Below are 114,073 nucleotides of genomic sequence, written 5' to 3'. Positions count from 1 at the left end.
CGGCGCTCACACCAGCCGCTCAGCCTCAGGCCCAGCCCGGAGCCCCACATGTTACCTGCGTGGGTGCACAGAGGTGCAGGAGGCCACGGAGCAGGCGCAGGGGAGGGGGGTGGGCAGCGGGAATGCCAGGGAGGTAGCATCTCTGATGCCAGCGCACTTCCCATCTGCCCAGGTGCCAGGCTCTGTAGGCTGGAATGGAACAATTAGATCTGGTCCAAACAGATAATCTGAAAAGTACAGACATCCCCCGTTTTCTGAAAGTTCAATTTATGCCCCTTTGCTTTTACAAGAGACCTACATTAGTACCTGTTTTCTTAACTGAAAGAAATTCGAAGAGGATTTTTACTTCTATTAAAAAAAGATGAAAGGGCTTCCCTGGTGGCGCAGTGGATAGGAGTCTGCCTGCCAGTGCAGGGGACACAGGTTCGATCCCTGGTCTGGGAAGATCCCACATGCCGCGGAGCAACTAAGCCCGTGTGCCACAACTACTGAGCCCGCGCGCCACAACTACTGAAGCCCATGCGCTCTAGAGCCCGTGCTCCTCAGCAAGAGAAGCCACCGCAATGAGAAGCCCACGCACCGCAAGAGTAGCCCCCACTCGCCGCAACTAGAGAAAGCCCACGCGCAGCAACGAAGACCCAACGCAGCCAAAAATAAATAAATAAAATTAAAAAAAAAAAAAGATGAAAGGTGAAAGTAGCGTTCAGCATGTTTGCAACAGCCCTTATAGAGGCCTCGAGCACCCCAAGCTCCTTCCCCAGGGACCACACTCAGCACCAAGCTGCCGACGCACTGTGAGCATTGGTGCTTTATCTTGATTTATTTCGTGCATTCGTTAGCGAGATGTGTCCTAAGGTAATTGCTTCTTTGCTGTACTCCATTTTGGCTTATGAAAGTTCTCCTAGGAACGCTCTGCTTTCAGATAGTGGGGGAAACCTGTACTTACTTGGGTTTCAGAACATGTCAGGCAGTTCTGGCAGAGTGGTGCCTAAAAAGTGTGACGTGGAACCAGAAATTAAACTTACTGTGAAGACCACCTATTGCAGAACTTCCCTGGCGGTCCAGTGGTTAAGACTCTGCACTTTCACTGCTGGGGGTGCAGATTCCATCCCTGGTCGGGGAACTAAGATCCTGCATGCCTAACGGTGCAGCCAAAAATTTTTTAAAAAGACCACCTACTGCAAGGAATTCCCAGGTATCTGATTTTTCAAAAGTAGATAAAATCACTGTCCCAGACTGTCTCTGAGTCTCACTCCCTAAACCAGCACCCACCTGTTGAAGATTTCTGGGTGAATCATGGGTGCGGATTTCAATTCCCAGTTCTATTTGTTCAGGCTAACGTGCGGGTACCCTTGGTGCCCTCATGAGTTGGAGGTGGCCGGGATGGAGAGCTGGGGACGTTAGCACCTTGAATTTGCTCAGAGCTTACCCGTGGAGTTGAAGAAATGATTACAAATTCATTCTGGCTCATCCCAGTGTCCAACAGAATTGAATGCAGCCCACAGAAACAAGCTATGTATGTATTTTAAAATTTTCTAGTAGCCCCATTAAAGAAAGAAACAGGCAAAGTTAATATTAATACATTTTACTAAATCCAATATATCCCAAATAATCTCAATTCAACATGTAATCAACAAAATCATTGAGATGTTATATTGGGTTTGAGGGTTTTTTGGGGGGTTCATTTGTTTTTTGCCCTCTGCCTTTGAAATCAGGAATGGATTTTTACTTAAAGCACATCTTAGTTTGGACCAGCGGTGTTTCAAGTGCTCAACTGCCACCTGTGTCCAGTGGCTCCCAGAGTGGACAGCACAGGTTCAGAAAATAACTAACATTACTAAGTTGCAATATCTAAACCCAGGCAACTTGGAAATCAGGCAAGGACAGAAGAGAGGAAACAAATTACAGCAAGAAAGACTTGGATCAGCTGCAGTGGACAAGATCTCGTGAAAGAGGTCAGAGGGATCCTGTGTGTACCTTTCTAGAAGGCGAGAGAGAGGCTAGGATGACTTTGGCAGGATTGGGGAATTTTTTTTTTTCTTATAAATTTATTTATTTTGTCTTCGTTGCAGTGCGTGGGCTTCTCATTGTGGTGGCTTCTCTTGTTGCAGAGCACAGGCTCTAGGCGCACAGGCTTCAGTAGCTGTGGCTCGCGGGCTCTAGAGCACAGTCTCAGTAGTTGTGGCACACGGGCTTAGTTGCTCCGCGGCATGTGGGATCTTCCCGGACCAGGGATCGAACCCGTGTCCCCTGCACTGTCAGGCAGCTTCTTAACCACTGCACCACCAGGGAAGTCCCAGGATTGGGGAATTTTAACTTAACCTAGACTGAGAGATCTAGATGTGTCCTGCCCTCAGAGCGGCTCTGGCCCCCGGGCACTTGCTGTAGGTACAGTCAGATTTCTATCAACCTGTTCAGAAGGTCAGCGGGAGACAGGCAGCCCCGGCCCCGAGGCTTGGTGCTGAGGACGACTCTTCTTGCCGAAAGGACTTCAAGGGCTGTCAGTAATGGCTTCAGCTTCAACATTTGGCCTTTGAAGATGGAGATTAATCCTCATTTCTTGAGATGCTACAGATACATTTAAGGGAGTGAGATCTCTGCACCCCAGGCTCACACAGGCCCCCAGGAGCTCCCGCCAAGCCCAGGAACCCTCCGCACCCCAACCTTAGCTCCACATTCACAGGGGCTCTTCAGGCCTCCTGGTGTTGAAAGCAAGGTGGGAAATAAACGTCGATCGGTGCTGTGACTCAAACTATCACTGTTCTTTTATGACCTTACGACCTGGACACCATCCCTGGTGACAGTTCCTGAAAGGTGCGGCGACAGCCCTTGGGGCAGGAGTCCTCAGGGGGACTTGCTGTCGCCTGAACTTGGGAGAAGTATCTCCCTATTTCCTGAGCTTGATGAGGCTGTGAAGCCCTGGATCCCATCCCCCACGCAGTGCTGCATTCCAGCTCAGCTGTAAGGGGACGAGGCACACTTGGTCCCCCAGAATGCCAACAGAGCATCCCTGATGCTGGACTGCCCTTTGCTCTTGCACAGAGCTCTTCACGTGGTCCATCTGACCACGAATTGAGACCCAGCCTGACCCACCCCCCGGGGAAGGGACGCCGGCCGTGTTTGGTACACTCACGGCCCCAGGGCAGCCCGGACCACTGGGCTCAGGCCTCCAGCCCCCACTGCCATCTTGGGCTCCGAAGTGTTAACCGCTGTTCCCTGCAGTCCCCACCCCGACCCCTCAGGCACAGTCCTGGCCTTCAGCCACCTGAACCCCTGCCCACTTGGCAGCCTACATGCTTCCTGACAAGCGTCTGACCAACTGCCAGCCTCTATTCTCCCCAAGAGCTGTCTGCTCCTCCCTGGCAGCTGGAGTGCCCACTTGGGTTTAAAAATAAACTCACGCTCTGCCTTTCTTCAGCCTGACCCCTGTAACTTCCTCCAGGTTAAGCCTGATCCTGGCAGCTGCTTAAAGTAAGGGGCCGCCATCACTCCAGAGGCCACCGCAGGAACGTGTTCCAGTGTCTCCACTGGGGACAGACCGTATGAAGTTTGTCCCAGAAAACTCTGTTTTGTCATGAGATGATTGTCACTTTTCTGGGGGTCATTCCCAGGTTGAGGTGTGGTTGAGGGCACAGGGGTAGGGTGGTGGGAAGCAGGGCTGATCTTAGGGGGAGAGTGACTCCCACGTTGACATCATTACAAAACCGTAGTCTCGAAACAACCTAAATGTCCATGGACAGATGAATGGATAAAGAAGATGTGGTACATATATACAATGGAACACTACTCAGCCATAAAAAAGAATAAAATAATGCCATTTGCAGCAACATGGATGCAACTAGAGATCATCATACTAAGTGAAGTAAGTCAGAAAGAGAAAGACGAATACCATATGACATCACTTATATGTGAGATCTAAAATATGACGCAAATGAGCCTATCTACGAAACAGAAACAGACTCACAGACATAGAGAACAGACTTGGGGAAGCGATGGAGTGGGAGATTGGGGTGAGCAGACGTAAGCTATTATGTATGGAATGGATAAACAATAAGGTCCTCCTGTATAGCACACAGAACTATATTCAGTATCCTATGATAAACCATAATGGAAAAGAATTTTAAAAAAGAATATATATATGTATAATTGAATCACTCTGCTGTACAGCAGAAATTAACACAACATTGTAAATCAACTATACTTCAATTAAAGAAATAAGTAAGTAAAATTAAAAAAACCAAAAACCAAAAAAAAAACAGTAATCTCCCACCTCAGCTGGGTGCTCGCAGGAACGGCACAGGCACACCTGCATTTGCCTGGCTGATGCTCTTCCCTCTCCCCATCATTTAATCCCACCTCCTTTGCTCCCTACAAACTCACCCCATCCCACCCCTTCTCACCCAGATAACCACTCGCCTCCTACTTCACACTCAAACTGAAACCCCACTCTTAAGCCCTGCCAGGGTCCCACTTGCATTCTTACCAGTGCTCTTGAGTCCTTCCCCCCAAAGGTCAATCCCTCTTTACCTTGAACCCCAACCCCTCCTACCGTCTCAGGACATCATTCTGCCATTAATTTTTTTTAAGTTTTACTTATTTATTTATTTAGGCTTAGTTGCGGCACATGGGATCTTCATTGCAGCACGTGAACTCTTAGTTGCGGCATGCATGTGGGATCTAGTTCTCCAACCAGGGATCGAACCTGGGCCCCCTGCATTGGGAGCACAGAGTCCTACCCACTGGACCACCAGGGAAGTCCCCATTCTGTCATTTACTAATCCTCTCCCCTGATAGCTTCTACTTCTTTCCAAACTCAAGACCTTTCCATCTTTAAAAACAAAACCACCACCACCAGAACACCCCTGGCTACCAGCCCCGAATCTTCACAGCCACACTTCTTTTTTTTTTTTTTTTTTATGGCTGTGTTGGGTCTTCGTTTCTGTGCGAGGGCTTTCTCTAGTTGCTGCAAGTGGGGGCCACTCTTCATCGCGGTGCGCAGGCCTCTCATTATCGCGGCCTCTCTTGTTGCGGAGCACAGGTTCCAGACGCGCAGGCTCAGTAGTTGTGGCTCACGGGTCTAGTTGCTCCGCGGCATGTGGGATCTTCCCAGACCAGGGATCGAACCCGTGTCCCCTGCATTGGCAGGCAGATTCTCAACCACTGCACCACCAGGGAAGCCCAGCCACACTTCTTGATGGAATTGGCTGCTCCTACCATCACATTTCCTCATCAATCATCCAGTCCTTGGAGCAAACACTGGAGGTTGTCAACTCCAAATCCATCTCCTTCTCTATCCCATCATCCAGATCCTGGCAACGGCCAGCTCCACTCCTCCAGCCACGCCCTCTCCAGTCGCTCCTCAACGCGGAGCTCTGGCTCACCTGCCTGTTCCCTACCTGCCTTTCCAGCTCACTTCAGGTCCACCTTTCCCCTAGACTCCAACCTTAGGAATCTCTTTCAGTTTCTTGACGTTTTTCATCCTGGGACCTTCTTCCCATTTATGACGTGACGCTCATTTTATCCAGCTAACTCCTATTCATCATTTAGGTCTGAATGGATGTGGCTTGCTCCAGAAAGACACCTGGGTTGGGTGTCTCCCCCACATGTTCTTGGAACACTTGTTCTCCTTCCTAGATCAGAGCACTCAGCACACTCTATCACACTAGCCTGTCCGCGCACGCTTCCCACCCTCCAGACAGCATCAGCTCCATGACGGGTGGGCAGAGCCTGCCTTTCACAGTATCATATTCCCAGCATGTAATCTGGTGCCTGCAATATTCATGGTGCTTAATGTTTGTCAAGTAAAAAAAAAAGCAGTGCCATCCAAAGACTAAATTGGACTGGATTGGATGGTTGTGCACTGGGTTAGGGGAAAAAAATAGGAAACATTAAACTGGACCTGAAAATCCAGACTGGCTCACAACTGTCCTGTTTTTTGTTTTTTAGTTTGTTTTTTTCGGCCACACCGTGGAGTCTTAACCACTGGCCCGCCAGGGAAGCCCCTGTCGTGTTGAACTGGGGTTTAATCTGGAATGTGAATGATCTTTGGGGTGTGGAAGCAAAACAGTTTCATTTGAGACATACCCCACAGCAGGTGTTCACTCTGGAAATTTCTTTCCCAATGCACAACAGAAAGAATAACTGACTTGTTACTGTAAAAAAGAATTGGGATTATATTCCCAATCCCACACCCTCTCCCTCAACCATATTTCCTCTGAGCCTTTCCAGGTTTATTGGTGGAAACACCATTCTTCCCACCAAGTACCCTCATGTATGAAACCTTAGAACTCACAGCCCCTAGTTAGTAAGGGCTTACTGTGGGCCGGGCACTGGCACAGCATCTCAGGTGACGCTCACACTCACCAAATGCAGGCCTATTTTAGCCCCGCTTGACAGATAAGGAAACCCAGCCTTAGATGACACGCCCCCTTGAACCCACTATGTTGCTTGTAACGTTCATCTGACCCTGTTAACTTTGATGTAAAGGTCCTATTTTCTACAGCTCTGTAAAGGCACTCAGGGAGTCTCGTTTTCCATCTTTTTGCAACTTTTGCAGAGTTTTTTTTTTGGTTTTGTTTTTTAAGAGTATTTTTTTTTTAACTTGCTTTTTTAAAATAATTAATTAATTAATTAATTAATTTTTGACTGTGTTGGGTCTTCGTTTCTGTGCGAGGGCTTCCTCTAGTTGTGGCAAGCGGGGGCCACTCTTCATCGCGGTGCGCGGGCCTCTCACTATCGCGGCCTCTCTTGTTGCGGAGCACAGGCTCCAGACGCGCAGGCTCAGCAATTGTGGCTCACGGGCCTAGTTGCTCCGCGGCATGTGGGATCTTCCCAAACCAGGGCTCGAACCCGTGTCCCCTGCATTGGCAGGCAGATTCTCAACCACTGTGACACGAGGGAAGCCCTGCAGTTTTTTTTATGTGGGGCTACCTAACATCCTTGTTGGGGAGGACGCTAATACATGACACCCTGTGCAGTGGCCGTGGCCCAGAGCGGAGACGGTGGAGCTAGGAGGTAGAACAGGCCTGCTGCTCCAACACAAGAGCCGGCCACTAGCTTCAAAGGACCTCCATGGGTTCTTCCCTTTTCTGAGTAATTCATAAACTTCAAAGATTTATAGTGTTTACTTACTAAAATACTTGCCCAGCCTCTCCAGGAGCTTCAGAGGAAAGAATAAAAGAAAAAAAATCCTAATAGTCAGTGTTGTTGAAAGGGGAATGGAGACTAAAATCCTGTTTATTCAGACAGAACTGCAGAATCGGAAAATGAGAGGGACTTGAGAAAGTATCTGTCCAATTTCCCGCTTGATTCCTGCTGCAAAACCCCCAGTTTAGCCTTTGTGTGAATTACAATGATGGGAAACACACCACCTCAAAACCCTAGAGATTCTTTACCAGAAAGCTTAAATTGTAACCACGTTCTTCCTCCCTCCTCCGATTCCTCCTTCCTAGTGTCCTCTTATCTTCCTAGGACTGTCCTTTTTTTTTTTTTTTTTTTTCGCTCCGCTGCATGCAGGATCTTAGTTCCCTGACCAGGGATCGATCCGGTGCCCCCTGCAGTGGAATCCTGGAGTCCTAACCACTGGACCACCAGGGAATTCCTAGGCGAGTCCTTTAACTGCGAGGACTGCTCCTATTTCCCCAGTGCAAGTCTTCTCTCCCTCAAGCTAAAGATCCTTTCGAATTCCTTAAGTGCCCTTCACGGGCTAGGGACCCAGGTCTTGCCCTGTCCTGTTATTCTCCTCTGGACATGCCCCAACCTACCCATGTTCCTCCTAAAGCACGTTGCCCAGAAAAAGAGAATACTCCAGTGTGTCACGACCAATAGAGCCAGAGCAGCGGGCCCATTACCATCCTTGATGAGGAAACCTCACTTCTACAGAAGCAGTAACTGTGCTCTGATCAGACCACATCAGAAATGTGTATTTACTGGCCTTCATCTTACCATGATTTGGCCTAAATCTGTAGATGTTAAATCTGAGAAAGTTATGGGGGCTAAATTTAATAATAGCTTTTTGTTTTTAGGAAGGAGCCAAAACTACATGTCAATCCTTGTTCAGAGGATGTATTATATGAAGACACTAGAAATTACGAAATTACGCTCGGAGAGACAGCTGAAGACCCCCCATCAAGCACCTGCACAGTCTTCGTTTTTGGTAAGCACTTGCAAATTCACTTCTGGGAAGCTCTCTCTCCTGTTCTCTTTAGAACACGGTGTTGAGGGTTGCTAGGAGCATAAAGTATAAAACTGAAGGCATCCAGCGAAGCAGGTCTACAAATGCTGGTGTGAAAAGTGCTCCAAGATGTAGGAAGTGAAAAAATAAGACATGGAGGTGTCTATAGGATGACACCTCATACGTAGACTGACATATGCACAGGAGAAACCTGTGTAGAATTCACAAAAACAGACCAGCATTTTACACTTGGGGAGAAAAACTGTTGGGAAAGGGATATTTACTCTTCACCCACTTAACACATTTTGGTACTTTGAATTTTTAAGACATGTGCACGTATATTACTTTTTTTTTAAATATAAATGTATTTATTTATTTATTTTTGGCTGCGTCGGGTCTCTGTTGCTATGCGCGGGCTTTCTCCAGTTGCAGCGAGCGGGAGCTACTCTTCGTTGTGGTGCCCGGGCTTCTCATTGCGGTGGCTTCTCTTGCTGTGGACCACGGGCTCTAGGCGCGTGGGCTCAATAGTTGTGGCTCGCGGGCTCTAGAGCGCAGGCTCAGTCATTGTGGCACACGGGCTTAGTTGCCCTGCAGCATGTGGGATCTTAGTTCCCTGATCAAATGCATGTCCCCTGCACTGGAAGGCGGATTCTTAACCACTGGACCCAGAGAAGTCCTTACTCTTCCTTCTTCTAGCTATTTCCTGGGATCATAGCCGACAACTCAAAGAGCTGGCTTGAGTGGCTGCTCACTGCCTAGGGTCAATTAAGATAAAGGAAAAGCAGTTCCTACCCCACACTATGTGTCTTCTAGGTCAACAAGCCCCCCAAAGCAAACCACTGGAACTAAACACCATAATCACAAGCTGGTCTATAATCACAACTGGTTCAAAAGCTGTAGCTCAGGCTTCCCTGGTGGCGCAGTAGTTAAGAATCCGCCTGCCAATGCAGGGGACACGGGTTTGAGCCCTGATCCAGGAAGATCCCACATGCTGTGGAGCAACTAAGCCCGTGTGCCACAACTACTGAGCCCGCGCTCTAGAGCCCGCGAGCCACAGCTACTGAGCCCGCGCTCTAGAGCCCATGCTCCACAAGAGAAGCCACCGCAATGAGAAGCCCGCGCACCACAACGAAGAGTAACCCCCGCTCGCTGCAACTAGAGAAAGCCCATGCGCAGCAACAAAGACCCAACACAGCCAACAATAAATAAATTTATATATAAAAAAAAAGCTGTAGCTCCTTTGTCTGTGATCATTTCCCCATCTGAATGTGAAGTAAACAATCCACTGACAATTCTCACTCACTCTGTTTCCAGGGCTTTTGGCATTATGTGTCTTAAGGAGCCCAAATCCTTATGCAGACCACTCTGCCGTCAGAAGTTGAGGCCTGTCATTGCTCTCAACAGCACCTGGGTACAGGATCGAACATCAGTCTCTGCCTGCTGGGCAGAAGCCACAGCTGCAACACGCTTTCAGGAAAATGGGCCAGGCTGAAGGAGCTCCCTGTCAGTGTTTTTCAATGTTTCCAGAGCAAAGATAAAATTTCACTTTCACGGGACTGACTATACAAACTAAAAATAAAATTGAAAAAAGCTATCTAGTTCTGTATCATTTTTCCCCATGGTCAGGTCCCATTCAGGTCACTGGCTATGCACCGAAATCGGTTATGAACAGTTGCTTGGTTCTGCCTTGCCTGGAGTTTAAGGCTGTCAGCCAGCCCATACCCTGTGTGATGGCCCCGCAGAGCAGAGCAGGCAAGGATACTTGTGGGAGGTTCGGCAGAGGGTAAAGAGGGAATCCGGTCAGCTTTTCCTTGAGGCACTAGCAGTGGGCTTCCATAGGTTTTCTTTCACAATCCCTGAATCTCGTTTAAAGTAGGCATAGCATGTCAAGGGCAGGGCAAGGAAGGAAATGCTGTGCCATTTCCTCAGGATTGAGAGGGCAGGAGAGAAAATCAACTGACAGCGGATGCTTGTTACCATGTCATCATCTTTTTCCTTGTTTTCCAACCCTGAGTCACTTCCTATTTCTAATTTCCTCAAAGATGTTATAAAATGTAGGGTGGAGAAACTCTGAAGTAAAGACACCAACTCGTTCATATACAAGGTGGGATGGTTCTTGGTCTAGTCATAGTCAGAAGCCAGAAGTCCTGAGTGCATATTGGAGGATGTTTTGAAAATTTATGCTTGGGGGGGGGGAGGGATAAATTGGGAGATTGGGATTGACATATACACACTACTATATATAAAATAGATAACTAATAAGAACCTAGTGTATAGCACAAGGAACTCTTCTCAATACTCTGTAATGACCTATATGGGAAAAGAATCTAAAAAAGAGTGGATATATGTGAATGTATAACTGATTCGCTTTGCTGTACAGCAGAAACACAACATTTTAAATCAACTATACTCCTATAAAAAAAAACTTATGTTTAAACATCTAGTTGGAGACAGCATTCTTCCCAGCGGCCCCCGCCCCTCCCCCAAATCACTTATGGACTATCCCACTGATTCCAGATGAGTGTCTGAATCATCTGCAGTCCTCCACTCCACAGACAGCCATCAATCTGAGCTGACACATGAGATGACACTCACTTGCTATGTCAGGTTTAAACCTCCTTGAACAGAGATCATTCAAAACAATCTCCCTCTCGCTTTTATTCTGGCCCACATTTCACGTTTTTATTTTTTTCTAAGTGGTTCTCAAACCTTAATATACATAAGAATTACCTAGAGAGAATTTTTGGGTGATGTCACTATTCTGTATCTTCCGGTGGTAGTTGCTCAATGCATGCATTTGTAACTATACACTAAAAAGGGTGAATTTTACATCATGTAAATTACACCTTAATAAAAGATTTTTTAAAAAGTCACCTGGAGAACTTATTAGTTCTTATTATAGGCCTCAGATGGGTCCAAAGAACCAACATCTTAATAGGAATTCCCTGTTACTTCTTCATAGGTGGTCCAAGGGTCACATATGGAAAAAATGCTGTAAACACAGCAAGGTCCACCCAGCTGGATCCACCCCCTGCCACAGTGAGAGCCCCACTAATACCTGCTTCTGCACTTCGCTAGGAAAAGAGCATAGGATGCTGGATTAAGCCACTGGGCAATCAATGTGCAGACCTGGATTCTGTTCTCAGCTCCGCCTCAACCCCTCTATCCTTTATGCCCCTGTGTAACATGCTTCCAACTTGAAATAACTAAAGGAGGCAAACCCTAAAAAACTACATGTTAAGATTGGTATAAGCCCTTAAACCCTTAGAAATATTGTTTTAATCTCTATGTAGTAAACAGACTTTAACTTTGATGCAACACCTTTTCCAGGTACTAATATCTGTTCTGATGGCAAATCTGCCAAAGAATCCACTTTCCAAACTAGCAGTGACTTAACAGCTCCAACAGCTTTCAAACGGCTCACAAGTTTATTACCAAATATGGTTTGGCTGACCAGTTTACAATCTGTGCCGCTGAGGGTGGGCTTGACGCATGAACTATTCTGTCACTCAGTCAGCTATTCTGTGTCTGGGGTAACAGAGGGCATTGTTGGAATAAATGCTACCCTCTCCTCAGCCCTCTCCCACATCCTCTATTCTCACAAAGTGGATTAGTCATACCAAGACTGGTCTACGTCTGTGAGGAGCATCTTTCTCAGAGGGCACTCCTCTTCTCCAGGCCTTGAGAACCAAAGGGAGCCAGAGATCGGGTATGTTCCTGGTTTCTGTGCTTAGACCTTAGCCTCCACCCTTAAGGTCACCTACCCCTCCAGACTGTGATGCCACAAACACGCCAAATCCTTTTAGCCACAGCCATCCCAGAGGAGTTCTAACCCAGCTATGAAAAAGGGCATCTTTTGAGCCCAAACCTCTACTTGGAAAATTTCCTGCTCATGTATTTCCACTGAGATCAACTTACAGGTGAATGTATGGGAAGAGATTTTCATATCAGGTTTTCTGTGTAAACCATTAAGCTCTTGGGCACTATTTGATACAAAGAATGGGGTAAAAATCTTCAATATGACATTTCCTGGCAGTTGAGTTTTCACATTTGGAAAAAGATGCACAGACCACAAATGAATCTTCTAAACTGTATTTGGAACTGACAAAAACATCTGGAACTAACAAAAAATCTTCCTAGAGACAAGGCCCTCAGCAGAGTCTGTCCCCACCATAAAATTTTACATCAACTGTACAGAACAAAATTAGCAACGAGTGATCTTTGGCACTAGAATGGGTGACTCCTTAGCTGTTCATACAATATCCAAACTGCACATCACATGACATTAAATTGCTGGTTAACTGTTGAATTTTACATTTAAATTATCTTAAAAAGTTGGAAGTCCTAGCTAAGTTTTTTGGTATCAATATGCTAATCATATCTAACACTTAGTGCCTGAGGTAGAGACTTCTGTAAGAGATTTATTGAAGAGAACACAATTGAGAGTACAAAAAAGAAAAACACTTCCAATCTTGGAATCATACAGCCAAATGTCTTTGCTGGTTCAGCAAGCCAACCCTGAAATGCAGAACTCTTACTTCTTTTATTTCTGTAGAGATTTTGCACGGGAGTAGGGCTTTCTTTTGTTTGGACTCCTGAATTTTGGAATACATGGATTGCTTCTTTCAAAAGTATGATTATTAACATGGAATGTGCATGAACCAAACTCACTTAACATCATTATTAAAAACAACAAAAGCAACACAACTGCACATTAGGGACAACAAATAAAATCTTTTAAACTCTCCATGATATGTGGCCAGAATGAGTGACAAGTATGCAAGTCAACCTAATGATTCTAACCTTTGATGGTAACTGTGGATTACTACAGATCTATGATATATAGGTGAGTTGAAATTTTATTTCCAAACTCTGCACTGTATAGGTGCAGGGGCTTTATTTTCAGGTGGTAAGACTCTTCGTGAAATTACATTATTTTATAAAGATAAAATTAATCTAACAACTGGAACCTTCCAATCAAAATGACCAGCAGCTCTGTATCTCTGACTTCAGGTACTTTTCTTCACAGTTGGGAAAGACCTTTCCTTTATAAAAAGGCATTTGTGAAGTAGGTTCAAGTATAACATAAACTTGCCTTTTATAAAAAACTGGCTGGCCAAAAATTTATCCTAAACTATAGGTATTATTTTTAGAAGTGTACTGTCTCTTAAATGAGACAGAAAACGTAAAGCCTAGACGTTTATAAGCGTAAAGGGTAAAGCACAGGTATGACTAATAGGAATAACATTTAAGTCCATTCTTGGTATAAACTGCTTAGAGCAAGTTTAGTGTTTTAAACAATCACTGATTCCTGTGATAAAGAGCACTGAAGGACTTCTTACTACATCACATAGTTCTTTCACCTATTTTTTTTTTGAAGCTCCAAGGTCAGACAAATGATCAATAATAATAGTTGGTTTTTTAATACTTTTTTTACCAGACGCTTTTTCTAACTACTTCATAACACTTCTGAGAGGTAAGTGGCTCCTGGAACTTGGAAAAGTAAAGTGAACCGCCTAGTCTCATACCATGAAGAAATGACAGTTAAGGTACCTAATGATGACGTTTTTCTTTTTAAAGATATAGGTGTCCTTCTAAAAGACAGATATGTGGGAGCCCTAACCTGTGAGAACCATTTTAGATGGCAAAGTTCCTTTTTATCAAAAGTCTATAGACGTCAGTCAAGGAAAATCCCCAAACTGACTTCAATGAAGTAACACGCTTGTGGTTTTAAATGAACAAATATAGAAACAGGCGAAACTAAGGCATAAAGCAAAGAGGAAGCCACAAAATGAACAGTAACATTTCTTTAGGGGAAAATGTTATATAATTCTTTCCTCAAATTTGAACTAAGAAAAAAAGCCTATTTGTTTTACAAATCTCTTCTGAATAATAGACTGTAACAAAGATGAACAAAGGACACACCACATCTGAATAAATCCAACTGTACGTTAAGGAATATAACATGTTGTTGACCATATCCTGATTGTAGTCTGTGAAGGACTAAGCACTCAACTTCTATTTACAGAAGCAAATGTCATACAACAGAGCATGTCTTACACAGCAATTCAAAGGAATGATTTTGATAGGGAAAAAAAAAACCCTGCTGACAGGTGTTTTATACAAATACCTGCAAGTTCCAGAACAGTAACTGGAACAATATTTTTATAGATTCAATGTAGACCCAATTAATGCGTTAATAAGCTAGACACTGATAGGGCCGTTTTCTTAATGTAGGTCCATGACATGTTGTTAGGGGAGAGTGGCCTTGGCAAACTCAAATGTTCAAAGGCTGAAAGAAATGGACTAAGAAAGCAGTGAGAGTTGGGAAATCTATGTCATAATTAGAACTTTAGTGAGAGAATAAAAATAGACTTTAACACATGTGAAGTGACCCAGAATATCTTTCTATGTACTCGAGGAAGTTGAAGAATTATCCAGACACAAAAGATAACATTCTCATCAGAACAAGCCCAGATGAAACACCAGGGGCCCTGTTTGTAGAAACTAAGTGGATGCTTCTGGCGCCGAATGTCTGCCTGGCATTTCTGCTTGACTCCTTCCCTCTCTCTCACTCAGATCCCCAACCCTCCCACTGGCAAAGCCACTCTGTTCTCCTTCAGGCTCTGAATAGATGGATGTGAATGTATGTGTATTTTTTCTGTCCTTCAATTAAGAAATATACATGAAGTTCTACTGACATAAGAATTATTGGTAGTTCTTTATCTTAGCTGGCCTGAAGTATTTAAAATCTTCCCTGTTTTAGAATAATTATTTGAAATTCCTTATTAAACACTTGGTTTCAAGGAAACTGCGCAGGTCTATTAATTATCAAGGATACATACATGTATAAATCATTTTCTGAAATTTCCCCTTCAGTCTCACTGGAGTTTACCTTTTGCTTAAGTGTTTAGAGATCCTGAGGAACTTCGCTAGGCTAAAATTTACAGATTAAAAAAAGCAAAATAAAGGTAAATTCATGGTTAGAAGATAAGCTTAGATTTTCAACTGAGTGTCTTTTGCAGGGGGTGGGGGAGAAATGCAATGGAGAACAACAAAGAAAAAAAGAACTGCATACAGGACGCTGTTCTAAGAATAGAGAACTGACATTTAAAAATTAAGACAAAAAAATAACACTCTTGGAATTCCAAAGTTGGAGGTGGCTTGCAATAACTTTCTGTTAGAAGAGAGTGAGATACCCAAAATGAAATGCTCCCTGGTGAAGCAAACACCCCTTCCTTTAAATCTTTACCAAGCTCTTACTCAGAAGCTCGTAAACTGTAAGACAAATGATGTGAACATGACAGGAGAGCAAAGTTCTCTGACATAATAGAAGGTTGAAAATGGCAATAAAATACTACTGCAAATTACGAGTGTTACGTGAACATTAATGCTTGTCATTAACAAATAGATATGCCTATAGCAAATAAATACTGAAATTCTCTTTCGGTCTATTTACAGATAGAATCCCAGGTCTGACTGGTCTTCCAGGCAGAAACCTACACTGGCAAAAATATGTAAATTATAAAAGTTCCATGGTGAATTATAAAAAATAAGGAATTTGAATTTAGGCCTTCTGCCATATGCAGTTTAAGGTAGCTTTAATTTTTAGCCTAGAAGGGAATTTTTGTATTTTTACTGTTAACATACAAAAAAAATATCCATCACTGGCTTCTTAAGAAACCAGAGTGGCAGGTTTTTGGATACAGATTTAAGGCAAATCAAACAGGTCCACAACTAAACGTCTTATCAGGGCTTATTTTCCAGGTGTGCCTTTGTTTTGTGACAGAGGAATCTTAGAACAGTTCTAGCCAGGGTCTCCACACTGCTACTGGATGAGGACACCTTTGTGCATCAGCCTTTTGAAAGAACTGACATTATATATATACCATCAAAGCATATACTGGCAAGGCTTGATATTTAAAGGACTTCTGCAGTGAATCACTTTATCTTCTTTGAAAACACAAATAGGTTTTCAAAGACTAGATACAACTCTGGACACATGAATGAGATTCAAAGATTTCTCAAGTCAAAGAGAGATCTCAACCTCGCTCTACTATGGACTTTCTTTCCAAGACTGAGAACTGATTCATCCTCCTCCGGCTCCTTACATATCTGAAATCTTCCCTGCAACACGAGAGGCACTTTTATTAGGTATGTAGCATCTATTAAAACTTTAAATCCAGGGTAGAATTTGCTGAACAAAGTAATAACACTAGCCTAATAGGCATTACCTTAAGGATTATTTTCCCTTTAATATAAAAGTATAACTACAGTGGTCCAATATACAAATACAAAAAAAAAAGTACCATAATACTGTACATACAAAAACTGTTCAACAAGAATGATTTAAATATATCTGTTCTTTTCCAGATCTGGAAGACACAAATGTAAAGTTCTGCAACTGTATTATTGCTGGAACATGTGTCCAGGAACAGTGTTTCCCGTTCTTTCCCCTTTGTCCCAGCCCCACCTTCAGGGTCCCCTGAGCTTGCATCATGAGCCAACAGCATCCCTGAAAATAACCAGAGCCAAATGTTTACTCAATGGAAGTCATTATTCAGTGAGCCGCTGCTTACCATGAACTATGAAAAGCACAAGTTTTAAGCCCAGCCAAGATTAAATCCAGACGGAGGTCTTCCCATCCCCTGATTTGCTACTAGCACTGCTTTTGTTGGACCCAGCTTTGGACCCCACTTTGGCTTTTTTTTCCCGGGGACCATGGTGGTTGTTTTGGTGATTGTAGGTCTGGATTGCCAGATCCAGGCGTTCCTGAGCCATTTTGATTTCCCTCTGCAGAGTCTCCAGGTCAGCTGGGAGGTTGTCCTCATGGCTGCCATACTGTTGTTCCTGGGCGATGTTGGCCTTGTTTTGCTTGTAGGCAATCTTAGCGTTGGACAGTTCGGTGTACTGGATTTGATCTGGTTTGACGGCAATGTTATAGCCAGGGGGAGCAGATGGTGTGTTCCAAGTGAAAGGATAATTATAAGCACCCGGATCTTCCAGTTCCCTCCTTTTACTGTTTAGTGAGTCTCGAATTGTCCCAAATCCTAAATGAAGCATCTCCCAAACGTTAAGCAATAGGCAAAGGCCTGTAACACCATACATTATCAGAAGAAAGATGGTCTTTTCAGTGGGTCTAGAAATAAAGCAGTCTATCTTATGAGGGCAAGGAAGCCTGCTGCACACATAAAATGGGTGGACTTGGAAGCCATACAGAAAGTACTGCCCTATCAGAAAACCCACCTCAAACACGGTCCTTGCCAGCAGCTGCAGCACGTAGATTTTCATGAGCCCATCCTCCTGAATCCGGTGTCGGCCATCATGCTTAGGTTTAGATTGGTTCTGATCTTTATTTTCTTTTTCACTTTCTAATTCCATTTCTGGATACATCATGGGATCCTCTTCATGGTCCTCTTCTGTTTCTTCCAGTGCCCGGTGTTGTTTCCAACGCATTGCATAGGGTTTGCTCCGAGTGGCCTTCTTGTCTGCTTCACCGTGCTCCATTTTGGCAATCTTATGAATGGCATAGCCCAGGTACATCACTGAGGGGGTGGCCACCAGGATGATCTGGAACACCCAGAAGCGCACGTGGGAGAGGGGTGCAAAGGCATCATAGCAGACGTTCTCGCAGCCTGGCTGCTCTGTGTTGCACACAAACTTGCTTTGCTCGTCGTAATAGATGGACTCTCCTCCTACAGCTGTAAGGACGATCCGGAAGACGATCAATACAGTAAGCCAGATCTTCCCCACAAACGTGGAGTGGTTGTGGATCTCCTCTAGCAGGCGAGTGAGGAAGCTCCAACTCATGGTGACTGAACTGGTTCGCCCTGATAAAAATGAAAATTACCAAAGGAAAATCAGCAAATATTAAAATCTTAATTTTTTAATTGATGCTATCTCTAGGAACTACTTCTCTACATACTTGAAATTTATCTTCAAGGCTCATACTAGAATGACTGTTAGAATAAATAGCATCTCACTCTCTACACTACCATCAGGTAGGACCATTCACCTCAGTCTAAGAGCACTGGTTTGGGCCTACAGGGTCCTAGGAAGTCTGATTAGTTTTCGTGTCTTCCTTAGCTTAAAAGGTAAAATTACAGCTATCATTTGAGATATATTTCTCAAAGTATACTGGATTTTTTACATACAGTATTATTTCATAAGACCTTCGAACTTTGTGGAATATAGATAAGAAAATAGCACAGAAGTATAGCTATTCGGTCACAGTAAGACTGCCACTGAGAACATAATGGGGACACCTGGGCTGGATGGACTCCATTGTGAAGAGGTACCTTATCAGGAAAGTTAAATTTTGGACCTGGTGACAAGTATTAAAAAAGAATTAAGGAGATAGTACAGCTGCAAATAACTGGCAAAGATCAAGAACTAAAATAAAAGACAGAAAGAAACAAGGAAGACACTCCTGAGCTAGGCTGCATCACAGAGATTCTAGCATTCTGTATTATATTTCTGTATTTTGTTTATGGTAGAAGTTAAAAAATGCCTGTAGATTGAATTGTGAGGACGTTAAAAATCCAATCAATAAACAAATCCACTTAAAACAGCATTTTGAAGGATAGTTTTATTCTGAGATTCTTAGATCTATGTCCAGAATCCAGGTAAAAACCATCAAATGAGATAATGTATGTAAAATCCCTAATACAACCCCTGACACATAGTACACCTAGCTTTTCTCTTCTATCTTCCCTCTCTTGGTTTACTTCTGCAGGTAACAGTTGATTATCAGCATCACCAAAGAAATTTAAATATACTTTTTACCTGTTATCCAGAATTTCTGTTATCCAAAATTTTCTTAGAGAAATGATGTTTTGCTCACAAGTTTTCCAGATTCCCTCTGGAAGGGAAAAAGAAAAGAGAAGGTCATAAGTTTCCTCCCACAGAAAACAATAAATCACTAGAACGCCATTTTCAGGGAGAAACAGTTTTCTACGTACCATAGGAATCAATCAGCATAAGATGGAAACAGGCTTGAGTTTGAATATCACTGTTCTCTCCTCCTATACGTGGTAGGAGAAACTACCTTACAGTGACTCAAAGAGTCTTAGGTCACTGTAGTCTAAGAAAATATGACAGGAAGATGAGTCATTGGTGAAAATCTGAAGATGAACTCTGGCACCTATAGGAAAAAGCCAAAGTAGAAAATCTCACCAAATTTAAACTGGGTCACTAAAGGCCTTGCAAAAATCTTCACCCTGTGTGCTCTATTCCTGTTCTGTTCTCTGGAGCAGCCAATACCTCTCTCAATGGGATTTGAGCAGCCAACTAGGAGCAAGCTGTTTAGTTAAAACACCCAACAGCTGGCTCTCAGTCACTGGGACACCCATATCCACAGAAGGTGATTTACAGACTCAACTGCTCACAGAAGGAAAACACCTGCATCTGTATTGTGATTAAAAAATATATATATAGGACAAATTATTGCTCATTATCAAGTTCTGCAAACTATGGAATAACTATGGCCAAGAATCATCCGCACTTACTATCATTTAATTTAATAAATGAATGTAAAACAATCCCTGAGTGTTCCAAGTTATTATGTGTTCAAAATAACTTAATAAAAAAGATACATGAAAAAAACCCAGAACAATTCCCAAAAGGTCAATGAAGAAGAAGAAAAAAAGTTCAGGCATCTGCATAACATGCAAGTACGAAGATTTACATACAGAATCCAACCACACAAAGATCTCACCATAGGACTTCAAGTACAACTCTCATTTCCAGCCCTGATGTCCAACTGAGTTCACCACTTCTCTCACTGCATATACAAGTTATAAAACCACAACACAAGAAGTAAATAATACGCAGTCTTTAAATGGTGATGTAAGCCAGATTTCCAACACAGAACTCCATAATGATTCACATCCACAAGTCCAGATTCACATTTTCCCCAAACACCATATCTAAAGCATTTATCTTAAAGCCTGAAATTCTATTTGTTCCAATAAGCCAAAATCATGAAAGTGCAATTGTTAATTAGTTAGGAAGCTCATCCTCTACACTGCCATCCATACCGAAAACAAATGGGTACCTTTATAAATAATTATTGCTATAAAATAATTTCTCAACAGTTCAGCATCTCATACAATAATCTTTTTTTGGGGGGGGGGGGAATTAGTGACAAACCCTTCAAAGCTTATAAGTTATAAACCAGCCACTTAAACACATCCAGAAATACACATTGCATACTGGTTAAGCTGTAGGCCTAGACAATGATGAACCCTTAGAGCCTGGTTTTCCGTGGGCACTTGTAAGTGCCATAGCACCCTATACCCAAACCTTGAGTAAAAATGATGTGTAAAGTAATGTAGTTTCAGCATCTCCTACAATGGATGATGGGTAATTTTCTTTCTAAAATAACCATGGGCTTCCTAATCAAATGGCAGCATCACCACTGTGGATCTACTGAGCTGTCAGTAGGTTTTTCGTTGATACTCTTCCCTTTCCAAATCCCTTTCTTCTCCTTGTAAGCATTAAGAGAAAGGCTTAAGTATCAGAGTAGCCTCCTCCAATTTGGGGGGTGGGGTGGAAAGGAGAAGAGGGAGGGAGGGTGTGAGAGAGGAGAAAAAACTGAATGAGTAGAATGGTGGGTTCTGGAATTGACGTTTCTAAGCAAAAACGTGTCACTGCCAAGTGTGGTCTTGCTGTGTTCTTGCGCCACTAAAATTCCCTTTTCTCAGAACCATTTTTTCGCTCTCCTACCAGAAGCCTAAGATTCAGAACACAGTCTTCTCTGACCTCCCTGTTTCAGCAAACAGACTTGGTTATAGAGTAGGGAGTGAGAGCATGTAATTAACCTGTGAACAGCTCTCATGAAAAAATAAAAATCATTTCCATACTCTATTTATGAATGGAAAATATGGGAGCATGTGATGAGTGGCGGTGAGAGGTGGGGGGATGCCAAACACCTAAATATTTTTTGCCAATTAGGAAAGCCAACTGATTTAAATGTATCTTGACACTTAATGTCTTTTTGAATATATCCTTTATGCTGTGGCTGAATTTATCTATAGACAAATTCTAGGAAGTGGTATTATCAGGACACAAGAAATGTAAGTCTGCGTGGTTTTTGCTCTGTACTGTCATTTGATTTTCTGAAAAGGTCCTAGCAGTTTACAATGCCTGGCAATGAATGAGTACAATTTTACCTCAACCTCATCAGCACTATCTGTTATGCTACTTTGCTAGGTGTAAAATGGTATTTCAAAATTATGTCAATTTGTATGTTTTTAATACAGCAGGATACCCTTCCCTTATATTCCTCCTTCTTTGTGAACTATTTCTGTCCTTTTGCCCATTTATCTGCAGAATGTATTCTTAATACAGTACAGACATCAATCATTTGACATTTAATATAAATACCTCAGTTTATTGTTTTCCTTAAAATTTTAGTATTTTATATAGTCACACCAATTTCTTGAATAAATTAAAAGGTGGAAAAGTTATTCTTCCTAGGATGGTTTTTTACATACAGAATTTGCAAAATTAATGGTAGCTCATAATTCAAAAGGATTCTCAATTCTCTCTCCACCCCCCAACACATACTGAAGAAAATCATATTTGCTTTTATAACATTTACTGGACAGAAATCAAATGTGCTATTTTTAGTCTGTTTTCCAAATAACTTTCAAATCTACCTTGTCTTACACTAGAAAATAGAATTTTAAAAGTTACTTGGGGGCTTCCCTGTTGGCGCAGTGGTTGAGAATCTGCCTGCCAATGCAGGGGACACGGGTTCGAGCCCTGGTCTGGGAAGATCCCACATGCCGCGGAGCAACTAGGCCCGTGAGCCACAATTACTGAGCCTGCGCGTCTGGAGCCTGTGCTCCGCAACAAGAGAGGCCGCGACAGTGAGAGGCCCGTGCACCGCGATGAAGAGTGGCCCCCACTTGCCGCAACTAGAGAAAGCCCTCGCACAGAAACGAAGACCCAACACAGCCATAAATAAATAAATAAATAAAAATTAAAAAAAAAAATCTTAAAAAAAAAAATTACTTGGTATCAACACGGTAATAAATTAAGTAATCTCCTCCCAAATTATTTATATTTGAAGAGTTTTCTATCAGCTACATCCTAACAGGATCAAGTCAAAGTTTACTGCATGTCTAAAACTCAGGATCTTTGAAGATTAAATATAAAAGCTCATTATTTGGATTATCTCTGGAGGTGGATTATATGATTAGATCTATTTTAAAGATGAAGAAATGAGGTCCAGAAAGTTTATAAAATTTGCCCGAGATCATCCAGTTATTAAGAGGTGAAGCTAGAATCTAAAGTCAGCCAGTCTTGCTCCAGTCTCAGCTTTTAACTACTAGTGAAGAACTGCATTCCAGATGAGGTGGAACTATGTACAGGCCCCATGTGAATACAGAGGAGGGCACCTCACCCCAATCTTTGGAATCGGAATTAAACTAAATAATAAACTCACAGAGATCAAAGGGGGGGGGGTAGTTCTGCTGCCAAAAGAAATTGGAAAAAAAAAAATCAAAGGGGGAAATTTCAGGGTTTAAGATCTTACACATAGAATGAATTGAAAGTTAAAACAAAACAAAACAAACAACAACAAAACATAAAACCCAAAAAGAACTCCAAGGTTGTTTCTTGGCAGTTGGAAGGGAAGAATAAACTAGAAAAATGGTATCTTCAACAAAAATGTTTTTTTTTTCACTAAGAAGGATAACTTCTTTGGGCATTGAGAACAGTGACAGAGAAGGTGGTAAATTTAGTTCAGGGGTGAAAATGCTTGTTAAAGGGTAGATACAAAGATGGTATACATATGAAGTGCTCAGAGCTGTGCCTGGTCTCAAGGCAAGCACCATTATTACCATTACTACCAGTGCTGCTGCAACTTTTTGTCTTATCACCTCAACTGTACTAGGAGCCCCTAGATGTTAGACACCACATCTTTTATCTCTGCTTCCCTAGCGTCTAGTCCGATAATTGGCCATTTTTTTTTAAATTAATTACCTTATTTATTTATTTTTGGCTGCGTTGGGTCTTCACTGCTGCACGCAGGCTTTCTCTAGTTGCGGTGAGCCGGGGCTACTCTTCGTTGCGGTGCACGGGCTTCTCATTGCGGTGGCTTCTCTTCTGCGGAGCACGGGCTCTAGGCACATGGGCTCAGTAGTTGTGGCACACAGGCTCAGTAGTTGTGGCTCACGGGCTTAGTTGCTCTGCGGCATGTGGGATCTTCTCAGACCAGGGCTTGAACCCGTGTCCCCTGCATTGGCAGGTGGATTCTTAACCACTGTGCCACCAGAGAAGTTCCTGATTGGCCATTTTAAGTGCTAAATAAACATTTGACAAACAAATGAATAAATGCATTCCTATGGGACCTGCCTTACATTTTTCACTGCAATCTCTTCTTTCTCTATATATATTTTTTCTCCTAGATTCCCACTGCATCAGTCTGTCCAAAAATGGAATAAGCAGCCTCATGAAGCAGTGAATCCTGGTATAAATGCAGCAGGGAGGGTAAAGGGATATAAAGGGAGGTGTCTGTACTTCACTGAAATCTATAAAATGTGACACCAATGATGGCAATACATTATGTATGTACAGTGTAATACCTAAAACAACCACTAAAAAAGCACACAGAGGGACTTCCCTGGTGTCGCAGTGGTTAAGAATCTGCTTGTCAATGCAGGGGATATGGGTTCGAGCCCTGGTTGGGGAAGACCCCACATGCCACAGAGCAACTAAGCCCATGCACCACAACTACTGAGCGTGCGCTCTAGAGCCCACGAGCCACAACTACTGAAGCCCGCGCGCCTAGACCCCGTGCCCTGCAACCAGAGAAGCCACCGCACCACAACGAAGAGTAGCCCCTGCTTGCCACAACTAGAGAAAGCCCGCGCGCAGCAACAAAGACCCAATGCAGCCAAAAATAAATAAATAAATAAAATAAATTTAAAAAGAAAAGAAAAAGAAAAAAGAATGACCATACCTAGTGTTGGTGAGGATGTGGAGAAACTGGTACTCTCATACAAGTAGGAATGTAAAATAGTATAATCACTTTGGAAAATAGTCTGGCAGTTTCTTAGAAGTTAAACAACATATACCAACTATATGATCCAGCCATTCTGCTCCTAGGCAAGAAGTAAAACCGTATGTCTATAAAATGACTTGCACATAAATGTTCACAGCAATTTTATCTGTAATAGCCAAAACCTGGAAACAACACAAATGCCCATCAGCAGGTTGATGAGTAAACAAATTGTGGTACACTCATACAGTGGTATACTGCTCAGCAATAAACTATTGATATGCACAGCATGGATGAATCTCAAAATAATTAGACCAAATGAAAGAAGTCAGGCAAAAAAAAAAAAAAAAAAAAAAGGCACACACTGTATGATTCCATTTATATAAAATTCTAGAAAATGCAAACTAACCTATAATGACATAAAGCATGTCAGTGGTTGCCTATGGATGAGTTGGGGGTGGGAGGCAATGAGGGATTGGCCAGCCTGATATCAAACTCTCATGGCTATTATTTTTCAGTTTCTACTTCTGTCTTACTTTTCCTTTTCCAAACTTCTAAATACATATCCTGATTTTTGTCCTATCTTATTAGCCCATCCTTTTCAGTGCTCTTTGCTGGTTCTTCCACCAGAATCCAAGCTGTAAATGATGTCCCACTTTGCTCCAACATCTCCCTGAAACTTCAGACTTGAAATTCAACTGCTACTCTACATCTTCTCTTGGATGTCTAATAGGCACCTGAAATTTAACATAACCCAAACCAATCCTCCCATCCTCCAAAGACCTACTCTTACTCTGTCTGCAGTTTTCCCAAACTCAGTAAGTAGTTTCGCCATTCATGCAGTTTTTTAGGCCAAAACCTTCAAGGCAACCTCACTCCTTTTTCTCACTCCATAAGCAAACTATATCAGCAAATCCTGTCAGTTCTATCTTCAAAATATATCCACAATCCAACCACTTCTTTCCACCTCCACTGCCATCACTCTGATCCAAGCCCCCTTCAACTCTAACCAAGATTATTGTAAAAGCAAGAGTCTTCTAATTGGCCCCCTAGCTTATGCTCTTATGCCTCTCAAATCTCTTCTCCAAAAAGCAACCAGAGTAAAGCTTTTAGAAAGTAAGTCAGATCATGTCCCTCTTCTGCTCAAAATCTCTCAGAACAAAACCCAAAATCTTTACTATAGTCTACAACGCCCTTTATCATATAGCTACTAGTACACTTTTGGTCTCATCACCTTCCATTCTCTCTCTTGCTCATTCTGATTTAGGAATATCTACATCCTCACTATTCCTCTGATCATACCAATCATGCCATACTTTTGCCTCAAGATTTCTGTACTTGATATTTTCACTGCTTTGAACTTTTTTATTTCATAGATATTAACAGAAAACTCTCTCATTTCATTCAAGTCTGCTCAAAAGTCATCTCCTTAATGACTTTCCTCAGACCACTTTCCTAAAATAACATCTGTCATTCTCTAGCCCCTTTAATTTCCTTTATAGCACTTAACCCTCCCATAATTTTTATTTTACAATTTTATTGTTTATAGAATATAAGCTCCCTGAAGGCAGGATTTTGTTCTTTTATCCCCAATATCTAAAACCCCACAGCCTGACAAATGGTAGTAGGTTCTCAATAAATATCTGTTCAATAAATTAATTCAAACATTTAGAAAAATGCTCCTGATGTATTAACTGAAAAATATAGGATACGGAACAGAATTATCCCAATTTTGGAAAATGAATAAAATTTATGCATTAAAAAATCCTAGAAGAAAAACAAAAATGTAAAAAAAAAAACCCACCAAAACCTTGAAAGGTTATAAACAAATACCCACTACTTTCTCCTTTCTTTAGCCTGTTTCCTGCATCTCTACTAGAATTCTCTCTCTAAAATGGATCTGTGTTACTCCTTTGCTGAAAAACCACTAATGGAGGTGGTTCCTCAAACCAGTGGGGCAAAGATGGACTTTTTAAAGTATTAGAATAAAACATAGTTGATATCTGTTATAACTCTGGATATGAGAAGAAAAGATGAATCTGAGTACAAAAAATAAAAAGTGTCTCCGTGGTTAAAAGAAAAAACAACCTAAACAATACTGGAAAACAATGGGAACTTCCCTGGTGGCGCAGTGGTTAAGAATCTGCCTGCCAATGCAGGGGACACAGGTTCGATCCCTGGTCCAGGAAGATCCCACATGCCACAGAGCAACTAAGCCCGCAAGCCAGAACTACTGAAGCCTGTGTGCCTAGAGACTGTGCTCCGCAACGAAGAGTAGCCCCCGCTCACCGCAACTAGAGACAGCCCATGCACAGCAATGAAGACCCAACGCAGCAAAAACTAAATAAAAATTTTAAAAAAAGAAAAAGAAAAACAATGAACTGGGGAAAAAGGTTTCAGTAACTCTTTTATAAGCAAAGAGCTAATTTCTAATATATAAAGAGTTCAAAACATACATTCCACAGAAAGAAAAACACAAATTCCCTTTAAAAAAAATGCACAACGTGGATGAACCTTGAAAACATAATGCTAAGTGAAAGAAGTCAGACACAAAAGCCACCTATTGTATGATTCCATTGATATGAAATCTCCAGAATAGGCAAATCAGTAGAGACAGATTAGTGGTTGTCAGGGGCTATGGGAAATGGATTGTGACTGTTAGTTAATGGGTACCGGGTATCTTTTGGGGATAATGAAAATGTTTGGAATTAGACAGTGGTGGTGGTTACACAACCTTGTGAGTATACTAAAACCACTGAACTATACACTTTAAAAGGACAAATTTTAGGGGCTTCCCTGGTGGCGCAGTGGTTAAGAATCCGCCTGCCAATGCAGGGGACTCGGGTTCGAGTCCTGGTCCAGGAAGATCCCACATGCCACGGAGCAACTAAGCCCGTGCGCCACAACTACTGAGCCTGCGCACCACAACTACTGAAACCCACGCGCCTAGAGCCCGTGCTCCGCAACCAGAGAAGCCACTGCAATGAGAAGCCCACGCACCGCAACGAAGAGTAGCCCCCGCTCGCCACAACTAGAGAAAGCCCGTGCGCAGCAACGAAGACCCAACGCAGCCAAAAATAAATTAATTTTTAAAAGATATTCAAAACATTTAATTAGTGAAATCAAGACTTTGATTATATATCTACTTAATTTATTTGGCTGCGCCAGGTCTTAGTTGTGGCACTCGGGATCTAGTTCCCTGACCAGGCACCGAACCTGGGTCCCCTGCACTGGGAGCGCAAGTCTTAACCAATGGACCACCAGGGAAGTCCCTGATTATATATCTTTTTACATTGTCTTATTTTTTTTTAACCCAATGAATAAGTTGCCTTTTTAAAGAAAACACCGCTAAAAGCATTCCATGGCCTACAGAATAAAGTCTGCTTGAGATTTTAAAGAAATCCTTTTGCAAACTTTTTAAAGTTAAAAAAAACTTACATATTTTTCAGAAATTAAATGTTTTATAAAAAGATCATCTTGGTAATGAATTCCTTGGAGGTCCAGTGGTTAGGACTCAGAGCTTTCACTGCCAAGGGTGCAGGTTCAGTCCCCGGTCGGTAGGGGAACTAAGATCCTGCAAGCTGCGCTGCACGGCCAAATTAAAAAAAAAAAAAAAAAAGAGTTCATCTTAATTTCTGTTTAACCCCAAATTTAAATACCACCTGTACATTTTTCATCAACTTACACTGTACATTTTCACATATGCATTTGTTGTTTCCCTCCGTTAAACCCACTTCCCTTGGACATCCTCAGTTTACTCCCTCACTTCAATTTATGCTTCTCTTCAGATGTCACCTCCTGTGGTGAGGACTTCCCTGACCACTTACCTAGGATAACATTCTTCCATCACTCTCTACACCCTTACCCTGCCTTTTTCCTTCAGAGCACTCAACACTACCTAGAACACTTTTTATTTGTTAAGTTGTTCATTATCTGTCACCCCAATAGAATTTAAACAAGGACTTTGCTCTTGTATCCCTGGCACTTAGAACAACTATTAACTGAGTGATTTAATAAATTTGAATCTCTGCTCATTGATTTTCCTCTGCTTTATATGGTCTTTCCACAATTTCCTACTTGGAAAAATTTTTATCCTTTAGGTTCTAGCTCAAAGGTCACTTCAAGTTTTCTTGACCTCCTCACTTAATCTCCTCAGAAAGTCCATAATAATTTTTCATTCCACAAATAACAGGACTTAATCTATTAAACTGAGATTAGTAGTATCAGTTTCTTCTGCTGGAATATGAGTTCCTTGAGGGGAAAGTCCATGTTTTTTAAAATTCTCTGAGCCCTCAGGATACAAAAATAACTCAATAAATGTATGCTATATTTAACAGAAGATCTAAATGAATTTATAGGAGGTAGAAAATATAAAATATGTTCACTAATACAATCATTTCAGGGCAGAATACATGAATGGTATAGAAGTACAAAATGTGAAAATACTCAGAGAAGGAAAAGAGACAATTCCTATAAACTAAGAAGTATAAGCTGTCAATTATACCTCAATGAAGCCAGAAAAAAAAAGTATAAGCTTACTGCAGAAGACAAGTGGGTCTCTGAAGAATGGGTATGGTTTCACCAGGCAGAGCTGGGGTGGGAAGTAGAGGCAAGGCAGATGGAGAAAATGGTGTGAGTGAAAAGTTGCACAAGAAGGCTCTTAGACTGGAACATGATGGAGGATGTTTGGGAAGTAGTTGTAGAGAAGGCTGAACAGGGAAGTCAAAGACCAGTTTGCAGAGGGCCTTAGCACACCATGGAACCTGAAATTAAAGCATGTAAGTAATGATGAGTAAATATTCCTCAAATGTGGTCCACAGACCACCTTCAAAATTATCCAGAGTACACGTCTAAAATGCTGATTCCTAGGTCCTACTTATTCAACTCCCACTCTCAGGCCTACTGAATCAGAATTTAACAAATCTTCTATGGTTAGACATTTAAGTTGTTTACAATGATTTAGTCCAATACTTATAACTTTGTACACATCCCCAATTATAGATTTAGGATAAATTTTTCTAAAAGAATTGCTGGGTCAATAGTTGTACAAAATGTGAAAAAATTGTGTGTGTTATTAAGAAAAGATCAGCTTCTTTATGCACTATCTCTCCAAAAATTCTAAGGCTTTTAATATGTATTACCAAATTACCCCTGCAAAAAGCCGGTACCTATTTATATTTCCACTACTGAGAGTATGAGAATACTGGTTTCCTCACTCCCTCACCAATGATTTTAATGCATTTTTCAAGAAACAAGGCTTGGGTCAATCTGTGTTTAAACTATAAGAAGTTTTAGATGATCATTAATCATTAGGGAAATGCAAATGAGACAAATAATGCACAGTGAGATACCATTTCATACTCAAAAGGATGACTACTACTAAAAGAAAAGAAACAAAAAAGAAAAGAAACAAGTGCTAAAAAAGTTATGGAGAAACTGGAATCATTGTTGTGCATTGCTGGTGGGAATGTAAAATGATGCACCTGCTGCAGAAAATGGTATGCTTATGATTTTCTCAAAATATTAACTATAGAATTATCATATGATCCAGCAATTCTACTTCAGGATGTATACCTAAAAGAAATGAAAGCAGGGACACAAACAGATATTTGTACACCCATCTTCATAGCACATTATTTACAACAGCCAAAAGGTGGAAGCAATCCAAGTGTCCACTGACAGATAAATAAACAAAATATGGTATATATCCACAATGTTATTCAGCCTTAAAAGGAACGAAATTCTGACACATTCTACAATGTTGATGAACCTTGGAGACAGTATGGTAAGTGAAAGAAGTCAGTCACAAAAGGACAAATATTACGTTTCCACTTATATGAGGGCCCTAGAATAGAATTCATACAGAGAGAAAGAAGAATGGTGATTGCCAGGGGCTGGGAGGAATGGGGAGTTAGCGTTTAATGGGTAAAGAGTTTCAGTTGGGAAGATAAAAGTTCTGGAGATAGATGGTGATGATGTTTGCACAACAATGTAAATGTACTTAATGCCACAGACCTTTACACTTAAAAAATGGTTAAAATGGTAAATTTTATGTTATGCATATTTTACCACAATGAAAAAGTAAAAAAAATTTTAGACTAACTTCATTCATGCAATTAGTATTCACCTACCATCAAGAAGCTTGCAATACAGTAGGTTATAGGAAATTACAAACACTTAAAAAAAAAAATACAGTTGTATTCAAGAAGTATTTAATGTTATATATGCTATGCAACAGAAGACGAGGAAATAACTGGAATCATCTGTTAAAGTTTAAACATATTTTACAGCATAGTGACTCTACAGGGAAATGCTTTATTTTCCAGTTTATCTGATTCATTTTTTCCATTACAATCTCTTTACTATAATGTTGGCCACAAAAACACCGTTAATCCAAAAATATCTCTTTCATATATATCTTTGGAAAAGTTTCTCATAGACTCATGTTTTTAAAAAAAAGCTCCCAAGGGTTTCAGATCAACAACTAAAAAAGCGTGTAACTTGTCCCTTGTCAATTTTTTAATGCTCACTAAACTAAAATAACCAGGAAATTTAAAAATTTTAAATAAGTAGTGCTATTCTAAATGTTTTACAAATTCAACCGAGTCCAAATGGGTCAGAGCCAAGTTTTAATCTGCTTCTAATTAAAAAAAATTTTTTAAACCCCAAAATCTATAATAGGTAGACCATATTTAAAAGCCTTAATTTCTAAACAAAAAATCCAGGATGAACTAATATTCTAGAAAAGTGATTCTAACTTTGAATTTTGTGAAACTGAGAGCAAGCACTTAACTAGGAGCCAAGAGATTCTAACAGGCACTTCAGGAATAAACATTTCTTTCCACTTTTTCATTTGTGAGATAAGTGAAGAATACCAGATTAGATTATTATTAAGGTCCCTTCTATTAACAGTTGATGAAAATCAACTCAGGCAGAGTACTATTCATAAAACAACCAACAAATTATGTGGAATTCAGAACTCTAGGGACAGGAAAGAAGCAAAGTAAGAGCAGTGAAATTAAACAATAATAAGATGTCAAATTTTCAAAAAGGCACTTCCCAAACAGTCATCCCAGAAAATCTGTGGTTGGACTAAAATTAAAAATTTCAATATTGACTCACCATGATTCTACAGTATTAACTATCTGGGCATCCCAGATTATGAGTTGAGTGATCCACTAAGAATCGTGCTAGTGACTCACATTCCTGAATGACACTGCTTTATGTGCAGAGACAAGGAATCAATTAAAGGGTTTACAATGAAGTTTTGTTTAACTGGAACGTTTTAAGTGGAAGTTAATTCTGCATGAGTGATAATAGATGTTTAATAACTAGCTAGTGACAATTTCTAAGCAAACGCACTATGGCAGCCTTAATCTATGTATTACAAACAGTAATCTATGTATTATAAACATGAAAACAACTTGTTTTTCAGAAGAGCTCTTGGCTATGGACAATATTTGAGAAACACAAAATTTGTTGTAAATCAAATTATAAAATAAAGGAGAGAAAGTAGTTTGAAATCTTGGCTCCATTAACTAACAAGGAAACAAAATACACCACTGTGGGTTGAAGCGTCAGTCTATGCTGGCAAAAAGCCATTCTATTTGAATGTAAGAACCTTCAGGAACCAGCTGGAGAAGTATGGGGAACCTGGGATAATGTGTTCATTCACAGTGCATAGTAAGTGGTACTGTCTTCATGTAAAAAAGGACAGTATTGGTACACTTGTCCAAAACAGCTTAAGCCAAATCAAAAGGACGACATCAGTCTAGGAAAATGACATGTCTAAGAAAAATTTAAAAAATAAACATATAACATTACCAATATGAATAGGGTCACAACATAAAATTTGCAAAAAACATTATCATACACTGATGGTGAGGGTGGTCTGATACAATCTTTCTGGAAGGCATTATGGTAATATTTACCAGAAACTTTAAAATGTTTTATGTCCTTTGATCAGTAACACCACATCTAGTAATTTATCTTAAATGAATGCCCAATAAAATATAAATATATTTATTTATAAAATAAATCTTAAATGAATGCCCAATTAAAGAAAAATTTTACATAATTTATGATATAATCTCTATGAGGAAATATTGTACAACCACTGTAAATCTTGTCTTAGAACAGAGATCACAAAATCCAAATGTCTACAACTATATAGAGACAAAAAGTAGATTAGTGGTTGCCTAGGACTGAGAAGAATGGGGAAGAGTAGGGAATGACTGATAATAGGTATGGGGTTTCTTTTGGGGGGAATGAAAAAATTCTAAAATTAAACTGAGGTGATGGCTACACAACCGGGTGGATACACTAAAAACACTGAATTGTACATTTTAAACAGGTGAACTGTACAGTGTGTGAATCATACATCAAAAAAGCCATTTAAGACATTTTCTAAATGTCTAGGCACCAGTAAGTGATACAAGGAACTGAAACAGAAAAATGGGGCCTGGACAACACAGGCACCAACTAAAGAGGGGCTACTGATTATTAGCTACAGCTGTTGTTGTTATCAGACTGTCATATCTTTCAAAATAAGTCTTCAACCTGGATTTTTATGTGAAGCCTGATTTGAGGGTAATTTTTTTCTTTTTTCTTTTTTTTCTTTTTTTCTGTGTTGGGTCTTCGTTGCTGCAGGCGGACTTTCTCTTGTTGCGGTGCACGGGCTTCTCATTGCAGTGGCTTCTCTTGTTGCGGAGCACGGGCTCTAGGCGCGTGGGCTTCAGTAGTTCTGGCTCGTGGGCTCTAGGCGCGTGGGCTTCAGTAGTTGTGGCGCATGGGCTTAGCTGCTCTGCGGCATGTGGGATCTTCCCGGACCAGAGCTCGAACCCATGTCTCCTGCATTGGCAGGCGGATTCTTAACCACTGCGCCACCAGGGAAGTCCCTGGGGGTAACTTTTTGATTGAAGTATAAAATACCTACAGAAAGGTGCACAAATATAAGTGTGCAGCTCAATGAATTTTCACATATCCATGTAACTAGCACTGAAATCAAGAGCAAAGCATTACCAGCCACCCAGAGCCACAGTTATGCCCCTTCCTACCCAAGGGAAACCGTCACTATTGACATCTTGGATAATTCTTTGTTGTGGGAGACTGTCCTATGCATTGTAGAATGTTTTGCAGCATCCCTGGCCTCTTCCAGTTGTGACAACCAAAGATGTCTCCAGACACTGCCAAATACCCCTTGGAGAACAATATTATACCACATTGAGATCCATTAGTTTAAACTGTCCTTGAACTTCACATAAATGGAATCACAGAACGGACTCTCTTGTATCAGATTCATAAGGAATACACTTCTAAAAACAATTTAAAAATAAAAGAATACACTCTTGTGTCTGATTTTTGTTCAGCATCTGCTAAGTCACCAATCTTATTGCATTTAGCTCTAGTCTGTTCATTCTCTTTGCTTTATTATATTGCCAGTGTGTATATATCACAATTTATCCATTCTACTGCTGATGGGCATTTGAGCAGTTTCCAGTTTGGAGCTATTATGAATAATGCTATTGTGAACACACCAAATATGCCTTCTGGTGAATATATGTACATTTCTGTTGAATACCTAGACCCAGAATTGCTAGTGGTAGGGTATGCATATGTCAGGTTTAGTAGATCAGTACTTTTCCTAAGGGAGTTGTATCCATTTACACTTCTACCTGTCTCCTTTTTTTTTTCATGTTGACAACTAATAGAAAAAAAATTTTAAATAATATTGAGCCAGATATTTTATTGGCTGAGTAAAGCCTGCCAATTTGTGATCTGTTTTAAAAAAATGTTTCACTATGTGAGAAAATGCTCATATGTAGTAAAGAGACAAAAAACAAACAAAATAACTCCCAATAACATAATATGCCTGAATGGAAATATACCAACATTAACAATGGCCTATGAATGTTTTCTCTTCTATTTGCTTTTCAGTATCTTCTACAATAAACATGCAATAATGAAGTTGGCAAAGCCTTCCTATGCAACAAAAGCCCCAAGAGAAATTTAAAAAGTAGGTCGGGTACAAATTTCATAATATTTGCATACATACATATTTTACATTCAAGAAGACCTAATTAAGTAATGAATATATCACAGAAAAGTTAACTATCTCATAGAATCTTTGGTACAATTACTACACAGCCCCTCCATAAGGGGGTCCACGACAGAACTTATACAAAATTTCACCCTAGAGTAAAATATAGGATGGTGAGGGTACAGGGTAATCCTTAATTTGTAAGGATATATCAAAAGATAGTAGTCCTCTGACATATCTTATATAGCAGTTAGTATAATAATGCTGCTCTTCTCATTTCTTTAGAGACTCACTTTAAATTGCTCCAGAAGCAACACAGAAAATTAACATACTCAATACTCCCTTGAAATGCATAGTTGTTGCCATTGCTACCTGCTGGTTATTGAGTGTCTGATATTGAATATTTGGAAAGAGTTACCTCTATTTGAGAAAATGATTATTAAAACAGCCACCAAAAACTTTCCAGTGTCCCTTATGAGTTCTATTAAAATGTTTACTTGACATGCGAAAATGTTACAAAACTCATACTTCCTGTCCTAATCACTCCATTTCATATCAAGGATTCTGCTGTTGGGATAAGACTGTGCCCATGAGATTCACTACAAACCCAAAAGATATATCTCCTGAGTCAAGATACTAAATGCTAATATACTGCTTTAAATGGAGTTTTTTAAACCAAAATAACCTGTTACTTTAAGGCTTTGCTAAAGGGCACTATTCTGAGCACTGCTCCCATCTGCATTTTCCTATCAAGAAACTACACCGACATGTATGTAATTATAAAACCAAAAGGCAAAAAACAGTTTTCTGAGGCAAAATAAATAAAAAGCAGTAGAAAATAAAGCTTTTAACTACTAAGAGCATTCTAGCTGGGGTTCAAAATGCTAAGGTTGCTTTAAATTTCTCATTGAACTAGTAACCGTAATTAACTGGTAACCAAAATAAATCTATTCAAGCTATGTATACATAATTTTCCTCCCAGGATATATCACAAATCATAAACACATTTTCCCATCCTCTTTTCTTTTCAGAGTTCAAGTATGATAGGAGACAATGGTTTCAGATACACAATTCAATAACAACTGAGATACTCCCCCAACTCCCAGTAATTTTTCCAAGCTCAAAAAAGAAAGCTTTCCTTTCCAAGTGAATCTGAGAAGTGCACATCTGCTTGAACTGCTCAACCTATAATAAATATAAAGCTTTCACTCTGAATAACATGAACATCTAGTACTGAACTGGAATGTGAGATCAAAGCAAGCTATTTGAGTTAGACAAGCAAACAAATTCCCTTTCAGAAAGTACTATATGGTTTCTCTCACTAAATCATTTTCTGTACAAATCCAGATAGGCTAGTCAATCAGGTCTTTTAAAAATAGAATAATTAACATTTCTGACATTATAAGCTTAAAAATTATTATCTTAAGAAAACAAACAAATGAAGCAAGCACCTTTATCACCCAAATCTTCCACAAACACACTTACGGTTTCATAGGTTCACACACTATATCAGTGGTAAAAGAAATATTAAGAGATTGGCTAGGCTAGTAGTAGTCTCCAATTTCTAGAGTCTGAGGACCTTTATGTAACTGCAAAAGACTTTCCACTACGTAATAGTGGTTATACATTTATTATCTATCTTTGGAGAAAACACATACACTGGTAAAGTTTAAAAATAAATCTGTAGTTTATGTATCACAATATCACTCACATATACATTTGAAAAGGTTATACGTATCTGTAAGACATTACTTATACACTTCACAGATAATACTTGCATGGATTCTGAGGTCATCTTTCAACTATTCTGCAGTGGCCCATTGTCTGACACCATAGTATGAGATTAATATCCTTATTTTACTGAAGAGAATACTAAAGATCATGATGACTTGCTTAAGATCACACAACTAATTCGCTGTAAAGCCTAGAATACAACTCAAGACCTACTGATCGTTTTCCTATACCATGTAGATTTAGTATTTAATTTTATTTTAAGACCAAACAGAAGGTCACTGAAAAAACTGACAGTGATATACAAGTAATATAACTAAAGAAAAGATTCCATTTAAAATAGCAACAAATAGATGAAAAAAAACTTAGGAATAAGCCTCACAAGAAACATACTACCCAGGAACACAAAAGACTTAAATGCGTAAAATACGTTAAAGACTTAAAGCATTCTATGTTCTTGGATACAATAGCCATCATAAAAATATTAATTATTCCTAAATTAATCTAAATTGAATGCAATCTTGATTTCTAAAAATGCCAATAGGATTTCTTTGGAACCAGACAAACTAATTCTAAATTTAATGTGTAAAATTAAATAGTAAGAATGGTTGGGAAATTTCAGAAAGAGAAATGAGGGCACACAAGCTTCTCTCGATATATATTATAAAGTTGTAATAATTTTATAATGTGGAACTGGAAAAACGATTAACAAATTGGAACAGAATAGAAAGTCCAGAAGATCCAAATACATCTGAGAATTTAATGTATGATAAAGGTGGCATTTCAAACTAATGGAAAAAAGATGCAATATTCAACAAATGATATTGAACTACCATGGGTAGCTATCTAGAAAAAAATTAAAGTTGGATCTTTAAATTCCAGATGGATCAAAGATTTTAAATTAAAAACAATACAATAAAAGTTAGATGAAAACATGAACATTTTTTCTTAATAATCTGAGTAGTGAAAACTTTTCTAAAATGACACAAAATCTAGAGGTCAAATGAAAGAAATGACAAATTCAATTATACAAAATATAATTTCTAGAAAGCAAAAAAATACTATAAACAACTCAAAAGATACACTAAATGCTTAAAATTATTTGCAATTCTTAGAATAAAAGGCTAAGTTCTCTTAACACATAAAGCGCTCCAGCAGATCATTAATTGTTAAAAAAAACAAAACCAAAAAAACACTCCATAGAAATGTGCAATGCAGACACAGAAAACAAACTTATGGTTACCAAAGGGGAAGGAGGGAGGGATAAACTAAGAGTTTCAGATTAGCAGATACAAACTATTATATATAAAACAGATAAACAACAAGGTCCTCAACTATACTTCGATTAAAAAAAACGTGCAATGAAGAGATAGTTCTCAGAAAAATATAAATGGCTTTTAATAATACAGTATGAAAAGATATTCAATATCACTTGTAATTAAAGATTTACAAATTAAAACTATACCAATATACTACTTTTTCATTTATCCAATTGGAAAAAATTTAAAAATTGATAACAGATTAGCGAGAAGGAAGGGTGTATATATAAAGAGGCATTCTTTGTGCTCTACTGGAAATGATGGGGTAAAATGGTAAGCTTCTGTAAAAGACAATGTGGAGGGCTTCCCTGGTGGCGCAGTGGTTGAGAGTCTGCCTGCTAATGCGAGGGACACGGGTTCGAGCCATGGTCTGGGAGGATCCCACATGCCGTGGAGCAACTAGGCCCGTGAGCCACAACTACTGAGCCTGCGCATCTGGAGCCTGTGCTCCGCAACAAGAGAGGCCCCAACAGTGAGAGGCCCCGCGCACCGCGATGAAGACTGGCCCCCGCTTGCCGCAACTAGAGAAAGCCCTAGCACAGAAATGAAGACCCAACATAGCAATCAATCAATCAATCAATAAATAAATCTTAAAAAAAAAAAAATTAAAAAAAAAGACAATGTGGAAATATCCATCAAAATTGAAAATGTAGATGTATTTTGATCCAGCGATTCCAGTGCTCAACATTTATCTAATGAAATGTTCAGACATACAAAAAAATATATAAGAATATTCACTGCAGTACTGCTGATAATGGGCTGTAAACAATTTAAAGTCTATCAGTAAGGGACTGGGTAAACAAATTACAGCACATCTAGTAGTCAAAAAAAAAATAGAGTCAGCTCTATCTGCAATGATATGAAACAAACTAAGATATATTAATGAAAAATGCAGGCTACAGAACAGCGTGTAGAGTATGCTACCATTTATGTACGTGGCGGGGGGGATACTGAATATATGGACATCTCTAGAAGAATTCACAAAAAAAGCAAACAGTAATTGCTTCAGCGGAGAAAAGAAAACTGAGTGACTGAGAAGAGAATAAAGGAAGACTTACTTTTTTTTTAAACATATTATTTATTTATTTGTTTGTTTGTTTGTTTTTGGCTGCATTGGGTCTTCATTGCTGCCCATGGGCTTTCTCTAGTTGTGGCGAGCAGGGCCTACTCTTCGTTGCGGTGTGTGGGCTTCTCATTGCGGTGGCTTCTCTTGTTGCAGGGCATGGGCTCTAGGAGCACGGGCTTCAGTAGTTGGGGCATGCGGGCTCAGCAGCTGTGGCTCACGGGCCTAGCTGCTCGTGGCACATGGGATCTTCCCGGACCAGGGCTTGAACCCGTGTCCCCTGCATTGGCAGGCGGATTCCCAACCACTGCGCCACCAGGGAAGCCCCAGAAGACTTATTTTTCACTGTACATCCTTTCATACCTTTTGATTTTGTATTATGTATACCTATTTCAAAAAAAAATTTTTTGTCAGTGAAGTGAAATACTCAAACTGTCAATGTCAGCCTTAATGTATAACTGCATAATATAGCCAGGTTTCTTGGGACATTAATTATACTGACTCTTGGCCCACCAAATGGGGAGAAATTAAAATTAGAACTAGGTACAGTATGTCAAAGAAAAAAACTAATCTTCAATTTCTTTATTCCATCTGATAGCAATTTCTTTATTCCATCTGATAGCCTTCCTAAGCCTAGCTGTGATTATCTTCCTGGGAGACAAGAGTCTCCACTGTGTATACCACACCATAAGTGATCACTGTATTTTTGGTCTATTAAAACTGCTGAAGCGAATTCCCTGGTGGTCCAGCAGTTAGGACTCCGCACTCTCACTGCCGAGGGCCCGGGTTCAATCCCCCGTCAGGGAACTAAGATCCCATAAAAGCCTTGCAGTGCGGCAACATGGATGGACCTAGAGATTGCCATACTGAGTGAAGTAAGTCAGACAGAGAAAGAGAAATATCATATCCCTTATATGCGGAATCTAAAAAGAAATGATATGGCTTCCCTGGTGGCGCAGTGGTTGAGAATCTGCCTGCCAATGCAGGGGACACGGGTTCGAGCCCTGGTCTGGAAAGATCCCACATGCCGCGGAGCAACTAGGCCCGTGAGCCACAACTACTGAGCCTGCGTGTCTGGAGCCTGTGCTCCGCAACAAGAGAGGCCGCGATAGTGAGAGGCCCGCGCAACGTGATGAAGAGTGGCCCCCGCTTGCCGCAACTAGAGAAAGCCCTAGCACAGAAACGAAGACCCAACACAGCCAAAAAAAATAATAATAAATAAATTTAAAAAATAAAAAAGAAATAAAAAGAAATGATACAAATGAACTTATTTACAAAACAGAAACAGACTCACAGACTTAGAGAACGAACTTATGGTTACCAGAGGGGAAGGATGGGGGGAAGGGATAGTTAGGGAGTTTGGGATCTACATGTACACACTGCTATATTTAAAATGGATAACCAACAAGGTCCTACTGTGTAGCACAGGGAACTCTGCTCAATGTTATGTGGCAGCCTGGATGGGAGAGGAGTTTGGGGGAGAATGGATACATGTATATGTATGGCTGAGCCCCTTTGCTGTGCACCTGAAACTATCACAACATTGTTAATCAGCTATACTCCAATATAAAATATAAAGTTAAAAAAAAAAAAAACTGCTTAAGACTGATCAGGCCATGGTTACCAGTAAGTTCACATCAGTAAGTATTTACTGAAGACCTAGCACTGTATTGGCATGTAAGACCAAAAATACAAAAAACAAAATACAATAATAAGGCTTCTAGTTAGAACAAAAGCTTTGGCAGAAGTTACTTCATTACCATCAATAACTACAAATAAAAAAAAAAATTAGTAAACATCCAAATAATTGTTGAATACCTAAATGAACTATAAGCTAGGTGCTAGGGATACTGGCCATCCAAGACAGACATTACTCCTGACTTTATGGAATATAAAGTATAGTCTGGGAATTCCCTGGTGGTCCAGTGGTTAGGACTCAGCACTTTCACTGCCGGGGCCGGGGTTCAATCCCTGGTCAGGGAACTAAAATCCCTCAAGCCACAGCACGGCGGGGGGCGGGGGGGTGGGGCGGAGTGTAGTCTAATGGTGACACAGGTATTATACAAATAGTTAAATTAATTAAAACTGTGATCTATCCTACAGAAGGGAAGTGCAGGGTGCTATAAGAGTGTATTATACCCTGAGAAAACCATAATTCAGAAAGAGTCATGTACCAAAATATTCATTGCAGCTCTGTTTACAATAGCCAGGACATGGAAGCAACCTAGGTGTCCATCATCGGATGAATGGATAAAGAAGATGTGGCACATATATACAATGGAATATTACTCAGCCATAAAAAGAAATGAAATGGAGGTATTTGTAATGAGGTGGATGGAGTTAGAGTCTGTCATACAGAGTGAAGTAAGTCAGAAAGAGAAAAACAAATACAGTATGCTAACACATATATATGGAATCTAAGGGAAAAAAAAAAAATAAGGTCATGAAGAACCTAGTGGCAAGACGGGAATAAAGACACAGACCTACTAGAGAATGGACTTGAGGATATGGGGAGGGGGAGGGGTGAGATGTGACAGGGTGAGAGAGTGTCATGGACATATATACACTACCAAATGTAAAATAGATAGCTAGTGGGAAGCAGCCGCATAGCACAGGGAGATCAGCTCGGTGCTTTGTGACCACCTAGAGGGGTGGGATAGGGAGGGTGGGAGGGAGAGAGATGCAAGAGGGAAGAGATATGGGAACATATGTATATGTATAACTGATTCACTTTGTTATAAAGCAGAAACTAACACACCATTGTAAAGCAATTATACTTCAATAAAGATGTTTTAAAAAAAAGAAAAGAAAAAAAGAAAAAAGAGTGCAGCATTAAACCTGAGTTGGTTCCTCCTCAAGGGATATACATAACAATATTTTTGAGTTCTTCTACAGGAACTAAGGCCCCACTCGGGTGGAAGACGGTAACTTCAAGCTGAGAACAATCCTGGAACACCATCCTGTTACCTCACCACCAACCAATCAGAAGAAAGTCATACACGCTGCAGCCCTCACCCCAAATCTTGCCCATAAAAACTTTTACTGGAAAACTTTTGGGGAGTTAGGGGGTTTTTGAGCACAAGCCACCCATTCTCCTTGCTTGGTCCTGAAATAAACCTTTCTCTGCTCCAAAAAAAAAAAAAAAAAAAAGAGCGTATTATAGGGGTCCCTAATCTAATATAGGAGAATCAGAGAAGGTTTTTCTTCAGAAGTGATATTTAAGCAAATTCTGAAGAATGAAGAGCTGCCTTCCAGGCAGAGGGATTAGCTACAGCATGTACAAAGACTGTTGGGTGAGCTTTGAACCTTCAGGGAATCGGGGGAAAAAAAAAAAGATCAGTATGGCTAGACCATATATAGCAAGAAAGCAAGTAAAAAGAAACGATGCTCGAGAAGCAGGCAAGGCCAGATCACATCATGTTAAATGAAGAGTGAAGGGAAAACAGCAGAAGTTTTCAGGTAAGGGACTCGATTAAATTTTTTTTAAAGATAATTTTAGCTGCTGTGAGAAGAGCACAAGAGGGTATATTGCTTAGGCATATATAATACATAGTAAAAGTATAAAGAAATGCAAGGGAATAATAAATTCAAGTTGGTGATTACCTCTGGGAAGGACGCCTACAACGGTGGTTGTTTGGGGCGCGGGGGTGCAATCAGGTAGGGAAACAGAGAAGACTTCAACCGTACCGATAATATTGTATTTCTTTCTTTCTTTTTTTTTTTTTTTGAAACAAGAGTGAACGAGGAAGGACCATTTAAAATTGACCTATAATAGGGACTTCCCTGGTGGTCCAGTGGTTGAGAGTCCGCCTTGCAGTGCAGGGGACGCGGTTCGATCCCTGGTCGGGGAACTAAGATCCCGCGTGCCGTGGGGCAACTAAGCCCGCGCACTCTGGAGCCGGCACAACACGACTAGAGAGCCCTCGTGCTAGAGAGAAGCCTGCGTGCTGCAATGAAGGATCCCACATGCCGCAACTAAGACCCGATGCAGCCAAATTAATTAATTAATTAAATTAAATTGACTATAATAATTGTCGGGACTTGCCTGGTGGCGCAGTGGTTAGGAATCCGCCTGCCCATGCAGGGGACATGGGTTCCAGCCCTGGTCCAGGAAGATCCCACATGCCGCGGAGCAACTCAGCCCGTGCGCCACAACTATTGAGCCTGAGCTCTAGAGCCCGCGAGCCACAACTACTGAAGCCCGTGCGCCTAGAGCTCGTGCTCCACAACAAGGGAAGCCACCGCAGTGAGAAACCCACGCACTGCAACGAAGAGTAGCCCCCGCTCGCCACATCTAGAGAAAGCCCGCGCACAGCAACAAAGACCCAACACAGCCAAAAATAAACAAATAAATATATTTTTTTTAAAAATCGTCTTGGGAAAAGGTGGCCTAGACTAGGATGGGGAGACTAGAGTGGAGAGAAACTGCAAGAATCTGGCCTCAGTAAGTTGTTGATAGAGCCACTTAATGAAACTGAGTACAGTGAAGAAGGTCTAGGTTTGGAGCCAAGATCAAGAGCTCAGTCTGGGCAACTCAATTAAAAATACCTCTGAGTATCTAAGTGGAGTTGTTGATTGAGCAGGCAGCTTGGATCAGAAAAGGGGTCTGAACTACAGATTAAAAAATGGTTGTATTCAAAATATACATGCAAACTGAAACCACAGAATGGATAAGATTAGAGTGAGAAGGGAGGAAGACTAAGGACCAAGACCTGAGAAAGACCATCAATGAAAGATCTGGTTGGGGGTGGAGGGGACCTGAAGGAATAGCCAGAGATCGAGGAGGGAAAATTCAAACCCAAATAAACACCTACTCTAGATAGGCACTTAGGAATCCGAGGTCCAAGAATGAGTCAAAGGGAATTCCCTAAAAATAGACAAGAGTCTAGATCCACTTTACTCTGAACCTTCCAAAAGGAATGCTGTAACTCAGTTAAGTAACAATAAATTCCATCAAAACTGATAAATCCTTCCAAGATGTAGATGAAAACTTTTCTAACTATTTGAGACTTAAATACAATTAAGAGATTAGTCGAAAATAGGGATGTGGAGTTTATTCCATTTCTGTAGAGAAAAAATGAAAACCCCGAAATCCTATACATTTCTTTTCTTTCAAAGATTTTAGATAATTTCCAGATTGCTAAACCTTTTTAGCATGTTAAACCAGGGGTCCCAAATTGAAATCTGGACTTCCCTGGTGGCGCAGTGGTTAAGAATCTGCCTGCCAATGCAAGGGACAGGGGTTCGAGCCCTGGTCCGGGAAGATCCCACATGCTGCGGGGCAACTAAGCCCGTGCGCCACAACTACTGAGCTTGCGCTCTAGAGCCCGCGAGCCACAATTACTGAGCCCGTGTGCCACAACTACTGAAGCCCGTGCGCCTAGAGTCCGTGCTCCGCAGCAAGAGAAGCCACCATAATGAGAAGCCCGCTCACCGCAACGAAGGGTAGCCCCCACTCGCCACAACTAGAGAAAGCCCTCGTGCAGCAACGAAGACCCAACACAGCCAAAAACAAAAACAAAAACAAAAACAAAAACCAGGGGTCTCCAACACTTGGGCCACGGACTGATACCTGTCCCTGGCCTGTTAGTAACTGGGCTGCAGAGCAGGAGATGAGCAGCAGGCAAAGGAGGGAAGCTTCATCTGTATTTACAGCCACTCCCCATCACTCACATTACCGCCTGAGCTCTGCCTCCTGTCAGCATTATGGTGAGTTGTATATTTCATTATATATTACAATGTAATAATAATAGAAATAAAGTGCACAATAAATGTAACGCACTTGAATCATCCTGAAACCATCCCCACCCCCACCCCTGTCTGTCCGTGGAAAATTGTCTTCCACAAAACCAGTCCCTGGTGCCAAAAAGGTTGGGACCGCCGTGTTAAACGGTAAGCATTTTGAGAACAAAGCCCACATAACATTCATCTTTGAACTGAATCTTCAGTCCAGTTCAGTGTTTAACATAAGTACCTGACGGAAAAAACAGTTCACTGAATGAATGGCCACCAGAACACTTTTGTCCAAACTGTGCTAGTGCTACAGCAATATAGCCTCATAGAACAGGCTTCAACTGAGAGTTCTACTCATTCCACAGAAATAAAGATCTCATCCTTGTCTTAAGGAAAAAAAACCCATGGGGCAACACATTCCACTGGTCTGAATGATAAATCCAAGTGCTGTCAGCCACTGCAATGCTTGCAAAACTCAAGAATGTACTACCCTATGCCAACCAGAACTGACTGATCATTCATTCTTTTTTTTCTTTTAAATAAGTTTGAATATTTATTTAATTAATTAATTTATTTGGCTGCTCCGGGTCTTAGTTGCGACACGCGGGCTCTTTTTCAGTTGTGGCATTCGGGATCTAGCTCCCTGATCAGGGATGGAACCCGGGCCCACTGCATTGGGAGCGCGGAGTCTTAACCACTGAACCACCAAGAAGTCCCTGATCATTCATTCTTGAGAGCTGTAGAAAACAGCAGTGCTCAGACTTAACCAAATAGGTCCTTACTTCCACACAAACTAAATTCATCAGTTGCAGTAGTGTGCCTGAAAAACAATTGTTGACACTTTGCTGATATTAACAGTTCATAACTGTTTTCTATGTGTAAGCTTCAGGTTAATGATAATAGCCAAAATCTATCTTATATGTGTTCTCAAAGAAATGGTCTACAAAAGCAAAAAAACACAAAAAACCCATCCTTTCTCTGTCTAAATTTTCACTAGATATTTTGGATAGGAGCCACACATGTTCTATGGCCACAAGAAAAGCACAAGTTCAGAAATAAGTAATTATACCTCCAGGTGCACTTAACTATCAAGATTAATATTAAAAACAAAACAAAAAAAGGAAAACACCTCATTTATTTTGAAATGTGAAACTGAAAAAAAAACCCAGCTTTTTTGGAACTCATCACTTCGCACTGAATAAGTCATGGAACAAACTATGTATTTATTAAGAAAGTCATGCTCTGAATTTTAATTATATGTTTTGTATTCTAGGATCCCAATTAATGAATTGATAGGTAAGCCTGAAGCTAGACATGAGGGAGGGTGTAGCTAATCAGAGACCCACCCTGAATCCTTTCACTTTGGCTAATTTATACAAATACGAAATAAGAGTAAAAATTATTAAGAGACAGCGGCATTTATAAGTAAGATTATTATGTTGAAGATATGTTAACTTCTTAAATCCTTTCGTTTTTTTTAATGGTTAAGATGGTAAATTTTATGTTACCTATATTTTCCCACAATTAAAAAAAACCAAACACATCTATCTTCCCTCCCAATCCCCCCCCGCCCCCCCCCCCCCGCAGGTGAACTCCTTATCTTGATCCGTATTTAGTTGATATAACCTGGAGAAAGCTGGGAGGAATTCTTAAATCCTTTCAATTAAAGACTGAAACTCAATTCAACCTTCATGAACTGAAGAGAAAGTTACTGAGTCCTTTGCTCCTTTTTAAGAGCATTGTGGCTACTAGCAAAAGTAGAAAACCAATTCAAAAGTCACACAACCTAAAAGGAAGCTAAAAGCGTTGACTTTTGGAAAGGATGTTTGAAATGCTCTGGAAAAGTGCACAACAGTTTAAGATTATTAGTAAATAGTATCAAACCATTACAAATCAGGACAAATAATAAAAGGAGAATTTTCACATAACTACCATGTACAAAGATCTGGTGAAAACTAAGACACAGATTTGTTTACCAGAGCTTTTTACCTTTTACCCAGAATAGTTCATGTTTTTTTAATTCTGCCATTACATAGCACTTAAGAAATCCAAAGCAACTGCAATATACAAAACTCTGCTAAAATCCAAAAAATAAAACAAAAAAACACACAGAAAAACCCATCAAATGTAATCACAATTAACATACTTTTAGTCAGGAGCTCTGCAGTTAAGTTTATTTTTCTGCATTCTTATTCTGAAAAATACCTAAGCCCTCTTCCAGGGGTAGAGGATTTGATCCCTAAATTACATTATGAAGCCTTTTTTCTACAGATATTAATGTACTCCGCTTATCAGGGAATTAAAATCCCTTTCATTTATAGTTTGATTTTTACGGCACTTTCACTGGAACGTATACACAACACGAACATATAATAATTTTAGACTAATCAGGCCTACAAGATAACACTTATCCAGAACTTATTCTAACTTGATTTATTCGATCCCACAAAGTAATCTCGATGCTAACAAAATAAAGCTCGAGCACAATGAAATTTGTACCACTGCTGGTTCTCAACGAACAAAAATTCCTTCAAATGGTAAAAACCAAACTCGCCCATTTCCCAAAAAAACAGTAATCCCAATCTTAGAAACAGTTGCAAAAAAAAAAAAAAGAAAGAAAGAAAGAAAGAACAAACAATTCTAAACCACACAATCACGTAAATCTTTTCAACTCAAAGCTCCAAAAGCAGCCGCCAACCACACAACTGGCCACAATCACAGCGTTAGCGCCTTCTCGTAATTTTGAATCTGGAGACAGAAGGAAAAAAAACCACAACACACCAGTCATCCAAAGTTTCACGAAGAGGAAAAAAAAATCATTTTAAGTAAAGAAAACGTGTTAACCGAGAGGCGACTACTGCATTCCCCGTCCCCCACTACCAGCCCGCGAACTAAATCTCTCAAACATTCAAGGAGACAGAAGTCCCGGCAGGGATGTCAGAGGAAAGAGCCAGACGAACCGCACGCCGCCCGGAGAGATGTCAGGAGCCGAGCATCGGGAGACAAAGACCAGCCCGCGAAGAGCCCCGGCGCGGGCCTGCGCCCCTAACCGCCCGAGGAGTTGCGAGCACCGCCCAAGTGCGAGGCCAGGTCCTTCGGGCTCCCCGCCCACCCGGCGCCGCCGCCGCAGCCCCGGCCCACCCCCGAGCCGTTTTCCCTCCCAATTTGGGAACCGCGCGCCTGGGGACAAAGGGGGAGAGCGCGCCGGGGGCAGCGCCGGGCTGCGGGTCGCGACGCCCCTCCGGGCTCGGAGGGAAGCCCTCGGTGGCATCCTCTCCCTCCCCCCTGCCCCCGCCGCACTCTCCGCCGGCCCACCTGCCCCTCTCCGGCCTCCCCACAAGTTCTCCCACCCGCCGCCCTCGGGCCCCGCCCCTGGCCCGCCGCCTCTCAGCCGGCCCTGCGGCCGCCCCTCACCTGCCGGCGGGGTCCCCCGGAGCCGCCTCCTCCGCCGGGCCTCGGCCCGTCCTGCCGGCCGCCGCCTCATGTGCCCCGTGTCGCCATCGCCTTCGCCGCCACAGTCATCTCTCCTCCTTCTCCTCTACCGCCGCCTTCGCTTCAGTCTCCGGCCGCGGCCAAAGCCGCTCCCGCCGCCCAGAGCCACAGGGAGGCGCCTGCGCACTGCGCGCCGCGGTGGGGGCGGGTGCGTCCCGCCGAGGTCTGGGGGTGGGAGGTGCGCTGCACGTGGAGCTCGGGTAGAAGGGGGCGTCGGGAGCGCGGGGGCGGAGGCGCGGGCTTCCAACTTTCCGCGGTGGGGTCCGCGCGCTCCCGGACGGGGCGGAGGCGCGGTGCTTGTAGGAACTACCCAGGCGCGTGGAGTCTGGGCCCTGGGTGGGCGCAGCCTTCGCCTCCCGGACAGTTCATTCCTCCAGCTTGATCCTCAGGACAGGAACTCCGCCGTGGGCAGTGCCTCACTTCGAGTGGGCAACTAACGGCGCAGTGAGGACACGCCTTACCGGGGTATCCTGGGGTGTTGGTCCAACGAGCCCCGGAGTTGTATTCTGTGCGCTCCGCCATGGCCTGGGTCCAGTGTAACGCGGGATGCTGATTCCCCGTTCTAGGTTCTGCTCTACAATTACTCGAGGATCCTACTGGCCTTTGTCGGGTTAATCGTCCTAATTCCTTGGCCTCTGGGCTTTTAGTGTTGTTCTAGATATTTTTGAAGTCCTGGACTTCTCCCATTAGCAAGACCCTAATAGGCCATTTCCTTTTAACCCCTTACATCCCAGCAGGATCCCATTTTCAAAGGACTTTGTATATGCATAGGAATCTCCAGCCTTGAATTGCCTGGTAGGAATATGAAAACTCCTCAAATGGTTTAAGTAGAGGGAGTCCGTGCATAACAACAGAAGTCGTACTAAGGAGATGGGAGAATACTTTACTTTGTAAAGTGCTCCTGAATTATCTTATTGGCCATCATTATGCGGAAGGATAGGTTTTCATTTTACCCTTTTGACCACAGAGGAAATTAAACTCTAACTAGTGAGGTGACTTGCTACAGTTCAACCCTGCCCCCTCTACGGAAAGCCAGGCCCTTATGGCCAGTCAAGTGGCTGAAAACTTGAGGGCTGAGCATCTGGCCCACTGACAGATGTTTTGTTTGGCTAGTATGATGTTTTCCAAAATTATGAATTAGTTGCCAAATTTTAAAAATCTGTCTTTTTGGCTTCTCTCTAAAAAGTCAAAAGTTTTGCTCATTTTGAGCCTCTCTTTTCACGTGACCGTTACTTCTGAGTGACACTGTCCGTCCAGGGCAGGCACTGTCTCCACTTAGCTGCTCGGCCTCTGTATTTAAATTATCTTCCCCCTATACTTGCCATGCCCCAGTCTCCGTCCCCTCCCCATTATCACGTTACCTCTCTACAAATGTATTTAAAATGACAAGTGTGAAGACCCTGTAAATATGTGAAAATAGGAATAAAGAACATGTTAGCTAAGATGACGCAGGAGACAAAATCCATACTGACTACAATATTAAAACTCATCTATTGCTAGTACAAGTGTAAATCGCTACAAATCACTTTGGAAGACTGTTTGGCAGTGTCTACTAAAGCCAAAACTAGGAATGCACTGTGAATCTGAAATTCCACAGAAATGTGTACAAAATACTTGTTCTAGAATATTGATGGCAGCACTATTTGTAATAGCCAAAAAACTGGGAACTACCCAAAATGCCCATCAACTGTAGCAAGGATAGATAAAATGTTATATTCTGACAATGGTACATTATGCAGCAATGAGAATGAATAATCTACAATTACACGCAGCAAGATAGATGAATCTCACAAAACTTTCCATTTGTATAAAGTTCAAAAACAGGCAGAACTAATCTGTGCTGTTAGAAGTAAGGATAGTGGTTATCCTAGGGTAAGGATAGTTATCGGAAGGGAGCCTGAGGGGGCTTCTGGGGGGCTATTCCTGTTCTGTTCCTGAGCTGGATGCTGAATACACGATATACAGGTATCTTTAGTTGCCACATTTGAGCTGTTCTCTTTTGATAGTGATAGTACACTTTTCTGTGGCATGTTGACTTCAATAAAAACCTTTAAAATATTTGGTTATATACGTATATATAATATTTATAAACAAATATGTATTGTGTATTATATATAAATAATATATATATATATATACTCAAATGTTTATTAGGTATTATTTTCCTATAAATTCATGGATGAACCTGCCAGGAAGTGTGGAGTCCTAATCACTGGACCGCTAAGGAATTCCCAAGAGCAACCTTTTAAAGATGGAAATGATGTGCTTCCCTGGTGGCTTCCCTGGTTAAGAATCCGCCTGCCAATGCAGGGGACACAGGTTCGATCCCTGGTCTGGGAAGATCCCCCATGCTGCGGAGCAGCTAAGCCCGTGCACCACAACTACTGAGCCTGTGCTCTAGAGCCCACGAGCCACAACTACTGAGCCCGCGCACCTAGAGCCCGTGCTCCGCAACAAGAGAAGCCACCACGATGAGAAGTCTGCGCGCAGCAACGAAGACCCAATGCAGCCAATAAATTTTAAAAATAAATAAATAAATTTTTAAAAATAAAGATGGAAATGAGACCCAGAGAAGATAAGTTGTTTTAACTGCAGATAGTTAAAAAAACAGAAATGTAGCCAAAGACTCTGTCTCCTAGTCAGGACTCTTCGTCCGCTCCTCTGTCACCTTGCCAGCTACTGACATCCTTTAATCCAGTTACAGGTGGGGAAGCTGAGGCCAGAAACCTAAGCCAGAGGTCCAGGCATTCACCATGGTCTGGAGCAAACCAGGGCAACTGCTAGAATGTGAGCCCCCTGAAGGCAGGGCCGCTGTGTGGCAGCTCCTTGAGCCCAGCCCAGCACACAGTAGGTGCCTGGCAAGTGTATGCAGAGTGCATGAGTGAAGGAAGGCTTGCCATTGCTAACATAAGAAAGGCTACCGGAGGGAAGAAAAAAAAAGCCTCAAGTTTCAAACAGGGAAATGGGTCTGGTTTCCAGCCTCTGGCAGGGAGTGGTAGAGCCGGGTGCTGTGAGAACCATGTCACTTTTTATTCACATGGGGCCCAGGCAGGAAAGGATCAAAACCCAGTTTGAGAACTTGAGAGTCGCCCTGGGGCTCTGTGGTTTGGAAACTGTAGGGTCAACTTGAAGGCTGCAGTGTGTCACTATTTCCATTACACATTTTCCAGGGTCCCCACTTGGCTGGTAAACTCGGAGCAGATTCTTCTGTCCAGGGGGATGGGAGCAGAGGCCCAGAGAGGTAGGATTTGGGAAAGCTCCCGGTTGGCAACAGGAAGCCCTGCTTGCCCCAGACTGGCCGGATAAGAAGCTCTTGATTACTTGTGCTATTGGGAGGGGGGTGTTAGTAGCACAACCCCCTGCCCCCATAATCCCCAGCAGTTTCAGTTAACCTGTGAGACACATTATACTGCTCCTCCCTGCCACAGGGATGTTGTTTGAAGCAGATTTTTTTGTCAAAAATTTTTTTAAATAGGTAATGCAAGTAGTATAGAGGGAACAGTAAGATGACTCCCCCCAGTGTTTCCCAGAGCCCAGCTAGCTGCTTCTTGTGTACTTAATGCTGGATTTCAAGTTAAGGTCAATTTACTTGCAAATGAAGGGTAGGTGAAGTATGCTCAGGAATTAGGGATGGGGAGAAGGGTATGGGAGATGAAGAGACCTCCTCTGGTACCACCCACAAACAAGGACTTTTGGACACGCTCAGTGCACAGTGGGGGGGAGGGATGAATTGGGAGATTGGGACTGACATATATACACTATTGATACTATGTATAAAATAGATAACTAATGAGAACCTACTGTACAGCACAGGGAACTCTACTCAGTGCTCTCTGGTGACCTAAATGGGAAGGAAATCCAAAAAAGAGGGGATATATGTATACATATAGCTGATTCACTTTGCTGTACAGTAGAAACTAACACAACATTGTAAAGCAACCATACACCAATAAAAATTAAAAAAAAAAACACACAGTGCACTGGCTCAGGACCTACCCTGCCTTGGTGAGAGGCAGTGCGGTGGGTGTGCAGTCCTTGAGTGTCTGGAAGCCCTGGGTTCAGAGGTCTGCTCTGCCCAGCTGTGTGCATTCATTTATGTGTATTTCTAAGATGGTGTGAGAATGTGATGAAATGTACAGGAAATCACATTGTCATATGTTAATTTTTCATTGTAAAGTGGTCTATAGTGGTTATCATATTTTCTTTTTCTTTTTTTTGGCCGCACCATGTGGCATGCAGGATCTTAGTTCCCCGACCAGGGATCGAACCCAGGCCCTTGGCAGTGAGAGCACGGAGTCCTAACCACTGGACCACCAGGGAATTCCCTGTAGTGGTTATCATTATTGGCTGGATAGTGCAGCCATTTACCTGCTGTGTGATATGGCTGTTACTTAACCTCTCTCAGCCTTGGTTTCCTCATCTATAAAATGGGGATAATGATATCTACCAGTTGGGGCTGTTGCAAAGATTAGATATGTGAAGTATCCTAAATCTTGTAGGCTCTCAAGACATTAGTTCCCTCTCATAGTGCGCTTTGGGTAATTTGGGTATTCAAAAGCACCCAACACAAGAACTTCAGCAAAACATTTCAACTCCTCTGGAGCAACCATTTGTTAGTACAGGGGTCTATACTGGTGTCTTCTGCAGCTCAAAATTATTCCTTCGCAAGACATGATTCTGTGTCAGCATCGCTACAGTCTGATTCAGCCTTCCAATTGCTATTATTATCCACACCCTCTTAGAATCTTTAAAAATATGTGAGCAGTCCCTCCAGAATGATTAGTGGGTACCAAAGGCACTGTCCTGGCCCAAGCCTGTGGCTCTTGAGGCTGTCCTTGGACAAATACTGCGAGGTCCTTGGAACCCAGTGCCTGTTTTTAGAAGGAGAGGGGGTGTCCCACCCTCCCCACCCCAGGCACCCTCTAGAGGCTGCCTCAGCCTAACCACATCATCTGGAAACTTCCACTGCCTCTGCCTGTTCCTGCTACCACCTCTTTGCCCCTCCAGTCCCCCAGATACTACTATATGGCCCAATGTTTTCTCCCCTGTGATTACCCCAGCCCTTCAGCCTGGGTCCTTCCCATTCTAACCCCAACTCAGAGCATTCTCTGTTCCTTGTCCAGTTCATTCATCATCATCCCCTCACTCACAGCACTCCTTAGCTCAAGGCAAAAGCTGCACATCCCTCACCTCCCCCCTCTTGTCACTCAGCTCCCTCAGGCTATATATAGCACAGCTGTGTCTTAGATTGTGTACAGCCTCAAGTCCAAGTCCCCCTCCCCTACCCATTCCCTTCCCCCCACACAATAAGGAGAACAAGCCTGAAGCTTCCAGTTAGGGCAGGGAAGCCCCTCCAACAAGGAGGAGGTGGGGTTGGAGAGGGTTGAGAGTGTGCTGAATTCAGGACCACCCAGAACATGAGAACCTTCCCATCTGTTGTCAGGGACTTTCCACTTCTCCCCCAGCCTGTTACCCATCCCTGCCACTTGCTCATTCTGGAGGAAAAGGAGCAGGCAGTGTGCAGGGGAATTCTAACAATCATCTTGTTTAACCCTTACAACGATCCTATAGGTAGATGCTACCTCCATTTTACAGATGATGACACACACTCAAAAGAGGCTGAGTGGCACAAGACCAAGTATTCAGAGAGTGGTTGGTCAAGCAGCTGATCCCACGTCTGACTCTGGCCGGCACTCCGGATCCATTAAGTCTGTCTGCATCATTCAATTAGACCCCTCTAATAGAATTTCTATTAGTGTGACCTGATCTGGAAGAGGTTTATTAAGCAAATTACTAATGTAGAAAGGCTTAAATCAAAGTAATTATTAAAGACTTGGCATATTAAACAAAAATGGTATCATAATTTTATCTTATCTGTTTACTAAAACAGGACTCTACAGAAATCTGGTCCTTGACGTTTTAATTACTGTGTGTTCTCAGAGGTTCTTGAAATAAAAAGCAATTTTGTTTCTTCTGTTTCAAGACTTTCCCCCCACTTTACAGTCATTCTCCTGTTAGTCCAGAGTAGTGAGATTTTACTTTAGGAATGGTTAGAAATCTGGTCCTTTTTTCTCTGTCACTTTCTGTGACCTTGAGCAAGATGTTTAACTCAAGCCTCAGTTTTTCATCTTTGAAATAGGAATAAAAATAATAGTACCTACCACATACCTAATAGAATAATAGTTATGAGGATTAAATAAAATAACCTACTTAAAGCAATTAGCACATGTCTATGCTCAGAAGATCATAGCAACTATTATTATTTTCTTGGTTCTGGGCTGAGATGCTGTGGGAGCATCGACATCATCTCAACGGGGAGAAGTTGAACTTCGCTCTCTGTAGCTTGGCCTCCATTCTCTAAAGGGCTTGGAGTTGATCTTGATTCTTGCACTGTCTCATCCAGACATTTCCATCCTCCCACTTCTGGCCTAGAGCATTGATCTCTGGAGAATTCAGGCCACTGCTGGGACCAGGAGAGGGAGCACAGGAGTGTGTGTGAATGACTGGGAGGAGAGTTCCCATGGACGCTGGGGATATGCGGAGGCCCTGGGGAGATGCTGTGACCCTGGGTCTCTCCCTGAAGCAGTGAGGGCTAGGGAGAGAAAAGAGAGACATCAGTTGCTGGACACATTTCCAGTGCTAAAAAGCCCCTTTAGGACAGACACACGGGCTAGGAGAGAAACAAAGGCATGGGACGGAGTGGGACTCTCCACAGTGCATCCGATCTTTCTCCACTTCTTAGCAGCAAGAAGCTACTTTGGAGCCAGCCAGACCTAGCTTCAGATTGTGACACTGCCATTTACTAGCTGTGTACTCGTGGATAATTCATTTAGCCTCTCAGAAGCTCAGTTCCTGGTCTATGAACAAGCTGCTACTTACCGTGTAGAATAGTGGAAAGGTCTGAAATATAAATACTTTAAATAGAATAGGTGCTAATGCTGGTCTTTGTCATCTCTGTATCCTGAGTGAGCATCACCCCATAGGCAGTATGAAGGGGTCTGGAGATGTGAGGGAAGTCCCAGTTGTTTCAAACTCCTGGACAAATCTCTTTGGTCCAGAAAACATCCTTGGAGGGATCAAGAACAAGACCAGACAGCCTGTCTCTCACAATTAAGGCAGTACAACTTGGGGGAGAACCCAGGATCTCTATCCATCCTTGCCTCTATATTCCCATCTCAGTTCTCCAAATCAAGTCCGTCTCTGATCCAGCCACTTATGTCCAGAGGAATGGAAAGACTGAATTGAGGTAAGGGCTCCCCTCCATCTGATCTTTCATTACTTTCCAGTGCTTGGAGCTCCAGCCTGGAACTCAGCAGATGGGGGGTTAAGACCGATGCCCTGTCCTATCTCCTCCCCTCTCCATTCCTGACTTCAAAGTCTCCATAAAGCCGGACACTGCTTCCCTGACCCCATAGTGGCAGCTCCATCCTCAGCTCTTGGCCGATTCAAAACAGCAGATGCTGAGCCCTGGCTGGGCTGCTTGCACTCCACTTTCTAGCCGTCTCCTAGGGTAAGCACCGGCGTGCTGAGGACCTGTGGGGCCAGCAGTCTTTGCTCCTCCGGGAGAGGAGAGGCAACTAGGAATAGAAGTCACCTCAAGCAGGGACTTTGTCTCTTGGTTAGACTTAGAAGGCACCCGGCAGGCAGAACCCCTGGCCTAAGGACCAGGACTCTGGGACTCCATCTAGTTTTTGATCAGAGCAGACATTTACAGGGTTAGCAAGTAGAGCCATAGGGGTTCCAGCACAGGGGTAAGGCAGGGGGTTGGTACCTGCAAAGAACCTGGCAAGAGATGAACTTAGAGACAGAAGAACAGCTCAGGGACCAGAATTTGTTCCATTAGCCTTAACATCCAAAATCTACACAAAATTATACACAGATGCATGCCTAATCGTTTCAATCTCTGGCTCTGGTGATTCAGTAACCAGTGCTGTAACTCTGTCTGGGATGGCTCTGGCTGCCTGGGGCCAGATCTTCCTCTGCAGCTCCATCAGGGACAACCATCACAGACTCAAGGCCAGTGGGGGACCCAATGTTAAAGGCCTGTTCCTCCCACCCTCATCTGTGGATTTTTCCAGCTGCTTTTCTTGGCCCAAGGATCACACCTGTAGGGACAGAGATGGTAGAGGGGGAGGCAGAGAAAACAGTGAAGCTGGAATGTGCTGGGCAAGAGGCAGATGCTGGGAGGAAGAGACGGAGAAATGGCTCCAGCCATCTGAGACAGGACACCCAGGACATCTTTTTAAGTAGTGTCTGTGTTGGGCATGGTAAGAGAAGTCTCAGCAGTCCAATTCTTCCTTCCCACCCTAGACTGGGAATTGGAGTTCTTCCTGCCTCCTTCTAGGACTGATTTGAAGCCTAGGAGCCCCAGCTGCTGACATCTGGGGGCAGGATCATGTCTGCTAACAAAGGCTCGTGGGCACCACCTGAGGGTGAGGACAGCATGTCTGAGAAGTTCCTGAGGAAGACCAGGGAGTCTCTGCTGGTGCCTATAGGTGAGTGGGAGACGAAGGAATGGGGGGCGAGGAAGGGGCCTTCTCTCAGAGAACATGTCTCCTAGTCCTTTCAAAGAATGAAGCACAGAACTCAAGTGGTCCTACCCATCGAATAATCAACAGCTAGAAGAGAAGTGAACCAACAGCAAAGGTGCCGAGGGACTAAGGGACACGTCCTGACAATGAAATGAAGGAGTCTGGATGGCTGGAGGTGGCAGCCAACCAAGCGCATGGGATACCAACACCAGTGTCAGGATGGGCAGGAGCAGTTTGGGGTCCCCCAGGGCTCCCTTCCCCCTGGCCCTGGGAGGTTAGAACAGCTGTGGGGGCCGGCAGCAGTTGGAGAAGAGCTAAGGGGGGTGGGAGAGTCATGATGATGGGCTATTTGTACAGGGAGGAGGGGAGTCATTGGAGGGAAGCACTTTGTAAATATCTTTGAGAAGAAACAACTCAATGTTCTAATGATAGCCTCTCCTCACCCCACTGCCAGCCCCAAAGCAGTAGCAGGAAGGCAGCTGATTATCCAGATGCCCAGCCTGCCTAGTGAGGTGTCTCTCACCAGGAGAGCGATGCACTTGGTGACTGAGGTCCAAGGGGTCATGTTCTCTGCCTACATAGGCTTAGGGGGCTATGTGGTGGTGGCAGCATGCAGGATTTACCGGCTGAAGGCTCGTGGTTCCACCAAGATGTCCACACACCTGATTCACACCCAAGTGGCAGCACAGGCCTGTGCTGTGGGTGCGATCATGCTGGGTGAGCAGCTGGTGGGATCATGGGAGAATGAGGGCAAAATTGATTAGGCAAAATCTGGCTGTGAGTCCTGACAGTTAAGGGACCATGAGCTCAGTCCCTGTTCCCTATACCAAGCTCCACATCAAGTCCTTGGTGAGGCCCTCATACCGAGAGTTTCAGGGTTCCCTGTTTAATCTCCTGTGTTCCAGGGGAAGATGCACAGTCTGTTTCGTGAGTTTGTCCTAGAAATGAGAAAAACCATGCAGCAGAACCTATGCTGAATTTCTTTGCCTCTCTGGATCGAAAGGCAGACAGCTACTTACTAGCTGTACGACAGTGGACAAAACTCTTTCTCTCACAGTTTCCCCACGTGCAACATGATGATAACCACCCCAGCTTGCCTCCCTCATGTACTGCCCTGAGGTTTCTCAGATAATATACGTGAAAGTACTTTGTGAAATGTTAAATGGGATGTTTCCCCAGGCTGTGCGGCCCGGTGTTTGTAGCAGCTGTTGTGACCTAGGGCGGAAAGATAAGCAGCAAAGCTGGACTCCCAAGGGGACAGCTAGTGTTGGACCCCCAGGACTCTGGATGGAGGGTGTGATGTCATGGGGCCTTTTCCCTTCTCCCTCACACAGGTGCTTTGTACACGATGTACAGAGACTACATCAAGAGAACTGCGCAGGATGCTGCGGAGAAGTAGGACTCCTACAGGCCTGGGGCAGTCAGACCTCTTTGATCAACCCCTGATATGCACCTAATAAAGGAGTCTGAGGCAAATCAACAGTCTCTTCTTCACACAGACGAGAGCAGCGTAAGGGATTGGTAGTGGCTAGTAGGAGGACTTACAGCAAAGGGCTGGAAATCAAAGAGTTCTGGCCCCCAGCTCCAGGGCAAGGAGAATCCTCAGGGGCAGAGGAGGAGGTGTAGCCCTCTGATCCCAGAGACCCAACAACTCCCAAGCCCCCTCAGGTGCCATCCACCAGGAATGGGAGCTGGGGACAGTAAAGAGGCCTCAGTGCTCATGGGAACACTGAGTGAAGAGGCAGGCGTTCCTCCCCCCACAGGCTGCCTCCCTGGGGACCAGGCAGGAAGAAGGCTGCAGCTGGGAGCAGAGTCAGTGCGGCCTCATGGGAGACAACACAGATCCAGAACCCAAGTGCCAGGATAAGCCCGTGCTGGAGGGAAGGGGGCGGAGCGGTGGGGATGAAAAGAACGGAGCAAGGCAGAGGTCAGAATGTTCTGTTCATTTATAAACCATGTCTAAGGTCAAACTTTTATACAAAAAAAAATACAATAAAAATCCACGTAAATCCTGAGGACAGGGCCCCCTTGGGCTTCAACACTGCCATCCCCTTCTCCTTCCCTGAGCCCAAGCTCCTCTCTGTTCTCTGGGAATGGAGCCAGGCAGAGGCCACAGGAGGAACCAGGAAGCCAAACGCTCCTCCCTCTGGGTTGGAGGTTGGAGGCTCTGGGCTTGTTAAGGGCGGCCACAGCAGTCCCAGACACGCTCTGACAGCACGGAGTCCAAGTCCCACCAGGTCCTCGCTTCAAAGTCCAGGATGCAGCCCAGCGCAGGGAGCAGGAGCTGCCAGGAGTCTGGGCGCTCACATGGGGTAATTGAGCACAACATCCTGCTTGGCGAGCTCCAGCAACATAGGATCATCGAAGAACTTGCTGATGCTGACGTCTTCACTCAGGCCCTGCAGAGTGGGGGAAAATGCAAGGATGGGCCCTGCGTGACCGAGCTGTGCTTGAGTGCGGGGAGCGGGTGGGGGCCAAGTGTCGGCGGAGCTGCTTCGGGAGCCCTGCCTTTAGGGTACCGTCCCAGGGCAGGGGAAGGCGCTCCCTTCCCAGGCACGCGGCCCCGGGTCTGGTTGCCTGAAGCCTACACAGATCGTGAGTCTCCACGCTGTGCTGCGAAATGCTTTCAGTCTTTGGGAGAAGGGTCCAAAAGCAAGAAATGAAGAGAGATCCAACTCCTGGCAAGACCCTTGGGGGTGGAGGGATGGCCGTGGGTCTGAGGGACACGTACCTTCCTACGACGGGTTTTGATCATGAATTCTCGGGCCAGGTGGGGTGCTGGCTGCGGCTCCAAGGGACGGATGACAATGCTCTTGTCCAGAGGATCACCGGGTACAATCTGAAAGGCAAAGTGGTTTCATCAGATGGTCCAGGCCGACCTCCCAGAGCATCCGGCCTAGCAGCAGGGCCCTTCTCTAGGATGCCGGCAATCCCCCTTGGGGCCTGGAGAGGAACAGGTCAGAGGGGATGGCTTTGCAGAGGTGGGGACCACAGCGGCCAGCCTGCATTGTTTTCTTACCTGCCAATGGTGGAAGACAGACAAGGAAAAGGCCTGCCCCTGCGTGTGAGTCCGCAGATCGGTCTCAAAGCCAAAAGAGTCGATGGCGGGGATGAAAGCTTTGATGGTGTAGAGAGGGGAGCCTGGGATGGGTGCATCCTGAGTCACATGCCCCCTGAGACAGAAAAACAAAGGCTGAGTCCCTAGTCCTGAAGAGGCCCAAAGCAGAGAAGTAGTGTACCCCCAAATGTTGACCATCAAAGAAAATAACCACAAGTGCGCTACAGAGGGCAGAAACGGCTCTCGGCCTAGTTCCCTGTGGAAGTCAAAGGGGCAGCAACCTCTGGGCAAGAGTACAACATTGACGAGACAAGGTCCTGTAGACATTCCCACCACTGACACACCCCAGGAATACTTGCCCCAGGAGCTCTCTGAGGGGGTAGCCCAAGGAGAAATCTCAAATTATAATCTGTGGTAAGGCTGGGGATTGCCTCATTCCTTTCCTACTTCCTTCTAAAAACCTTGGTTTCAGGAGTGGAGAGTGTGGGGTCCAGTCCCTCCTCCTCCACAGCGAGGTTCCTTCTTGCTGGGCTTGTGCTCGCTGCCCCTCCCTAACGTGCCTGGGCAGCTCACCTGCGCCTGGCCAGGACAGTATAAACAGCAGAAACACAATCTGCGGGAGCCTGGACCTCTACGAAGTAGTAGGGCTCCATCAGACGAGGGGTGGCCTGCAAGAGAGCCAGAAGGAAGGGTTCCTCAGCTTGGGGAAGGCTGAGGACCGAGAACCCGGGTAAAGGGAAGGCTGGGGGACAGTAGCCTCGAGGCCCCATTTAATGCCCTGCGGCAGGACAGCCCTACTCGCTCACCATGAGGAAGGCAGAGTAGACGACTCTTCTGGCCGTGGGGATGATTTGGCCCCCACCCCGGTGCAGGGGCTCCTGGGCAACCACTGCATCCAGGATCTTAAACTTGACATTTCGAATCACTGGAAAGGAGAAGGGGGAGCTGACTGCTGAGTGGTTCTGGTGCTAGTCAAGGGCGCACGGGCAGAGCAGCAAGCAGCCTCTGCAGCACTGCAGCTGTCTTGTAGCCATGAAAGATACGGTACAGAATCAGCCTGCAGATGCGCGTTCTAATAGCATATGCGGAGGTGTGAAGGTAAGCATATGTTCTCAGTGTTGGTTTCAGGCCACGTTCAGACAGCATAAAGTGTCCCTAGAAGTTTATGTGTTTCTTTTCCAGATATTTAATTATTTTGGGATGTAGAGTAAATTCTAGGAATTGCACATTTGTCCCTACTAAGTCCAATCCTGGTCTATAAACCACTCCAATCCCATCCCCCTGATACCCTTCCTGAAACACATTCCAGAAATGAGCAGCAAATGTCAATCTAGATGTGACTTCCATTTCTAAGACGTACCAAGCAGTACCACCAGGATAGGGAAGGAGAAGGGAGGAAGCTGGCCCAGGACATGGGAAGGCCCTGTGGGCCCCAAGCTGCTTCTCCTGCCGGGTCCCAAAGATGAGCCCACCCCACCTCATACACCCAGATGCAAGGACCCTAGAGGCCTGGGGTGGCAAAGGCAGAGGTGCTGGTGGACTTACACTCATCACAGAGGGGCCCCTCCCTGGTTCCCCACTGGAAACCTTGAACGATGCTGTCCTTCACCGAGCCGAGAAGAGCCTTGTCCACCTGCACAAAACATGAGGGCCCCTTAGCAGTGACCCTGGCAACAGCCGAAGAGTTTAGAGGGAGGAGGAGGTAGGTACACCAGTAAAAGGATACTCTTCTTCACCAGAACATACAAAATACTTTCGGGAAAAATAAAAACACTTTGTAGTTTCTTCCACTCAAGAGCTAAGAGAAGGCCACATGGCTTCCATTAGTTCTTCTGTACCTCAGAGGGCAGGGTATCATCCACCAGGATGTTGGGGCCGGTGGCATCAGGGCCAAAAGCCCAGATGGAACGGGCAGCCAGCAGATCCCAGTCGTACTTGGTCTGGAAGAACTCTCCCAGCTTCTTCCTGGGGGAGGAGGAGAAAATGGTCACATCAGACAGTTCTGTGATTGCCCGTTCCTGAGGCCACAGATCCTGCTTTTCTGGATGACAGTCGCCTCAGCCTACCTACACTGTGCCAGGACCATAGTGAGAAGGGGGAGACAAAATCAATTCCTAGAGTGAGGGATGTGTTGTGCTAGAGACTCATCAGGTAAGCTGTTCGGCCCTGGAATCAGAGCCATGTTCTCACCTGTTCCATGTGATCTGGACCACCTCATTCTCTATGTCCTCAGCGAGGCCCTTCTCAAGAGGCTCAGCAATCATGGTGATCTTGTTCCTAGTCAGAAAGGAAATGGGTAATGAGGAGGGTCAGCAGGTTGACCCTCTAGTCAGAAAGGAAATGGGTTCTGAGCAGGGTCAGAAGGGTTGTTCCTAAGAAAGGGTGACAAAGGAAAGAGCTAAGGCAGCGACATCAGTGAAAGCCACAGGAGCAGAGTAGAGCAAAAAGGGCTCATCTTCTTTCATTTGAATCTATCACTCTTTAAAAAAGTAAAATTTGGGGCATTGTTTTAAAAAGCTTTAAACAGTATTAGTTATTAAACAGTGAAACAGTAGAGTTGCTGCTAGGGAAAATTTTAAGATGGTCATATTATACAGAGAGAAAAAGTGGCAATTACGAAACCACTGGGAGTAACTAAGGCAAAGAATTCCACAGCATCGTGTCCAAAGGCATAATGAGAGGGCTGGGGTAAAACTCAAGTATCCTAAGCACCCTCATCCCAAGGCTTAGGGGCCTCTATTTGTGATTGGGGTAGAGTTGGGGGCAGGGGAAAGCAACCCCTGTGAGTCCCAGGGTCACTATGACCCCCAGCTTACTTCTTATTGGGAGTTTCAGCAAAGCACTTGAGGGAGGATGTTTCCACGACCGTCTCACAAAACGTGACAACGGGGTCAGCCACCTGAGAAACAAAATAAACTGTTAGGCAAGGTCTAACTGTTGGGAGGACGACCTTCTGCCAAAGGGGATTCCAAGGTTCCCTTGATGCTACCTCTGCGAGAACCCGTCTTAATCAGCGTTAGCGACAAGTACCATAGCAGGCTCAGGCTAAAAGTCTGTACCTAAACTAAGAAGCCTGGAAAACTTAGTGTAGTGCACAACTTATGTTCCTGAGCCAAGAGTAAGTGGAGATCAGTTTAGGGCCTAAATTATAGTCTCCCAGGGTATGTTTCAATATCCATACAGCCGTCCCACTAGCATTCACTAAACACCGTGGGCCTGTCAGAGCTCTGCCTTGACAGACTGACTGGTGAGCGCCCGTTCCATCCTCAACCCACGACCTCCGGGCAGCACAGCTCCGCCCAGAAGCCCCCACACGGCCTACTCCCGGAAAAACGCAGCGTCTTCTACAGCACCAGCCCTCGGCTAAGAGGGGCATTTGAGGGCACTCACTCCCACGACCACCACCCATGGCCCTGGAGAAAATGTGTGTGTCCACTGAGACCAAGGCTGTGCGACGGGCAGTTTAACTGAGGGGCTACATTAAGATCTCACCACGAGTCCAGAAGAGCCAGTCCCCACGCTCTCCTCGGAACCATCCACTCTGAGCCCTAATCACCACAGATGGCTTAGCTGTGCAACCATTTTCTTAACAAAAGATCAAGAATAACTTTGGCTTGGGAGCCTTGGCTCTGAACGTTTGACACTGAGAATAACCCCCACTGCAGGAGGCAAACTGGATTTCCAACCCTTCCCACACAGGGAGCAACAGGTCATGCTTTTCCCACACAGATCTCCTCCCCTGGCGCACCCTTCTCCCCTTGGATCTTCCTAGGGACTCAAGGGTTTGGCTGCTTGTAAAATCAGCCTGGAGCTGTGAGCCAAACTCCTGGCCAAGCAGGCGCCAAAGAAAGGAGCAGCTGCTTCACCTTGATGTCTATCTCCGAGTACATCTTCCGCAAATCGTGCATCACACAGTCCAGGTAGAGCTCCCCAGTACCCAGGATCACATGCTCGCCAGATTCTTCCACCTGAAACACAACGACCCTGGTGGTCACAGCCTGGACTCTCTTGTGGCAGCAACAGCAGACAGAGACAGCATGAAGGCTAGAACCCAGGAGGAGGTGCCCAAGCCCACTCTCAGAAAGGCCACTGGCCAGTGTTGGTTCCAGCCTCTTCAGGAAGGATCAGTGGGGAGCAGTGACCTATGAGTCAGTCCTCAAGACACCTGGATCGCTGAGCACAGTGCTACTGGGTGTGAGGTCACGGACTGAATTAACATCTTAGCCATTTAGGGAAAACCCTGCTCTGCCCGTGGATATAAGCTGACCCTGTAGCCCTGGCCAACTCCTCAGAAAGCTATGCTGGCAGGCTCAGAGTGACTCACTTTTCCCTGTGTGTTTTCTGGAAAATCAATTCAAAGTGTACTTTCCAGGAATCACCTTTCCTATCTAAAGACGCTTGTGTAAGATGCATACACACGTGCATACAGGCCCATACACACAAACAGGGGTCTTGTACTGCCTTCAAATGACAATTAACAGACAGGGACCAGTCCCTGATGTAGGCTGCCGGAAGCAGCAGATCAGAGCCACCTGGTGGACAGGAAGCAGCGCGCGACACAAGCAAAGACCCCTCAGCCTGGGCACACAGGGCTCGGCAGCGACTGCGGCCTCGGGCCTACCTTGGTGGTGAGGGACGGATAGCTCTTGTTGACCTTGCGGAGGCCGTCCAGCATCTTGGGCAGCTCAGAGGGGTTGACTGGCTCCACAGCAATCTTGATAACAGATGTGGTGTTGAACTTCAAGGGCCGGAAAATCTGAGCCTGAGACCCAAAATGCAGAGCAGTGAGGACACCTGGCCTGAGCACACACAGACAGTGCAGAGGTCAGGGAGAAGCTGATGACCTGCTGGGGAGCGGACTATCCCCCCCACCTGGAGCCAGGGCGCTGCCTGGAGGCAACCTGAAGGGCCATTTATTCCCACATATGTTGGCAGAACAAAAAGAGGAGGGAAAGAATAAAAGGATCCCTTCTAATTCCTAGCATTCAGTACAAGGAGAATCCAGCAGGGGCAGATCTAGAAGGCTGAGCCCATGCTGAGGCCTGGCAGCAGGAAGCAGCAGTGACTCCGGGTTCATCCCCTGCGCGTTCTGCTGCCTGTTGCTCACGTGGGCTGCGGCTCCTTGTGACCCTCTAGCTTAAGCCAATCTAGTTGTTTCTTCCAGAACTCTTACCTCCTCATTGCCTCGGGGTTCAGTTATGGTCGCGGTCTTCACAATTGGTTGATCGACACCTTCAATCAGAACCCAGTTGCCAGCAGGAACACGGTTCACTTCAATGTGGTACCTGGAGCAGCATCCAATAAGCAGCAATGGAACTTGGGCAGAGTATTCATTCCATAAAAATTTACTGAGCACCTGCTCTGTGCCAGGCACTGAGCCAGGAGCAGGGTGAGCAAAACAGATACATTCTAGCAGGGGAGGGATGCAATGAACAATCAATCATATAGCCACACATATATGTGGTTACAAACTGATGCATGCCATGAAAGAAAAATGCAAGGTATAACATGAGGACAAAACAGGCAAATCTAATTCCAGTTAGATGTTGGTAGTAAGCAAACCACTGCCCAAGGGGTAGGATGTAAGGAGATGCCAAAAGCACCACAGAAGATACTGCAACTCTCCTAGCTCTTTAATTTTCTTCTGCCTTCTAGAGAATGGGGTGAATTTGGAGGGAAAAGGGGCTGTTGGCAAGGTGCAGCAGCCACCCTAGGAACAGGACAGCCTCGGTTCGGCTTTCTAGCTAAAACGCCAAACTGATGAACTGACAAGCAGCCCAGAGACCCAAGCGAAGTTTAATTCTGCAGACTGGGTGCTACAAGGGATCCAGCAAAGTCTTTATCTTAGTCAAAAAATAGTCAGTGGAGTTCGGGAAATAATTTCTTTTGGGAAGAAACATAAAGCTTACGATTTAAAGAACACAGAAGAGGAAGAGAAGATTAAGATGAGTGAACATGGAAATCCTGCTACAAGAGTTTATACAAACCATTCAAAAGGCAAAGGCAGGGCTCTTGGCATTATCCCAGCAGTAGCTGCCTTGTGACCCTAGCAACCTTGGATAGTAAGAACCAGAAGTCAACAGATCTGCTGAAGGAGTGGACTTCATCTTACCCCCATCATAGGGAGCCAGGCAGCTACTGTGTTTCCAAGGAGGACCACCCCTTTCAGCTCGCTGGGGCAGTTCCAGTGCAGAGGCCCAGGCATGCCCCTAGGGGCTCTGGTTGGCAGTACCTGGCCACGGAGATCCAAAGGCGGCCCACGGTGCATATCTGGGAGTCTTCCTCATCCTCCAGGGTGTAGTTCTCCCCCAGTACCTTCACAGGCTGCCCAGCATGGATGGTGCCACTTAGCACTCGGCCAAAGGCATGAAACTGAACTCCATCATCTGTGCTGTACATCTTGGTAGTATGGCACATCAGGGGACCCTGGAGGTGGGGACAGAGTGTAGCCTCAACCACACAGACTCTCTGGGTAAGCACCACCGTCTCCACCTTCCTTGTTAGCAATGACATGAGCTCCACGAGAAGGCAGCCCAGACCGAGAAGAAGATGTGGCAATCTCCTGGGAAAATTCCAACCAAGGCCCACCCCCTGCTTAGTTAATAGATGTCACAGGCATAGCAAAAAAAATCCTCCTTTTTCTTGGGGGGGGGATGAGGGCACTGGGAAAGAGAAGCAGGTTTAGGATGCTAGAATGGCACTTTTAACTTGCAAGATTATAAGACTAACTTGCCCCAAATTTCCTCCAAAGAAGTAACTCACAATTCTCGACTGGCTGTAACGTTTATGCCAAGAAACTAGATTGCCTAAGGAATGACGAGGACAGATTTTTTTAAAAGCCAGGACTGGGACTTTCCTGGCGGTCCAGTGGTTAAGACTCTGCACTTCCACCTCAGGGGGCACGGGTTCGATCCCTGGTCAGGGAACTAAGATCCCGCGTGCTGTGCGGCAATCAATCGATCAAAAATTAAGGGGGCTTCCCTGGTGGCGCAGTGGTTGAGAATCTGCCTGCCAATGCAGGGGACACGGGTTCGAGCCCTGGTCTGGGAAGATCCCACATGCCGCGGAGCAACTGGGCCCGTGAGCCACAACTACTGAGCCTGCGCGTCTGGAGCCTGCGCTCTGCAACAAGAGAGGCCGTGACAGTGAGAGGCCCGCGCACCGCGATGAAGAGTGGCCCCCGCTCGCCGCAAGTAGAGAAAGCCCTCGCACAGAAACGAAGACCCAACACAGCCAAAAATAAATAAATAAATTAATAATAATAATAATAAATTAAAAGCCAGGACTGACAAGATTAGTTATCATTCGTTGAATCTTTACTACCTGTCAGGCACCATGCTAAACACAACCGTGACACTTGCTTAATCTTACTTACTTCTCATAACTACCACATACAAATTATTATCATCACTTTATAGACCAAGACCCTTAGACTCAGAAAGCCTAAACAATGTTCTCAAGATCACACCAGCAGTAGTGGTAACATCGGGCTTTGAATTCAGGTCATTCTGACTACGCCCATTGGGAGGGCCATGTAAGGATGGAAAAGAAGGCATTACTCCTGTGACTGGAAAACAGTATTCCCCATACAGTAGGGGACGGAAATCAGAGAACCGGGGGGCCACGTTCCCTTACGTCAGGGTCACAGTCGCTCATGGCCTCGCCGAGGTCGGAATCCACACCTCCGGTGTAGGTGTGCTCGATCTTGGGCTTGGCGCCCACCTTTGGAGAGGGGATATGCTGCACACACATGTCCACAAAGCCTGTGGAGGGAGAAGAGAAAGCCATTACTATACACTCTCATGGGGGAAGGGAGTGGGGAGTTCTGATCCACTCACGATGGTCAGAAAACTAACAGTGAGGGGACTGCTTTTCAGCTCTAAAAGCTATGGTCCTATGATTCTAGGCAGAAGTGATACCCTGTTTCCTGGGCATATGCTGCTAAAAGATTTGGAATCACACTGATGCCAGGGAAGAGCAAGAAGCAGGTCTAAGTGGTTCCTTGGAACTCAGCTGACAAAAACTTTAATGTATCTATATCAGTCCATGACCTTTTACTGAATATAAGCACTTACTGAGCACTTACACAAAACTAAATAAGTACCCCATCTCTTCTTTCTAGATCTACTTACAACAATCTCCGAATTGACTCTTCCCTTTGGGAAACACTTCATACGTTTCTGTTCAATAAGTTATTCTGTTTTTCTAACAGCCAATAAGCCATACAAGAGAGAACCTCCATTGGCACCTTGGGGTGCCTAGCATGTCTGCTTTTAGTTGGGATCTCCTATGTCAGATTGATGACCAGCCCAGAATGAACCATTAAAATTATGCGCTTTAGGGATTCAGATACCTAATTCCTATCAGACTCGGAATCAAGAGATTGCTGAGAGGGCCCTTAGCCATCACCTTTTCCACCTCCCTTATTTTACAGATGAGAGATTAGAGTGACGGAAGGATTGAGTGGCTGGCCCGGGATCACCCCATGGGACAGGGCCAGAGGAGGATTAAGACTCAGGTCTTTTCCCAGCCAGTCTGGGGCTTGTTTTACTATAGCACCTGCCTTCTGCGTGACTAAAATACGAGAAAGAGGAGCTTGGGGGAAAGAGAGATTGGAGTCTATAACCCATCTCCCAAGTCCCAGCCTGGGGCTTTTCCCACTATTTTACCACACCCACGAGTCCACCTTCCTGACTGCCCTCTGGCAAAAACACCAGAACCTCAGAATCTGCTTCCCCATCCCCTTTACTTGCATGCTCCTCCTGGTAGGGAAATTTAATTGCTTTTGTTTTCCCAAGATAGAATTCTTGGTACCATCTTCTAAGCAAAGCAGCTAGGAAAAAACCCAGGTGCCCTGCATCCTGACCTGCAGTTTACTTAAAAGAGCCTCAGATCTCCAAACACCACTGTGGGGTAAGGAAAAGGTCCCCATGATACATGTGGAGGAAAATGGTGATGACGATGAGCTCCTTACCTGTGAACTCGCCAAAGAATTTTTTGCAGACCAGCCTGAGCAGGGGGCGGATGTTCAGCTTCAGCTCCTCCTTGGTCAGGTGGATGCCAAGCTCATCCAGGGTCCTCGGGAGGCTGGTGTCCACATCACCCACGACCTGTGACAGTAACAGACACCATGTCAGCTCGAATGATAGCCCCAGTGTGGTGGTATAGAGGACAAGGGGGGCCAAACGGCAATAGGAAGAGTCACTGCACTGGGTTCTCTTCTACAGGGAGAGCTCTTGGCAAGGATATCAATTTAGTTTCAGGGAAATCTTTGGTACTTACACTTCAAACCAACAGTGGGTGTAGCAAGCTCAGTTAAATGCCCACACCAGCCAATAAACCTGGCCCTCTCAGACGGACTGCTGTCAGTGCTGCCCCCTGGTGTCCGAAAAGCAGCATCTCATCTCACTCAGGAAATCCCTTACCCTTCCTTCCCTATTTAGAGACTTCTCAGATTTAGAGGATCACTGCACTGGAAGGAACCAAAAAAGGTCACCTAGCAGTCCATCGGCTGTCAGGATGAGGCCAAGCTAAATCATCCTCAGCAGACTCAAGGTCTCTACGGAGACGGACTCTATAAATTTCTTCTTTAATCTTTAGTCTCACACTAGATACGAAGTATTTTCCAGCACTAATAAATTTTAATCGTGGTACTTTGTTTTGTTGCTATGTTTTACTATTTTGTCAGTTGGAATGGCCACACACATTTTGTGTATGTGTGTGTGTTCACTGTGCACAGTGCTTATTAAACACTTGCATAAACACGTAACAGTCATAAAGTATAACTGTCTTGGGAGAAAGGTATGTATGAAAATTCCTGTACAACATTATTACCCTTTTAGGTAGCACAAATTCATACAAATGCAATGTTATATTCTTTTCTTTGGAGCATCCCACATGTTTTATTTATTTATTTATTTATTATTTATTTATATATTATTTTCATTGGCGGATAGTTGCTTGGAGCATCCCACATGTTTAACTACATCATTACCACTGTCTGATGCATCCTTTTCAATCTAACAAACATCACATACATACGTGCCCAGAATAGTCATTAAAATCAAGCTCATATAGCCATTCATTTAATGGCTGCAAAATACTTCATTTTATGGGGTGTACCGTAATTCATTTAATCAGATTCTCACCGATGAACACGTATTTCCAGTTTTCTCCCCTTTTCCTGCTGGTATAAATAACGCTATAACATATATATATATTTTTTAAAATATATTTTTATATGTGTATAAAAGTAAAAACTAGAGAACGTTCATGTGAAACAATTATATCTAAGTTAAATCCCCATAACTGAAACTATTACTTCTCAAGTGTCACATTCTTTCGAACAGTCAAAATCTTTGTACGTTTCTCCAGGCTGTGCCTTTTCTTTTCTATCTTCCCCCTTTACTCTGATCTCAACAGCACTTAGAGGACTGTAGTGTTCTAGATCCAGAAGACTGGTGACCAACCTTCCTCATACTGAGTAATACAAAACTGATCAGGTTCAGGGGCAGGGGGAAGACCAAGTTCACCAGCTCTTCCACCCTGTGCTTAGAAGGGCAGACCTGAGCCAGGTGGCCTGACACACTCACCTGAGCGAGGATCTTATAGAGGGGCTCCAAGATAAACTCCACGAAGCTCCTCTGGGAGCTGCTGGTTGGGGCCTTTTTGGTGAACTTTCGCCTGAAGAGATCAAGAGTTATGGGAGACCCAGGAGGGAGAAGGCAGTGTCACCAACCCCAAGGGTGGATTTCCTAACTTCTGAATCTGGGCAAGGCCAAGCCGAGGGGAAGGAATGTGTGTGATCATGAAAATCTCCAAACAGAGACTCCTGAGACAGCATAGGTTATGACCCTCATGCATGCCTGGGCTGAGCTGTGGAGACTTCAAGGGAAATGGCCTCTCACCGTGTTAGAGCTCATGAAGCCAGCTCACTTAGAGGAGGAAAGATGGTAGTTCACGTCTAATAAAAAAGTAGGTTTTAATCTTAGGAACTCTTTCTCTGTCTGTCCGCACTTACTGGGAAAATGGATCATGCCTCTAGAGAGTCACTTCCTGCACTCTACTTACGTCTTGGGGTTGAAGTAGATGTCACCCCAGAGTCTTTTAGCAAATTCCTGGTAGTTAATGTCACCTATAAGAAAAGCCATACAATTATAGTCTACCTAGCAAAGTACTATTCGAAATTGTTTCATGTGCCACAAGTGGTTTCTAGCTGAGGAATTCTTGCACCTTCCTCTCCAAGGTCCAGACATTTGCTTCTACCCAGGCAGGCAGACAAGGATACTGAGGCACAAGGGACACTACTGGCCCAAAGTCAACAAGGCGATGCTGGAGCCAAAATGAGCACTCAGGTAGCTCCATCTCCAGGAAGCCTATGACTGAGCTATGGACAAGGGTACAGTTTATATCCTTTCCTTTGATGCAACAGGCTCAACTGCCTACATGCTATCCTCTGTGTGCACCTATTACCGCCCCTTCCTGCAGTGGATCTTAGTAGTTCCTTCATTCCTTCCTGACCCACAGAAGCTCTACTCCGCTGCCAGTGTGGGCAACCTCCCAGCTGCAGCACCACGCTGAGGCTCCGACTAGCCGTCAACCTCTAGAAGGCACACACCCAGCCCTCTGGAGAGAAAACACCAAAGCTAACCGTTGTGTCATCTTTTACCAATTGATATTTTTAGTTTGACTGCAACTGCTGATCCTCATCAGACTGAAGTCAGCAATTGTGGCTTTTAAAATTCAAGATCTTCTGAGTCCAGAGCTCTTCTAACATTCAGTTAGATCCCTGATATCACCAGCTATCTCGTGGATGTTTCTAACCCAGATGTCAGACTGCTATCTCTTTCTCGAGAAGGCATAGAGGAAATTCATCACCTTTTCCCTAAAGCCACATTCCCTCAGACTTTTCGCTCCCTTTCAGTGAGGCCATCATCAGCACTTCAACCAAGCTCAATATCTTTGTTGCCCACTTGGTTAATTACCACATTTCCCCTTCTTTCCCACGTTATTAGTTACTTTAACTCTCTCTCCTCTGTGAACCGCTGTTTCTTTTACACACCTCTATTACTGCACTTAACATACACTGTATTATAATCACTGGACTGAGCTGCCCGAGCACTCACAAGAACCAGGCCTAGTGCGTAACAGACGTTTAATACATGCTTACTCAAAGAATGAGTGAACACCTCTCCAATCCCCCTGCCCCCTTTCAATCTCAAAGATAACATCAAGCCAATAATCACAATCCTGTATCTGCATATTGGCGAAAATGTCTAAGTGTCCCTTCCCTCATCATTTCCTCTCTCTGGCCTATCTTCCATCAGCTTTGCACATATCACCCCACTCCAATCTTTATTAGCTCCTAACTGCCTACAGGATAAAGTCTAAATTCCTTAACCTCGCCTTCCAACCCTCCCCAATGTGGTCCCAACCCAGCCTCCCAGTAGTTTTACTTCAACTCTTCTCCTTGATGGAACAGTCCACTATTCCTGAACAGCCGCCCGTGGGCCAACACCACCTGCCTCCGTGCCTCCTCTCCCAGCCCAGCGAGTCTGGACCTCCTGGCTCCCTACTCTCCACCGTCAAAGCCCCATCTCCTTCAGGCAGCCTCCCCTAGGCCTTTGGAGCTGAATTCCCTCAGCTCTACCTGCCTACAGCAGCCACCAGGCACTAAGCCTACACCACCTTACACTGTCATTCATCACTGTGGGATTCTGTCTACCCACTGGATGAAGTTCCCAGGAGTCAGAGATTATTCATCATGCCTTGTGTTCCTAGTAAGAAGACATGGTATCAATTTTGGCAGGACGATGTGATAAAAAAAAGCACCAAAGTGGATTCTAGTCCCAACCCCATCAGTAAGGTCTGTGTCCCTGGGCACAGTTTTCCCACATGTAAAACGATGGGGAAGGACGCAGTGATCTCTGATTCCTTCCAGTGCTGACTTTCCAGAAGTCCATACGTGGCTTTTCATAATGACGCTGGGGCTCACAGCTGGCTTCTTCGGAAACTAACAGCGGGTTCGAAGGGTGAGTAATAATCTCTCCTGAGGCTCAGAGCCATTTTCAGTCAGAAACTGAACCGTCAATACATTATAATTACAGAAACAATCTTGGATTTTGCTTCATATGTTGATACAAACAACATTCAGAAACATAACCTGGAACCTTGTTCAGGTGAATTTCATTTACTGTCTATCTATACATTTTTTAAAAAAGAGCCATTTGGAAACAACCAAAATATATGTCTAATGATGAGAAAGCGAGTAAGTTATAGTACATCTATACAGCGGACCAATAGGCAGTTACATAAAATCATTTTTATCAATAAATTTTAATAGGCAAATTATTGTGATCTAATGCTAAGTGAATACTTATGCTATTATACTATATGTATATACATAAAATATGATCTTTTTTATGTAAAACACTGAACTGAGAAAGAAGGAACTATATCAGAATGTTTGCAGTGGTTATGGTAATGAGGTTATGGGTGAATTTTGTTTCCTTCACATTTTACTGTGTTTTCCACTCTTCTAAATAAGGATGCAGTAAATATGTACATATTTTAAAAAAGACCAAGTTTTAATTGGTCCATTATTTTCACCAGAGCAAACGTTTCCACGTTTGAGAGTAAGGCAGGACCAGTGACTAAAGAACACTGGTGCCCCAGCGCCAGCGCTGACCAGCTGTGAGGCTTCTCACTGAGCCTGTCTCCTCAGCTCCAAAAATGGGGGTGACAAAGACCTCCGTGCGGAAGTACAGTATTTGACACACAGGCTACACACTGACACCCAGGACATGGTTCCTACTAGATCTGAGGGAACTGGGGAGGCATAGAGGTGGAGCGCACGGGAACCTCTTGAGAGCTGGGGAGCTGGTCCCAGGGTTCTGGTGTTGCGGCTCCAGGGGCCTATAAAATCATTCCGCTGGACGTCCCAGTGGGCTGCGAATCCAACTCGAGTTCTCAAGTGGGCCTACAGAACTTCTATGTGCCTGGATATAGTTGGAAAGACAGCTGGAAGCACAACCGGTGAGAGAGATTCCATCTCTGAGAAAGAGGCCTGAATGGCTTTGGGGCCATGGATAATTCCTCCTTGACAAAATCTGTTTCACTCTAGGAGAGATTCTTATTCCTAACTTGAGCTCCCTCTTCACCCATTTCTTCCCAGGCACCTTTATCCTTCTATTTATTGTTTGGAAAGCAGTTAGCCCGAGGAAAGAGCCTAGGTGCCAAAAGGAGCCCCAGATGTGAAGACAACACTTGATAAAATGCCTCCCTCCGACAGGGGACTCTGGCATGAAGCCCATTTCTAAACCATTCAGCAGGAAAGGCACACGTGACTCTGGGGAAGCTGGAGAGACAGACTGCCAGCCAGAGCTTACCAAAGGTGTCAGCGTAGATCTTGGCAAAGGAGCCCAGTGTGAAGCAGATGCTGTACTGGGAGCTGGAGAAGCAGACGTTGCCCAGGAGCGGGGAAAGGATTAGGTTCTCGTCAGTGGAATACATGCTGAAACAGAGACAGCCGTGAGTGCAGAGCCAGGCTGGGCAGCAATGCCGGCGCGATGCCAAGGGTGAAGGGCGCAGGGACTCAATATCACAGCTTCTTTCCAGCCCTCACCCTCAGAAGGGGCTTGCGTAATACACTCAGCTTTGCCAACAGCCTGGTCCAAGAAAGTGACATGATGGAGCTGTACCCTAACCCCCAGTAACAAAGTGATTTCCCAGAGCTGGATACATTCTGCGTGACCTTGAAGAAGTTAACTGCGCCGGACAAGGGGAAACTTGGAGGACAGAGACAAAGACCTTGGAACACAGGAAACTAATCTAATGTAATAAGATTAGAGAAATCCAACATTTTAGAGAAATCTCAATTTCACAAAGAGAAACACCAGTGTAAGTAAATGAATGAATGAATGAAAAAAAAAAGCAACTTTGCCCCCTGCTCTCACGGCCCTACTCTTCATTGCCTTGTTTGGCTTTGCTTTACAAATTCACGTTAAAACATTCAGTCTTAAAAGCCATGCAGAAGCCACAGCACCCCAAGTTCACTAGCATTTATAAGAAAACCAGCTGTACACAGGGATCAAATCCACAACTCTAGCCTTTCTGACACCCTGCTTTACACAGTTTCCTTTTTAAAAAATATTTATTTATTTGGCTGCGCCAGGTCTTAGTTGCAGCGTGCAGAATCTTTCTGGCTGCGGCATGCGAACTCTTAGTTGCGGCATGTGGGATCTAGTTCCCTGACCAGGGATCGAACCCGGGCCCCCTGCGTTGGGAGCGCAGAGTCTTAGCCACTGGACCACCAGGGAAGTCCCTGGAATTTCTTAATTTAGAAATAAAAGTATTGGCTTATAAAGAGTAGTCCCCTACCATACTCCCAAGTTACGGTCCCCAGAGGCAATTGCTTTCAACTCTTTTAAAGGTGCTTCTAGAGCATTCACCTCCATATTTCTAAATAATATGTTCATGTTGCTATTGCTTTTTATTTCTTTCTTTTTTTTTTGGGGGGGGCTGCATTGGGTCTTCGTTGCTGTGCGCAGGCTTTCTCTAGTTGCGGCGAGCGTGGGCTGCTCTTTGTTGCGGAGTACAGGCTCTATCTAGGGGGCGGGCTTCAGTAATTGTGGCACGTGGGCTTAGTAGTTGTGGCTTGCAGGCTCTAGAGCCCAGGCTCAGTAGTTGTGGCTCACGGGCTTAGTTGCTCCGCGGCATGTGGGATCTTCCCGGACCAGGGCTGGAACCCGTGTCCCCTGCATTGGCAGGCGGATTCTTAACCACTGTGCCACCAGGGAAGCCCCATGTTGCTATTTCTTGTTTGGTGGTTGAGATGTGACTTCTTGACTTCCTATTCTGGTAGATCAGGATTTAGCCCTGTCCAAGCCGTCCCCCCTTTAGAGAAGTTTATCATTTCATCTTTTGGACTCCGGCCATTATATGGGCTCCAGTCATTCTCAGTCCTTCCAGTAACAGGGAGAAGATACCCCTGTTGAGAACCAGTGTTACAAACTGGGGGATGGCGGGGCGGGGTGTCTGAAGGTGAACCTGTCCCCGCCACGAGAGTACCGTCCCTGACCCTCAGCTGGAGAGGAGCTCTCTCAGGAGGGCAGCCTCCTCCCAGGCCCTGCAACGGGCCTCAAAAAGTCATCCAGTACATCCTTCAGCCTACAGATAAAACTGTCTTTAAGAATATATTCAGGGAGTTCCCTGGCAGTTCAGTGGTTAGGACTCCACGCTTCCACTGCTGGGGGCCTGGACTGGATCCCTGGTCGGGGAACTAAGATCCCACAAGCTGTGCGGTGTGGCCAAAAAAAACTAATTTAAGCTATTCTTCAAAGCCACCTTGGTACTGTATTCTAAGGTCTCCCAACCATCACTCATAAACCCCAAATCCATCTTTTTGAAAAGCAGCTTCAACAAGAAATAAAAGCCAACAGTTCCTTCTCTTACTGAGTCTGTGCTAGTAAGATAATAGCAGCTAACATTACTCACCCATCAGCTACTGTCTGCTGAGCACTGTGCTAAGTGTGTTACATTGGCTGTCTTTAATTCCTTGTAACATCTCATTGGGCAAATATTACTATTCCCTTCTTACAGAAGCAGAAACTGAGGCTCTATGAGCTTAAGGACTCTGCCCAACTTTACATGGTTGGTTCGGTGAAGACGAGACTGATTCTAGAGCTCAGGGTACTGACTGCAGTACTAAATTGAGGATGTGTGGCAAGCTGCATATCTGGTTAAGGAGCAGAGTTAATGAGGCCAAGGCGGCGGAGTCAATCCCTGCAGAGCCACAGAATGCGCCTCTAGCTGTGTCCAACAAGCTCGTCAACGCATGCCAAGGAATCAGAGTTGCCCCCAGAGGTGTTCCAAGGTTAAGATTTATAAAAACCAGAGTGCCGAGGACAGGAGGTCCACTCCCAGGGTTCCTCTACCTTATTAATCCGTTGACCTCATCTACAATGTGACGCAGCTTGTAATAAGCATCAGTGGGGGGCAGCTTCAGCTCCAGGATCAGCCGGTCAATCTTGTTGATGCACACGGTGACTGCCAGCCTCTCCTGCACGGCGTGCTTGATCAGCCGCTCTGTGTTCAGCATCACCTGAGAGACACAAGGCTCAGAAGATGGTGATGAGAGCAAAGAGGGCAGAACAGTCCAGAGCAGAGCCAAAGAAGATACTACTTAAAAATATGAAGAATGTGGAAAAGAGGAAATAGATTGTTGGGGGGAAGCAGAGGGTATCTTGCCCAATGGCAGATTCAGGAATTTTAAGAGGTGACCTTGCAGGATTGAGAAATGAATAAATACACTGATGATGTTGGGAGCCAGGTTTCTCAGTGCCAGAGAAGGAACCAAGGAAGGCTTGGGAAGAAGCTGTGGTGCTGAAATAGAATTGTGGGTATTAGGATAAATTGATTTTTTTCTTCTCTTCTACTGTGTTAATGGTTTTTAATATGTATGTGTAGAAACAGTTACAGATACCTTTGGGTGTATATTATCTGTGTTCAGTGAAAAGTCCTAGAAGCAATGTGTTCCAGTAGCAGTGAACATACTCTGATCTTTGTTTCTAAGTATCTGTCCTCACTATAAGGAGCCAAAGCTCCATGGAGAAATGGCTGATTCCAGGATTGGGGCAGGGAAAGTACAAGATGAGTCTAGGACATCTTTTTGTGCTTAAAAAAAGACAGGGCATGTCAAAAGGATAAAGGAGCCAGCCTGAAGGAGTTCTCACTAGCCAAATCTGGGATAACTAGAATATTAAAAGATATAAAGATACTAGTGGATTATAACCCACTGAGTAAAATAAAAATCCGTGTATCCATACGGATAATAAATAAGCAAATGGAGAAGGGAAACCTCTTCCTTACAACAGAATTCCAACCAATAAATACAGAAGAAATAGTAAGAGTTAGAAAATCACCATTTGCAACTATTATATCAATAAGCTAGGAATGACCAGTGGATGATAAAACTGGTAAAGTTTGATAAGGAATAACATGTATACATAGACTCAAGGTATCACCCCACAAATCAGTTATTACAAAGGGGGAAAACAGTAACTTTACATTGGAGAAGCCTGGCACACCCACCTTAACCAAGTGATCAAAGTTAACATCACCAATAATGGGATAAGGTTACATCATGGGCCTTCTGATGTGATGGACTAATAAGAACACAACCGTGCTGATATAGTATTCCTGCCCCAAATAACCTGAACCTAATCATGAGGAAACATTAGACAAACCCTGATTGAGAGACAGTCTACAAAATAAATGGCCTATACACTTCAAAAATGCTAATGTCATAAAAGACCAAGAAAGGTAAAAGAAGAATTCCAATTAAAAGAGACATGAAAATTAAATGTTATGCATCATCCTGGATAAGGAAAAAAAATTCTATAAAGGACATTAATGGGACAATTAGTGAGACTGACTAAGGTCTACAGAAAAAGATCTGTACAACAATATTGTATCAACGTCGAATTCCCAGATTCTGGTAAGTGTATTATGATTATGTAAGTGAATGTCCTTGTTCTTAGGAAATACATTCTGAAATATTTTATTTTCAAATGGTTCAAGGGGAAAACACATACGTGTGAGTGCATATGTACGTGTACAGAGACAGAATTACAAATGAGGGTGTTCTCTGTACTACTGCAACTTTTCAGTAAGTTTGAAATTACTCCAAGATGAAGTCAATTTTTAAAAAGGTAACCCTGGCTCCCTCTGCTGGCTATCTCACCGATGACAACATGAATGAGGTTAGCCAAATCACCTAATCTTTGGGCCTTTTAACTCCAATCTCTCTTTACCTTAGACAAATTCATTAACATTTAAAACTCTCCTCCCTCCCTTTTATTTACCTTTGTCATTTTTGTGTTTCTGAATGACAATGGGTCCTATCATTTTGAGCTTCACTGGGCAGGGAGTGAGGGACTCACTGAGAACTAATTTTGACTTTCATTTGCTGCCCTAATTTTAGAGCAAAGGTGAGCCTTAATCCCACAGACTCTCACGTTCTCTAATTCCCAGCTCACTCAGAGCCCTGGGCATCGTGTGCGGCAAACATGACAGGGAGGAGGGGTCCTAAGAGAACTGACGCAGACTTACACCCTCAGCAGCATCGATGAAAAGGACCACTCCATCTGAGATGCGCAAGCCAGCTGTGACCTCGTCAGAAAAATTCACGTGTCCTGAAAAGCAAATACTAAGTAAGTCGCCACTTGTGTGGTGGCAGGATGAGGCACAATTAACTTGTACGTGGTCTGTGGGGCACTGCAAAGCATGTGAACCCACAAATACCCCCTTTCCCTTCTCCCCACAGCTCTCTGCAGTGTGCAAAGTTCCACGTTAGAGCCACATCCTTGGATTATGCTTTTTTTTTTTTTTTTTTGGATTATGCTTTTATACAGGAGGCCCCCAAACATAAAGAAAGCATTTTATCAAGGAGGGCACAACACATTCAACTCGCAGACTAAACCAGTCTAATCAGCAGTGAACAGAGTTCTGCGGGACAGAAGACAATTTGGGAGCAGGAAAGAGGGCAAAGGAGGGCCTGGAGCACGGGAGCTGGTTCCTGGCAAGGTGGTGCTGGTGGGTGCGGGTAGGGGTCAGGGGCTGAGAGGTACGAGGGCATCGGGCATCTGATGGGGCAAAGAAGGCCAATCTGTCAAAATCCAAATTTTCCTATTTAAAAAAAGGGAACCCTGGGCTGGTCCTTCCCAAAGAGAAAGTCAGCCACAGGGTGAGGTATGCTGCTTCTATGGTAACCTGCATGTCCCCCAGCCATCGGTGTGTGCCCCCACAGTCTCCTTCAAAAGACTGAGACTGCCTGAGGCCGGGACCATGTCTGACTCAGCTTTGTTGCCCCAATGTCTAGCATGGGCTGACACAGGCTGAAATGAATAAGTGAATAAGATTCCCCCAAATTTAAATCTTCTCGAGCAGAGTCAAGAGAGGAACAAAATAGAAGGTCTGGAGCACACTGCTGGCTAATTAACTAGTTAGAAGCAAAGGAGACAGTTAAAAAAATAAAATTATCTCAATGAAGGCAAGGGAATGTAAAAACAAAGACATAATGCTCTGCTCTGTTCTGGAAGCAAAAGAAACAAACAGGACAGGGTTCTGATGGTAAAAAGTCAAGGAATGTCCTACCTGGAGTGTCCATGATATTGAAGAGGTAGGATTTTCCTTTGGTATCTGGCAAGACTACTGTCACAGGAGTACTCTTGATGCCAACACCCCTCTGAAAGTCGCAGAGAGAAAGAGGGCGAGAGTGATCAAGGCTTCTTCCTATGCAGGAGGGATTCATTCTGCTCTTGGATCTTTCCAGTTGCTAGTAAACTACACTGATGTCTCTCCTTGTAGTGGGTGTGATTTTTATCTAGGTCTCTAACCAGAATGACCTTAAAGATGAACAATCTTGATGTTACAAAGCACTGGGGCGGGGGCGGGGGCGGGGGGGGGGAGTTGGTTCAAATACAAAAAAGTAAAAATAAAAAAATGAACAAGCTAGCAAAGCAGTATTAATATATACAATGGAATATTACTCAGCCATAAAAAGAAATGAAATGGAGGTGTTTGTAATGAGGTGGATGGAGTTAGAGTCTGTCATACAGAGTGAAGTAAGTCAGAAAGAGAAAAACAAATACAGTATGCTAACACATATATATGGAATCTAAGGGAAAAAAAAAAAAAAAAAAAAAAAAGAGGTCATGAAGAACCTAGTGGCAAGATGGGAATAAAGACACAGACCTACTAGAGAATGGACTTGAGGATATGGGGAGAGGGAGGGGTGAGATGTGACAGGGTGAGAGAGTGTCATGGACATATATACACTACCAAATGTAAAATAGATAACTAGTGGGAAGCAGCCGCATAGCACAGGGAGATCAGCTCGGTGCTTTGTGACCACCTAGAGGGATGGGATAGGGAGGGTGGGAGGGAGGGAGATGCAAGAGGGAAGAGATAAGGCAACATATGTATATGTGTAACTGATTCACTTTGTTGTAAAGCAGAAGCTAGCACACCATTGTAAAGCAATTATACTTCAATAAAGATGTTTAAAAATAAATAAATAAATAAATAAATAAATAAATAAATAAATGATCTTAAAAAAAAAAAAAAAAAAGCAGTATTAAACCTTAATAGAGAATCCAGAGTCCTAAAATCTTATCCTCCTCATACACTGTAAACAAAAATAATTAAGCACAGTACAAGTAAAAAGAAACAATCTGCAGCATTTTAGGTTTTCTTAAAAATATATTATAAAAGCTGTAACAGAAAATAAGTATTAAAACAACTCCAGTCAAACAAACATATAAATATATATATAAAAAAACAATAGCTAGTATCTGTTGAGTGCTTAACATATGCCAGCACCGTTCAAAGTTCCTTTGGTTAATCACAGTACTTACACTCCTGTGCTTTCCATGTGGTCATTTATGAGAGACAGAAATAAAGAAGAAGGGGAAACAGAAGGGATTAGAGGGGAGGGACAAAGATCCAGATGCAAAGAAAGACCAACCAGTAGGAATGGGAAAGACAGAGATGTATGCTCACTCTTTTATACAGAAAGAGAAGCACAAAGACAGACGAACCCATTCTCCAGAAGCTACTCCCAGAAAGATCAACATATGGATGGAGTCACCTTACAGATTTTAAGGATGTCATTTTAAAAATCATGTTTAGCTTCTGCAGAACTTACAGCATAAATGTACACATCACCTCTTAGCAGTTGCCCTACTAGGCTAAATTAAATCCAGCCAAAGATAGGAGGGTCCCCCCTTTTACCCTACAGTTTGCCTACCCAGCTCTCTTTCAAGTTATAGATCATAGGATGACCGAGAGAAGCAGGGAGATAAAGAGATGAGGGGTGGGAGTGAGGGTGGGGAGGTGTGTGGTATGGACCAAAATGTTACCGTAAAGCTCTTCGACATTCCCTACAAAACTACTACTGCTGGGCCTGCTGTGGACTACAATCAGACATCCAAAGGCACACTTACCTCTTGCTCTGTGAAGAGAATGTCAGTGTAGCACAGCTTCAAAAAAAAAAAAAAAAGGAACTGTAGTTACCTCCTGAATTCAGACTCCTCTCCCACACAAACCATCAATTACTTTCCCTCACCACCTCCCAGCTCGAGGTTCTCTGCCTCAGGAGGAGAATAGATGGAAGACAACAGGGTACCCCTACATAAATTTCAGACAATGAGACCAGCACCCTCCCAGATGGAAAATGCTCCTGGGTGTGTGGTTTTTTGGGGAGTAGGGTAAGTCACTAAAGACCAGGTATGACTGAAGAGCTAAATTGTATCAAATGCACTGAATTTTTCACAGTGGTACATGGAGACACATCCGGCCTTCATGGGACCCTGAACGTCAAAACAGTCAATCTGGCCAAGACTGAACATTTATTGCACTGAGACTTGCAGCCCCACTTGGCCTCATTCACAGGCGTTTAAATTTATCATGAAAACAACAAGGTCCAATTGTATTATATTTATAGAGAGGCTATTAATACTATGACAGGAAAGAATAGGCTATCGAAGTCAGGATGTATCAGAACACAGGAGGGATCCCAAGTGCAGAACAGATCATCCAAAAATACTGCACGCTAATATTCTCTATGTTTCTGAGAAAGTTGAAATTATTTTCTTAAGGCCTATTAATAGAAACTACAATTATAAAGCAGCACATTATATGCATCATTATTTACAGTGAGAGTGGGAAGGTGGAAGAAAGGGGAAGGAGAGAGACACCCACCCCTGTATATTCTGAATGGTTCATCCTAAACCTTCAACAGAATTTCTACTCACATCTTGGTCGTAGCGCTTTCTGATTTCCGGGTGAGTCTGCTCTATTAAACAATCTACAAAACATGTCTGAAAGGGAAGAGAAAGTTAGGTTCTGCCAACCACAGAGAAAAATCTACTCTACCCTTCTCCCAGTTCCCACTACACCACATAATTTAGGGATAAAGAGACGAAGAAGAGAGCAGGGAGGATTATGGGACAGCAAAGAATTAACAATGAAGCCACAGGATTATTTTCAAATGAAAGATGAAATCTTTCTTAGACAAGCATCCCCCAGGAAATGAAAACTTATAAAATCAGATCAAGGCTCAATTTCCCCTCTTCTGTCCAGAGGTAGACACAAGGCTCAGGCATGCAAGTGGCTTAGCTTTCCATCTGCTGCTCAGGAAAAGCTAGAATTTCACAGCTCAGTTTCACAATAGGCATGCAGGCCCCCCAGAGTGAGGAGGTCCAGCCTTATGGCCTCAGACCCCAACGTGTGACTCTGAGGGCTGAAAAAATGAGCAGAAATGAAGAGCAACCCTGTTCCAAGTAGCCGAAAGCTCTCTCACCTTGCCATGGTGGAGATGACCACAAAGGGTCACATTTCTGATGAGCTCCGAGTTATCCATCAGATCTGCCAAGAAACTGAAAGGAGAAAGGAAAAGAGCAAAAGGGACTTTGCCAAAAGTTTTCAAATGGGGGAGTGCTACAAAGGTGTTTTAGGTATTTTCAGCCAGGAACAACTTTCAGACCAACTGGAGAATGCTCAGAGGCAGAAGTGAGTTTCTACCTCTACACAGTTCTGGCTTTGGGAACGGAACGGACTTATTCATGAGGAGACACAACCTGTGAAATGTCATGGAGATTTCAACAGTAAAATAATGAAATTTGAAAAGCAAGCAAGAAGAAAAAACCAAATACCAGCACACACATACATGAGTACTGTTCAGTTCAAAACATTCAGGCTAGATGTTACACATTTATACCACTGATGCCAAGGGGACTTCAAATCACTTTGGGAGCTTTGCTTCTGAAACTGCCGTCACAGCTGGTTAACAAGGCTTTCAAGAAAACCTCATCTCATTAATGATGAGCAGAGGAGTTCCATCCTGATCAAAACCAACCCTGCCTTTCTTGCTTATCATCCACATTACTTATGGTAAATAGCCTTCAGATGACTTTTGGCTCTTTGAAAAATCCAGCCTGGGGCTTCCCTGGTGGCGCAGTGGTTGAGAATCTGCCTGCCAATGCAGGGGACACGGGTTTGAGCCCTGGTCTGGGAAGATCCCACATGCCGCGGAGCAGCTGGGCCCGTGAGTCACAATTACTGAGCCTGCGCGTCTGGAGCCTGTGCTCCGCAACAAGAGAGGCCGCGATAGTGAGAGGCCCGCGCACCGCGATGAAGAGTGGCCCCCGCTTGCCACAACTAGAGGAAGCCCTCGTACAGAAACGAAGACCCAACACAGCCATACATACATACGTACATAAAATAAAGTATAAAGTGTTAAAAATAAATAAAGAAATAAATTTTAAAAATCCAGCCTGCTTTCAAAGATTGGAGATTTTTAAAAAAATCACCACTGAGAACACGAAAGAATATGACGCAAGTTCTGAAGAAAACTGAAAGGTTGTTTCAAAAATGTGTGAATGGGGGACTTCCTGGTGGCGCAGTGGTTAAGACTATGCACTCCCAATGCAAGGGGCCCGGGTTTGATCCCTGCTCAGGGAACTAGATCCCACATGAGATTCACATGCCACAACTAAGCAGCCCGCCTGCCGCAACTAAGGAGCCCGTGCGCTGTAACTAAGACCCAATGCAACCAAATAAATAAATATTAAAAAAAAAAAAAGTGTGAATGATGGCAGGTGAGCTGACCATTTCAGAAGGGACCTTACTCCTTCGGACATACAAGATGTCAACATGTTTTAAAAAAAAAAGTTTCATTATCTAATAATGGGTCACAAGCACCTCAATATATGAGGTCCTTATAAGTGCATTTCATCAATAAAAATATTTTCAAAAACAGTTTGCAGTGTGAAGAGTCTAAATTATTCTACACATACCTACCTACCTGTGCCTCCTTTTCAAAATAAAGAGTTGTTATGTTCCCAAAACACTTAGCAACCATACCGAGTCAAAACAGGCTCTGGTGGCCCCAACATTGACAATTATAATACCCAGTTCTGTCTCAAAGGCTGGCTTCTAATACCAAACTAAAGGTTTGGAAGAAGAGAAAATGGCTGAGATCCGGATGAGAGCCAAGAAGAAAGTTAAGATTGAGCCTAAATATCTCAGCAACGATATAAGCGGAAGGAAAATTTCGGCAAATTGTAGGAAGAGATTTTTGCTTTCACAATAATTCACTGGCGCAGCACCATGGATGGACCTAGAGATTATTATCCTAAGTGAAATAAGCCAGACAGAGAAAGACAAATATCATACGATATCACTTATATGTGGAATCTAAAAGAAAAAAAAAAAAGATACAAATGAGCTTATTTACAAAACAGAAATAGGCCCACAGACATAGAAAACAAACTGACGGTTACCAAAGAGGAAAGGGGAGGGGAAGGGAGGGATAAATTAGGAGTTGGAGATTAACATATACACACTACTATATATAAAACAGATAACCAACAAGGACCTACTGTATAGCACAGGGAACTATACTCAATATTTTGTAATAACATATAAGGGAAAAGAATCTGAATCACTGTGCTGTACAGCGGAAACTAACACAACATTGCAAATCAACTATACCTCAATTTTTAAAAATTAAATAAATAAATAAATAATAAAGAGCTCAGGGATATGCCCTTTTACCTACCAAAATAAATAAATACTTAAATAAAGTTGAAATCTGTCAGACTAGATCTGGCAGCAGGCAGCGACAGAGCTGAACCTGGTCATAGAGAGAAGTCAGCAAAATGACTCAGGCACAAACGGATGTCACTGCTCTCACCACCACCACCCCAAAAATTCACTGGTTACTTTAACCACAAACCACCTCCTACCTCCATGAAAAAACTGAACCTACAATATTCGTGCAGAGAGGCTGCAAGACCTTATAACTTACTCCATTTCATATACTGTGACAGGTAATGTCTGCTCCATCAGAGTGAATTTCTTGGTTTTCACCGGTTTAATAATGGGCTCTAGGAGGGAAAAAAAAGTAGTGATGTGCAGGTAGGCATAAAGCATAAAAATACAGAGCCCTATTCCATTAGACTGAGTTTTCAGAATGGATGATATATGACATCAATTTATGTTATTCTCGAGGACCACTCAGGTTGAGAAAGTTCTGGGAACGCTGTTTGGCATGAGACACTGAAGGATCTTGAATTGTGGACTGAGGTGTCTGGACTTCATTTTGTGGGAGTAAGGGAGACGGACTGGATATAGGATGAGGTCAATGTCAGTTCAAAATCTCTCCTTGCAAAAAAACAAAAACAAAAAAACAAAAAAAAATCTCTCCTTGCATTTATAAAATGCAACTACTTCCCAGAAGATCAATGAAAATTATTAAGGAAGTGGAAAATAAGCATTGTGAGGACTAGTTAAAGAAACTGGTATTATTTGGATGGAAAAACATATCAGACCAGAGGGAGAACTTAAAAACAGTCTTCAAGAACCCAAACAAATATCAGATAAAGAAAGAAATAACACTTATTTGCTTGGTAACAAGCTGTTTTGTTGATTGCCAAGACAGGGTTAATTGAATCTCAATCCAGAAATACCACCTGAAAGAAAAACTAGTCAGTTCATTCACTGAACTTTCAAGACTGCTGATGGCTATGAAATGAAGTTTTCTAGCTTCGATTTCACCTCTCACAGCCCAGTGCCTCCAGACTCACCTGTGAGAGGCTGGGTGTCCTCCTCCTGAACTATGGTCTCCACTTCAGGACCATACACCTCCTCAGCTGTGGGGTAGTACTTCTTGTCCTCATGCAGCACCACCTCCATCCCAGGGTGGTCTTCATCATGATCTCCTAGCTCGTCGTCGTCGTCATCATCATCGACCTAAAAGCAAGAGACGGAAGGAGGCTGGAAGAGGCATGCACTTTTCCTGCTCAATGACTCACTACACTACATGAGTTAAGAGCAATGACTTCACATGCCTGACAGCTTCTTATTTTGAGTTCTGTGCTACAGTCAGTGGGGCAGGTTCTACTCTTGTGTGATCCTTCACAAAGAGAAGACTGTAAGCCATGGGTATGGACGGCTCTCCTGATTCAAATGGACCCTTTCTTAAACGCAGGCCATTGGTCACAAATGGATCAAGATTGGAGGCACTTTTCTGGATATTGCCCTATGCCTCACACATTAGGAATTCCATAGGACGGGAGTTCTTTGAGTACTATTCATCTCTGTGTCCTCGGTACACAGCATGGTGCCTGGCACATAGAAGACCACGTTAAATGAATGAACACTCTCTACGTATTCCTGTCCCTGTTGAGTACTTCCAATAACAACAGTACTCACTCACAAGACAGCGCAGTTCCCTGTTGGAAAGTGAGTCTTCGTAAATGACTTCGAACTCACCTCCTTATAAATTAAAACCCACAGTCACAAGCAACGCTGAACAAAGCTATGCCCTCTTCTCCTAAAAAGTCTTTCAAATGATTAAAAGTGGCTACTACATAACCCTTTATGTTCCAAAACACCCTGGTTAATTCATTCGCTCAACAAATATCTACTGAGCACTTACTATGTGCCAGGCACTGTTCTAGGTATTCGTAATATAGCGATGCAAAAAAGAGAGATGATGACATTTGAGCAAAAATCTGAGGGAAGAGAGAGTAAGTTCTACAAGTAAGTGGGGAAGAGCATTCTAGTTGGCTGAAACGGCAAATGCAAAGGCTCTGAGTCAAGGTTATGCCAGCAACTTTGAGGATTAGCAAGGAAGCCAGTTCAGTAAATAATGGGGAGAACAGTATAAGCTGAGATCACATAGGAGGTGATCATGTAGGATCTTCTGGATCATTCTAAGTAATCTAACTTTACTCTATGGCAGTGCTTCTCAGCCAAAGACAATTCTGTCTCCCAGGGAACATCTGGCAATGTCTGAAGACGTTTCTGGTTGTCACAGCTGGGTATGTGTGTGGGGGACCTAGTGGGTAGAAGCCAGGGATGCTGCTAAACATCCTATAAAGCGCAGGACAGCCCCTGCAACATAGAATTATCTGGCCCCAAACGTCAATGGTATCGAGGCTGAGAAGTCCTGTTCTAGCAGTTCTGAGCAGAGGAGTAACATGATCAGGCTTTTGTTTTAAAAGACTCACTCTGGTCCCCATACTGAGATATACTAAAAGGAGAGAGATTAGTTGGAAGGCTACTGCAGTGATACAGGAGAGAGATGGCAGTGATTGTGGCTTATGCCCAGAGGAGTAGCTGTGAAGGTGGAAGGAGAGGTTGGATTCTGCATATATTTTAAAAATAGAGTAAAAAATGTATTCTAGTGAATTCAGAGTAGGAGTGAAAAAAAAGAGGCAAGGTTTTTGACCTGAGCAACCGGGGAATGGCCCTGTCTTTACTAGATGAGGAAGACTGTAAGAGGAGGTTGGAGGCAGAAGCAGGGGACAGGGGATGGAGAAGCTCTGTGTTTAGGCCTTAGATATGCTAAGTTTGAGAAGCCATATTAGACATCAAGTAGAGATGCCAAGTAGAAAGCTAGACATACAAACCTGAGGTTCAAGAGAAAGGTCCAGGTTGGAGATATAAATTTGAGAGTCCTCAGGGACTAGAAGGGATTTGATATACTGGATAAGATGACCAGGGGAGTGAGTGTAGATAGAGAACAGATATCAGGAATGGAGCCTTGGGGCCCATTGACAGTTAAGAGGTCAGGGAGATGAGGAGGAACCAGCGGCAAAGACTGGGAAGGACCGGCCAGAGAAGAGAAGGAAAACCAGGGGATTCCCTGGAAGCCAAGGGAAGAGAGTATTTTAAGGAGGGAGGGATCAGCTGGGCCAGATGCTGCAGACAGGTCAAGCAGGATGAGCACCGGGTCTGGGGCAGAGGTCACTGATGACCCTGACAAGAGCAGTCTGTGTGGAATGGGAGAGGCAAAACAACAAAACTTGGTTTCAGAGAAAATGGGAGGAGAGGATTTGGAGACAGCAAGTAACAACTCTTTTGTGATGTGCCGCATTGGGAAACAGGGAAATGGGAGGTAACGGAAGGGGGCTATAGGGTCATGAAAGGATTTTATGATGAAACAACAGCATATCTGTATGCTGATGGGGATGATCTAGTAGAGAGGGAAAACTAATGACATGGGAGAGAGGGGAGAATTGCTGGGGTGAACATCTTGAGTAAATGAAAAGGGATGATGGAAAAATCAAAAACACTAGTTCAAAAAGACACATGCACCCCCAGGTTCATAGCAGCACTATTTACAACAGCCAAGACATGGAAACAACCCAAGTGCCCATCAACAGATGACTGATTTAAGAAGACGTGGTACATGTATACAGTGGAATATTACTCAGCCATAAAAAAGAATGAAACATTGCCATTTGCAGCAACGCTGATGGACCTAGAGAATATCATACTAAGTGAAGCCAGACAGAGAAAGACAAATATGATATGATATCACTTATATGTGGAATCTAAAACACAACACAAATGAATCTATATACAAAACAGAAACAGACTCACAGAAACAGACTCACTAATTTATGGTTACTACTTTATTGCTTTCTTAAAAAAGAGAGATGAAAAAAGTATATATTTGTTTTACCTCATCAAGATCTTTGGTCTCTCTGCCCAATTCATCATCATCTTCATCAGAATCAAGCTCTGGTCCAATATAATTCCCAAACTCATCATACAAGTCAGTATCCATGATGCTAAAATTCAGGAAGAGAAGAGTTAGATGCTGGCAAGGTAATCAAGACCTCCGCCCTAGCCTGTGGTTGACCATATCCCTCACACAATCTCCTCTCCAGTTACATCAACCCACTGACTGCTCCTCCAAAGCCCTGAACCTTCCCCTCCTGTCTGTTCCACTCCTGTTTCTGTTTACATATACTTCACCCACTTCTTTTTTCTAAAACTAAACAAATTTTAATTTTAAAATAATTAAATACCAGAAAGTTGCAAAAATAGTACACATAACTTTCTTTCTCCTAAATTATTTGCAAATAAGTTGCTGACACAATGTCTCATCACCTCCTCATACTTTAGTGCAGCAGTTGGGAAACTATAGCCTGTGGCCAAATCTGGCCTGCCAACAGTTTTCATACAGCCCTGAAGGTAAGATGTTTTTTATTATTTTTAAATAGTTGAAAAAAATCAAAAGAATAATATTTCATGACACGTGAAAATTAATTATATGAAATTCAAATTTCAGCGTCTATAAAAACAGCTTTATTGGAACACAGCCATGCTCATTCTTTTATATTGTCCGTGGCTGCTTTCACACTGTAACAGCAGAGCAGAGTAGCTGCCACTGAGACCATATGGCCCACAAAGCCTAAAATATTTACTATCTAGCCCTTGACAGACAAAGTTTGCCAACCCCTGCTTTTAGTGCATGTGATTCCTACAAACAAGGACATTCTCCTACATAACCACAATACAACCATCAAAATCAGAAAACACTGACATATTACTACCACCTAATCCACAGGCCCCCATTCAAGTTTCACAGACTGTTTCAATAATCTCCTGCACAGCAAAGGAGCCAATCCAGGATTCCATGTTTGCATTTAGCTGTCATGTCTTTAGTCTCTTTCAATCTGGAACAGTTCCTTGGTCTTTCCTTTGACTTATATGACCTGACACTTTTGAAGATTACAGGCTAGTAAGTTTGTAGAATGTCCCTTAATTTAAGTTTGCCAATGTTTCCTCATGATTAGATTCAGGTTATGCATTTTTTGGCAAGAATATCACAGAAGTGATGCTGTGCTCTTTTCAGTGCATCTTCTAACAAGTGGCGTATGATTTTAATTTGTCCCATCAGTGGTGATGTTAACTTCACCACTTGATTATGGTGGTGCCTACCAGGCCTTTCCATTGTAAAGTTACTTGCTTTCTCTTTGTAATTAATAAGTATTTTGTGGGTTGTCTCCACTTCAATTATTGAAATTCTATTCAAAGTAACAGGCCAAATACCACCTCCTTAAAGCCTTCCTATAGCCTCAATTTCTCACTCTCCTATACTGCTGTAGCCTTTTGTGTCTTTATCAGCATTTAATTCTGTCATGAACGGCAGTTAACTGTACTAATTACCCTCACCAACACCTCTATAGCTTACAGTAATAGGCAACAGACCAGAGTGTAGGTTAATGGTCAGGGCTCTGGAGTTGGAAGACCTTGATTTGAATCCAAACTTTGTCACTTAATAACTATGTCATTTCAGGTTATTTCACCTCTCCGAGCTTGTTTCTTTAATTGGAAAATAAAGTGATTAATCCCCATTGCATAAAGTGTTATGAGAATTAAGCAAAATAGGCTGTGTAAAGAATTTATTACAGTTCCAGGCTCAATAAATGTTAGCTAGCATTATTTTTTGGCCATTCTTGAATACAGAAACCCTGTGTTCCTTGTGCCCACCTGCCAATGACCAAGACAGCGCTTCACCTAAGTAGGAACTGGATAAATGTTAACTGAACAGAATGTTTAACTTTGAAATACTGATACTTCTTTCATGAGGCTAATCCCTCCACCTCCCTCAATGCCCCAGTTGAGTGCTGACTGTGGATAAAATAGAGAATTAAGAGCTCCAAGCACTAATAATTAAATGTAAATTATTATGGAAACTTTCATATGCATAGAGATTCTTTTTACTTCCAAAGAGCTACCACATCTGTGCACATTTCATTCTCCCAAGACACCCATGAAATGACTGCAGAAATTTTTACAGAAGGCTGTTCAAGGAAGAACCCACCTCATTTCTGCTTCAGGGTCACTGCACTTACTATTCTCTTCCAAAATGCTCTCCCCTTGGGCATGTATACCTTGTTCCTTCATCTCACCCAGGTCTCTACTATATAAAATGTCACCTTCTCTGAGAAGCCTTCCCTTGTCACTCTAAAAAAAGCTCCACCCATACACACATTCTCCAACCCCCACTTTCATTGTTTTATTATTTTTATTAACATTATCATTAGCTGACACGTATCTATTCGTGTGTTTACTGTCATCTCTCCAACTACAGTTTAAGCAACGACTGTTTTTTTTCACTTAGAACGGTGCCTGGCACAAAACAGAACCTCAATCAGTATTTGCTGAATGACTAAATGAGTGAGTCCAACAAGGCACAGAGAAGATAGGTGACTTGCCCACAGTTGCACAAATTAGTGAATTTCGGTACCAAACTTCACCGCAGCTTCCCGCTACAACGCAGGCTCTCCAAGGAATACAGAGTAAGGACAGAGGGAGCTTGGTAGAGAAAGGGTGAAGGCGGCACAGTTGGAAGAGGGAGTGAGACAGGTGCATGGACAGTGCAAGAACGACCCCTGCCCCGGGAAAGGGTTTTAAAGATGGACGACAGGGGCTCCCCTGGTGGCGCAGTGGTTGAGAATTTGCCTGCCAATGCAGGGGACACGGGTTCGAGCCCTGGTCTGGGAAGATCCCACATGCCGCGGAGCGACTAGGCCCGTGAGCCACAACTACTGAGGCTGCGCGTCTGGAGCCTGTGCTCCGCAACAAGAGAGGCCTCGACAATGAGAGGCCCGCGCACCGCGATGAAGAGTGGCCCCCGCTTGCCGCAACTAGAGAAAGCCCTCGCACAGAAACGAAGACCCAACACAGCTTAAAAAAAAAAACCAAAAAAACCCCAACGTTTAAAAAAAAAAAAGGTAACTTTAAATGAAAAAGGTAGCCATTTAAATTCTACAGCTTAAAAAAAAAAAAAAGGACGACAGGAGGGAACCCCGGAATCGGTGTGTGTGGGGGGCGGGGTGGGAGGGCTTTCATTCCCTTTCCCGCCTCAATTAACCCATCTGTAAAGTGAAAGGAGAAGATAGCATATAACGTCTCCTCCACATCTGACATTATTTAATTTCCCATCCCACAGGAGCAACCTTCCCATGCCGTGGACCCGCGTCAGCTCACCTCTCGCTGCTCAGCCAAAAACTCCGAGTCAGCCGCCGGAGACCGCACTTCCGTCCCACGCCGCCGCACCGCCTGCGCCCGCTGTTCGGAAGGACCCCGCAGACGCCGCGGTCGCGTTTCTGCCCCGGAGGACAGCCCTTTGCCTGTGGACCAGCTCGGAAGAATGCCGGCCGCGGACATGCGAGGCGGAGTTGTGGGTCCCCAAACCAAGGCGTGGGCTGCTCCAAAGAAAGCAAGGCCCAAGGAGGCGAGAATCTGGTCAGGCGCCTCGGGGCCACCCTGACGAGGGGGGGGTGGGGTGGGCCTTCGGGGCGGTCACGTGGGCAGGCTGTTGGAGCAGTTGCTGGGCAACCACAGCTGCTGGGCGTGGTCTACGCTGAGCCGACTTGGTCTGGCGGTAACTGGGGATCCCCAAAGAAAGGAAACCAGGGCCTTGGCTGCTGGGGTGAAGGTCAGGGGGCAGGAGGGTTAGGTGTTCTATTTATTTCAGTGACTGGCAAGGGCTCAGAACTAGACAGGAGCCAGGACACCTGAGTTCAGTTCCTGGCCAACCCAGCCTCCTTCTTGGTCTTCAAGCTTACCCATGTTGGGGTGGTGGGGGAGGGTACGGGGTTGGTTGTAGACGTCAAGCTTCCCTGCCCTAAGGCTGTTGATGATGACTTCACCACGTAATCTAGCTTAGTGCACTAAGAGTCTGATGTTCAAAGGGGTCTCACAGTAAGGAAATGCTAGAGCCAAGACTAGAGCACATATAGGTGATCTCCGCGTAGAACGGGTCAATCAGCCTCAGATATGCGGAGGCTGCAGAAGTACAGTGGCAGAGCTAAAGAGGTTGCCCAAGAACCTAGGAATCTGTGCTCCAGCCCTGGCTGGACAGAGGGATTTGGAAACGGGGATCATTGAGCCCCTTCTTCTGCCACCTCTACTTGATTTCCTGCTCAGTCACTGCATCTGGTTTGGGTGGAAAGTATCATTCCTCGTTAAAGACATTTAACAATGAGTGGAATTTTATCCCAGGGCTCAAGAGTAGGTTACAATAGTTCTGCTTTTGTGTGAGGGCCTCTATCACAACTCGCTATAGAGTGAGTCCATGTGGAAATGTGAAGGGACTGAATTCTGAAATCCAAATGCTTCCTCAGCCAAAGCACCAATACTAAAATATTTTTAGAGGCAGAATAAAAAAGAATGAAAAATTGCCGTTTAAAACAACATGGATGGACCTAGAGGGTGTTAAGGTATGCCACGGAACAACTAGGCCCGTGAGCCACAACTACTGAGCCTGCGCGTCTGGAGCCTGTGCTCCGCAGCAAGAGAGGCCGCGATAATGAGAGGCCTGTGCACCGCGATGAAGAGTGACCCCCGCTTCCCGCAACTAGAGAAAGCCCTCGCACAGAAACGAAGACCCAACACAGCTTAAAAAAAAAAACAAAAAAAAACCCCAACGTTTAAAAAAAAAAAATGCTAAGGTATTATACAGTATTACAGGATATTATAAGTCAGACAGAGAAAGACAAATACTGTATGATTTCACTTATGTGTGGAATCTAAAACACAAATGAACAAACAAAACAGAACCAACTGGTGGTGCCAGAAGGGAAGGGGGTGGTGGGATGGATGAACTAGGTTAAGAAGCACAAACTTCCAGGTATAAAATATATGTTATGAGAATGTAATATACAGAATAGGGAATATAGTCAATAGTATTGTAATAACCTTAAATGATGACAGATGGTAACAAGACTTATTGTGGTGATCATCTTGTAACGTATATAAATGTCGAATCACTATGTTGTACACCTGAAACTAATATAACATTGGATGTCAATTATACTTCAATTAAAAAAATATTTTCAGAGGCAGAGAGCAAAATTAAGACAAGGCACTAAATTGAAAGTCAAGACTATTTTCAGTGGCAACAAATCTTAAGCAAGACCTCACTGTGCAACTCAGCTTCCCTCTGTAAAATAGAGAACTAGATTTTTATAACACCCCCCTCAAGATAAGTGACTAGGTATCCAGAGTGCTTTGGGGTCATTTTGTGGGCTGGCAAAGAATCCAGATGCAACCCCCCACCCCTGATATTCACCCTCTGCTGACATTCATTCCCTTTGCCTTCCCAGGCACAGGCCATGAAAAGGAATGACATCATTGACTTCAAGGCTTTGGAGAAAGAGCTGCAGGCTGCACTCACTGCTGATGAGAAGTACAAACGGGAAAATGCTGCCAAGTTACGGGCAGTGGAACAGAGGGTAGCTTCCTATGAGGAGTTCAGGTCGGCTTACTGCCATTTTTCTCAGGCTCTCCTGTTATGGTTTACTATAGTGGATAAGAGCGTGCACTTGGAGTCAGACAATTCTGGGCTCAATCTTGGCCGTACCTTCTGCTACCTGTGTGATCTTGTGCAAGTTATTTAACCGATCTGAGCCTCTGTTCCTCATCTGTAAGAGACAGTAACCATTGTCATGTTAAATGTTATTGCACATAAGATTCTGAGCACAATATCTGGCACATGGAAAGTGCTCAAAAGCTGTCAGCTATTGTTGCTGTTGTTGTTATTATTATTGTCATATTGGCCTGCCAACAGGTTCAGCCGGTATCACGCAAAGTCCAGCCACCTCATACCTACAGACAGCATTAGGTCCATCCCCTAATCTCTGTCCTTTGCCTGTAGGGGTATTGTCCTTGCATCACATCTGAAGCCGCTGGAGCAGAAGGACAAGATAGGAGGAAAGAGGACTGTGCCCTGGAACTGTCACACTATTCAGGGAAGGCCCTCCCAGGATGAAACCACTGAAATCTCCCCGGTAGGTGAGGCCCAGCAGGATTCTCTGCCTTAAACCTCCAACCCTGTTTTCTTATAACACATATGTTTTCCTTATTTCTCATGTAAAGCCAACAGAGGCAGGTTTCTGCCTCCAATCCCAGAAAGAAAAGCAACCAACAGGTGGTGAGGCCAAAACTAACCAGAACAAGTCAGAAAGGTGGGCTCGGCAGGCCCCTGTCAGTCAGTCCTTGGTTCCCATTCCCAGATCAGATTTGGGTTGCTCTGCCTCGAGTTATATGGTATAGAGCCTATGATCCTCTGGCAGTGTTGGGAAGGAGATCTAGCCTGTCAGATCCTTAATACTCATCTTGAGTTCCTTTCTCTCCTCCCGAGGTTTCCAATTACCCCCTCTCCTGCCCTGCCCAGAGTAAACTCTGACTTAGTCTTGTAGATCAGGGCTATGTCTACATTCATCAGTAGGAAAATCCTGGTACAACTGAGAGTCTCAAATCACAGCCTGGGTTCCTTGGGACCCTCCCTCCCCATCCCATCCCTTGTTCCCTCGTCTGAAAATGAGGCCCACAGGGACCGCAGCCTTGCCAGTGGTCAGAGAGTGATACTAGAGCTCAGATGAAAATCCACAGGCTCCCCTCACTCTCTCTGTCACAGAGCAGCTGGAGGAGCTCTGTACTCTCTTTCCTCCATTTGCGATCCAGGAGAAAACGCTCCTCCAGCCCGAGACCTCGGCTGAGTTCTACCGTGATTGGCGGCGATACTTGCGGAGTGGGCCAGAGCGCTACGAGGCCCTGCTGCATCTCGGGGGCCCAAAGCTGGGCCGCCTCTTCCAGATGGATGTGGGGTTTGGACTTCTAGGGGAGATGCTGATGGCACTGGCTGATCATGTGAGGCCAGCTGACCGGTGGGTGGTGCTGGGGATCCTGCGCAGCCTGGCCAGCACTGGCCGCTTCACCCTGAACCTGAGCCTGATGAGCCATGCGGAGAGAGAGAGCTGCAGATCCTTGTTTCAGAAGCTGCAGGCCATGGGCACCCCCAGCCTGGAGGGGCGGGGTCTGGGGGAGCAGCCTGGTGGGCTCCAGGAGGAGGAGAGTCTTCTGCAAGAGCTGCTAAGGCTGTATCATGTGGACTGATGGGACCAGTTACCTTCAGAGGCCCCCAGTGGTCACTGCAGGCATTTTTTCGTTGTCTCGAGGGCTCTGCAGGACTGTAGTGAGAAGCCCACACCTAATTCCCTTCTGGTCTTGGAATTTTCACAACAAAAGCAGTAACTGAATTTTCCCTTTTCCTCCAGCCTCTTGGGGGCTCCATATTCTGAACTGTGTAGATCCACAGGATGGTCAAGGGCCCAAGAAGTTGAAAGACTTTTGCTTCCCACCCTTAGAGTTTGCCAGTCTGCTAGCCCATGGCCCTGAGAGATGGGTGCGAACCCAACCAAACACTGGTACCACCAGTTATAGCCTCCACTCAAAAAAAGTAAAAAGCAAAATTGTTAATCTTCCATGATAAATTAATACTGATCTCCATAGCTCTTAACAAGAGTATTTGTAACTGGAAACCAACAGAATGGACATTTAATCAATAAATGATCAAATGCTACCTCATTTGAGGTGCAGTATTTTTCTCCAGGGGCTGAGTTCCCGTGCAGGTTGGGCCTGGGAAAGCCCCAAGCCATCAGCTCAGTCCTGGCCAGCCTCCCAGGCATCTTCAGATGGCCAGATGTGCAGGTAGGAGGGTTTCCTTCAACTCCTGGATTAACCAAAGGGAGGACCTTTCCACCAGGCAGGCAGGGCAGGGCCTGGAACAGAGAGGCAGAGATTTCCCTGTCCTGGTACCTGGGCCCTTGCTTCTCATTCTGGCTTCCCCTGACCCATTCTTGAGTGAGTGCCAGTGTTCTAGAAAGGGGAGAAAGGGCCAGGTTCTAGAATGGTTTTCCCTCAAGATCACGTCTGGAACGTTAGAAGGGCATCTTGTACTTCCACTGGGAATAAATTGCCTGGCCTGTGGCAGCTTCCTCTGCAGATTGTTGCTTCTTTTCCCGGCTGCTGAATCCTTTCCTCATATACATGCCTCCTCCCAGCAGTGATTTCTAGAAGCCCCACAGGCCTTTAGTGCCTAGGTTTTGTCCCTCCCCCTCTGACTCTTCCCTTGCGCAGGCATGAACCTGGCCCAGGCCACTGTGCTCCTGTGGGTGTTGGGGAGCCTCCAGGCCTTTGAAATCGTGGAGAAGGAGAACATTTTTCAGAGGACCCCCTGCCCAGCTTTCCTGATGTTTGACAATGCAGCCTACCTGGCTGACATGAGCTTCGAGCTCCCCTGCCACTGCAAGCCCGAGGAGGTGTCCGCTGTCGTCTGGTACTATCAGAAGCACCTCGGCAGCGGCCACACCAAAGTGCTGACGGACTTTGATGGGCGGGTCCTGACGGAGGCAGCCCAGGTTCGTGTGGGCAGCGACATGCTGGTCCGCTTCAGCATCCGTATGTTCAGCCTGTTGGTCTTCCGGGCGCAGCCCGAGGACTCAGGCTTGTATTTCTGTGGCACCCGCAAGGGGGACTACTTTTACGCCTACGACGTGGACATCCAAAGCAGTGAGGGGATGGTGGCCACCTTCAAGGACCAGGGCCAGGAGCCCTTCGCCGATGAGTACCGCGGGAGCCTCCACGTCTTCACCACCTTCTGGGAGTGGACCCCCTGCGACCGCTGCGGGGTGCGCGGGGAGCAGTGGCGCATCGGCCTGTGTTACCTGCAGAGCCCAGACCTCTCCCCCCGCTACCGCAAGACACTGCCCGACGTGGTGTCCTGTGGTTCGCGGGCTGTGCCCAGGCAGCTCCGGGCCCAGGCCAGCAACCACGCCCCCGAGCTGCTGCTTCGGAGCTGCCTGGTGCCCTGCGAGAAAAAGAAGAAGATCCAGGAGGGTGTGATGGCCCTCTTCAGCTACGTGTCCAAAGTGGGCAGCCGGCCCTGGTTGCCCCAGGTGCCCATTCAGTTCCACCAGCAGAGGCTGGGCCACGGACTAATCATCTCCTGTCCCGGGGCCCGGCCGGAGCATGCCGTGGCCTGGGACAAGGACCACCAGTACCTCTACCGCACGCAGTACCTAAAGGGCGTCAACTGGTCCATGAGGGTGTTCATCGACCACGGCAACCATCTCCACATCCGCTTCACCCAGCTGGAAGACCGGGGCATCTACTACTGCTGGCGGCAGGGCGTGCGCATTGCTGGGTTCCGACTGGGCGTGACATCTCGAGGCCGCTACCCAGTCTCGTTCTCCAACCCCGAGATTCGGGCCGCCCTGGTGCTCACCCTGATAGGCTACCTGCTCATCACGGCAGTCTTCATCACTATTCACCTCTGTCGTTGCTGCTGTTACTTATTCCGCTGTTGTCCCAACTTCTCCCCCTAGGCTCTCTCTTCCCCAGCTCTGAAGACCAGATGTGCTCAAATGTGTTTGTTAAATGGTACCAGATGCCTCTGAATAGGCATCCTGAGCTGGGATGTGTGGCAGGGCATGTGGACAAAGTTGTTAGCTATAACCTGCTCCCCGCTATCATGAGCGAGTCTGGGACCCAATCTGGGAAGTGGGGAGGCCTGAGGCTGGTGGGAGATGGGGGACTGAAGCGAGATAGAAGTAGCCAGGGTGCATGTGTCTTCTGACTTCACGCTCAGAGAGGGAAGAAGTGAACCTAACATTTATCACCTGTCTGGTGTTGAACAGTGTTTGACGTGCTTTATTTTCTTGCCTTCGAGGATTGCTAAGTGGGCGCTGTTTGAATTGGGGGTAGCAGAGGGAGGAAGAAAAGAGTCGGGGTACCTAGTGTATATCCTCTTTGCCTTCCTTCCCAGCCTCATCCCGGGACTGGCAGGTAGAAATGGTGAGTTTGGGAATACAGGTAGAGACTAGAACAGGGGAAATGGGTGAGGAAATTGGAGACTGAATTCAGCACTTTCCTGAGAGATTGCACCCAGGCTGGGGGCTGGGGGTGAGAAGAGGGGCGGGAAGCAAAGGCCGTGGGGGGCAGGCACCAGGGCTGCAGGGCAGAGCAGGGCTGGAGATGGGGTTTGTCATGTGGCCACTGCTGGGGGTGGCTGGGGGTCCCAAGATGATCAGTGATAAGAAGCAAGTTGTGTCTTGTCCAAGGCTACTTCCTGCCCCCTTCCCCCAGCCCCAGCCTCTGCCGAACAGATGAGAGTCCACTCTGGGGAAAGCCACAGCAGTTGTCTTTATTTATGTCAGTGACTAAAGGCAGCAGTGGTGCCCCGAAGGTTAGCAGCAGTGGTGCCCTGAAGGTTAGCAGCAGTGGGTGGCAGGAGGGAGTAGGGGAAGGGCACCAGTCTTGGAAAGAGGGAGGGACTCCTACTTCTCCCTCCCTCTGCCTTAGAGGGAGATGGGGACCCTGGAGTGGGCCTCTGAGCCCCGCTCGTGGGCACTGATCATCTCATGCCCGCCAGTCTTCCCATGGACCGCAGAACAGGTGCTCGGGGTGAAAGTGTCTGCCCCAAGCTGTCCTGCCTCTAGGCTGCAGGAACAGAAACCAGTGTCTTCACTCTGCGTGGGCCTCGGGTTCTCAAATTATAAAATAGGGCGCTACCTAAAACACGGGGGTACGTTTTGTATTTGACTACGAGGGGACAACAGGGGCCTTGGCTTAGGGAAGAGCAGCGGTCACTGTGGGGAGGAGAGGGTCGGGCGTGCGGCAGAGGCTTTGCCTAGCAGTATTTGCTGGGGTCAGGTGGCAGCTGCAGCGGCTCCCAGGCCTGGGTGGACAGGGGTTACGTAGCCAGGAAAGGGCCTTTAGAGCTAGGACAAAGTGGGCCCTGCCCCCAGGAACAGCAGCCTCTTTCTTTCCTGTTTCACCATCTTCAAGAGGATGAGTCACTTTCTTGATTCCCACGACCCAGAGGCCAAGTGTAACTGCTCACTCACAGCCCCCCACTCTGATGTCTGGCCTCATCCCAACCGCCTCCTCTACCATCTCTACCTGCCCCCCCTCCAGCCTGTATCGGGGGCGGGGGAGTCCTCCTGGGCTTGACCTCTCTGTGCCCACAGCTCGGGGCCAGGCCCCCTTCTACTCCCTCCCAGCACCCCTTCCCTCACCACTTACACTGTAGTTCCCCCAAGTGCTGAGAATCAAGCTCCCACGGGCCCACAGCATGCCCATGTGGCAGCTCAGTGGGGCTGAGACACTTGAACCATCACTCAGGAGGTCCCTCTGCAATCTGGGCAGGCCAGGAATTCTGTCCGGCGACTACTCCAGGTGGCAGGATAGCCCCACCCACCCTCAGACTGGGCAGAGTCAGTCTAGAAGAATAAGCCCCTGGCCAAGGCCGCCTTGCCTATGGGGATTCCCGTGCCTGTCTCAGAGTCTCGGTTTTCCTCCACCAGCCTGAGGAAATTCAAAGGCCCCGTTCCCAGATACCCCCAGACACCTCCGGCTCTGGCAACAGTTGCCATGACAACAGGGATTCAGGATACGGAGGGTGATTTATTAGGTCTCCCTGCCCTCCCCAACTTCTCTCCTCCCTCCCAATTCTAACCCAAGCTGCTGGCCATGCCCCTCCAGGCTGCCCCTTTGGGGTGAATGCCCTGTTAGAGTTGCTGGGTGCTGGGTGGGTGCTGTCTGACAGGCTTAATGCTGATGGAGCCTAGGGCAGCAAGCTGACATAGAGACTGAGGCGGAAGAGGAGCAGCTGGGGTGGGTGGGAACTCAAGCCTGGGGAAATTAACTAGCAGAGGAGGGGCAACTACCCCGACTCCTGCTGCAGGCCCCTCATACTGTGGGGCAGGGACCACCAGGTGGGTCCTGCCTCACATCACATCCTTGTGCTCCTGCTTGGACTCCTTAATGACCTGCAGGGGACAGAGAAGTTGCCACAGTTAGGTTAGGAGCTCACACAGACTCCAGGTCCACCACAGCTAGGCTATGGACCTAGACAAGTCCCCCGCCTTCCTGGGTCATCTTCTCTATGATAGTAGCCGGAACACGCCCATGCAGCAGTCAGAGGGGGAGATGAGGTAACGTGGGCAAACAACTAGCACCGTGCCTGGCACATGGTGAGCTGATCTTGTAAGATTAGCTGGTACTGTTGCTGGTGTGATGGGGAGGGGGTTATGACCAATCCCCCCATCCCAGTCTTCTGCCAGGTTCCTTTCACCAAGCTGCAAGTTGAAAGTTGGGAGTGAAAGCTACTAACTTTAATTTTCTTTCTCTCTCCCCCAGGCCTGGCATGGGGGCACCGGAGTCTGAGGGTGAGATAGGGAGAAAGCTGGAGTCAGGACCCCATCCAGTGGTCTAGGCACCCAGGCTCCCCTTAGAACTGCCAGTGGAGGGGCTGGGGAAATGAATTACATACGGGTTCCTTCCCCTCTTGCAGAGCCTCCCAGAGGAGCTGTTGTGAATTATCAACAACCTTCTATGTGCCAGTCAAGCTTTCTTCCAGAGTCTGCCAGGGCCAGAATCTGGGATCCGCCCTCCTCACCTCTCCATCCCGCATCTCCACGGTCTTCACCACGATGTTCCTCTTGAGGTGGCCTTCTGACATGGAATTGGTGTCCAGGCTGGTTTCTGCAGGCATGAGGAGAGGAGGCCTCCATGGGCTCTCAGGGCACTAGACATCTTCTCCCACCCTCGGTTTCACCATGAAACCCCCAATCATGAGTACAAAAGCCTATCCAATCAGGCAGAGAGGGCATAGGCTCTTCCAAAGGGGCTGGCAACCTCCTAAGTCCCTATGGTGCTGGGCAAGTCCTTGCTGCCCTGCTCGCTCTCCTGGCCTGGCTGCATTTCAGCCCCTCTGCAAGCCCTCACCTGGCCCCTGGCTTCCTGACAACCCAGCGCCGTGCCAAGGAAGGAGCACGTGGGTTTTGAAGTCAGGCAGGCCAGAACTTGAGTCCCAGCTCAGCCACATGACTGTGGGCAAGTTAATTTACCTCTTCCAGCCTCAGTGTCCTCATCTACAAAATGGGGATGCTGTTGTCTACTTTTCTAGGTGGGAGTGAGGAGTCAATTAACTGAAATAGTGTTTGTTAAATGACGGGCACATATTAGTGCTCAATACACGTGGGTCCCTTTCCTGTCCCCCTTCCTCTTTCCTACTTCTCTCTGCCTCTTCTCTGGGCCCTAGTGACCCTTTTTTGTCTGGCATTTGGCAGTATTGCCTCTACCTGGTCTGCCTGGTTAACCTTTCTGATGCTGAACTAAGCCCTGGTACATGCATAGCTAGTGTTCCTAAATTTCTAGCCCAAAAGAAAGAAGAATTTTTTTTTCCTTAGCTAAGAATCATTTGAGGGCCACATACAAGTAAGAAGTAATTTACTTTTTTTCCCCCCTCAGAGAGAAAAATATAACATGTCACACTCACTAATATTTAAAATTAAGAGCAGGGGACATAAAACTTTATTCACTCCAAGAGCAGCAGTCCAGGGGGAAATAATCCTCTGGGTTGAATCATCACTGAGCTGAGCAATGGAGCCTCAGGGACAGACGAATCAGGCAGAGAGCCTGGCCGCCGGGCACAGCGAGACCCTAGGGGCCCTCCCAGTGATGGGAAAGAGGTGAGGCAGAGGCTGGCATTTGCTCAGAGGCCCCAGAGCATCTCATCTGTGCACCCGAGGACTTATCACCTTGAACACCGGCCAACTCTGCTACTTTAACCTACATTTACCCTGTGCCAGGTCCTGGGCTGGGTGCTGACGTTGCTGGGAAAATGACACAGGCTTGGCCCTTTAAGGAAACCTGGGAGGAGGGAGCCCAAGAGGATGGGGAAAGTGGGCTTGGTGAGGCTCGCTCCCTATCAAGCTGAGAAGAGCACCGTGTCTATAAGGCAGGCAGCTAACCGAGAGCCGGCGGGGCTCCATTTACAATCTGGTGAGCCTGTATTGGTATAACTTGTATTGTGAGGCTTTTGAGATGTCTTGTGACCTTGTGACCTTCCCCTTCTTTGGTGCTTTTGCCCCCTGTAGTGACAAGCAGTTAAAAAAAAACACACACAAACATCAAACACTTGGATGTGCAGAGCTTAATCAGGGATCTGCAGACAGGACAGAGGTTGAGACCATCGTCACACAGTTCTGCAATGGAATGGGGTGTGGGGATGGGGGGGTGTGGGACAAAGGGCAGAGCAGGACAGGAGTGGCTGCAAGCCCCACCTCGAATGCTCTGGGATGGTGTGTTCTGGCTAGAAGTTCTGCGGTGAATCATGAAGGTCCCCATGGAGAGCCCCAGGCCCGTTTGCCCTGGTCCTCGGCCCCAGGCCAGAACAGCAACCCACAGGCCTGGGGGAGGGGGCAGGAATCCAACACTCTGCCCACAAGACCCTGTTCTACTGACCTCGGATCTGCAGGTTGGAGAAGGTCTGCACAGGAATGGTGATGCTGAAAGACAGCAGAGAGAGAGAGAGGGGTGACCAGGCTGCCCGAGGATATCCCCAGGCCAGGTCCTGGTCTGGGGATTTCATGACAGCTTTGAGGCTTTTTTCCTTGCCAAAAAAGGCCGACCCCATCTTTTAGCTTCCCCAGCAGCAAACACACTCCTTGGAGCTGCCAAAGCCGGCAAGGGGCCTGGATGTTGTGAGGGGAACATCTCTATTCAAAAGAGAGTGGATGCTTGGAGGATGGCAGAGGGGAGGGAAGAGTGGCGAAGAGAATTCCCAGGAGGCAGAAGATACTGGTCAGGGGAAAAGAAGTCCGATTTTTGTTGGGAGGGTGGGAAGTGAGCCTCTTAGTTTGGGAGGTGACCCGAGTCCTTACCCTGGGACCTAATCAATATGGGCTGAATTGAATTCATTCATTCATTCATCAGACATTTATTGAATACCAACTGTGTGTTAGGCAAGCACTGTGCTGGGCACTGGGATAGGAGGTGGCTGGACACAAGACTGCATAAGACAGTCCCTGAAGGGAGCAAAGCAGCTCCAGGGAGGGGCAAGCAGGGAGGGCTGCTGGGCTGGGCTCACCGGTTCTCCTCGCCCTCCAGCAGCTTCCTGTAGGTGGCGATCTCGATGTCCAGGGCCAGTTTAACGTTGAGCAGGTCCTGGTACTCCTGCAGGTGGCGGGCCATCTCGTCCTTGAGGCTCTGCCCCTCCTCTTCCAGCCGGGCCAGCGCCTCCTGGTAACTCGCCGCCTCCCGCGCGTGGCGCTCTTCCTGCTCCCGCATCTGCCTCTCCAGGGACTCGTTCTGTGGGTGGAGTCGGCTGGTTTCTCGAGGCCCCGCCCCGAGTAACTTTTCAGAGCTCCGCCCCCAGCCCTGGTCCCAGCCCCTCGCCCTTTTCCAGCACCTCCTAGGGCGGCAGGTCACCTCCTCCTCTCGCGGACCCCGTCCCCCCGCCTCTGGCCCTGCCCGCGCTCACCGTGCCGCGCAAGGACTCTAGGTCGCAGGTTAAGGCCTGCAGCTGGCGCCGGTAGTCGTTGGCCTCGTGCTTGGCCTGGCGGAGCAGCTCCGCGTTGCGGGCAGCGGCGTCCGTCAAGTCCGCAAACTAAATGGGGAGAGGGCTTTATGCTGAGCGGAGGGCTGGGGACGCTTATGGCGGAAGTTGTGCGGGCCCGTGGGGAGGAACGATGTCGGGAGGATCAGGGAGATGGGTGGGACCCCAGGGTGGTTGTCCAGCTCACCCCAGCCATTGGCCCTGGGTGGGATTATTCGCAGCGACTGCGGCCCGTGGACCGGGGACACAGAAGCCACTGCTACGTCTCCAGCACCTAGCACAATGCCTGGTCAGGGAATGCAGGAATGAACAGTGTTTGCCACGGAATCCAGAATCTCCAGCACTGGCAGCTCCATCCGCGTAACTGAACCCTGTCCTCTTCCACCTTACACAGGGGATTCTGGTGAGCAGAGCGCTGGATTCTAATAGCCCTGTTGCAGTGAAGCCCTCAGGGCTCCATCATGTCTTGCCCTGCTCAGAACCATCACTGGCTTCTGCCACTTACACTCCTCAGCTCCACGCCCTGGCCCAGGATCTCTGGGCCCCTACCTCTTTGTGCTTTTCGGCCTCTACTCAGGCTCTGTCCTGCACTCTGAATGCCCCTTTCCTCTTTTCTTTATGTTCACAGGCTTCCAGTCCTGCCTGGCCCCAGTGCCCTCCTTTCTATGATATCCTTCCTGTCCCCATATTGTATATAAACTCTGCCCTGCTGTGTTCTCCGTAGACATCATTATTGGGTGACATAACATCTCCCTGGTCAGACATGTCTCTGTATCCTGGGCAGAGCTGGAGATGTAGTAGATGCTCAATAACCCAGGATACAGAGGCATCAAGAATTCAGGCTCCCAAGTGAGATAGCTAGGGTTAGAAATCCAGCTCTACTGCTTAGGAGCTGTGTGACGTTCGGCAAATTGGTTAACCTCTCTGGACTTTAGTTCTCTCATCTATCAAAGAACAGTACCTACTTCATGGTAAAATAATCCATGCAAAGCACAGGGCCTAATACACAACAGTGTTGGCTAATAGTAATAGCAATAAGTACTAATAAGTACTTATTGGAAATAATAGTGCCTGTGTAACCCCGGGCAAGTCACCTCACTTCTCTGGTGAAGATCAGTCACTCAGAGAGGATCCTCCCCCAGCTTCCTCCACCCTCCTTCCCCAGTTCTTTTGTATGGAGCCAGGAGGGCTGCCTGGAGGAGGCAGGCTGGCCCAAAGTCAGGGCTACCTTGGACCGGTACCACTCCTCCGCCTCATGCATGTTGCTGGACGCCACTGCCTCGTACTGCGTACGGATCTCTCTCAGGGCTGCTGTGAGGTCGGGCTTGGCCACATCCATCTCCACGTGGACCTGCTGCTGAGCTAGCTGCTCCTGGAGCTCCCGCACCTCCTGGCCAGGGTGAGAGAAGGGATGCCAGGGCTCAGGGACCAGGCTGCAACTGGGGTTTCCCCACAGCATCATGCCCTCTTCTGTCTGCCCCTCGGACACAGAAGTTGGCTAAGGGAGATGGTCATTCCTAGTTGAAGGAAATGGCATGGCCCAGGCTAAGGGAGGCGGGGGGTAGTTTGGGGGTCTCATGGTGTCCTCCTCCCAAGCCTGGAAGGCAGGAGCACTGAAAGTGTCCCTGTGTTCTCGTGGGAGAGTGACTGAGTCCCTGTGGTGTGGGTGTGCCTGTGGGTTCCCAGGTTCCCTGAGGCCGTGGATTCTGCATCCATTATCTGAAGTCAGAGCTCAGCGGGGGTGGGGGGGTTGGTTGGTTTGTTTGTGTGTGTGTTTTTATGTATGGCTCTCATTTAAATGGAGACAGATGGCAGAGGGAATGGAGTCAGAGAGACTGTGTGACCTTAGCAAGTTCTTTAACATCTCTGGGCTTCAGGGTCCTCCTCTGTGAAAAAGAGATAACACTGGAACGGTCCCTATCTCACTGGGCTGTAGTGAAGAAAAACGGGAGGCAATGAGGCCCGTTGTAATTCTCAGTAAGTGGAGTGTGTGTCTGTGTGCATTTTACCGGGGGCTGGGAATGCTCTCTTATCTATCATTTTGTACCCCGGCCGCACCGCAAGGCACGTGAGTTCCCCAGCCAGGGAGGGACCCCGTGCTCCCTGCAGTGGAAGCGCAGAGTCCTAACCACTGGACCACCAGGGAAGGCCCTGTCTTTATCTCTGTCTCCCTTAGTCTCTCTCTGTATCTCTCTCTGTCTTTTCTCTCTCTCTCATTTTCTTTCTCTCTCTGTCAGTCTGTCTCCTTTTCTCTATGTCTGAATATCTCTCTCAGTCTCCGTCTCTCTGTCTCTTCCTCAGTTCCAATCTCTGTGTTGGCCTTTCCTCCCTCTGCCCTGGCCTTACCTCCTCATGGATCTTCCTCCAGAACCGGATTTCCTCCTCCAGAGACTCAGTCTTCCTCTCCAGATCCAGACGGCCCAGGGTGGCTTCATCTGCCTCCTGGAGTAAGGAGGAAGCAAAGGGCCCCTCTGACCCCAGACTCCTCCTCCCCACTCCCTAGTCTTATCTGATCCCTCCTTTTGTGGCTGGGGGGAGCAGCACATTGCTCTGGAGGGCTGGGCTTGGGGGCTAGGTTTGGGTGGGCTGCCATCAACACTTTCCCCCTCCCCGGCCCCTCCCCTCTACCACCCTGACCTGTCGATAGGCAGCCAGGTTGTTCTCAGCCTCCAGCCTCAGGTTGGTTTCATCCTGGAGCCTGGGGTAGGGGGACACATTGCTGGGTCCGGGCTCTTCTGAGGACTATTGGACCCCTGCCCTAATCTCCCTGGAGGTGACTGCCAGAGAACCGCCCCCTCCCTCCCAGGACCAATGTGAGTGACAAGAGGAGTGAGGGGCAGAAGGACTTGGCCAGGAGGGTGAGCAGACAAGGGCCTTTGCTTTAACTCATTACCAAGGTGCCTTATCAGGGTTGCTGCACCTGCTCCCGCTCACACAGGCGCTTCCACCAATGTACACTCACTGCTGCACACACCACACACACACACACACACATCCTCCCGCACTTGAAGTCACACACGCATGCCCTGCCAGCTCAGCAAGGACCATGCCCCTGGGGTTTCCTCTGACCTTTGGAAATGGGTTTTATTAAGATCTCCGCTTTACAGCTGTGCAAGTTGAAGTGTCTTGACTAGGGTCATAAGCTGGTGACAGGCAGAGTCTCCTGTATTCTGAAGCCAGTATTCTGCCTGCTCTTTCCCTCTCTTCCTGTAGCCCCAGACCAGTCCTCCTGGTGCATACCAATCTTCCCTTCCAACTCCCCCTCTAGACAGACCCAGGCTCAGAATAGGTGCGCTCCCCGACCACAGTAACAAGGCCCTGCAGTGAGTGAAACGCAGAGACCCTGCCCGCTGGGGGTCCCTGACTGTCCCACACAGCTTTCCCCAGGGGGGAGGCTCTGAGAGTACCCGAAGGTCTTTGGGAATCAGATCCCTGAGATCCTGGGCCTCCTCCCGGGCCCACCCTCATCTTGGGGAGCAAGGGCCACCCTCTCCTCCCAGAGGTGGGAAACTGGGGAGCAGGGAGGCAGAGCCCCTGCCCGAGACCCTGCAGGCCTGCAGGTGCTGCCTCTCCAGGGGTGGGGGGGCGGCTCAGTGCTCCCTGTTCATGAGGCCCCTCTGCGGCCCCCTCCTCACTTCTGCCTCAGGGTGCCCAGGTCCTGCGCCAGATTGTCCCTCTCCACCTCGAGCCGGGCGCTGTTGGCGGTAAGTTGATCAAGCCGCAGCCGCAGCTCGCGCAGCTCCGCCTGGTAGACGTCGGCAAGCTTGGTGGGCTCCTTGGCCCGCAGCTGGTTCAGCTCGGCAGCCAGCGCCTTGTTCTGCTGTTCCAGGAAGCGCACCTTCTCGATGTAGCTGGCGAAGCGGTCATTGAGCTCCATCATCTCCGCCCGCTCACTGGCCCGGGTCTCCTTGAAGCCGGAGCTGAGCGCCCCGGCCAAGGAGAAGTCCACCCGGGCCGGGAGTGGAGGCGGCATTCGAGCCAGGGACAGGCGGGTGCCAGGACCCAGGCGGCGGCCCCCCATCCCCATCTCTGAGGAGGAGACATAGGAGCGGCGAGCCGCTGAGGTGACCCGTCTCCTCTCCATCCTGTCCTGGCTCTGCCTGCTCCTGGGATGTGCTGGCTTTATGGAGGAGGGCCCGGCCTGGCCCGGCCCAGGCTGCCCCTGGCAACACCCCCTGGCATAGCCTGAGTGGGTGGGGCTGGGCCGCAGCCCAGCCATGGGGAGAGTGCCTCTCATGCCCACCGAGGTCACTGTGCCCAGAGACAGGGCCTCCTGGGCATGCCAGCCCCAGCCTGGCTCCAGACAGAGGTGCTAGTGGGCAGTTCCCGGGGCCGATGCTGCATCTGAGGCCCTGACCACTGGACAAGGAGACCCTTTCACTGGGACGGTGGGTCAAGGAAGGGCTGGACCAGATGACCTCTGACCTGTCTTCTAACTTTTAGATCCTATGACCCAGGGCTTTCCTCACTCAGCATTCTCAGGCACACTCAGTGCCTGTTAGATGCTGGGAATCTGGTGGAAAACAAACCTGTTCCATATCTTCAAGGAACAGCCTATGTTACAGTTTCCTGCCAGCCTCATTCCCAACAGATTCCTGGAGTCCTCCCCTCTGAATACAGGCGTTCTGCATTCCTGCTTTCTCCCCATCTGCAGGTGTGGGGCTGTGGGCTGGAATTAGAACCGGCCGTTTGTCTGGAGGGTCAGTTGAGGCCTCTGTCTAGCAGTGGGGGAATGATGGAAGGAACGTGGAGCCCCTGATAGGGTAAGTGGGGGCAGGCGCTGCACTCTCTGGCCCTCCCCCTGGGTCACCCTTAAGCCCCAGCCTCAGCCTCATCGGGCTCACCCCTTCCTTGCCCAGCCTCCCCGCACCCCCTCCCAGAGCCCAGGCCTTGACAGCTCCACAAAGCACTTATGAATGAGCTGGCTGTCCCAACTCCCATCTTTGTTCCTGTAACACCCCGTTTCCCTGGCCACCCCTCACCTCACTCTCACACTGGAGATTTATCTCCTTCAAGTTCCCACACATCAAGCTGAGAAGCTGAGAAAGGCTTCTGGAGAATCAGTGGGTTTGGGAACCTAGGAGCCTGTGGGTTTGAACTGGGAGCCTGGGGCCTGGGCCCTGTTGCCCCTTGAGATTTCAGATCCAATCACACCTTCTATCTGGTCCCCCGGGGTCAGTACCCTGCCCAGGCCCTTCACCCATCTCTGTCCCTGGACTTCTGGGAAGTGGACAGCCTTCCTCTCCTGCCCCCACCCCCCGCCCCACTGCCCACTGCCCACGCCTGGGCCTCTGATCCCTTTTCCTGAGCACTTGCTGAATGGAGCCTTGTTCTCCACTGCCGGTGAGGGTGTCGCGTGGCAAGGGCAGCCCTTGCAGGGGGCTGTGCTGTTTTTATCCCAAGATGCCAGCCTGTTGAGTGGGGTGCAGCCCAAGCCCCTTGCTCAAAGAGCTTCTCGGAAAGCATCTGATGGGGGCTGGGGTGCAGCAGGGAGCAGGCTCTGTGCCCACCCCTGACCATTGTGTTTGTGCCAAGGTGAGTCATTCAGTGGGCACCTCACAGTGGTGAGTCATTCAGTGGGCACCAAGGGAAGGCCCTGGGGGTAGCCCAGCACTGCCAGGCCTCCAGCTCTGCAGACAGGGCCTGGCTACTTGCCTCCTCCCCAGCTGTCAGAGCCAGCTCAGCCCCTGAGCTCCTGTCTGGGCAATGCCCCCTCGTCCATGCCAGGGGAGATGCTTTTCATTTGGGCAGGTTACAGGCTGCTTGCCGAGATTTCCCCATGAGTCCCAAGCAGAGAGAGGAGGTGAGAATCCCTAATTCTTTAGCAGAGTCTGACCCTGGGCCTGAGCAGTATCATGGGGAGGGGAATCTTGAATCTTTAGGAAGGGGCACCCAGTCACTTGATCCTGCTGTGGGTTGAGGGGCTGGGGAGGGATGGGGGCGGGGAGTGACATTAAAGGAAGAACAAGACGGGACAAACCCTTGTCCCAACTCCTCTCCATGGCTTGGAGAGGCTGCCCTTCCAGCTTGCAGGGCAAGTCACAGCGTGTGGCCTTCTCTCTTTGTACAATTGAAATCTAGTTGAAATGAGCGCAAAGCGGTCCTGGAGGGAAAAGATGTAATAGAGCAGGAAGGGCTTGTCAGGGACTCTCAGTAATTGTGTCTGGGAGACAGAGGCTCAGCTCGTTTTAGCAGCGGCAGATGAGGCCCCCTCTTTAACCCCTTCAGCCACCTCGCTGGGCCCCTGTCACCCACCCAGGCCCTCTCCCTCCATCCTCAACTCCCATCCAACCTTCAGACCCAGCTCCACACTCAGCCCTTAACTCTCTGAAGATGTCCACACAGAGAAGCAAAGAGATAGACAGACTCAGTCATGTTGTTTGTCAAACCTTCATTATTTTTTATTATACATTCATTGTAGAAAAATCAGCAAATACAGTTAAGCAAAACAAAATTTAATTAGCTATAATTTTGCCACCTGGAGATATAAACATTACCAGATTTTTTTTCTACACATATAAATTCATTTTTTAAAAGTAGGCTCACGCTGTACAAATTATTTTGTAACTTGCTTTTTTTTACTAGACAATATGTTGTGAACATCTTTCCATATCAATAAATATTTATCTACATCATCATTTTAACAGTTGCATGGTTTTCCACTATGTGCATTAATGTAACCAAGCCCTGTTGTTGGACAGTTATGTCCCCTCTCTCTCTGTTCTAGATCACACCGTGATGCACATCTGCGTCAGGCAGACACAGCTCCCGGCCTCCACCTCTACCCCCCTCCTCCCAGCCTGACTCAGGCCCCATTCTCTGTGGCACCTCCTCTCCTGCTTCCCCAATCTGAGGGCTTCATCATCCAAAGCCTCAGGCCAGTTCCTAGACTGACTTCTGGACTAGACGGCAGAAGGCTGCGGGCCCCAGGAAGAGGATTCCTGGACACCCTTCCTCACGGCCTTCAGCCAAGCTGCGCCCCACTTCAAGCCGAGTTGGGGACAAGATGACCTCCCACTCCCTGTGCCCATCTTCTACATCAGAATTTGCCAGGATGCCCTCCTGCCTACGAGGCCCAGGTTGATCCCAAGATAGATCAACACTTCACCCAGCCTCAACCCACATACAAGGTGCCCAGTGTTTTCCAAACCTGCCAGCCTCTAATTCAAGGGGCCCTTTTGTCCCTTGACTGCTGCCCACTGACTCCGCTTGTGCTCCTGCCACTCTCCCAGTGCCTGGCACAGCATGGTGGTCAGCAAGCGTGAGTGGGATGGAGAGAACATGGATCTCTGACCAGTCCATCCACTCGGTGACCCATCTCTGAGGAGGGAAACTGGCCACTAGATGGCAGTGCTGAGCTGACCAGGTCCGAGTGGCCTGGTGGACATAGCCCTTTGGAGGCAGGAAGAAAGTTGGTCTCACAGCTCTAGGCAGGCTTTCTAAAACCCAGATGTGCATCACTTAGAGGGCTCACTAGAATTGCCTCTGACTGCTATGGCAGTGCCGTCTAGGGGAGAGAGCAAGGCCATGGCCACTCAATAGCTGTATGATCTTGGATGACTCAGGAACCTTCTCTGAGTCTCCATTTCCCCATCTGTAAAATGAGGTCTAGACATACTTCCAAGGTAGTTGTGAGATAAAAATCAGTGAAAGCCGGACACAGCAGGTGCTCGACAAATCCTAGCTTCCATTTAATAACACCTACCAGGTGCTTTACCTGTTTCCATGTTAGTGCATCTATGATGGGGTGGACCCGGGGGGCTGGGAGCTGGGTCTTCCAGGGGAGCGGCCATGTCCTGTTGACCCCATTGGGGTTGGGGCAGGGACAGCGTGTGGGCAGGCCCCCCCTGCAAGGGGCAGTTACCTGGTAGTGTGGACAGGATGTGGGGAGGGGGCAGCACCCTTTGCCCCCAGATCACTAGTTGTTTCTGGCTTTGGGTCTCCCAGGGGACATGTGAGAGTTATGTCCCACTGTTCTGGAGGAGACTCAGAGTACAGGCTGTTTCCCACCCTGCTTTCTCTCCTCCCTGACTCCCCCCGTGGGCTCTGTCCCCCCATCCTTGCCCTTCCCCAACCCTTGTGGGCTTGAGACCCACAGCTCCATTTGCTTGAGAACCTCTTGGTGTGTCAACATCTCCCGTGGGTGCGAGTCTCTTCTGCACTTCAGCCTGAGGCTTCCCAAGGACAAGGCCCCCTGAAGATGGGGTCCTCCCGTTGCTAGACCTATGTTTTCCCATCAGACTGGGATGCACCTAAGGGTAGGGTCTGTCTTCCCCTTCAGACTCAGGCACCCACAGGACAGGAGCCGCCCTCTCCCCTTGGATGGGAGCCACCTAATGGGAGAACCCGTGGTTCACTGTCAGCTGGGAGCTCCCTGAGGGCAGGGGTCTCCCCTTTCTGTTGGAGGATGGTTGGAGGATGGCTGCCTCAAGCCAGGGATGGTTCCTTCTCCAATCCTGAGCCTGTGCCCAGCCCAGCTCTGTCGGTTAGAAGCGCCCGACTCCTGTGGCTGCAGAAGGGTTCCTGGCTGAACCCCTGGACTCCTTCTCCTTCTCAACGGCCCCTCAGCCATTGGAGGCATCAGCTCATTCACCTTCACAGACCCAGGGGCCAGGCTGCTGTGTTGGGGTTAATAAGCTCGGGCCCTTGCTCTACTCCCGCCTCCCCACCCAGCCAGGCTCTAACCCTGAGACCAGCTCTTTAATTGCTTTCCTTGGTCTGCTCTGCTCCCTGCTCCCTTCCGTCTCCCTGCCTGACTCACCCTTTGGGAGGGTGAGAGGCGGGGACCAGATGTGTCCCTGGAGGGAGGAGAGGGCTGACCGGTGGCCTGTTATTTCCAATCCAGTGGTCCTTCAAATGGACAGGATGAGCCGGGGGCAGGGCTGCGGGTGAGCCCAGGGGAGCTCCGGGGTGAGCTAGAAAACACAGCCATGGTCTCCAGGTTCTTGGGTATGACTCTGGTCCCTTCCTCCACCCACAAACTCCATCCCAAGACTTTCTAGGTCCCTATTCACAAAAGAACTGTGGAGGAGGGGAAGACAGCCAGGAACTAGATTCTGTCTGGGAAGCAGGATCCCCCAAACCTAGCCAAGAGCCAAAGAGACATTCTGGGGGAAACTGGAGGCAGATGAGCAAGGGTCTGGGAGGCAGGATGCCTGAGTTAGCAGCTGCCAAGGAGGAAGGAGCCCCATGGGGTGATGATGTCCCCTGTGGGCGCCAAGCCGATGGCTGGGGGTGGGAGGACCCAGTGGAAAAAGCCCAGTCCCTTCCTCTTGACACATCCTAACACTGACGGAGGTTTGGGTTTACGCTCAGGTGACAAGGACTCCATCCTGACTCTTTGTGTGAAGGGACCATGTCTTGCTCTGTGTCTGCAGCTCCTGGCACTGAGCCTGATTCTCTGGACTGGGCAGGAATTTGTGCCCCGGGGTGGGGCCCAGACCTGAGCTGCGGGGCCTGGAGTGGGTGAAAAGAGCCTGGGAAGAGAGAACATCTAAACTCCCTGAAGTGGAGGGAGGGGCTCTGCGTAGGCCCTCAAGGCGGAAGAGGCAGGCTGAAGCCGGGAGGGAGAACCTAGGGCAGGCTGACCGGCAGTGGACGGGGGAGCCGTCTATTGCCGCCTCTGGCGGATGACTCTGTGTGAGAACAATCCGATCTCAGAGCCTCATCGCTGCCCACGGAGGTCAGCTGGGAGCTGGCCGTCAGCTCGCTGCCCCCCTCAGCCCCTGCCAGCAACCTGGACCAGCCAGGCTGCCTCCTCGTGAGCGACCCATCTCAGCCCAACCTCCCGTGATTGAGGGCAGGAGCCACATGTGCTTAACTCCATTGGCAGAGTCTTTGTACATTTAATGGGTCACCCGAGAGCACATT

General features: G+C 45.9%; 6 protein-coding genes across 9 annotated transcripts; 3 read left to right on the top strand and 3 right to left on the bottom strand.

Moving 5' to 3' along the window:
• Positions 1-16,457: 16,457 nt before the first annotated feature.
• GJC1 (gap junction protein gamma 1) lies at positions 16,458-47,654 on the bottom strand. Its single transcript, XM_061175536.1, has 3 exons — positions 47,482-47,654; positions 18,959-19,034; positions 16,458-18,003 (listed from the first exon to the last, which is right to left on the bottom strand). Exon 3 carries the CDS (start codon positions 17,981-17,983, stop codon positions 16,793-16,795), a length of 1,191 nt encoding a protein of 396 aa, XP_061031519.1. The 5' UTR covers positions 17,984-18,003; positions 18,959-19,034; positions 47,482-47,654; the 3' UTR covers positions 16,458-16,792.
• An 8,300-nt stretch (positions 47,655-55,954) lies between these two features.
• On the top strand, positions 55,955-57,489 carry HIGD1B (HIG1 hypoxia inducible domain family member 1B). The gene is made up of 3 exons (XM_061176365.1): positions 55,955-56,054; positions 56,673-56,807; positions 57,425-57,489. Exons 1-3 carry the CDS (start codon positions 55,955-55,957, stop codon positions 57,487-57,489), a joined length of 300 nt encoding a protein of 99 aa, XP_061032348.1.
• Positions 57,490-58,018: 529 nt separating this feature from the next.
• Positions 58,019-92,162, bottom strand: EFTUD2 (elongation factor Tu GTP binding domain containing 2). Of its 2 annotated transcripts, XM_061174918.1 has the most exons (28): positions 92,005-92,162; positions 88,685-88,793; positions 85,797-85,962; positions 85,019-85,097; positions 82,511-82,586; positions 81,963-82,028; positions 81,153-81,188; positions 79,303-79,393; positions 78,259-78,341; positions 76,083-76,249; positions 73,536-73,660; positions 70,219-70,282; positions 69,741-69,831; positions 68,123-68,258; positions 66,784-66,911; positions 65,381-65,574; positions 64,322-64,433; positions 63,770-63,910; positions 63,015-63,116; positions 61,965-62,047; positions 61,339-61,425; positions 60,987-61,113; positions 60,694-60,781; positions 59,955-60,073; positions 59,722-59,816; positions 59,110-59,263; positions 58,822-58,929; positions 58,019-58,489 (listed from the first exon to the last, which is right to left on the bottom strand). In XM_061174918.1, exons 2-28 carry the CDS (start codon positions 88,787-88,789, stop codon positions 58,394-58,396), a joined length of 2,919 nt encoding a protein of 972 aa, XP_061030901.1. In that variant the 5' UTR covers positions 88,790-88,793; positions 92,005-92,162; the 3' UTR covers positions 58,019-58,393. The 2 variants fall into 2 exon arrangements, with proteins under 2 accessions (XP_061030901.1, XP_061030902.1); XM_061174919.1 differs by lacking the exons at positions 85,019-85,097; positions 88,685-88,793; positions 92,005-92,162 and having other exon boundaries at positions 85,797-85,880.
• A 242-nt stretch (positions 92,163-92,404) lies between these two features.
• Positions 92,405-95,916, top strand: CCDC103 (coiled-coil domain containing 103). Of its 2 annotated transcripts, none has more exons than XM_061176138.1 (4): positions 92,405-92,455; positions 94,125-94,276; positions 94,676-94,808; positions 95,485-95,916. In XM_061176138.1, the coding sequence occupies exons 2-4, from the start codon at positions 94,134-94,136 to the stop codon at positions 95,914-95,916; spliced, it is 708 nt and encodes a 235-aa protein (XP_061032121.1). In that variant the 5' UTR covers positions 92,405-92,455; positions 94,125-94,133. The 2 variants fall into 2 exon arrangements, with proteins under 2 accessions (XP_061032121.1, XP_061032120.1); XM_061176137.1 differs by lacking the exon at positions 92,405-92,455 and adding an exon at positions 93,215-93,237 and having other exon boundaries at positions 94,118-94,276.
• Positions 95,917-96,941: 1,025 nt separating this feature from the next.
• Positions 96,942-98,186, top strand: FAM187A (family with sequence similarity 187 member A). Its single transcript, XM_061176697.1, has one exon. It carries the CDS (start codon positions 96,942-96,944, stop codon positions 98,184-98,186), a length of 1,245 nt encoding a protein of 414 aa, XP_061032680.1.
• A 2,403-nt stretch (positions 98,187-100,589) lies between these two features.
• On the bottom strand, positions 100,590-108,302 carry GFAP (glial fibrillary acidic protein). Of its 2 annotated transcripts, XM_061177146.1 has the most exons (10): positions 107,839-108,302; positions 106,841-106,901; positions 106,550-106,645; positions 105,432-105,593; positions 104,129-104,254; positions 103,736-103,956; positions 103,111-103,154; positions 102,618-102,737; positions 101,261-101,346; positions 100,590-100,631 (listed from the first exon to the last, which is right to left on the bottom strand). In XM_061177146.1, exons 1-10 carry the CDS (start codon positions 108,285-108,287, stop codon positions 100,590-100,592), a joined length of 1,407 nt encoding a protein of 468 aa, XP_061033129.1. In that variant the 5' UTR covers positions 108,288-108,302. The 2 variants fall into 2 exon arrangements, with proteins under 2 accessions (XP_061033129.1, XP_061033130.1); XM_061177147.1 differs by lacking the exon at positions 102,618-102,737 and having other exon boundaries at positions 107,839-108,287.
• Positions 108,303-114,073: the final 5,771 nt, after the last annotated feature.

This window comes from Eubalaena glacialis, chromosome 19, assembly GCF_028564815.1.
Source record: "Eubalaena glacialis isolate mEubGla1 chromosome 19, mEubGla1.1.hap2.+ XY, whole genome shotgun sequence".
NCBI lineage: Eukaryota > Metazoa > Chordata > Mammalia > Artiodactyla > Balaenidae > Eubalaena > Eubalaena glacialis.
Note: the sequence above shows the minus strand (reverse complement) of the source record. Positions and strands in the feature narration are given on the sequence as shown.

Bases quoted from the DNA above. Each gene is read 5' to 3' on its own strand.
- FAM187A (XM_061176697.1), top strand. From the start codon at position 96,942: ATGAACCTGGCCCAGGCCACTGTGCTCCTGTGGGTGTTGGGGAGCCTC.
- EFTUD2 (XM_061174918.1), bottom strand. From the start codon at position 88,789: ATGGATACTGACTTGTATGATGAGTTTGGGAATTATATTGGACCAGAG. The intron at 66,912-68,122 runs GTAAGGAGCTCA...CTCCCTCCACAG, and splicing joins ATTCTTTGGCGAGTTCACAG to GCTTTGTGGACATGTGTGTG. The intron at 58,490-58,821 runs GTACGTGTCCCT...CCCACTCTGCAG, and splicing joins TCAAAACCCGTCGTAGGAAG to GGCCTGAGTGAAGACGTCAG.
- CCDC103 (XM_061176137.1), top strand. From the start codon at position 93,215: ATGGATGGACCTAGAGGGTGTTA. The intron at 94,277-94,675 runs GTCGGCTTACTG...CTTTGCCTGTAG, and splicing joins GCTTCCTATGAGGAGTTCAG to GGGTATTGTCCTTGCATCAC. The intron at 94,809-95,484 runs GTAGGTGAGGCC...TTTGCGATCCAG, and splicing joins AAACCACTGAAATCTCCCCG to GAGAAAACGCTCCTCCAGCC.
- GFAP (XM_061177146.1), bottom strand. From the start codon at position 108,287: ATGGAGAGGAGACGGGTCACCTCAGCGGCTCGCCGCTCCTATGTCTCC. The intron at 105,594-106,549 runs GTAAGGCCAGGG...CACCCTGGCCAG, and splicing joins GGAGGAAGATCCATGAGGAG to GAGGTGCGGGAGCTCCAGGA. The intron at 101,347-102,617 runs GTTAGCTGCCTG...TCATGCCTGCAG, and splicing joins TGGAGCCCCGCCGGCTCTCG to AAACCAGCCTGGACACCAAT.
- HIGD1B (XM_061176365.1), top strand. From the start codon at position 55,955: ATGTCTGCTAACAAAGGCTCGTGGGCACCACCTGAGGGTGAGGACAGC. The intron at 56,055-56,672 runs GTGAGTGGGAGA...CTGCCTACATAG, and splicing joins GTCTCTGCTGGTGCCTATAG to GCTTAGGGGGCTATGTGGTG. The intron at 56,808-57,424 runs GTGAGCAGCTGG...TCCCTCACACAG, and splicing joins TGTGGGTGCGATCATGCTGG to GTGCTTTGTACACGATGTAC.
- GJC1 (XM_061175536.1), bottom strand. From the start codon at position 17,983: ATGAGTTGGAGCTTCCTCACTCGCCTGCTAGAGGAGATCCACAACCAC.